The 118,027-nt window shown below is 35.9% G+C and overlaps 5 protein-coding genes and 1 pseudogene across 13 annotated transcripts; 3 read left to right on the top strand and 3 right to left on the bottom strand.

The window, feature by feature from the left end:
* Positions 1 to 1,615: 1,615 nt before the first annotated feature.
* On the bottom strand, positions 1,616 to 16,329 carry si:ch211-11n16.2 (zinc finger FYVE domain-containing protein 1). Its single transcript, XM_058744454.1, has 11 exons — positions 16,072 to 16,329; positions 13,946 to 14,450; positions 12,488 to 12,705; positions 11,162 to 11,268; positions 10,668 to 10,776; positions 9,878 to 9,975; positions 9,679 to 9,796; positions 9,427 to 9,597; positions 9,152 to 9,341; positions 4,879 to 4,977; positions 1,616 to 4,773 (listed from the first exon to the last, which is right to left on the bottom strand). The coding sequence occupies exons 1-11, from the start codon at positions 16,186 to 16,188 to the stop codon at positions 4,541 to 4,543; spliced, it is 1,965 nt and encodes a 654-aa protein (XP_058600437.1). The 5' UTR covers positions 16,189 to 16,329; the 3' UTR covers positions 1,616 to 4,540.
* dpf1 (double PHD fingers 1) lies at positions 14,992 to 79,846 on the top strand. Of its 8 annotated transcripts, XM_058744459.1 has the most exons (13): positions 17,597 to 17,686; positions 34,041 to 34,105; positions 35,491 to 35,520; positions 41,313 to 41,473; positions 41,578 to 41,685; positions 45,039 to 45,166; positions 49,393 to 49,482; positions 51,014 to 51,092; positions 52,564 to 52,695; positions 73,432 to 73,551; positions 73,637 to 73,749; positions 73,884 to 73,965; positions 75,018 to 79,846. In XM_058744459.1, exons 4-13 carry the CDS (start codon positions 41,389 to 41,391, stop codon positions 75,086 to 75,088), a joined length of 1,008 nt encoding a protein of 335 aa, XP_058600442.1. In that variant the 5' UTR covers positions 17,597 to 17,686; positions 34,041 to 34,105; positions 35,491 to 35,520; positions 41,313 to 41,388; the 3' UTR covers positions 75,089 to 79,846. The 8 variants fall into 8 exon arrangements, with proteins under 8 accessions (XP_058600440.1, XP_058600438.1, XP_058600445.1 ...); XM_058744457.1 differs by lacking the exons at positions 17,597 to 17,686; positions 34,041 to 34,105 and adding an exon at positions 14,992 to 15,478; XM_058744455.1 differs by lacking the exon at positions 34,041 to 34,105 and having other exon boundaries at positions 17,549 to 17,686.
* Positions 79,847 to 88,202: 8,356 nt separating this feature from the next.
* Positions 88,203 to 89,974, top strand: si:dkey-243k1.3 (endonuclease domain-containing 1 protein-like). Its single transcript, XM_058744920.1, has 3 exons — positions 88,203 to 88,551; positions 89,159 to 89,315; positions 89,574 to 89,974. Exons 1-3 carry the CDS (start codon positions 88,255 to 88,257, stop codon positions 89,963 to 89,965), a joined length of 846 nt encoding a protein of 281 aa, XP_058600903.1. The 5' UTR covers positions 88,203 to 88,254; the 3' UTR covers positions 89,966 to 89,974.
* A 94-nt stretch (positions 89,975 to 90,068) lies between these two features.
* On the bottom strand, positions 90,069 to 98,023 carry zgc:162193 (TRPM8 channel-associated factor homolog). 2 transcript variants are annotated; one of them, XM_058744918.1, is made up of 9 exons: positions 97,898 to 98,021; positions 96,802 to 97,009; positions 93,392 to 94,141; positions 92,316 to 93,307; positions 92,131 to 92,225; positions 91,779 to 91,992; positions 91,442 to 91,681; positions 90,966 to 91,303; positions 90,069 to 90,716 (listed from the first exon to the last, which is right to left on the bottom strand). In XM_058744918.1, the coding sequence occupies exons 3-9, from the start codon at positions 94,006 to 94,008 to the stop codon at positions 90,474 to 90,476; spliced, it is 2,739 nt and encodes a 912-aa protein (XP_058600901.1). In that variant the 5' UTR covers positions 94,009 to 94,141; positions 96,802 to 97,009; positions 97,898 to 98,021; the 3' UTR covers positions 90,069 to 90,473. The 2 variants fall into 2 exon arrangements, with proteins under 2 accessions (XP_058600901.1, XP_058600900.1); XM_058744917.1 differs by lacking the exon at positions 96,802 to 97,009 and having other exon boundaries at positions 90,070 to 90,716; positions 97,898 to 98,023.
* pnkp (polynucleotide kinase 3'-phosphatase) lies at positions 97,925 to 104,948 on the top strand. The gene is made up of 17 exons (XM_058744919.1): positions 97,925 to 98,065; positions 98,172 to 98,218; positions 98,369 to 98,632; positions 99,498 to 99,764; positions 99,865 to 99,944; positions 100,036 to 100,093; positions 100,196 to 100,303; positions 100,825 to 100,896; positions 101,055 to 101,103; positions 101,536 to 101,606; positions 101,875 to 101,967; positions 102,556 to 102,652; positions 102,739 to 102,800; positions 102,954 to 103,063; positions 103,140 to 103,212; positions 103,417 to 103,484; positions 103,611 to 104,948. Exons 1-17 carry the CDS (start codon positions 97,939 to 97,941, stop codon positions 103,729 to 103,731), a joined length of 1,767 nt encoding a protein of 588 aa, XP_058600902.1. The 5' UTR covers positions 97,925 to 97,938; the 3' UTR covers positions 103,732 to 104,948.
* Positions 104,949 to 106,258: 1,310 nt separating this feature from the next.
* LOC131520440 (calcium-activated chloride channel regulator 4A-like) lies at positions 106,259 to 111,388 on the bottom strand (annotated as a pseudogene).
* Positions 111,389 to 118,027: the final 6,639 nt, after the last annotated feature.

Below are 118,027 nucleotides of genomic sequence, written 5' to 3'. Positions count from 1 at the left end.
TGCAAATAATTTACAGTAGTGTGTGTATAGTATATCTATATAATATAGTAGTGTGACAGATGGGCCACATCTAGACGTTTTCTTTCTTTATCTATGAAACCAGTAAAGACCAAATCTATACTAACAATATGAATCTTGAATTTTGCTAAATTTGAAGTGTTTCCTGTCGTGATGAAGGTATGAGGTGTGAAATGTGTTAGCAGTGCATTACATCATTTCGTGTGCAACAATACGCAGCTTAAGATGAAAGACTTTCATAAAATAATGAAATGCTTAAGTATTTATGTCAGATCTTTGTCTGGCGCACTAATCTTTCTCTTCCTGTACAAGAACAATATAAATTATGAAAGACTCTTGGATTAAACAGTGGAGTCAGGTAACATAGGACTATTTTCATCCTTTTATCCTGAAATGAACCGGAGCTAGAGACTGCTGTTTTTTGGCAGTGTGTTGAGTGAGGGAGGTCTACTCTCATGTTCAGTCCTTTTTTATTTAGCAGATTTTTCGTACCTCTTCTTTAAGGATTTTTTGAAAGTACCACCTTCTTTTTTTTTTTTTTTTTGGATATAAACTATAGATCAATGATGCAAATATAATAAAAATGTCCACTATGTAAGGTTCTACAATGAGTGAAATCCTAAATGAATAGGTGACTCAGTGGGTCTTTTGCTGAGAGTGATGTTGCCTCCATCTGCTGGTTACAGTGTGGTAGTGCAATTAAATGCAAATGCATGAATGCATTTCAATCTTGACAATTTACTGTAGTATTTATTATTTTACATCTTCTTTATTTTAATTTGAGTTTTGCTCGTTTTGTTATCTGCTTTGGTATTATTATTAATTTCTCTTTAGCTTTATTTCCATTTTGTTTTAGCCGTTTTAGCACTTAAACTTATTTGAGTTAGTAGCCAAGGCAACATTTCTTACATTTTTAACATTTAAAATATTTTAAGTTTAATTTTTATTTGATTTATTTAAACTTTTTTCAGTTAATGAAAATTATTTGTAATATTTATTAGTTTTAGTTAACATTAACAACAGCAATTATAGGACAAAGCCTTGCATTGCCCTTTTTGTTTAAAGTTCTTGTGATGGCTCGTTTCTGGACATTTTACTGACAATAATGTGGAACAAATAACAATTTTTACTCATTGTAGGAACAAATAATTATATAAAATGAACTGAAGTGATAAACTTTCAAAATGTACCAAATGTACATTTAGTGTCATTTTTTTATTTTATTATTATTATCATATATTTCTTATTACTATCAATGTTGAAAACAGTTTGTGCTGCTTATTTTTTTTGGAGATGGTGATACAGTACCCTTCAAAGGTTTGGGACACACACACACACACACACACACACACATACAAAAACAGTTTATGCTGCTTATTGTTTTTGGAGATGGTGATACATTACCCTTCAAAAGTTTGGGACACACACACACACACACACACACACACACACACACACACAAAAACACACACACACACACATTACCCTTCAAAGGTTTGGGACACAGACACACAGACACATACATTTTTATTCAGTAAGGATTAATTAAATTGTATAAATTGTCATTAAATTCATTTAAAATATTTATAATGCACTATAATATTTCTATTTTAACTTTATTCATCAAAGAATCCTGAAAAAACAACAGTTTTCAAAATTGCTAAATATTTTAAATGTTTCTTGAGCAGCAAATCAGCATTTTAGAATGATTTCTGAAGGATCATGTGACTCTAAAAGACTGGAGTAATGAAGCAGAAAATTCAGCTTTGCATCACAGGAATAAAGACATTTTAAAATAAACTCAAATATTTCATTCAAGTATTTTTAATCAAATAAATGCAGCCTTGGTGTCCATAAGTGACTCAAAAACATGAAAAATCTTAATGATTCTAATTTTTTGACCAGTACTGTATGCTATACTGGCATTTTAGCAGCCCTGTTCTCTAGATATCAGTATCAGCAACTGAAAGACTTATGTTGTTGATCACTAAAAGGACTGACATAAGAGAATTGGCCAGTTATTGGGTAGTACCACAGTCCCAACAGTTACCTGACCCCATTAGCAGCCCTGTTTTACAGTGTGTGTGATTCTTAATGACACTCACACAAGAGCTGACATTACAATCAGTAAACCTCTCAAGACAGTTTCCTGTAGATGAGATGAGGCAGGCTGTTTGCCAGACAGTAATGTTATAAATGGAGGAAATGTGAGTACAACCTCCATGATTTAAATCAGATTTTGAGTCCCTTTCATCTATTTAAGGCCCTTGAGCAGGAAATCTAGACCTCTACCTCCAGATGACCTCGAGTTTGTTCACGTACAGAGCTAGAACCCATTATTTTCCATAGATGTCTGTTATCTTGTGAATCAAGAGGGCACGCTGTTTTGAAATAACTTTAATGTTCTGATTAGAAGTCTGAAAAACAGTACCGGCCAATCAAAACAAAGATTGCAGGATTGTCAAATGCAGGTTCAGTTATATGTAATTAAAACCATTGCTTTGGTTAAATCCCTTCATAGAAGACTACAATGTTCTATTCCAGATAAAAATACAAAGAGTAGAAGCAGAATTGTTAAAAAAAAAAAAAAACAAAAAGGATAGTTCACCCAAATATGAAAATTATGTCATTTGCTCACAGAAGATATTTTGAAGAATGTTGGTAACCAAACAGCTGACGGTAGCCATTGACTTCCATAATAGGGACAGAAAAAAAATAAAATAAAAAATACTATGGAAGTGTATCATGGATATAAAGGTGAGTAAATGATAGATTTGTCATTTTTGGGTGAAATATCCCTTTAAGAAATTCCACATGGAATCTCTCCGATCAAATATGAATAAAGTGCCTTATATAAGCCATTTTCGAAGCTGTACACATGTTAGGAAACTACAGAGTGATGCTGTTGTGATGGCTCAACATTCAGTCATCTGTGTTGAGTTTAGTGTGAGCCTATATTAAATGTCAGACACCCACACTGTGAAATCATCCTGTTATATGCAAGATAGTGGTTGAGATCCATTAGGCACTGTAAATGCTGTAGAATAATTCCATTTTCATTATATATGTACAGTTTGCATCTTATGTATTAGATTATATGGCTCTCAACTAAAGTTGACCACAATAGTAAATATTTGATAAAGTGCAGTCGCTATTTCAGAAAAAATACAATGAGATATGAACTGACAAGATAAACTGCATTGCCTGAACTGGAATGTGAATTCTAGGCTTAACTTGTCTACTTCTGTTGCTGTTCCTGGAATAAAATATAAAACTGTACCAATAAAAGTAAGGCTGCAAATGTTTCTTAATTAGATATCTGAGAACCTACATACCACCAAGTGATAATTTACTGTGTATTAGATATGTTAATATTTACTGCTCTTGCTCTCTGTTTTAGACTGTTATGGAGATTACATCTTATCTTTGGGATAAAAACATTAAGATGTTTAATCAACAAATTATTTACAGAAATGCACATTTAGAAGGCAATTCGTTTCAGTGCCAGCACTATAGTCAATAGCTAGAATCTATCAAAATCTCTTAAAATTAGTATTTTCTATTTTCCTCTTTTTAATTTCCGTAGCAAATCTCACAAATAATAGAAAATTTCTGGGTTGTTTATTCATCCCAAAGTCAAAAAAAAAAAAAAACACATATATATATATATATATATATATTAGTGCTGTCAAACGATTAATAGCGATTAATCGCATCCAAAATAAAGGTTTTTGTTTACATAATATATATGTGCGTACTGTGCATATTTATTATGTATATATAAATAAACACACATGCATGCATATATTTAAGAAAAATATGTTACGTTTATATATTAAATATATTTATATATGATATAAATTATATGAATTTAAATATATACATGTAAATATTTTCAAAATATATCCTGTATGTGTGTGTATTTATATATACATAATAAATATACACAACACACAAGTTTTTGTTTACATAGTATATGTGTGTGTACTGTGTATATTTATTATGTATATATAAATACACACCTATGCATATATATATTTAAGAAAAATGTTACATTTATATATTAAATATTTGTATACAATATCAATTATATGAATATAAATACATGCATGTAAATATTTTCAAAATCTATACTGTATGTGTGTGTATTTAAATATATATTATATACATAAGAAATATACACAGTACACACACATATAGTATGTAATTATTTTTTTATTTTGGATGTGATTAATTGTGATTAATCGTTTGACAGCACTAATGTATGTATATATATATCCACAAATTATTTTCATTATGCAACATATCATTTAGTATTTTTCTCTTTTGATTTTGAGATGAAATATAACCCAGATATCATCACTCTCTAATGCTTCGAAGGGCCTGAGTGTTTGTCTATGCAACTGCAGTGGGTTTCATCTTCCTCCCAGCCCCGATTGCACTGGCTATGGATGAAAACTGCCTACAACCTGCATCTGAGCACCAAGCTGTATTGGAGGGGCACTACAGAGTCAAAGCAAGGTCACAGGGAATCCCTGCTGTCAGCGCAGCCGTTACACACTCGCACAGGGTGGTCCCAGCCACGAGAGGGCACTGGCCTGGTCTTCATCGAGCAGTTCCCGCACACTCCCTCACCACATGCCCGGCAATGGTGCTTGGACATGCTGGGGGTGAAGGGTTTAGTACAGCTGTGGCACTGGGTGATCTCATGGTCTGGGATCCAATAATCTGGTCTCGCAACTCCCTTTACGAAACCTGAAGAGAGGACAAGATGTTTTAAAAATACCTGACTCGCTCTAAATAAACAATATAATTCTGTAGTGTAAGTTCAGACACTATGAGTGCATTGGTAACACTCACATAGGGGGTAGTCCACTGCGGTGGAGACCATATCCAGAGTGGACTGAGCTACTTCTGTCACTCTGCGGGCGACTAGTGTCCGGGGTTCTGTAACAGCCACTGCAGGGGAGAGAACGTAATGTCTCAGCTCAGCAAACCAGTCAATATCCCACACTGAGACCATTTAAAACTGTTTTGGAAAACACAACTCAACTCAACAACCCTGGAGAATACTGCTTATGTTTTTACAAGGTCAAATATTCTGCATGATGCATTTTTGGTTGTTAGTATTTTGCATCTAAATAACTAGACTCTTATTTAGATAACTAGACTCTTATTTAGATAACTGTTATTTAGGTCATTTCTAACTGAAAAGAAGTGTGAGAAACCCTTTTCACCCTTGCAAGGGTTTGAGAACCAGACATATAGTACAAAAAGTCAAAGCACATAAAAAGTAATAAATACTACTTTGTACAAATAATGCAAGAAACAATTTCTACTCGTATTTATTTGCACCTCAGAGTGCAAATAGTTTCAACTAGTAGTCATGACTATATACACTGAACAAAATTATAAACACAACACATTTGTTTTTGCCCCCATTTTTCATGAGCTGAAATCAAAGATCTAACATTTTTTCTATGTACACAAAAGGTCTATTTCTATTTGCAGTTTTATCACACAGCACAATGCCACAGATGTCGCAAGTTTTGAGGGAGCGTGCAGTTGGTATGCTGACTGCAGGAATGTCCACCAGAGCTGTTGCCCATGAATTGAATGTTCATTTCTCTACCATAAGCCGTCTCCAAAGGCGTTTCAGAGAATTTGGCAGTACATCCAACCGGCCTCACAACCGCAGACCACGTGTAACCACACCAGCCCAGGACCTCCACATCCAGCATCTACACCTCCAAGATCGTCTGAGACCAGCCACCCGGACAGCTGCTGCAACAATCGGTTTGCATAACCAAAGAATTTCTGCACAAACTGTCGAAAACCGTCTCAGGGAAGCTCATCTGCATGCTCGCCGTCCTCATCGGGGTCTCGACCTGACTGCAGTTCGTCGTCATAACCGACTTGAGTGGGCAAATGCTCACATTCGATGGCACTTTGGAGAGGTGTTCTCTTCACGGATGAATCCCGGTTTTCACTGTACAGGGCAGATGGAAGACAGCGTGTATGGCGTCGTGTGGGTGAGCGGTTTGCTGATGTCAACCGGACATGTCACCCACTGAGCATGTTTGTTCCATGCGTGTTCCAGTTCCTGCCAATATCCAGCAACTTCGCACAGCCATTGAAGAGGAGTAGACCAACATTCCACAGGCCACAATCAACAACCTGATCAACTCTATGCGAAGGAGATGTGTTGCAACCCCCTGACCCCTGGACCCCCTGGACCCCCGGACCCCCAATACAGTAAAACTGCACATTTTAGAGTGGCCTTTTATTGTGGCCAGCCTAAGGCACACCTGTGCAATAATCATGCTGTCTAATCAGCATCTTGATATGCCACACCTGTGAGGTGGATGGAGTATCTCGGCAAAGGAGAAGTGCTCACTAACACAGATTTAGACAGATTTGTGAACAATATTTGAGAGAAATAGGCCTTTTGCGTACATAGAAAAAGTCTTAGATCTTTGAGTTCAGCAAAAACAAAAGTGTTGTGTTTATAATTTTGTTCAGTGTATATAGTCATGACTACTAGTTGAAACTATTTGCACTCTGAGGTGCAAATAAATAAGAGTAGAAATAGTTTCTTGCATTATTTGTACAAAGCAGTATTTATTGCTTTTTATGTGCTTTGACTTTTTGTACTATATGTCTGGTTCTTAAACCCTTGCAAGGGTGAAAAGGGTTTCTCACACTTCTTTTTCAGTTAGAAGTGACCTAAATAACAGTTATCTAATATATAATATATATATATATATATATTATCTCACAAAAGTGAATACACCCCTCACATTTCAGCAACCATTTTAGTAGATCTTCTCAAGGGACAATACTATAGAAATTAAACTTGGGTATATTTTAGAGTAGTCAATGTGCAGCTTGTATATCAGTATAAATTTACTGTCCTCTAAAAATAACTCAACATACAGCCATTATTGTCTAAATAACTGGCAACAAAAATGAGTACACCCTAAGTGAACATGTCAAAACTGTGTGGGCACCATTGTTATCTAGCACTGCCTTAATCCTCCTGGGCATAAAATTCACCAGAGCTGCGCAGGTTGTTGCTGGGATCCTCTTCCACTCCTCCATAATGACATCATGGAGCTGCTGGATGTTAGACACATGGTGCGTCTCCACTTTCCAATTGAGGATGCCATGTGCTCAATAGGGTTCAGGTCTGGAGACATACTTGGCCACTCCATCACCTTCAGCTTCATCAGTAAGGCAGTTGTCATCTTGGCGGTGTGTTTGGAGTCGTTATTATGTTGGAAAACTGCCATTCGGGCCAGTTTCTGAAGGGAAGGTATCATGTTCTGCTTCAGAATGTCTCAGTACATGTTGGAATCCATGTTTCCCTCAATGAACCTCAGCTCCCCAGCAGCACTCATGCAGAACCAGACCATGATGCTACCACCACCATGCTTGACTGCAGGCAAGACACAATTTTCTTGGTACTCCTCACCAGAGCGTCACCACACATGCTGGACACCATCTGAGCCAAACAAGTTTATCTTAGCCTCATCAGACCACAGGACATGGCTCCAGTAATTCTTCCTCTTGAACAGGTTGTCTTCAGCAAACTGCTTGCGGGCTTTCTTGTGAGCCAGCTTCAAAAGAGGCTTCCTTCTGGGACGACGGCCATGCAAACCGACTTGTTGCAGTGTGTGGCGTATGGTCTGAGCACTGACAAGCTGACCTTCCGCTACAGCAACCTCTAAAGCAATGCTGGCAGCACTCATACGTCTGGTTTTTGAAGCCAGACGCATGAGGACCTAACTTCTTTGATCGACCCCTTTGAGGTCTGTTCCAAGTGGAAACTGTCTTAGAAAACCTCTGTATGACCCTGGCCACTATACTGTAACTCAGTTTCAGGGTGTTACTGAACTTCTTATAGCCTCGGCCATCTTTGTGGAGAGCAACAGTTATAATTCTCAAATCCTCAGAGAGTTCTTTGCCATGAGGTGCCATGTTGAACATCCAGTGGTCAGTATGAGAGAATTGTACTCAAAGCACCAAATTTTAACTGCTCTAAAACAAGATTTGTATGGTCCTGTCAAGCAGACAAAAACCATGAACATGATGAATAGGACATGTGGCTTTGCATGGTTAAATGACGTATAACGCTTATCACTTAGGGTGCACACACTTTTGTTGACAGCTATTTTGACAATAATGGCTGCATGTTGAGTTATTTTCAAAGGACAGTAAATGTCCTTGTACTGCTATACAAGCTGCACATCGACTACTCTAAAATATATCCAATTTTCATTTCTATAGTATTGTCCCTTGAGAAGATATACTAAAATGGTTGCTGAAATGTGAGGGGTGTACTCACTTTTGTGAGATACTGTATATATATATGAGTTTATTTGCAAAAACAGATAACTCTGTTTTTTTGTTTTGTTTTTTTTTAAATCATGTTTATTATTATATAATGTTATCATGTTTCTCTTGTGTTTTATTGGTGTTTGTTATCTGTATTTTTTAGTTATTTTTTTACCTAATCAAAATAACCCAACTGAAGTATGATTGAGATTAACTGGAATGCACAATGAAAAAACATGATTTTTGAAAATGGTTAAAAAAGGAGTTATCCGTCTTTGCAAATGAACTCTTCATATATATAGTGTTTGTATAGCTAATTTTGAACATAACAAATAACAATAAAATACTAGAGATAGAGGGGAACTCTAATTTCTTAAATATTCTATATTTAGTTTTTTTTTTTTTTTACACAAATTTCTAGTATTTTTTAAAAATGGGATTTTTGGCAAATTGCATGGATAATAATCAATGCACCAAATCAGCATATTAGAATAATTTCTGAAGGATTATGTGACAACTGAAGACTGGAACACTGATGCTGAAAATTCAGCTTTGTAAACTACATTTGAAAATATATTTAAATGGAAAAAAACTAAATTGTAATAGTATTCCACAATATTACTGTTTTACTGTATTTTGATCAAATAAATACAGCCTCGGTGAGCTAGGAGACTTTTTTTTATACATTTAGTAAATCTGACTGAACCCAAACTTTTGAATGGTAATGTAAACTTTGCAAGTGTAAGAATTACTTACACCATTACAGTGTATTTTTAAAATAGAACGATGTCCTCACCCTGTCTAGTGTGCTGGGGTCCTCCCTGCTGGTAACAGGCATCACACACTCGTACAGGGGTGCCGCCCCAGCCCCTTTCGGGCACTGGCATGCTGTGAGTGGAGCAGGCCTGACAGAAACCCTCCCCACATGCCCGACAGTGGTGTTTCCTCTCCGCCTCCTCAAACGCTCTCTTACAACCATGACATTCCTGAACAGACAAACATGATATTTTTATATAATAAAACAATAGATTTGTTCTCTTTCACCTATTCCTATATGGCATATCAACTCACAGTGATTTCAGAGTTGGGTTTCCAGTAGGGTGGAGCCACTTGGTCTGTGAGCCAGGCTGTGACGGCTTTAGTTGGGCCTGAGCTGTATTCTGTCACTGATTGAATTATGTAATTCATTCCATCCAAAACCCGCTGAGCTGCATTCTGATGGTCTGTCTGGAAGGCATCGGTCTACAAGCAGAAAAACAACATTAACCACTGTGAGCATCAATGGAGTCAGCAAATGGATGGGAACACAGAAAAACAACTCACCCCCTGCCAGACATGCTTGACCTCTGGCCGCACCACACCGCTCTCTGGATCCTGGTTGCCCATCCAGTACTGTCTACTGCGGTAGATGATGCCACAGCTGGCACATTCTAAAACATAGCTGTAGAACAAGACCAGGGTTCAGAGCATGGACGAGGACCAGCTTCAGAGGCTAATTTCAGTAAGAAACCATCTTACTCACCCTGACCACGCGTACTTGGCCAGACCAAGCCATTGGTTATCTGTGGAGGCAGATGTTTTCGGTATGACGATCACTTCTTTTCCACTCTCATAGCACCTCTGCATGGGTAGAAGAAATGATTTATCATCCTTTGCATCCATTTATTATCCTTTCATTTCTAATCGAGAAATCTAATCCATATAGGACAGTTTTAGCAAACTGATTAATCTAAAACCTCAATTAACAGAGAAAATATGTGGCAAATCTCATTAAATCTAAGCGCTAAGTCTTTATCAATTTTAATTCAATTTAGTGTGATTTTTTAAATGGAAACCTGCATATTGGCATTACAACAAAAAGTAAAACGAATAAAACAAACAAAAAAAAATGAAGTAAAACAAAAATATAAAAACACTAAATTAAACAAAAAACAAACAAACAAAAAAACCAAAACAAATAAAAACTAAAATTTTTTTTTAAAAACAGAATTAAAAATAAAAACATGAAACAAGAAAAAAACTAACTGAAAGAAATGAAAACAAAAAACAATTTAAAACACAAAATAGCAAATAATAAAAAAGTTAAAACAAAATAAAACAAAAGCAAAACCTAAAAAAACTTGCAAAATAAACAAAAATAAACAACAAAAACACAAAAATGCTAATTTAAACAAAACAAATAACTGATTTATATATATATATATATATATACACATACATACATACATATATATATATACATATACACACACATATATAAACATAAACATTAATCTTGACCTTGAGAACTAGCCGTGACAGTGAGTTCTTACCTTACAAATGAGAACTTTATTGTTGTATTGGTGGGCATACTGGCATAATCCATCAGCCATGTGTGAGACCCCGTCTTTCTGGTGGTTCATGCCGTTCTTACACCGAACACTAAAGCCGTGGAATTTTGGAGAGGTTAGTTATGATTCGCTAGTTCTTAAGTACTCTTGAAGAGTACTGCTCTATTAATTCACGCACAAGCAAAAACAATAACAAACAACTCAACAAACGATCTAATTACATTCATGTGCAACTCATTTCCATATATTAGTTTTGCATGCTGAATAGAGATCCTAGTTCTTTATAACTGCAAATCATCAAATTATGAAGTGGCTCAGTGTTGATGTGATGAAATTAGAGTTTGATGTGTGACAATGCAGGAATTTTCTTGATTTATTATGCGTCAAACACAATGCGTCAGTGCATTCAACACAACCTGTATGTAAAAAACAAAAAACAACATTCAATCTACAGCTCGAAGCATGTGTGGACTTACTTGCAGCTGAGACAGACTGATGGGCAAGTGAAATATTCATCAGGAAAGAAGGAGCATATGCTGATTTTGTCATCTGAGATCTCGCCACAGAACCTGTTGCTCAAGGCCTGAGAGAGAGCAGAGCAGTGAAGTCCAGTGAAGCGCATTTTCAGAAACATGCTCAGTGGGCAAAGGTGAACACAAACAAGCATACACTGACCCCGGAAAGTAGTTTAGGACACTTGAGTCGCTACCGTTCAAAAGATTGGCAAGATGTCTTTAAAAGGAGTCACCATGTTCATCAAGGCTGCATTTATTTGATTTAAAATATGGTAGAAACAGTAATATTGTGAAATATTATTACAATTTAATATATTTTAAAATATAATTTATTCCTGTGATGGAAAAGCTGAATTTTTAGCAACCGTTACACCAGGCTTTAGCGTCACATGATCCTTCAAAATTATTCAATTTTATGAATTTGTTTTTATTTTTATATTTTGTTTTCATTTTAAATTTAAAGTTGTACTTTTTTTTTTACCTTATAATTATTATAAGTATAATTATTGTAATCAAGATAAACTAAATGAAAATGAGAATTGTTTGGCTTGGCAAAATTATGAAATAAAAGAAGTTTAAGATTTTTATATTTTATTTTATTTTAGTTAAAATGTATTTTATTTCAACTAACAATAATTATTTTATGGTTTTACTTTTAATTAACTATAATAAACCTGGTGCTCAAGAAAAATTTTGTATTATTATCATCAATGTTGAAAACAATCATGCTGCTTAATATTATTGTGGAAACATTTTACATTTACATTTTTTTTATTCCAACAGAAAGTCTGAAAGAATAGCATTAATTTAAAATAGAAACATTAAAAGCCACTATTTTGTTACTATTTTAAAGTTAAACAATTTAATACAATCTTAGATGTGAATAAATGCCATGTAACACATTTAAACGTAAAAAATAATAATAACATTAACCCCAAACTTTTGAATGGTTGTGTATGTATGTAATGCATATTTAAAGGTACAGAGTCAAATTAAACATTTTAATGTTGCCTTTATATTAGTCATTTTTGGAACTTGAAATTCCTTGGTCACCCTTTACTTTCAATGTATGGAAAAGAACATTGTGAACATTCTGCTAAGCTTCCTCTTTTGTGATTATGACATTTTCATTTTTTGGTTGAACTACTCCTTTTAAATACATGAATTTACTGTAATTGCGTTAGATACAAAATATCAAACCAAATATGAAAGCTTTGAGTGTCTAAATTCTTTTTAGGGTCACTTTACACACACATACACAAATAAATGTTTGATGAGCTGCTGTACCTGCAATGCACTGAACACAATGGCAGGCTGGCGCGGGGCTCGCTGGGATGTGTTCTTCACCTGCTGATTGACTATCTGCAGTAACTGTGAGTAGTCTGTGGGGGGAGTGATGGTTTGGGTGCCCACGTATTGAACGGAGCTGAAGGCGTCTGTACTCTGGCCCAAGTCATGGAAGCGCTTTTGCAGCAGTGTGTCTGCTTGCCCCGGGACAGAGCCATCTGGATAAAGAAAACCAAACCCATATTTCTCTAGCCTGACACACTTCATTGGATGGCACTACTTTAATCGTTTCAAAATAAAAAAAAGATGACAGTTTTACAGGCATTTAAAGATTTTTATGCGTTTTATACAACACTTTTCGTGTACCATGATTTATAGCATGCTGAAAACCTGGAGTTTACCCAAGGGCATAATTATAACTGAGCAGTATTGTGATCTTTGTAACACTCCACACCTGAGTCACACTGTCTTGGGATTTTCCTGCAATCTGTGTTAGATAACTAGTTGCTTAACAATTAAGTTACCTTCAATGTTTTGATTTTTCTTTTGGCCAAATGATAAAAAAAAAAAGATTAAAAAAAAAAGTATTTATTTGAAAATGTGTCCTAATAAAACATTTTTTTTATTGCGTAGCAACCTTTTATAGAAGCAATATATCACCTGAAGATGCAATACAGTATTATATATTATGTAATATCTTTATCGTTTTGTATTCATCTTGGTTTCATAAGATAAAAAAAAAAATACCATACTCAAGAAAACTAATTACTAAAAACTAATTAATTATAAAACTTAAAAATGTCATGTGTTCTAACCAGTAAAACAGTAAACAGTAAAAACATTTTCCTCACACTTTGAATACATGCGAGTGTACAAACTATTTGTTAAAAGTTTTTAAATATTTAACAATATTTAACTTTTTTGTCAAGTTGAAAGCATCACATGGCTTATTAAAGCAGTAAATTCAAATTCAAAAATTAAAAAAACATGCTCATCATGCATTTAAGTCTTTGTATGCATTAAATTTATGTATTTTTGATTAAAATAATAAATAAAAATGAGCATTGTGGCCCATGTATTACTCTCTAAAGATTTGTCATTTGACTACAGAGAAACAATGAAACAAATTGAAATTCTCATCACTAAGCAGACAGAAATAAAAGCAGCAACGATGAAACCATTGAGTTTAAAATAGAACCTTTGGTTTGACTGACAGCTTGCGTTTTTCCTGTGGGATTCTCCACTAGTCTGAAATTCAGGACTTTTTCAAAGACCCCCCTGGCTATGTGTTTAGGCCCCATGAGGGTGTGCAGACCCAAGTTTAAACAGCAATCCCTTTGCCCCCAGGCTAGTCGTACAACAGCCTTTGGCAACAACATGTATCAGAAAAATGCTGTACTCATATTGATAAACACTGCAGGCCTTGTAAACAGTGAAAGTCTGCTTGCTCTGACTTACCCTGGCCTAGCAGCTGAGTACGAAAAGTCTCTTGGAAAACTATAACAGCAGGTCCCAGGCTGGAGAGAGGCACGTCAAGCCCGCAGCGGCTAGACAGAGCGCGGAGCTCAGGTGTGAAGTGCTTCAGGTAAGCGGCCGATGCGCTGCCGAGGAACTGGAACATGTCGTTGTGCAGCCTCTCGGCCCGTGTGCGGTAGATGACCACGTCCGATACGGCCAGAACCTTCAGCAGCAGACGCATCCGCCGGTTCTGCTGACTGGCGGCCCCGAGCAGGCCCTCCGTGTCCAGCACGATCAGGTTCAGGCGCGGCTCGTAAGAGGCCCATACGCCCACCGTGCATGAGGACGGAGAAGGAGACGTGGCGAACACCTCCTCACCATTGAAAAGCACGTGATTGAGAGTGTGGGACTTGCCGTCACCCGTGTTACCGAAGATAGAAAGCACTTTGACTCCTTGAGCAGCACTGCAGCCCAACTTCTGCAAAAACTCTGCTTCGTTCTTCACCTGGAAGAGAGAAAGAGTATCAGAGAGATCAAGTTTACAGCAATTGTCACACTATCTATCAGTGTGTATCTATCTACGTCCGTCCGTCCTGTCTATTTATCTTTTGGCCTATCTCCATCCATCCTGTCTGTCTGTCTATATATTTATCTTTTGGCCTATCATCTATCCATCCATCCATCTATCTATCTCCGTCCGTCCTGTCTGTCTATATATTTATCTTTTGTCCTATCATCTATCCATCCACCCACTATCTATCTATCTATCTATCTATCTTTTTGCCTACCATCCATCATCATCTATCTATCTATCTATCTATTTGCCTACCATCCATCCATCCATCTATCTATCTATCTATCTATCTTTTTGCCTATCATCCATCAATCAATCAATCCATCCATCCATCCATCTTTTTACCTATCTCCTCCATCCGTCTGTCTATTTATCTTTTGGCCTGTCATCCATCCATCCATCCATCCATCCTCTGTTTACCAATTCAGTTCATTTCAATTTTCAATTCCATATTGCCAAAGCAATATATGCAAATAGAACAATATAATATTACATGATTTAGACAAATGTAACCAATTACAACAAAACAACAAATTCAACATTTTGCGAATAGCTGGAGATCACAATGTTTAACAGAAGACCTCTAACATGTATAGGTCCTACATACCTACACATACAAATATAATAATGACTGTTCAGTTCTTAATGCTTTCAAACGTAGCAATTCAGTGAGATTCTGTTTTAGATGCATGCAGAATATTAATTCTAACTCAGCCTGTGTGCGTTATTGGATGTTTTCTGTTGTAATTTCACAATGAGTTTGCAGAATTCTGTGTTAATGGTTCCTCTTGGATGCCTGCCACACCTATCTCTGTGTCTGTCTATCACCATTTGCAAGAATCTTAAAGAGACAGTTCACCTAAAATGACAATTATGTCATCACGAATGATGAATGAGTCATCCTGCCTTTTGTGTTCCACTAAAGAAAGAAAGTCATATGGGTTTGAAACAACAAAAGAGTAAGTACATAATGAAGTTTCATTTTTGGGTCTCTATACAGTAACAATCTCTCAAAGTGACAGCAATTGATCACTTTAAGACTGGTTCCTGAAAACACTATAAACTAGCCTATGAAACGACACTGTCATTGTTGACTCTCATTGTTGGCTCGTAGATCACAGCGAATAGCTGCTACATTCGTATACCATGGTATTACCAAAGTACATCAGAATATCATGCCATAACATAACAGCACTGAGATCATTCAGCGTTTGTAAATCACACTGTGTTGACAGATGTATCATCTGCTGTAGCACATGGGCCAGCAGCACACAGACCTGAGATCATGAATGCACGTGACAAGAACTAAACAAACCCTTGATACAATCAATAATGATCAATGGTTAAAGATCCGTAAATGTTGTCAAAAGACAGCCATTCCTTTTGATGCAATCATACTGACGGTTAGTTAATCTGTTTATTATTTAAAGTACACATAGTTATTAGCGTGCTCGTGAATTGACCTATCAAAGTGTATAAAAACAACTAAGACCCTACATGTGCTGTTTACCTAATAGCTTGATGGCTAACACAGAAGCTAACAAAAACAAACCTGCAAGCTTTCGTTTTCGTCCACCAGCAGAAAGCTCCGTCCGTTTTCCTTCTGCTCTTCCATTTTAACAGGCCCGAGAGAAATCTCATCCATATCTTTCAGCAGCATTTCAGACATCGTGAAAGATTTAAAACCATCGCAACTCTCTGGAAAGCTAGTTGGACTACAACTGTCCCAGGACTACTAGCTGCTGCTGCTACTACTGTGCTGCTGCTGGCGCTAGTTGTTTTTCTGTCTGGACTCAAGAGGGCGCTGTTGCTACTCTATCAGCCGCCTTCATTGTGTATTATTGCGTATTTCGACGCCCTCTAGTGGCTGTTATGATCAACTGTCTCATAGCAGTTTTTGTGTGCAGAATACAGAAGTTTTTACTGAGGTATCCAGGTCAATAAAAACAAGTCTCCATGAAAAAGCTCTCACATGAGCTCATTATCGTATGATTAGGTTTTGTAAAATTAGTAAAAATTGTGTTGGTGCAAATAGAATAGAATTGATATTTCAATTTAGTTTTAGAATTTATTGTAGTGCAATATCTTAAATTGAAGATTAGCTCAACTCTAAAATCCCCCCAAAAATGCACCAATTCTGCAGTAATCCCTTATGAATCAACAGGACATTTTTGTTCAGTCATTCCATAGAGCTTGCTAAGGTTCATTAAATATTTGTTAGCAGGGATCTATAAATATCACATGTAACAGAATGCCTTCAAAGTGGCGCCATTGCAGTTAACTGGACTGAAGAGCCCTTTACAGTCATTCCATTTCTATTAGAGGTCAGTCTGGCTGATAATATTCACAATATTTAGATGCACATGTTTCTCATTGCATAAGCAGAATAAAAACACATAGCAGAATTATTTTACTGTTATTGTCCATTAATATTACTCGTGTTTAGCATGTTTTAAGGCCAGGCTGTAGATTATTTTTATTTTTATTTATAAGAAATTAATGAAAATGTAAAAATGCAGAAAAGTTTGTTTGAGGTTTAAGTTAGATTAAGAAGATGAAAACTATTGTTAGCTCACAACAGAAGGCAGTGGAATTGTGTTAGTGATATATAGCGCACATCTATAGGAGGATAAAGCTGTGTAATAATGATATTGATCAGTGCCTACCGAAATTTGCTCGAATTATCTCTAATAGATATAATATGCACACTGCGAAAAGAAATATACGTTAGACTTCATCGCTCTTCATAGCTGCCCATCGCTCTCTAAAATACTTCCAATTGTCTGCGAATTATAAGAAGCTACCAACATGAGAGCAAAAATACTGACAGACAGTCCAGCAATCCAACCTTGAATTTACAGTAGATGTTTTGGCTTGCCCATCCAAAATCAAGGCGGGACTAGTATACAGTTAACCGCAGTGCATTGTGCTATTTGTAGTACACGCACCGCTGTCTCCTGAAGCCATTAGGGAATAAAAACTACATTTCCCCGCAGTGACAGTCAGCCAGTCGTGCTCCTATTGGCTGGCCGATCCAGCCGCAGCCCCAGAGAATGAATGAAATTGAAATTGCTGCTATATTACATGTACAATACCGGGGATCTGCAGTCTTACATTGTATCATTCTATATCAAAATGGCCACAGTGGTCCAAAATCCTCTGAAATCGTAAGTAAAAATAATTCTGTTTTTATGCGTTATGGAATACATGTCATGCAACAAACAGCGTTCGTTCAAATTCACAAATATACAAACATCTTTAAAAGTATAAAATGCCGGCGAGGTTTAAACTACGAACGCATGTTGAAATGCAATAAATCATAATGCACGCGACGACATTTTGTCATCTGGGCAAATATGGCATGTTATAAAGTGCAGAGTCTCGGGTGTCATTTCTGCATATGCACAGTGATATGGAGGAATGTTGAGAATGTTGACCCGGCGTCTCTGGTCAGTATTGATCACTAGGAACTTACAGTTGTTGGTATTGGAATCGGAGAGTTCACTGGCCACCGAGTCTCAAGATAAACGAGTGATACTTGAACCTTGTTGCTTTTGCTTTTGTGTAATGTGATGACAAACAAAATGAACTGGTGTGCTGTCTGTCAGAGGATAACATTTAGGTGCAAACTGCCAGAACCGGAAAATGTTACAGTTTATCACACCGAGGGTTTTCAGTGGTTACGTTGCACGCGCTGAACGCACACATTAGATTGTACAAATTACGTGCATCGTGAATATGATTTCTAAGTGTTATTTCTGAAGCAAATGCATGCTTAAACATGACATTTTAGTGGCGTGCAACATCTGATATCTCTTATGCGCCGTTGCATCAGTGCACATTCTGTGAAGTTTCCATTAGATTCCTTTGTGCACACTGACACATTTTTTCGGCGTGCGGCACGCAGACGCCACACGGGCTCAGTGCCAAAAATTGCTTTACATTCGTCTGCTAGAGACGGGGACCTTTCGAATGGGGAGACGTGTTTGTGTTTGGCATGAATATGTGAATGTAGCTTTTATAGGTATCTGATAAAGAGGAAATTGCACTTGTGCCGGGTTTTAACCTGGGAGGTTGCATCTCTCTCTCCAGTAACTACCACGATTGCCTACCTGGACCCAGCAAGCTTAAAACGTCTCCACAACGTTGTATTTTGGTTGCAGTTTGATAACATCACAGTAGCCCACAGCGGGTTAAAACGTTACCCAAATCAAATCTATTATATATTTATATATATATATAGGATATTTAATTAGGCCTATATATAAAATTATACGTTTACAAAAACTAAACAAATCTAAAATGTGTATTACTTTTGAAAAACCCCCAAAAAACAAAAACAACAACAACCAAAACATAACCAGGCCAAATTTCAGAGCTTGTGGAATGTTATTTGTCTATTTCTTTAATCTAAAAATGATAATAAAAAAATAACAACTTGTCTACTCTGTGGTAACATTGAGCACTGCTGCCAAACATTTGACTACGTATATTATTAATGTTATTATTCATACTATTTCAGCTTTGTGAATGGAGACGACTTTATGCATGATCGCACGAGACTTAAATTCTCACTTGGCGCAAAAACCGTTAACTAGAGCGGCGCGCGCACAGAGTTCAGTAGACAGGATGCAAGGTTTTATGAGGTAAGAAAGTCTTAACTTATGACAAATTATAGCATTTTAATAACTTACAATAATACACGTGTAAGAGTAATACACGTGAAATGGCATTCGGGTGTTGGTTACCATTGTCCTACAATGCCTGCTACGCAAACTCAAACGAATAGCTTTGACATAATTTGAATTCAGACAAATATTTTGCAAAAAATATACATTCAGACTTGACAAATTAAGTGTGTCTGGACATATATGCTGCAAATATAGCTTATACCCTATCCTACCTACAGTTCGTGCCTCACGTGACTTTTCTGAATGGACGCCATTGGCATAACCAATACTAATGTTAGTTTCAACGTTTACTAATACATTAAACCAAAAGTTGTATCTGTTAGTATTATTAGCCTTTTTTAATGAACCTGGGATAACATGAGCTCATAATGAACAATGTATTTTTTTAACTACTGTAACAAATGTATTATTACTCATTAATGTTAGTCAATGCATTAACTGATGACACTTTTTTTGTAAAGTACTATTTTGCATGACTATTGTAGTATCAGTACCTTGATTAACTTCAGTAGCTCTATCTAATACTTTTCTGTAAAGGTATAAAACTGCTGTGGAATTTGTAAATCCGCAGTTTTGATTCAGTGACAGTAACTCATACATGACAAATCCTGCAGTATCTTACTGGGTTCTCCTCGGTTCGATCGGTTTCCCTGAGCGGTGAACTTTGCTGTTGACTGAGGACGGATGTTTTTAATCATGTACAAGGTCAGGTGTGAGTCTTGGTGCATTTGAGATATTTGCATGAGAAACATGAATGAACAGAAAGAGGGGCTGCAATCAGCGTCTGAATTACTGTGATGTTACGCTCTTCAGTAACCCTCTTCAAAGAACCCAGTTAAAGTGCAGTACTTCTGGAGCCATGAGGAGATATCAGTTGAGGAGCCAATCTAATTTACATTACTGGCTTTTATAAATCACTCATTTTTAAGAGATGGTGATTAAATTATGCCTGCCTTGATTGCTGATTATCTGCTAACTGGCATGCCTTCACCAAAATGATGGCATTTCATTGGGAATCTTTGGAATAGTTTCCCACTGTTCTCGTTGCGTATTTCTCTTTGTTCAGTCTCTCTTCCTCCACTGGTCCTCACATCTCTCTAGTAATTACTCAGGTTCACTTACTGTCTCTATTTTTCCTCTATCTTCCACTATCTCTCTCAGTCTCCTAAAGTGATGGTGTCCTGTCTCTTCCAGTCATCTCGTAGGATGCGGAATGCGGACTTCTTGGATAGTTATTCCGCTTTGCCTCACTGATCTGAGAAAAATGAGATCTATATAATTCTTCACACTGTCGCTCTTAAGCCGAAGACTGTCACCCGGTTCTAGATCCTTCCTCCCCATCTCTATGCTCAGACCCTTTTTAATGTTTGTTTGCATAAGCGAACCAATTCTATAAGGGCATTTTTCTTCTTCTGAGACTGGTGGGCTGTTCTCTTCATTTCACTCACTCACTCACTCACTCACTTTTTTTTTTTTTTCCAGAGAGACTCTCTTTGTCTTCAAGAGGAGAGAGAGAGACACAGATAGGTATTTTTAGCTCTATGACCTATTTCTCCAAAGCTACCTAACTCACTGTCAGTCATCACACTGTTGCTCAGGGATCTTATAGTGCACTGCTAGCATCTATAGTATATATGTAGTGTATTGTGGTGTTGCACTTGAACTGAGGAGATGTTTAGAAGGTTAGAGAAGCATGGTGTGCTCACTTTCACTCTTTTTTGGGAGGTGAGACACCTTGTGGGAAGATCATCAGATGTGGACTGAGGGAGACCGAGGGAGGGTGTCGCTTCCTGATGACTCAGTCTTGTCAGTGTGAACATCTGAGTAAAGTAGTTTGGAGAATAGAAGCTATTGCAAAAATGTCTTGACATTAGAATTCCTATCAAACTTACATGGGTAAGTCATGATCTTATTGATATACCATGAATCATCATTGTGTATTTCTATAATACATTTTTTTAAAGACCAGCATAAAGCTCGGTTTAGCATAAAGACCAGTTTAAAGCATAAACGTCTCGAAATTTCTCTCCTAAATTTGTAAATAGACAACCCTTTGGTTTGTAAGATCAAAAACTGAAATGATTGTTGGAGCCGATAGCATTGTGGGCTGTGCTCCAGCATGTTGTATATTGGGAGAGCTGAGTTTGAGTCCTGACTTGAGGACCTTTCCCAATCCCATCCCCTTTCTTCCTGTTTGTCTATATGGTCCTGTAGCAAAAGAAAAAAAAAAAAGGAAGCTTGCACACATGATCGTAGAACAATTTTGTTATAAAATCACTTTTTGAGGGGAAACATTAGATCAAATCTGTGAGTATACAAGAACTTTTGTTTTATTTATTGTTTTATTCATTTAGAATCCAAACTCAATATACAACAATTTTGGATAACCGTAAAAAACAAATTTAACAAATCATAATATTATTATTAGTGTGGCCCAGATAGTGAGATATACCATTGATTAATAGGCCAATGTTTGGCAATTTTGAGATTATTGCCGTTGATATTATCCATGCCACCAGTTAACAAGTGTTTATCTTATTTTTTGTGAGTTCCAAATTCAATCGACAGATTCATCAATGGATAGTAAACTATTTATGTTTTATAATTATGATGAATTCTGAGTAAATGCCAAAAAACTCTCATGGCATTTGTAACTCTTTATGTATGATCTCATTATGTTTCTGCACAATCTGATTATGTCAAACTGACGGTTAAATTTCATGGGTTAGTGTGGGACATTCACTTTATTTATTTCTTTTTTCTGAAAATCATATGTTTCCGTAGAAATATATATATTTTTTGTGAATTCTGAGTATATATTCAAAACACTATATTTAAATATTTACTTAGAATTAATATTTAAAACATGAAAATTCACAACTATTTTATGTTTTGGCTAATTGCCGACTAATTCAGATGAATTCATATGATCTTTTTGAAGAAAAGCTTATGCCCAACTGAAGATAAAATTTGAGGCATAGGTTGGGACTTTCATACATACTTTTTTTATGGCAAAAAATTATGCAAATGATTGCATTTATACGAACATTGATATGCATCTATATGAAATAAGAAAATAGTTACATTTTCTCATGAGATTGGGCTGGCGAATGCTGTGTACAGTAAAAATACGATTTCTTTTCATCATTCAAAAGTTTGATCCACTATATTAATATAGTATAACTTATTTCCACTCCTAGTTTCTGGAGTGTTTTTGTTGGTTTCTTTAGGTATTGTTTGTGTCCTTCTATCAGTGTAAGTCTATGGGTTTTTTCACCCAATTTATCATCTGCCAGGTGAAAATTGTAAGTCCTATGACTTCGAAAAGTAATATCACACCTCTCCTCAACAAAGCCACACTATTTGAGGTATCTACTTCTTACAAAAGCATTGTTTGATTGAGAATGACTTTGTTTTCGATCTCACTGATATGTTGAGCTGGTGGTCTGCAGTGGTTTTACTGCATAACGCAATCAGAGGCTGGCCTGAAGTGAGATCGCCTATAGGGCATCGCTTTAAACAAATAATGATTGTGCCTAGCACTGCCAAACAAAAAATATCCCTCATTCCCATGGCTTTCACAAAGGAAGGTGGACTTCTGCATCCATCAAGGTGTTAACATCAAATGTCCACTGCATTGTTCACTCTTATTATCTAGAACTTGCATGTTCATGAGCATCTTCGGCCTCGTGAGACTGTGTGTACTTTGTGCTGAGCGCTAGTGTGTGTGTCAGTATGAATCAGTACATGCATTTGGAGCAGAAGAGCAGTGCATGGCATAGTCCATTGCTAAATGTGGGTCCATCAGAGGAGATTTATAGCTGTTCTTGTTTCGCCGTTATTAGGTGGATAGATCCTCTCCCTAGATTTCAGATATTATTAAAGTGCAGAGGGTCGAAATATTCATCTCTCTACCAGACAAACTGTCCCACTAGCCATTTTCACTGGAGATCCATAGAAATACTCGGTTAAAAGAAACTATAGATGGTCCAAGAGGGAAACATAAAGGCTTAAATACGATCTGCGAAGAGCATCACGCAAGATGTGCAAGTTGGAGGGCAAGTTCCAGAGGGTACGGTGTGTGAATGCTCACAAATCAGTTGATAGGTCCCCAAATATGTATTTTGCACAGTGCGAATGTGATATATAATATAAAGAATAAAATATAAGCAATGGGATTTACCCTACTAAAATAACCGTACAAGTGCACCTGTAAGCATCCTTGTCAGTCCTGCAGTCTTTTCAAGCAGTGGAACATGCGGCAGGACATCAGGTCCATGTTACACCACAGGCAACGATTTATGTGAACACATAGCCTGTGCCAGCAAACACAGCAGGGCAATTCAATATAGCAGACAAATGCCTCTGAGGATATATGGTTCTCTAGTGCAACGAAGGATCCTGGATATTCCATTTGAGCGAGGGTGTTTGCGAGCATCGCGGTCCATGGCGAACGCAGGTGTCTTTAGCAGACAATCTCTGAAAATGCATTGAGCATCTTCAGCATTAACACTTTTGGCGAGTACATTTCAAATAGCTCATTTGGTTCTGCATACAAATGAGATGTTTTGACACTTTTTAAAACCGAAACTCCTCTCCAAGGTGATGCTGATGAATATGGAACTAATTTCATGCTGCTTTGTGCATCCTTTGGCTTTATGCTTGGTGAACTAGGATGAATTTTCCACTGATAATAGTTGAGGGTAAAACCATAGACTTACAATTCATATGAAAAAAATCATGTAAGCTGGTATCTTTAATGAAGTTACCTAAATACCAACATTTTGCAGCGTTTGGTGACATTTTAACACAAAGCAAACAACTAGTGCTTTATATGTCATGTGCAGCTTGTTGTCTAATAAATGTCAATTTGTCCTGCTAACTATTATTTCTCCATCTCTGGAGAAAAAATGAATTCGGAAACATTTTTAGTCAAGAAAAAGGGCTTTAATACAAATAAAAAGGCTCCCATGCATCTTTATTGTCCTTCTCCATCTCTGGAGAAATAATATACTTGCTCCATTTTAAAAGATTATCCTCTCTTTTCAGCTACTGTATATAATATGAACAGATTTAACGCATCCTTGAACATTACTGAAAAACAGCGCTTTAAAGTTGCATTGAAACAGAAATAGCGACAGATGTTTTTTCTTATTGTGACATACATCTGAGTATAACAGATTATCAGGAAAGCAAAACATGTAGGACAGGGACTATTCATCAGATGTTGACTGGATTTCGAGATGTGGGCATCTGAAAGATTTAAATGGTAAAACACTCTAATGGCAGTTTGTAACTAGGGGTGTGCGATATTGATATCTCGAAAATGATATCTCGATATTTTCTGGGAGTGTGTTATGGCGCTGGTATCCTAAGGACTACCATGGACAGCTGACTCCTGCATTTTTTGATATTCTTCATATTCTGTGTGGTGGTCAGTTCACTGATAGAAATTCATCTTTTTCAATAAGTTTACATTGATTTTTACCTTTTATGGGCATTTTAACCTTTAAAAAGCCATTTTTTTCTAAAAGTGTGCATTATCTTTTGAGTCAAATTGTTACACTGAATTAGAATAATAAGACATTTGGGCTGTTACCAAGCAAATTAAATCAGTATCAACAAAATTCATCTTTGCAATGCAGAGGAAACACAGAAGCACAGAAGCATTTCAGAATCTGAAATGGCATTTAGATGTATTTTCACACACTGTTAATACAGGTCATGAATGCATTTAACCTGCAGTTACAAATGCATAAATAATGTTTTGATGTATTAAACATAAAACATTGAATACTGATATTTGAAATTATTTAAATTAAATTAAATTAAAACCGCCAGTAGCTGGCAGCAAGTCACTGTTAAGTGAGTCATTGCGATTGAACCGAATCAATTAAACGGTTGATTCATTCAGGAACGAAACACTGTCATGTTGCTCAGAGACACAAAACAGTGCTGTGGCTGTGCTTGGAATGATTTTTGTTGCCGAAATAGAGCAAAAACAGGAAATATGCTGTCTAAAACGTAAATTAACTCGTAATTAACTTCTTATCTATTGAACTGTTGTAAAAAATAAATACCACATTTGTAATCGAGGTAAAAACCGCATTTTTTGTGTGAAATTGATTAACTATATGAAGTGGAATAAATCTATACATTTTCTGCCCCCATGTCTTGAATTTGTGATCATTTTAAATGTATTTTAATAGACTGAGTCATGCAGTGAAAGAATGCACTGTTAATGCATACGCTCACTAGTCTAGACTTCACGTAATGCGTGCACTTGCACTCTGTAGGTAGGTGTTTTGAATGGTTTTTGCAAAACACTCAATAATGTCAAATTACGATATTATCGCAGATGATATCACACACCCCTATTTACTATTTGGAACTATTATACATTTTGGCAAATTGGTGGTTAATTTGTATTTGTATGATCTCGTTTGTTCGTATGATCACAGCTTACACCCTGCTGACTTAGATTTAGTGGTTAGGGATGTTTGATTACTTTTTTTTTTTTTATATCATATGTTTCCCTACAAATCGCATCATTTGAAATCATCACTTCATAAAATAGTTACATTTTCTCATGAGATCTGGGCTGCGTTTCCCAACAGCATCGTAATCCTAAATAGATTTTAGATCTACGATCTACGATCAAATGCCAAGTTCTGTCATGAAACACTAGATGGCGCAGACTGATGGGTCGTTAACGCAAATTGATGATATTCACAGCGTTAAACTACTTGGCACAAACTGATTGGTTCATGTTGCATACACAGCCAATGAATGAACTTGCTTTACATTTAAATGACTGGTTAGCATTCACTAGAGCATTTTTAAATGTGCTTCAGGTTTCCTCTGAAGCCCTCCACCTTCCCCAGCTCCACCTGTATAGATCTGCAATGGGTCCTGCACTTGCTTTGTAGCGGCAGCAGCAGCAATAATCTACAACAACAGCAATAGCAGCAGCAGCAGCGAAGCAGATCTATTCTGCCAAAACCAAACACATTAACATTGTCATATCCATTTACATGCTAAAATCTTCCAAGAGTTGTCATGATAGAACTTATCTCACACTAATTTTGAGAAACGTAGACCTGGTTGGTAAATTCTGTGTAAAAAAATAATTTATTTTAATTAAAGCTTTACACTGCATTTGCTGTCCTTTAATAGTATGATGTATATTCAGCAACCATCACACCTCTATAAATGTGTTATGACATTTTCATTAAACATTATGTCAAAAAAAAAAAAATGCATAAATGGATGAATCATGTATTTACAAAATAAATAAGGTGTATTTTCATTTAATTCTGACTTGGAGTAGCATTCGAACGTGGAAGTATTGCTACAGAATTTATGCACTAAAGTTAAACGAAAAAAGATTGTGTCGGCACTAGGGCTGTCAAAAAAAAAAATTGTGCCTTATCTGGCGCACGAGATGCGATAAAGATGTAGGTAGGTTTCATTGCATTTTAATGCTTTTTTAGCCTATCCAGTTGAACCCACTGGATACGTTGTTCATTTAAAATACTGAGGAAAAAGAGAACATCAATGCGGAGATTATGTTGTTTATGTCAAAACTGGAACCAAGCCGTTCACACAGAACACATATTTATCGCATTTTCAAGAGGGACATCTATCACCGTTGCACTCGCGTCTCGCAAAAGAGAGTCGGATATTTAGAAAGCCATTTAAAATTATTGTAAGTTCAACTTTGAAAAAACATGTCTCAAAACTTTATGGCGGGACGGGTCTCTCCCCATTCCACTGCATCTCATGTTTTAAATGAAAAAAGTAACGTTACTCTTTGTGATTGGTTTTCCGTGCTTTGTATTAAACTTGTATACATGATGCTGTTTTGTTTCTAATTGTATATAAGGTTAAACATTATTTTAAACATTATGCAAATTTTTCAAAGATAGTCCTGTTATTTTATGCTTTGAAGAACCATGGATTAGTAATATTTTGCTCAATGCGCCCTCTTGTGGCCTCAGGAGAGAAGCCAAAAGCTTTTTTCCCCCTAACTGAAATGATGCCTTTTAAATTCAAATATAATTCGAATTTTGATAACATTTAAGTACAAAATTCGAATTTAGTTTTTCAGCCATTTTGACAGCCCTAGTCGGCACTTGCGATATTTTAATGATAATTAGCATGTACATCATGTACTTGGCTAATGACAGAACAGTTTGTACAACACAACATGACAAGTTAAATTTATTTTGATATTACTATTCATTTCTTGTTGTTCCGATACCTTTCTTTACTTGAATGTTAAGGGGATGTTTACACAACACAATTTTTAAGAAAAACATGAATTTTTTTTTTTTTCCAATGCATTTTGGCTGTTCATTTACACAAGAACGGCGTTTTGGGGTCCTGAAAACACAAACGTTTGAAATGAGTTTCAGTATGTACGTTTAGTAAACGTCTCCATGTAAACTTCAAAAATGCAAATCTGTGAAAACGGTGACGTCATCCGCATGCGTATTACGTGATCAGTCTATAGGAATGTGTATGTGCGCAGACATATAGTTTTTCTTTACAAAGTGACATCGCCAACTACTGGCCTGGCATGCACAATACAGTGTTTTAGTCGTTTTCAAGTACACATTACAATTCACTATACACAAAACTTTTCACAAGTACAATCATTGTTGTGTAAACCTACTCTTAGTCCTAGAATACTGGCTATCCACTGTCCAACATAATCAACATGCACTTTCTTTTAAGTCGATGAGATTTATAAATGTTTATGTAACATTTGGCCTCGGCTAATGCAAGGCTGAGTTTTGACTATGCATCTGTTAATGTGCTGCAGTTCTTCCAGTCCTCAGTAAGCTAGTCTTCAGCAGGCTGGAGGAAATGCACCAGCACATCTGTAGAGGCAGAGAGGCAGATGAAGAAAGAAATGAGATAAATCATTTGACTGGGTAGTCTAGTGAAAGAGAAGAAGGAGGGGTAGCGGGGCGGATGACGAAAAGGGAGAGGTGCTCGAGGAGGTTGCTATTGCGAAGTGTAATCTACAGTACTGGTGGGGGATGGGCGTGCCAATATCCTCTCTTAACAGTCCTAAGCTCATGGAAATACTGTGGGCCACATCAACATATTAGTCAACCTCCACCATCAGTGGCACCAGCCACAGTAATTCAACATGGCTACAAGTCCTTTACACCCACATGTGACGCTAAGATCCACTTATAAAGAAGTACCATAGTATTCTTTGAAGTACCCTGGACTGCTGGTTTGAATATGGAAATCATTCAGTCTATGGTACAACCATCTGGTACTGCTGCAGTGTTTTTTTTTTAGATCTTTTTTTAAGTAGAGTTTACGCTTATGTAAATATAGCAGATTTAAATTATTATCTGGCACATTCCATCAAGACAGTGCACTTTATGGCTTTTTAAACAAGCTTTAAAGGCCCAAATCCCATGTTTTTAAGAACTATTATACATGTTAGATAAACTATTATCTGACATAAAATTAACCTAATATGAAAGAACTAGCTTAACACATATCAAATGTCTTTAAAATAATTTTTTACGTTCCATGTCAGCTGTCTCGACCACGTTACCTATGTCCAACAATTAAAATCAAATAAAAATGTCATAGTTGTAGCATAATGTGCAGACTTAATATTCAGTTCTTTGTTTAATAATAAACTAATTTTATGACAAAAAAAATTAATATAATACAATAACCAAACTATTTTGCATGCTACTTTAAGTATAATCTATTCCTTCTTACAAGAAATGTTAAACTCTTTAATATTAATGTAAGATCTTTTTTTACAGTAAATAATCTCCTTTTTTTCAATATTTGCACAAATTATAATTGACTACATTCGACAAGCTCAACCCTGTTTTGCAAATGTTTTTAAGCAAAAATGATCAAACAAACATTGTTTCTTCAATTAATGGTAAGTTTGTTTATTTGGAACTACATTATTTAATGCTTATTGTTAGAAGATATGGTTAAACACCTGCCTTCACTGACCAATTGTTGAAAATGTAATAAAATACTTAAATACTTTGTAATAAACAAAATACAGGTGTTTTGAGCTATTTTGTATGATGGTGTTAAACTTTTTTCTGTGACTCCGGAGTATATACATCTTTTTTAATCCATATTTAATATTGCAAATGATAGTTTCACTATATATAATTGCTTGTTACTAAGTTGTGTTAAAATTAATATATTGTGGTTGATTTTTCAAGCATGTGTGTGTGTTTGCATTCAATAATTTGAGAGTTCTCTGGTCTCTTCAACAGGAGTTTGGTATTTTACTGACACAGTGCAGCCTCTAGAGGGAGCTCTCTGTTACTTTTCAAAAGGACAACTGCTAATTGAGACTAATTGGCACTGTAGGGAGTTTTCTGGTAGTGTAGTGAGCATAATGAGGTATACACCAATAAGTTTTAAGACAGATTTGGACAACATCTCCCTCTGCCTCCTCACTGGTTTCAATTAAATAGGCTACAGAAGAAGAGCTAATTTTGGAGGTTGTTCTATTTTTGAGGGTCATAGTTGAGCTTTGCACAGGAGTGACAGTGTGGATGCTGGAAGCTATGCGCTCCTCTCCAATCATCTTTTTTTTCTTTCTCTTTTGGTTTGGGGAAAAGGCACCCTGCTCTTGAGGTTCTTGTTTTCCTTTGTTTAGCTAGAGTGTGTGTGTGTCAGCCTGACTTTCTTTGTGTAAATTGTTAGTGGTTATTACGTGCATGCATTCATATCATATCAAGTATGCATTATCAATGCCGAACACATTTTATTACAAGATTTTACATGTTGACAGTTCTCTTTAAAGGCTTTAGATGCAAAAAAGGGCTCTTAAGTGGGCAGCATCTACTAAAAATAGCTCTAAGAAAGTAGATTATAATTTGGATGCTTTCTTTCATTAGCCTTTGCTTTGATATATGCTACCAATATAGCAACACTGTGCACCAAACTCAAATGTAATGAAAATACAAGAGTAATTGCCTCTGATGTATCTGATTAAATCTGTGCTCCATTTGTCACTGATGCTGACAAATTAAAGTCTGGCCTGAAAGGTTTTGTCCAGATTCTCCCTTACAATAAACATGGACCCTCGCTTCTATTAAAGAAATCCATAGGTGGCCATCCACAATCGAACATTGGTCACCTCTGATACGAGGAGCTGTGATTAAATTACAGAGAGAACTGCAGGGAACAGTGTTGATCGAGAAAATTGGAATGCACAGAGTTCGGCCTACTTTCAGACTGCATTCCATATGGCTGGCTTTCTCTCGTCTTCCAGCAAGACACGTTTCACAGCTTTCAAGGCCACCGCCACAGTATAATATAATGAGATTGTGTAAAAAAAAAAAAGCAAACAAACTGAGAGCGGCCATTTTCTACAGCTGTCAACTTATTACTGAAAGCCAGACTTGTTCCACTAGCAGCACACACAGGAGTGAGGTGATGGAATGGGGAAGGGGGCTTGACGGCTCTGTGCTCAGACTAGAAAGAGGCAGAGGGGGGAGGGGGCATCGGATTGAACCTCAGGGGTGAGTTGCTTTGCATTTGTGTCTTTTTCGCTACCCATTTCCTTCCAAAGCTTTCAAGTCTGGGCCCAAGTCTACATCGCAGACACTCACTTTTAATTTAAATTATTGGGAAAAATTGTTTGCATTCTGTCTGCGTGTGTCAAGTTTTGCTTTGACTGGCAGAAAAACAACAAAAATAAACAAGGAATCAATTACTTACTCACTAATTATATTGTATTATATTATATCATAAAGCTGATAATTGATTCCTTCTCTCTCTCTCTCTCTCTCTATATATATATATATATAGTTTAGAAAATATTGAATTAATGTAAATTAGTAATGCGAACATAATGAGAAGAAATCGATTATAAATTTATTAATTACAAATGTACATACAACTACAAATATATGATATTATATTATATATTTAGATTTCTATATTATGTTTTATAGTTTTATAATTAAAGTTTATAAAACTATTTAATTTATATAAAAATTACATTAGTAAATCACTTTTCAAATTAAATAAACATGTTTAACTGTTTATTTAAATGTCAAAAGCTCATTTGCTGCTCTCTTGTGTGAACTGTTTAATCACTTTTTCAACTTGACTAGCAATTAAAGAAAAACAAGTTGTTATACAGTGAGGAAAATAAGTATTTGAACACCCTGCTATTTTGCAAGTTCTCCCACTTAGAAATCATGGAGGGGTCTGAAATTGTCATCGTAGGTGCATGTCCACTGTGAGAGACATAATCTAAAAAAAAATATCCAGAAATCACAATGTATCACAATGAAATCACAATGTATGATTTTTTAACTATTTATTTGTATGATACAGCTGCAAATAAGTATTTGAACACCTGAGAAAATCAATGTTAATATTTGGTACAGTAGCCTTTGTTTGCAATTACAGAGGTCAAACGCTTTCCTGTAGTTTTCACCAGGTTTGCACACACTGCAGGAGGGATTTTGGCCCACCTCCACACAGATCTTCTCTAGATCAGTCAGGTTTCTGGCCTGTCGCTGAGAAACACGGAGTTTGAGCTCCTCCAAAGATTCTCTATTGGGTTTAGGTCTGAGACTGGCTAGGCCACGCCAGAACCTTGATATGCTTCTTACAGAGCCACTCCTTGGTTATCCTGGCTGTGTGCTTCGGTCATTGTCATGTTGGAAGACCCAGCCTCGACCCATCTTCAATGCTCTAACTGAGGGAAGGAGGTTGTTCCCCAAAATCTCGCAATACATGGCCCCGGTCATCCTCTCCTTAATACAGTGCAGTCGCCCTGTCCCATGTGCAGAAAAACACCCCCAAAGATGATGCTACCACCCCATGCTTCACAGTAGGGATGGTGTTCTTGGGATGGTACTCATCATTCTTCTTCCTCCAAACACGTTTAGTGGAATTATGACCAAAAGTTCTATTTTGGTCTCATCTGACCACATGACTTTCTCCCATGACTCCTCTGGATCATCCAAATGGTCATTGGCAAACTTAAGTCGGGCCTGGACATGTGCTGGTTTAAGCAGGGGAACCTTCCGTGCCATGCATGATTTCAAACCATGACGCCTTAGTGTATTACCAACAGTAACCTTGGAAACGGTGGTCCCAGCTCTTTTCAGGTCATTGACCAGCTCCTCCCGTGTAGTTCTGGGCTGATTTCTCACCTTTCTTAGGATCATTGAGACCCCACGAGGTGAGATCTTGCATGGAGCCCCAGTCCGAGGGAGATTGACAGTCATGTTTAGCTTCTTCCATTTTCTAATGATTGCTCCAACAGTGGACCTTTTTCACCAAGCTGCTTGGCAATTTCCCGTAGCCCTTTCCAGCCTTGTGGAGGTGTACAATTTTGTCTCTAGTGTCTTTGGACAGCTCTTTGGTCTTGGCCATGTTAGTAGTTGGATTCTTACTGATTGTATGGGGTGGACAGGTGTCTTTATGCAGCTAACGACCTCAAACAGGTGCATCTAATTTAGGATAATAAATGGAGTGGAGGTGGACATTTTAAAGGCAGACTAACAGGTCTTTGAGGGTCAGAATTCTAGCTGATAGACAGGTGTTCAAATACTTATTTGCAGCTGTATCATACAGATAAATAGTTAAAAATCATACATTGTGATTTCTGGATTTTTTTTTAGATTATGTCTCTCACAGTGGACATGCACCCACGATGACAATTTCAGACCCTCCATGATTTCTAAGTGGGAGAACTTGCAAAATAGCAGGGTGTTCAAATACTTATTTTCCTCACTGTATACACACACACACACACACACATATATATACAGTATATATATATATATATATATATATATATACATACACACACATATATAATATTTCATACATATTTCTACTAAGTTTACTTTTTTACTACTGAGTTTATTTTTTATTTTTTAAGTGGCATAGTCCTTCATTCCCACAAGGAAATTGGCTTAAGAAAGAAAATGTCCACAAAAAAAAAAAATGTACATATGAAATGTAGGCTATTAATGTAAAAATGAAGAATGCAGGGGTAATGTAAGGGGACTTTATACTTTATACTTCATATAAAGTATTATCTGTATACATAAAAAAAAAAAAAAAAATTGATGAAAAGTGCCCACTATAAAACTGCATGTGTGTATCATTTACTGGATTAACCAATAAATAAAGTATCTGCACATTCTGAACCGTAGAGAAAAAAAAAATCATGGTGCTACCATGGTACATATTCAAGCATCACTGTATTGCTGTACCATTATATCATGTACAAAATTTATTGTATGAATCAGAAATGGGCACCAAACTATGTGGATTTTTCCTCCTGCAATGCTGTCTCATTGGTCAGTTAGATCAAAGCGAGATCATAACACTCAGCATCAACTATCTGAAGGCTAAAATCGAATTCACACACACAACCGCATACATAAATACACATACACACACACACACACACACACACACACTGACCTTTCACTCCCTCTAAGCATAGTTTTACACACAAAGAAGTGAGAGCGCTTCCTCATGGCACACTGGCATACACACTTTTCCCCGTGGATGCCATTCCTGGCCGGCTCTGCCCGCACACAAGCCAAACTCTGGTTGGGTTGCTTCAGGCTTTTGCTTCCTCTTATTGATTTTTCTTATATTAGCTAACCTCACCCATTTCTCCATTCTGTCAGCCTTCCTCCAAGATACCTAATGTTTTTGGAGCTTTCGTATAGCGTGAATACAATGACTGCAAATAATGCATCTCTCGGTAATGTAGTTAAAGAGGCAATAAGACGTGTTTTCCGTTTGCTATTCTTGTAACTGCTTTTCCTTTCAGCTGTAAAACTGCAGCACGCTGCTGCCTCATGCTGTTCGTGTGGCAAATCAGAAAACACAGTCAAGGTATCCAGATCCTAGTTTCAGACCCAGATATCAGCCAGGCCAATTAATCAGCTGGTATTTGGTCTTTTTGAAATTATCACCATCGGCATGCTTGGTCAATTAACAGAAGTGTGTCTGTTCTAAAGTCTTCCGAAAGCCTTGTCAGTGGATAGTAAACATATTCTGTTTATTTAATTTTGTGTCTCCTTTGCTGTTATTAAAGGGTTACTCTAACCCAAAATGAAAATTTTGTCATTAATCACTTACCCCCATGTCGTTCCAAACCCTTAAAAGCTTCGTTCGTCTTCGGAACACAATTTAGGATATTTTAGATGAAAACAGGGAGGCTTGTGACTGTCCTATTGACTGCCAAGTAATTACCACTGTCAAGGCCCAGAAAAGTATTATTCTATGTGTATTTAGCGTATCCTTGTGTTGCGGCTGATACAGAAAAGCGTACACAGTTTGCGTTCAGTGGATAATATCCAAAATTGCGCTACGGTGACGCGGAGAGACAAAGAGGAGATGAATTGTTGAAAAAAAGTCGTTATTTTTATTTTCTTTCCGTAAAAAAAGTATTCTTGTCGCATCATAAAGTTCAGATTGAACCACTGATGGCAGATGGACTATCCTGACAATGCTTTTCATACTTTTCTGTCCCTTGACAGTGTAATTTACTTGGCAGTCAATGGGACAGTCACAAGCCTCCCGGTTTTCATCTTAAATATCTTAAATTGTGTTCCGAGGACGAACAAAGCTTTTACAGGTTTGGAACGACATGGGGGTAAGAGATTAATGACAAAATTTTCATTTTGGGGTGGAGTAACCCTTTAAAGGGGTAATTCATCCAAAATTGAAAATTCAGTAATTTACTCATGGTGTTCCAAACCTGTATTCATGACTTTCTTTTTTTCTTCATATGAAGATTTTATCATTATTATAATTATTATTATTATTGTTTTATTTTATTTTTTATTTTTTGTTCATATAATGAAAGTAAATAGTATCCAGTGTTGCTTTGGGGAAAAACAGCAGAAACATTCTTCAAAATATTTCTATTGTGTTCCACCAAAAGAAAAAAGTTAGATAAACAGGTTTTGAATGACATGAGAATTTAATTTTTTTTTGGTTGTACTATCCCTTTAAATTGTATTATGTATATATCAGCATTATATTGCTCTACTTTAGGTCATCTTGTTCTTAAATATTGGTATCGGAAAAACATGTATTGCTTGACCACAGTTAAGAGGCTTTGTCTGTTCTTCATAATTAATTTTCTGTTAATTTAGAAGGATTTGAATGGAAATCCATCTTATTAAATGACCCCCCAAAAAAAAATCTTCATAGGAATCAGATATTGTCTGCATCTGCTCATGTCTGTTTCTGTCTTTTTCTTCTCTTCTTAGGCAATCAAGTGGAACTGTCATAAAGAACAGGTATGCTTGTTAAATCCAATACACAGATCTTCCTACTCCTCACTGGTGCACATCACATACCCGAAGCACAGATGCAGTCACATTTAGCATTGACCAAAATCCAGTCATTTCAATAGGAATCCATGCAATCTGGAGTGAGGGCATTTCTCCATGTTGATTTTGCATTAATTTCAAGTTGCTCACACGAATTTGCAACATTGTCCAACATAACACTGCCTGGTTTAAAAGTGACCTTTGTGTGAGATTTCTACAATGCTACACTATTGACAATAGACCTTTTTTGCCTATGGAAGCTTTCTGAAATTTCGCTAATGTGGCCGCACATTTAAATCACCAGCAGGCTCAATGTATAGGGATATTGAGGCATCATGACTTGAGGAACCTATTGAGGAACACTTTGACAGTATAAGTAACTGTAACTTACTTACTCAACAAGATTCTCTTCAAACGGTTGCTCCACCATGGAAGTAGTTGATCTGAAGGAGAAAAAGATCGGATGAGACTGAGGTCCTGACTCTCTGTGGTCATTAAAAATTCCAGGATGTCCTTCGAAAAAGAGTAGGGGTGTAACCCCGGCGTCCTGGCCAAATTCGCCCATTGGCCTCTGTCCATAATTATGACCTCCTAATCATCCCCATATACTGATTGGCTGGTGTGTGCTGGGCGTTCTGGCACAATATGGCTGCCGTGGCATCATCCAGGTGGATGCTGCACATTGGTGGTGGTTGAGGAGATTGTAAAGTGCTTTGAGTACCCAAAAAAGTGCTATTTATATGTAACAAATTAATTAATAATTTTTGGTAATGCATAATGCTATAGTGCCCCTTGTGGCAGGGTTGACTATGCAGCATGCATTTGACATTCACATATTTGCTAATATATTTTCAAGATACAGATTTAAAGATATTGTGGCTGCAAATTTAGAATTCCTTGTTTTAGTTAAATCATGGACAAAATTATCACTAATTGTGGCCACTATTTAACTAAATTACAACTTGGCTACAAAACCACTTAGAGGAATAGTCCACCCCAAAATTAAATTTCTGTCATTATTTACTCACCCTCATGTAAATACATCCTTTATGACTTTGTGTCTTCTTCATAATAAAAAAGAAAAGTGTTAGTAACCAAACAGTTTTGGTTTCCATTGACTTACATTGTATGGTCAAAAAATTTTATGGAAATCAATGGGAACAAGAAGTATTTCCTGTAGCTCAAATAGTAGAGCATGGCGCTAGCAACCCCAAGATCATGGGTTCGATTCCCAGGGAAAGCAAGAGCTGATCAAATGTAAAAACTGTAACTTGAATGCAATGTAAGTCGCTTTGGATAAAAGCGTCTGCTAAATGCATAAATGTAATGTAAATGTATTTGTTTACCAACATTCTTCAAAATATCTTCTTTTGTGACAAAGAAAGTCGTATAGGTTTGAAATGACATAAGGGTGAATGATGACAGAATTTTCATTTTTGTGTGAACTGTTCATTTAAATAAACTGAACAAATTAAATACAAAGCAATAAGTCATGGGAACAAATTCTTAATTTGTGGCCACAATATCTTTTTTTCTTCTTCCAAATGTCATGTGCAAGGCTTCGTATTTTTTCCGATCTAATTGATCACTTTTTCATTGTGCTCGTGGGATATGAATACAAGCTTTACCATACAGAGAAGCCACCTTATCTCACCAATTCAGGAAGTCGGTGAGGGCACTGGTGTTTTGCCCCAACTCTTTTCGCCTGTTGGAGAGGCCCATTATGGAGTATTCTGTTTAAAACATTCAAACTCCAATCAAAAAGCCTTTCGGAAAATTGCTCGAAAACATTAGTCTTGAAAGCTCATTTGACAAGGACTTTCTCTGAAGAACAATTCCTGACATAATCACAGAGACGCCAAACTTTGTTTTTCACTCGCTCGCTGACCTTTAGATATCGCCTGGTCCATTGTGTGAGATTGAGCGCAGCTGAGTGTAGAGGTGTTTAAATGGAGCCCACAGCACTTCACCACAGGACTTAATATTTCCCCTCTGGTGGACCTGAGCACATGACATTCAATGCACTGTAATTTACTGCCCCTGCACACTTAGTGATTTTTCAACCCACATGTTGAGGATTGATTCCAGCCCGTGCCGAATGACCAGGATGTGCCCCCAAAATCAAACATGGACTAAATTAGGTAGAAAATGTGTTGTTTTGCTCTGACCGCCATTTTGTTTGGAGAAATGAGGGTTATTTATTTCAGCCTGACTGCGTTGTTATTCTTGAGCCAGAGGGCTCTTCATCATTCCCCCGCAAGGAGAAATGGATGAGTTCACCAATCACAATGGTTTTATACTTACATCATCAACATCACCTCAAGCCTCTGTCAATTTGTTATCAGGCTTGTTTCAGGGATGCGGTCATTGTTGCATGATGCAATTTTCCTTCATTTCTCACTCTGGTTTGCAGACCGGTGCTTTTGATTACAATGGAACAAATGATGATGCATCAGAAACCGGGGACTCTGTCCCAAAACTCACCAGTACTTCCATGGGGCTAATTTTTACAATAGCTGATAACAAAGCAGGGAGTTTATTCAGCTGGTTTGCACAAAACAGCACAGAAGAAAAGGCAACCGCGGGAGAGCAGGGTTAAAGAGAGTATTGTCAGGACTTTTTAAGCATCTCCCAATTATTTCTGCACTTTTGATCTTTCCTTGTGTTAACAACGGGAGAGAAAATACAGAAAAACTTCAATTCTGAATAAACTAGAGCAGAATCAAAATCATATCTGGACTAAATTCAATAACAGTTTGATTTATGACATTGCCAAACATTATTAAATGACTCACTCTGAAATACTTGCTTTTGATTGGTCAGTTGGCATTTTGCACTGTTAAATAATGATTGCTAAACTCTGTAACTCCTACATAACTGTGTTTGAAGTGAAGGAGACCTTGCGAAGAAGTATACATTTCGCATACTTTTAAAAAAAGAGTAATTATTATGGAAACGTGAGCTGAATATAATGTTTTCAGACACTTAATTGGATGTTAATTGCAATGAAATGAAATGTATTATAGTTTAAATTTATATTAAATGCAATTAGTTTAACCTTTTGATCCACTTACATCTTTATATATAATTTCATAATTGCTTTTATTGTCCTTGAATTCTGGTTAAAATGTACTGCCCGAATGTACTGACAACCATTTATGGTAAACTTAAATAAAATATTTAAACATAATGACTTAAAATGTACTTTAAAGCATTTGATATTATTAATGTACAAAACACTTTTTAGAAACCGTACTCTCTTTAAGTACAATTAAGTGGCCATTTGTTTCATTAATATTATACGCAATTACCATTTTCTTTTTAAATAACTTTTAAGATTTGAAATACACTAGTACTTTTAGTATATGATTGAATCAAGTGCACTTCTTTTTCACAAGGCAGCCTCCCATCCACCCCTGCAAAAGATGTTTTCATATATTCAAATTTGAATGTAAATTTACTAATCTGTAAAGCAATATATAAAAGTTGCTACTGACTTATTCATGAGTGTTTTCCTGATGTTAAAATTGTTTTACAAATACAGCAGTTTGCTGAGTGCAGCCTCAGCAATAAAATCACTGTTCGGTACTTTTGTCCTGACCAGTTTCGAGCATGCAAACATACTCTTGAGGACAGAACTGTTGAGTGCGCTCTTTTTTGCCACATGAACCATTAATGCACACCACTGTTCTCGTGCTGCAGTGTTTTTAAACAGCAGTTCCTAACACCTGAGCTCTTTACCTTTAAGTGAGATTCTGTACAGTATATTCCAATTCACATGCAGTATGTGACAGTCTTTAACAGAGCTGGAAATGAGATTTATATTTCCCAATTAGATGCTAGCCAAGAATTGTATTTACTTCCTGCATGACAGTACAAAGAGTTCTCTGCATAGATGGATGAAAATTTAAACACCCCTTGAAGTTACTTGGAAAGAAATTTGTTTAGCGCAACATGACTCATCAATATTTTTTGCTCTAATTTCCCAGAAGAGGTAAAAATGGTAAATTTTGAATGTATATGTGCTAAAATATGAATTTTGTCAATGTTTGAGTGTTCACTAGCATATACAGTGTTGTGTATGAAAAAAAAAAAGTTTTTGCCCCTTCCTGTTTTTTTATTTTTTTTATTTTATTCTTTGCATATTTGTCACACGTGAATGATTCAGATCATCAAACAAATTTTAATGTTACACAAATATAACCCAAGTAAATACAAAATGCAGTTTTGAAATAATGATTTCATTTATTAAGGGAAAAAAGCTGTCCAAACTCACCTGGCCCTACGTGAAAAAGTAATTGCCCCCTAAATCTAATTACCTGGTTGTGCCACACTTTGCAGCAATAACTGCAATCAAGCGTGTGCGATGACTGGCAATGAGTCTTTCACATGGCTGTGGAGGCATTTTGGCCCACTCTTCTTTGCAGTATTGTTTTAATTCAGCCACATTGGAGGGTTTTCAAGCATGAAAGGACTGTTTAAGGTCATGCCACAGCATCTCAATCGGATTTCAGTCTTGACATTGATTTGGCCACTCCAAAACCTTAATTTTGTTTTTCTTGAGCCATTCAGAGGTGGACTTCCTGGTGTGTTTGGGATCATTGTCCTGCTGCATAACCCAAGTGCGCTTGAGCTTGAGATCACAAACTGATGGTCGGACATTCTCCTTCAGGATTTTCTGATAGAGTGCAGAATTCATGGTTCCATCAATTATGGCAAGTCTTCCAAGTCCTGAAGCTGCAAAGCAGCCCCAGACCATCACACTACCACCACCATGTTTGACTGTTGGTATGATGTTCTTTTTATGAAATGCTGTGTTGGTTTTGTGCCAGATGTAACGGGACACACACCTTCCAAAAAGTTCAACTTTTGTCTCATCAGTCCACAGAATATTTGCCCAAAAGTCTTGGGGATAATCAAGATATTGTTTTGGCAAATGTGAGACGAGCCTTTGTGTTCTTTTTGGTCAGCAGTGGCTTTTGCCTTGGAACGCTCCCATGGATGCCGTTTTTGCCCAGTCTCTTTCTTATTGTTGAATCATGAACACTGACCTTAATTGAGGCCTGCAGTTCTTTAGATGTTGTTCTGGGCTGGATGAGTCATCGGTTCACCACTGTTACAAGTTTTCTCCATTTGTGGATAATGGCTCTGACAGTGGTTCGCTGGAGTCCCAAAGCCTTAGAAATGGCTTTAAAACCCTTTCCAGACTGATACATGTCAACTATTTTGTTTCTCATCTGTTCTTGAATTTCTTTAGATCACGGCATGATGTGTTGCTCTTTAAGCATGCTTCACTTTGTCAGACAGGTTCTATTTAAGTGATTTCTTGATTCAACAGGTCTGGCAGTAATCAGGCTTGGGTTTGGATAGTGAAATTTAACTCGGCTTTCTAAAATAATGTGGTTAATCACAATTTTTTCATGATTTAACAGGAGGGGGCAATTAATTTTTACTTTACCAGGTAGGTTTGGACAGCTTTTTAATTTTAACATTTAAAAACTGCATTTTGTATTTACTTGCATTATCTTTGTGTAATATTCAAATTAGTTTGATGATCTGAATCTTTTAAGTGTGACAAATATGCAAAAATTAAAAAAAAAAAATTAAAAAATACAGGAAGGGGCACTGTAGATGGCTTCAAACACATGGATTAAACACAAATTTCGATTTCATGGGGCCTTTAAATAATACATATTGTTTTGTTGAGCACTGAAATCAAACATACTTGTAAGACATTCCCCCTTTTTAATTGTTTCCAGCCTTGGTGAGGAGTTTTACCGCGAGGCCATCGAGCACTGCCGCAGTTATAATGCTCGACTTTGTGCTGAACGCTCCATGCGCCTGCCCTTTCTTGACTCCCAAACAGGTGTAGCACAGAGTAACTGCTACATATGGATGGAGAAGACCCATCGTGGGCCAGGTATGTGTTTATGTGTACAGTGTATCACACTTCATTGGTGATTTTGTTGTAAGGTCAAGGTTTTGGATGTTTAAACCATGTCTCTGGTTCTTTTTTTAACCCAGGTGTGGCTCCAGGTCAGCTCTATACTTACCCTGCACGCTGCTGGAGAAAGAAGAGACGGTTAAACATCTTAGAAGATCCACGTCTTGGACCCATCGAGTTTAAAATCGGTGAGAGAGAGCTGGTATTGAGAAAGACAAACATAAATCTTTGTTCCATTTTTGTTGTTTTTTGGGGGGATACTAATAAAATAAATGTTATTATTAAAAATAAATTGTAGTACCAGAAACTTTTGGTATTTATATGATCTGTATTTTTAAACAGACCAAAAAAAAAAAAAAAAAATCCACAAATGAACCAAAAAATAAGTTTTTTTAAAACATTTTTGAAATAAGTCTCTTATTGCTCACCAAGCCTTTTTTTTGTATTTAATTTTTAATTTTTATATTAAAAATACAGTAAAAGAGTAATTTTGTGAAATATTATCACAATTTAAAATATCTGTTTTCTATTTTAATATATTTTAAAATGTAATATATTAATGTGATGTCAAAGCTAAATTTACAGAGGCCAATACTCCAGTCTTAAGTGTCACATGATCCTTCAGAAATTATTCTAATATGCTGACTTGCTGCTCAGCTGTGCACAATGTTCCCTCTAAGTTTTTTCTTGCTGAGCAAAACTTTTCTCTATTGGGCGAACATTTTGGCCACCTGAGCAAAAACATTCTTTACCAGACCTGTACAGTGCACACACAAAAAAGTGCGTAATTTGAATTGACCCGTACTGATGCTCATTTTAGGTTACCTGAGAAAACATTTTTACAGTGCTCCGTTACTAAGAAATTCTATTAAAATAATAATAATAAAAAAATCTTATGCGGAGCAGTTCAATTCTTTATTATAATATAATATAATATACAAAAATAAGCAGATACTTCTCATGAATTCCCTTTTTGAGATTATTAGGTTTATAATATAATTTAAAAATAATCTGAAGCATTTAAACTGATAGAATAGAATAGAATAGAAAACAAACTTAAAGGGATAGTTCACCCAAAAATGAAAATTTGATGTTTATCTGCTTACCCTCTGGGCATCCAAGATGTAGGTGACTTTGTTTCTTCAGTAGAACACAAACGAATATTTTTAACTCAAACCGTTGCAGTCTGTCAGTCATATAATGTCAGTCAATGGCAGTGATGGGAATAACGGCGTTATAAATAAACGGCGTTATTTTTTTCAGTAAAGAGTAATCAAACTAATTACTGTTTCCCCCGTTACAACACCGTTACCGTTTACTGACAATAAAATGTGGCGTTACTATATTATATTATTAGAATTTAATTTTTCAGTTCATCTGAATGGATGCGCAGTGTAGCTGTATTTGACGTACCATAAGCTCTAGTGTGAAGGCGCACGACTCGCCTTCACTTTCTCTCACATACACGCACGCAAAGAAAGATACAGAGCAAGAGAGTCTTTCATAACATGCAGAATTGACGCGCTACATGTAAACGATATTCTTTGTTGTATTTTCCTGTCAAAATAACGGAGTTCCTGTGGAATTCTTCAGCTTTTAAGAACTGCCGGGTTCTCTGGTAGTAGGCGGGGCTAATGCGCTAACCACAATATCATTGGCTGGCGCTCACCTATTGTCGTCCCTGTTTTGATTTCAGCAAATCAATTAGAGCGAACGCAGACAACGTGATTAATATTCATGAACCCAGCAGCTCATTAATCCTTAGTGCGTTTTATATTGATGACAAATATGCATTCATACTTGGTTATCGAATTACTAAATTTCTATCATCATATAATATTAAATTATCATAATATTATATTATAATGCTTGACTGACTGATACTAAGTGTCAGTAGATACATAGTGTAGATTAATGTACAATGTTTTATAATAATAATGTATTCTCTTTAGTGTCCATTTCATTAATTTAACATATTTAATACTGGGGGCATCAAAAGTTATTTGACATTTGAATTTTTTTTTTTTAAATAACGCAATAGTTACTTTCCCTGGTAATTAGTTACTTTTATAATGATGTAACTCAGGTACTATTTGTGAGAAGTAACTAGTAACTATAACTAATTACTTTTTTAAAGTAACGTGCCCAACACTGGTCAATGGTACTCACGGCTTTGAGAGAAAAAAAAACATACACAGACAAAATCAAATTAAACCCTGCGGCTCGTGATGATACATTGAGGTCTAAAAACATGAAATGATCAGTCTGTGCAAGAAACTGAACAGTATTTATATAATTTTTTACCTCTGATCCGCCGCCCGGTCCAACTGTCCTGAGCTCGTTCATGCAACAGCCGGTGCGTGACGTGTCTTCTTCTTCTAGCTTTACGGCGGATCACAGACTTATAAGTGCATTACCACCATCTATCTCTCAAATGGACCATTGACACTCCTAATTGAGATTATAGATAGAGTGTCCATTTGAGAGATAGGTGTCGGTAATGCACTTATAAGTCTGTGATCCGTGAACGTGAATTATTATATAGTTATTTAAACATCCCTATGTAGTTGAGTTTGCACACATACTACACCTGCGTGTAACTGTAAATGTCTCGGGAGTTTTGTTACCGTTTTGTGCCCATCATCTGCTATTTCCACCACTTAATCAAGCCATTGTTCTTTAATACACGATGACGTTTTATTTCACATGTCATTGCGTATGCGTTGGCTTTCGTGTTGAGCTATTTTGCCCGGAACCATTAAAGTATTCAATTTCTACAGTGCATAATTTCGTGGACATCTTTCTCTTTCTATGATGAAACCTGTAAACCGCATTTACCGATTCTAACTCTATAGCGACACAGATTCTATAGCGTTTTGGCCGAGAATTGTAATTATTTTGCATTTATTAGAATTCAGTCAAATGGCTTTTTGGTTGTGCTGTGTAGTAGTTTTATGGAAACCGTTTTTGTAACATTATAAATGTATTTACAGCCACTTTTGATTAATTTAATACACCCTTTTTTGGGACACATGGTTTTGTATACCCTGTTGAAAAAAAAACAGTATGGTTATGTTTTGAAGCATGGCAGCTGGTTTGAGCTGGTTTAAGCTGGTCCATAGTTGGTCATGAGCTGGTTTAAGCTGGTCCTGATCTGATTATAAGCTGGTCCTGAGCAGCAGCTTGTTGCTTATGACCAGCTTATGACCAGTTTAGGATCAGCTCATAACCAGCTGCCATGCTTTAAAACATACCTAACCAGCATATGCTGTTTTTTTTTGTTTGTTTTTTTCCAACAGGGTAATCTTGTAAATATATAGTGGTTTTTATTGGATTCATTGCTTTGCTATATGGCTTCTACAAGTGTGTAATTTCTCATCAAATTACAGGTTTTGTGTGAGACTGTTTATGGTTTTACATGCAATCTCTGTACGTTTTCTTTACTTTAAGACTTCAAACAAATGACAGAAACACTGTCTGGCCTAGTCTTTTATGGGTTGCCTAGAAATTCCTTGGTGTGACAATTGCGGTGTGTTTCCAGACTATGAAGCAGCACTAAAGAAGGAAGGGGGTGTTCCTGAGGGTCCTGTTCTGGAGTCACTCCTCAGTGGAGAACTGCTGGATAAGAAGGTTGAAACAAAGGAGGAGGAACCCATGAGTGAATGCCAGGTAAGAAAGGTTCCTCAGCTGTGGTTTGCTCCCCCTAGAATGGTTTTGTAGACACAACACACTCAGTAGTTAACTAAATAAAGAGTGGTTTTTACACACTCTGCCCTGAAGTACACACTAAGACACTGTCGCCATGTGTTGTCTTTGGTACCCAAAACGCTCTTCCCACCACTCCATTCAACATTTCTTTCTGCTTTCTATTGCCGTTTTCCTCTCCCTTCCTCTCTCTACCCTTCTGATTTCTCTGTAGTACTTGTGTCTGTTTTTGGCAGTAACACAAATCCCTGCAGGGCTGACACACCCCCACTGGCAGACTTCCTTGTTAACCACAAAGTGTGTATGTTTGTAAGTGTATTTTTGTTATTGTGTGTGTGTCTATGTCAGTACGTTTGACAAAGTTGTTGTATTGATTTTGCAGAGTGCGGTTGCACATTTTCAACGTCTCAGGGTTTACGGGTACTTACATTTGACCGTGTTGACGTGTGAATGCTTATAGATCCTAATGAACTCACTTGTCAGTCGATGGAGCTGTCACTAGTGTCACCACCCTCACTGTTCTGCACACAACATGACATCTATCCCAGGGGTGGACAGTTAACCAATTAGCACTTCAATTAAGAGTCACTCTTTAGAGTGCTTCGTCCCCTGGGAGCAGACCTGTGATCCTGCTGCTTGCTTCGCCTCAGGCCCCAGCAGGAGTTAAAAAGCTGTGCGCCTCTCTGCTACCGCTGTTCACTTCCCACAGCCACATATTATGAGTGCGCTTACAGTTGTGCACTTGCTAGGTAATCATCACAGTTAAGACCCCGATAAACTTCAGGTGAAGTCAAAGAACAAACTGATGTGACGTCATTTTGAACAAAAACAGTTAACGTCCCGATACACTTCAAGCAAAAAAAGAACAAACTGGTATGACGTCATTTCAACAAAACAGCTTAGGCCTCAATAAACTTCAAGTAAGAAGAATGAGCTGGTGTAATGACCAAGCAGAAGAACGAGCTGGTGTAATGTCATTTGTAGAAAAAAAAAAAAAAACCTGGCAAGGCCACAATATTCTTCCAGCGAAACTGAAGAACTAGCTGGTGTCACACCATTTCGAACAAAAACAGCCAACAGCTAAAGCCCTGATGTACATTAAGCGAAATCGAAGAACGAACTGGTGTGATATTATTTTGGACAAAAACAGCTAATGCCCTGATACACTTCAATTGAAATTAAAGGGTTAGTAGACGGTAGCTCGGGGAGAAGAATTGCTGAATAAGTTATGTTATTATTGTTTTCTTAGTGCACAAAAAGTATTCTTGTACCTTTGTAAAATTACGGTTGAACCCCTGATGTCACATGGACTATTTTACCGATGTCCTTACTATGTTTCTGTGCCTTGATCGTGGTAATATCCTTGCTGTCTATGGAGGATCAGAGAGCTCTCAGATTTCATCCAAAATATCTTAATTTGTGTTCCGAAGATGAATGAAGGTCTTACAGGTTTGGAACGACATGAGGGTGAGCAATTAATGACAGAATTTTCATTTTTGGGGGAACTATCCCTATAAAGAAAGAAACAGAATGACATCATTTCGAACAAAAATAGCTAAGGCTCCGATATACAACCCGAATTCCGGAAATGTTGGGACGTTTTTTTGAAAAATTTGAATAAAATGAAAACTAAAAGAATTTCAAACCACATGAGCCGATATTTTATTCACAATAGAACATAGATAACATAAATGTTTAAACTGAGAAATCAGCTCATTTCAAATTTGATGCCTGCTACAGGTCTCAAAATAGTTGGGACGGGGGCAAGTTTACCATGGTGTAGCATCTCCTCTTCTTTTCAAAATGGTCTGAAGACGTCTGGGCATCGAGGCTATGAGTTTCTGGAGTTTTGGTGTTGGAATTTGGTCCCATTCTTGCCTGATATAGGTGTCCAGCTGCTGAAGAGTTCGTGGTCGTCTTTGACGTATTTTTCGTTTAATGATGCGCTAAATGTTCTCTATAGGTGAAAGGTCTGGGCTGCAGGCAAGCCAATTCAGCACCCGGACTCTTCTACTATGAAGCCATGCTGTTGTAATAGCTGCAGTATGTGGTTTTGCATTGTCCTGCTGAAATACACGTCGTCTGGAGGGGACCATAGGACCACCTCATCCGACCATAGAACACTTTTCCACTTTGAAACAGTCCATTTTAAATGAGCCTTGGCCCACAGGACACGACGGCGCTTCTGGACCATGTTCACATACGGCTTCCTTTTTGCATGATAGAGCTTTAGTTGGCATCTGCAGATGGCACGGCGGATTGTGTTTACTGACAGTCGTTTCTGGAAGTATTCCTGAGCCCATTTAGTAACGTCAATGACAGAATCATGCCGATGAGTGATGCAATGTCGTATGAGGGCCCGAAGACCACGGGCTTCCAACAAAGGTCTTCGGCCTTGTCCCTTACGCATTTCTCCAGTTTCTCTGAATCTTTTGATGATGTTATGCAGAGTAGATGATGAGATTTGTAAAGCCTTTGCAATTTGATGTTGAGGAACGTTGTTTTTAAAGTATTCCACAATCTTTTTACGCACTCTTTCACAGATTGGAGAGCCTCTGCCCATCTTTACTTCTGAGAGACTCTGCCTCTCTAAGACATCCCTTTTATAGCTAATCATGTTACAGACCTGATGTCAATGAACTTAATTAGTTTGTAGATGTTCTCCCAGCTGAATATTTTCAACATTTATTGCTTTTTCAGCCCTTTGTTGCCCTCGTGCCAACATTTTTGAGACCTGTAGCATCAAATTTGAAATTAGCTCATTTAGTGGATAAAAGTGTACAATTTCTCAGTTTAACCATTTGTTATGTTCTCTATGTTCTATTGTGAATAAAATATTGGCTCATGTGATTTGAAAGTCTTTTAGTTTTCATTTTATTCAAATTTAAAAAACGTCTCAACATTTCCGGAATTCGGGTTGTATTTCAAACAAAAATAAAAACAGGCCAAAATGATGTTTGTTTTCAGGATTTTGAAACAGCTTGCCAGGAAAGTTTGCTCTGGCTAGTAAACACTTTCAAACCACCGTTGGTCAGTGCAAATAAAGCGAAGCCACAAACCATACCCACTTGTTATGTTATCGCTTGCATAAAAGGTTGGTGTGGTTTGTGGCTTCTCTTTATTTGTTATGGAAATCTTCTTCGGTGCAGACACAAGTACAAACATGAACACACTGGAGAACAAAAACGGCTAACACTCCGATATAAGTGAAATCGAAGAATTAACTTGTGTGACATAATTTCGAACAAAAACAGCCAAGGCCCCAATATACTTCAATTGAAATCCAATAACGAAGTTCATACATCACAAATACTGTTGCAATGCAAGAAGCACAACTCACACTGAAGTCACAAACTAAGCAGATTTCTGATGGTCAATGCAGCGAATTTGCGTGACTAACTTAATCTTTCTGAAATCTTTTTGAAATGGCTGGATTTCACCTACGAAAATTCACCAAACATTGGTAAATGTGACAGCACCTATAGTATTTCTCATACTTAGGGTTATACCCTGACAACATCGGACATGACAGTAGTCGCGTCATGTCGAGACACAACAGCTTGAGACTGTCTACACAAGATGCACCAAAGTGAATGTTCCAAATACATTTGTCCCATTTTTGGAAATACAGCAAGTGGGTGCAATACATCTGAAAAAGGGTTTACTTTTGGCTGCTTATCATCTCGTCATTGACACTGCACTGCATTACTAATTTTAATGGGCTCTATTTGCTTTTGGCATGTTGTGTCACACTGTTCGTATCCAGTGTAGACACAGTGTTAATAATCTGATCAAACTCATAACCCTAGGTATTTATTTACCCTAAAACTTTTGCCATCCAACTCACTCCATGATGCACATTAATGATACCTGAAATTTATCTTTATTCACCGTTATATAACAACTAATCTAAATGTTCAAAAGACTGTTGCAACTAGACCCTTAAGTTTTTTTGTGTTTATTCAAGCAACTCTAACCCTTTGTCTGCATTGTAAACCTGCATGAATTACTTAATACCATTACAAGCTAATGTTTACAGTGAACTAATATAAAGAATATTTTTCCATATGGTTTTTCTTATGGTCTGCTATTCTCTCACTCATCTTTCCTGCACCAGCTTGTTTGACATTCTAGTATTGTTCATACAGTACAGCTGACTCATATGTGCTGGTCTTTCCTTGTGGTCACAGAAGCTGCTGGTGGGAGATTTTCCTCACGAGTTGGACATGGATGAGATGGAGGAGGATGTTCCCAAACGCAAGAATCGCACCAAAGGACGGGTAAAACACATGCAGCAATAACATGTTCTGCAGTCACTAATTAATTAGTATGAATCATACTGATACTAGAGTGAATCATACAGTTTTGTAGGCTGATTACTCACAAGACTCAACTGGTTTTGCTTCAAAATACATCTCAACATTGGCAATCAAGTGCTGAGCCAAAAGTATATGGGCCTGGGTCATAATTTTGTGTACCTTTAATGTTTTTGATGTGAATAGATGGATTTTCTAGAGTTTGACTAGATGTATTTCTGCTAATCTTTTAGAAGGTGATAAGTGATTTTGCTCTTGTAACTATGCAGTATTATATGGTCAGAAGCATTTTATTATTTACATTCAGTATTGTTTTGTTTCCTGCTGTCAGAACAAACCTGATATCGTTTTTTGGGTTGCAACTGACCAGTTGAGAACCTCTGCTCTTGGTAGCAATTAGACCCGCAACCCAAGGTTTTGTATTAATATCTCACAGGTTTGCAGTGAGCCCTGCAGGTTCTTTTGTTTAATCTAAGATTCCTGTTTCTTCAAGGCTGCTGTCTGAACAAAGCAGGCCATTGTAGCTCATCAGCCATTGATCCATTATGGCTGTTTAGCACATCTCCAGGTTTGATCCCTGCGTAGCTTTCATCATTGCGTTCCACTGGCTTTGTGTTGATTCAAAGCAGCTCCTTCCGAACAGCCGTGAAAAACCTCCTTTAATACCACTTTAAAGACAACACCTGATGTGTGATAGCACACTGAAAACAGGGCTAAGTTCATTGGTAATTATAACCACACATACATGAAAGGCTGGAATCGTAAGTGGTTCTGTACAGAAATGCATTCAAGGCATGAAATAACCACAGCCTGAAGAAAGAAGACTTTACAAAATTGCTGTTTTTGTTGAGATACAAGGTTCACAAGTGAAATAAGATGAGGCATGTGGATTTAAATATTGTATATGATGAATTTGACACAAATTTACATGATAATACATATCTATGCAGAAACTGGAGGCAAAATTCTTAAATTTCGTTAAAACAGAAATGTATACTTGTTGATGGTAAAATATTAAATTAACCAAATTAAATTATTTTTTTATTTTTTTTATTTTTTTATTCTACCTACATGTGAAATCAAATGTAATTTACAGGACAATGTATGGTGCACAACCCTGACAGAAATGCATGCAAGTTTTAGTAGTCAAGTCGAGCAGAATTACAAACAAGGATAACAAACAGAATGTCTTCGATTCAGTCCCTAGAATCTCTCACCTTCTGTGCTGTTAATTGGGGCACACTACTTCCTCTAAGATCTCTCACACCCCACATAGTTATCCGGCAGTGTGTGGAAGAGATGCTGTGATAATTGTGTGCTAGGTGTAATTAATGCTGTGTAAGAGGATTTGCTTGAAGCTTGAAGGAGGAAGTGGGACGGGGGCTCCGCCAGGCCAAAATAACAATGCTTCTCTAGCTGCACCTGTGTAAAATAGACTGGTTGCCAACTGTAAATTAATCTGTGTGTGTTTACATGCGATTTTTGATGTGTCCAGGCATGTGGTGTTGGGGGGATGAGAAAGAGACAGGAACCAGCATCCTTAGAGGATCGAGACAAGCCATATGTGTGTGACAGTGAGTATCATGCGCAAATAAACAAAAGAACGCAGAATAGATTTCTACATTCATTATTAAACACAGCATGGGGAAAGGAATAGTAGAACTAGTAACAGAGAACCATATAGCCATATAAACATGCAGTTCTCCTGATAATGGGACATTTAATGTCAAGTTTCATTGTGTCGAGTTATCTTGCATAGTGTGACAACATTCCCTGCTGTTCTCATGGGCAACAATGGTGGAAATGTTTATATACATGAATGCGAATAGATAAAATATTTATTTACTAAATATTATTATACAGATATAATACTTTTAATTATAAATTAATTTGATTTAATTAAATTAAAATGTAATAAATTTTAATTGTTAAATTGTTAAAATTAATTTAATTAAAATAATGATTGAGAGTAAATATTAACAATAACAGTATAATTAAAAATACTACTACTAATAATATGTATATATTAACTAGTATTTTACAAATACAATACTATATATATATATATATATATATATATATATATATATATATATATATATATATATATATATATATATATATATATATATATATATATATATATATATATATATATTAAATTTAAATTAGTGCTGTCAAGCGATTAAGCGCGATTAATCTCATCCAAAATTAAAGGTTTTGTTTACATAATATACGTGTGTGTACTCTGTATATTTATTATGTATAAATACACACACATGCATGTATATATTTAAGAAAAATATGTTATGTAAATGTATTTATATATAATCTAAATTATATGAATATAAACTTATACATGTAAATATTTTCCAAATATATACTGTATGTGTGTGTGTGTTTATATATATATATATATATATATAATAAATATACACAGTACACTATTACACACACATACAGTATTATGTAAACAAAACCTTTATTTTGATGCGATTAATCACGATTAATTGTTTGACAGCACTAATTAAATTCAAATGAATTTGAATTCTTAAATTATATACAATAAATTAATCAAAATTACTTAATATTATTAATAATATTATTAATACTTATTATTATAATACTTATTATTAATAATAATAATTACTACTATACAATATAATACTTATTAAAATGAGGTATTATTAATAATTAATTAAAATATAATTGTAATTATTACATTTTAAAATTAAATTGATTAAAATAGTGATTGATAGTAAATATTAACAATAACAGTGTTATTATTATTATGAATATTAATATTAATATTAATATTATTAATAATAATAACAACAGCAACACTCATGTAATAGCTATTAGCTATTTGCTAATAGCTATACAATATAATATTTACAAATAATTTTAATTCTTGAATTAAAATAAAATTAACTGTATTTATTCTATTGTAAAATTATTTATTTATTTATTTATGACAAGATTAACCAAACTACAAATGAAACAATTCAACTCTTTTTATTTCCTTGTGTGTTTCTTTGTGTATAGTTTGTGGGAAGCGCTACAAGAACCGTCCAGGTTTGAGTTACCATTACACTCACACACACCTGGCAGACGAGGAGGGTGAGGAAGACTCCGAACGGCACACACTGCCCTTCCAGCGCAAGAACAACCACAAACGTGAGCCCAGCATCAGCCTCAGCCATGGATTACACACTCATACCACAACCCACAGAGTACCACTATTCTAACACAACTCACCCACTCTCATACCCCTTTTCCACTGACCCCGGTGCTGGTGCTGGAGCCGCTGTCCAATCTAGCCCTGTTCCACGCATTTCCAATGAATTAAAGGTGCTTCTGGCCTGGACCAAATTGACTCGGCCTCATAATCCTGCTGGTCTTAAACCAGGCACCATTATCGCCAGGAACCAGGGGCGGCATTCACTTAAAGTTTACAAAACTACTCATGACCGAACTAGATCGTTCATTCTAATCAACAGAGCTGACTGGAAGTGCGCAATGCAGCAGTTGACTCCCTGTTCTGCCCTCTTGTTCCTACTTTTGTTGTGCTGCACAGCTACTCCAGCCACTTTATTTTCCCCATCTGTCTGAAATAAAAAGATTTTATTTACAAATATGTGTGAATTGATTACTATGAATTTTATTCTTTTTATACTGAACTCCTATAATATTAACAGTTTTCTTCTTTCTTTGTTCTTGTGGTGAATTAACATCGTTATTAAGTATTTTGTCATCAACAACAACGCCTGGATCCATTTGGCGTTATATTCTGTGGGTTTCCATAGACACATAGAAACGAATATCTGGTTCTGAAGACGTTAACACAGTAGAATCTGCGACTTGTCATCTTGTAATTATGGTAATTACCACAAACAAAAGACTTCTAAACAAAGCTTGTGTTCACACTGCACACAAATCCGATTTGGATTCGGTGATCGTACTGTCATTTCGCAAGTGATGAATTTGAATCCGTTTGTGGAGACACTGTTGTCAATATCCATATCCACATCAGCTGCTATAGTTATGATATAATGAGTCAGCGTGATGCCAAGAAACTTTCTTATAGAACAGCGAAGAATAGCTGGCAATGTGGAAAAACACGATGGAAAATTGAACTTTTTACTTCTGTTCATGTCTTCACTTCTTACCACGGTGCTAAAGTCACAAGGCATGTTTTACACATTCATGCATATACTGTGTCCAAAACTGCTGACTTGTATGTAAAAATGTTACATGCACAGAACGGCCAATGACAAAAATAACAATGATTTGAAATCCAATGGACTGAGATGCATTTTAAAAACGCTGGATTTAATGTGTGTGTTTTTTGCCTCTGTAAAATGGATTTGAATGCGATATGCCAAAAATCTGTCTGAAAAAAGACTTGGGTATGTAGTAACAGTTATTTCATCATTTGGCTCTGAAGTAAAAATGTGGTACAGTTCTGAGCGACGTCCCTGAGCACCAGCACCATTTTGGTGGAAAAGGGTATTAATCATCTCACACATGCATTACTATAAGGAGCCACACTGCAGTTTTTGTAATCAGTATTTTGTCATTTTCCAGTACAAATGTCCTGACAACAAGATACATTTACCTGATGTGTCATATACAGCATTTCTTAAATTAAATGTTTTTTTGTTTTTTTTTTACCTTATTGGCAATTTTAAGAATAAATCTAACAGAATTCAGTGAGATTTACACTGCTGTTCAAAGTTTGGGGTCAGTAAGATTTTAATTTCTTTATTTTATTTTATTTTATTTTTTGTCTCGTTTGCTCACCAAAGTGAAATCAAGAATACAGTAAAACAACATATTTTACTATAATTAAAAACAACTTTTCTAATTGAATTGATCAAATAGTCATTATTTCACAGTGTTATGGTAAAAACATTTTAGACCAATCATATTGAAATATATGAAAAGTATTATATTGAAATGTTATATTATAATATAAAAATAATAATCATCACAATATGTTCAACTACTGTTCAAAAGTTGGGGGTAGGTAAAATTTTCTTTTTCAGTGTTTCTGAAATATGTTCCCAATACTGCATTTATTTGATAAAAAAAAAAAAACGTAAAAACTGTAATATTGTGGAGTATTATTTCAATTTAAAATAATTGTTTTGAATATATATTAAAATAATATATATATATATTTAATTTATTCCTGAATTTTCAGCATCATTACTCCAGTCTTCAGTGTCACGTGATCATTCAGAAATCATTCTAATATGCTGATTTGCTGCTGAAGAAACATTTATTATTATCAATCTTGAAAACAGTTGTGCTTCTTAATATCGTTGTGGAAATGGTAATACTTTTTTTTTTTAAGATTCTTTGATGAATAGAAAGATTATTTGAAATAGAATTTTACTATCATTTTTGATCAGTTTAATGTGTCCTTGCCGAATAAAAGTATTTATTTCCTTTAAAAAAATTTGTATTGACCCCAAACTTCTGAATGGCAGTTTATGCTTAATACATTATACAGGTGCATCTCAAAAAATTAGAATATCGTGAAAAAGTTCATTTTTTATTGTAACTTATTTCAAAAAGTGAAACTTTCATATATTCTAGATTCATTACATGTAAAGTAAAACATTTGAAAAGTTTTTTTGTTTTAATTTTTATGATTAGAGCTTACAGCTCATGAAAGTCAAAAATCCAGTATCTCAAAATATTCCCTACAGTATAAATTTGGGGTATCTCTTGTTCTTTGAAACCACAATAATGGGGAAGACTACTGACTTGGCAATGGTCCAGAAGACACCCTCCACAAAGAGGGTAAGTGACAGAAGGTCATTACTGAAAGGGCTGGCTGTTCACAGAGTGATGTATCAAAGTATATTAAATACAAAGTTGACCGGAATGAAGAAACTGGGTAGGAAAAGGTGCGCAAGCAAAGCTGATTCATACACTTGGGAGAGCTTCACAAGGAGTGAACTGAGTGAACTGAAGCTGGAGTCAGTGCATCTAGAGTCACTACGCTCAGACGTCTTCAGGAAAAGGGCTACCAAGCCACTTCTGAAACAGAGACAACGTCAGAAGCATCTTACCTGGGCTACGGAGAAAAAGAACTGGACTGTTGCTCAGTGGTCCAAAGTCCTCTTTTCAGATGAAAGTAAATTTTTCATTTTGTTTGGAAATCAAGGTCTGGAGTCTGGAGGAAGACTGGAGAGGCACAGAAATCCAAGCTGCTTGAAGTCCAGTGTGAAGTTTCCGAAGTCAGTGATGATTTGGGTGCCGTGACATCTGCTGGTGTTGTTCCATTGTGTCTTATCAAGTCCAAAGTCAGTGCAGCCTTCTACCAGGAGATTTTGGAGCACTTTATGCTTCCATCTGCTGACAAGCTTTATGGAGATGCTGATTTCCTTTTCCAGCAGGACTTTAGCACCTGCCCACACTGCCAAAACCACTTCCAAGTGGTTTGCTGACCATGATATTACAGTGCTTGATTGGCCAGCCAACATGCCTGACCTGAACCCCATTTGGAATTCAAGAGAAAGTTGAGAAACAGTCGATCCAACAATACAGACGAGCTGAAGTCTCAATAATGCCTCAGCAGTGCCACATGCTGATTTCTTCCATGCCACACCTCACTGATGCGGGAGTTTGTGCTAAAGGAGCCCCGACCAAGTATTGAGTGCATAAATGAACATACTTTAAAGAACTTGAACTTTTCTGTTTGGCAAATCCTTTTTTTTTATTGATCTTAGGAAATATTCTAATATTTTGAGATACTGGATGTTTGACTTTCATGAACTGTAAGCTCTAATCATCAAAATTAAAAAAAAAACAAAAAAAAACTTTTGAAATGTTTTACTTTAATTGTAATGAATCTAGAATATATGAAAGTTTCACTTTTTGAAATGTTACAATAAAAAATGAACTTTTTCACGATATTCTAATTCTTTGAGATGCACCTGAAAATAAGTCTTACACAGTTTTGCCGCTTTAAGTAAAACTGATCTTCTTTCATGAATTTTTAGTTTTGATATTTTTACTGGTACAAAAAGACAAAAATACTGATTAGGAAAATGCTTTTCTTTTGCATTGCAGTGCACACTGTATCATGCTGAAGTCATGTATCAGTATCGAGATCTTCCACTTCTTGTTTATGGCTTTGTTGTGTTTAGTCTATATCCTTTTTTCCTGTCAAAGACGAGGTAACAGTGACCTCGTTGCAGTGTCCTTGTGAAATCATGGCCATTTGCCTCCCAGAGTTATCTGGCTGAGTGCTTGGCTGAAATGGCCTGCCCATCGCTCTGTTTACCTCTTACCGCCACTGGCTTTTTGATTCCAAAGCTGGTTAGCGCTGAATATTATTGGTTAAATTTTGCAGGATTTTGCAGGATGGTACGTTTTCTCATTACACACACACACACACACACACACACATCCTGTATGCCTCTACTCCACCACAAGCAATATTATTAATAAGAGAGGTTTTAATGAAACCTAGGCCCATGCATTATTCATGCAATATTTAGACCAAAAGAGAAAGATGTAGATGTAGGCATGATAGCTAGAGCCATCCAACTCAAGATGGAGAATTGGAGCCAGACCAAATCCGAAATTCCCATCTTCTGCCTTTATTTGGTTTTACGGCTGTTCTACCTCTCTGTTCTATCGGTTTGATGAATGACAGATTATTCAGCCAAGAGATGAGATTTCACCTCTCATTCTCGCTCTCCGTCTTTCTCCTTTCTACTCCTTTGCCATCCCTTTCTCGCTTTCTCTCTTTTTCCCCATCACCCTTGTCTTTCTGCCTATGCTTTTCACTCTATCTCCTTTTGATTTAAGATTCATCTATCAGTTCTCTGTATTTTTCCCCCTCTTTATTTATTTCCACTGCAGAAGTGAGGCTGCTTGGCTGAGATGAGCGACTGCATTAAAATTCATGCCTGCTCATATTCTTTTTCATATAGTGTTGTGGTGCTGCTGGTGTGACGGAGGGGGTTTTGGGGGCTGTCCAGCAGGGTTTGGGGGGAGGGGTGCTGTCTGGTGTCAATGTGAAGGGAAAAGGGTAGAGGGCTAGATGGCGGGGGGATTGCTGTTTGCATTTGAGGTCGACCCTCTAGATGTGCACCTGAAAATTGGATTTGGGAGTTCTAGTTAAAATCCTCCCCCACATGTTCGCACACACACACACATACACACTCTCTGCACCCACTCTCTTAAAAAACATCAGGATTTTACAAAGATTGAACCATAATTTTCTGAATTTTAAAGTAAAATCAGTGCCATTTTCTATCCTAACATGACAAAATGCTGTGGAAAAAAGATAACTACGGTGCATTGTGAGATAATAGTATAAATAGTTGTGTTATTTTTCATTATGATAATTAACATTCCCTTTAGCCGAGAAGTTCTTAACTTTTAATTAATTTTCTCCCATCCAGTATAATTGTTTTACATAGAGACAAGAAGCCAGACATTATTATTAGCTCTTAACTCTCGCAGTTTATATTATATTTGACAATATGGAATGTTAAAGTACAGAAATAACATAATCTTGTATGAACAGAAAGGGAAATAATGAGTTTTGAGAAATACTGTTGCACATGGTGACAATCAAAATAAACCCTGAACATTACAAAACAAGTAAGCTAATGTGAATACAATGACAGCAACAGCCGAATTGCCCAACAAATAGTTAAAAATTCAACAACATCATTTATTTATGCCCTAGTGCATGCTGGGAAGCTAAAGCCAGCACAGTACTGTGGACATCTCAGCATAACAGTTGTTCTGTAGATTTAGAAGATGATCAGTGTAATTTTACAGCACCTCTGTATACAACTCCACAGTATACAACTGTCATTTAATTTGAATAAATTATACAAGTAATACTGTGTAAAATTAAAATGAAAGTACAGCAAATATTATCCAAGATTATACTGTTAATTGACACAACACAGAAATGCTTAGTGTGTGTTTCATCAACTACAGGTACAGATTTTTACATTTATTTTACATCAGTGTTATATATGTAATAATATTGCTTTTATTAAAATTTTAAAATAGTCTTTTCATTTTTAGTCATTTTATTTTCATTACTTTTTTCTTTTCTTTTTTCTTATTATTCTAATTATTTTTTATTTCCATTTTAGTCCAGTTTTAGTTTTTACTTATTTCCTTTTTAGTGCTTCTACTTAAACTTATATTTTAACACATTTTATCTAATGTTAAAGTTTTATGTAATATTGATTTTATTTTATTTATTTAACAAACATTTTTTAGTAGTTTCAGATTTATTTTTAGCTACTTTTGTGAGACAAAAAGATTGGTACATTTAATTCAAGAAATGTTTAAAATGATATTTCCATCACCATTATTAAACAAAATACATCATTTGAGATGTGGTGAAAATGTTTATGAATAAATTAGACAAACTAGTTAGAGTGTACATTGAGATTCAGAGATTTATGAAGACACGCGATCAGCAGGAGGACAGTTGAAAGGGTAGCAGGGTTTTTTTTTTTTTGTATGGTGGTGGGGGGATTGATGTTTTTCATTGCGTTGAAGGTCAGATTTGATCTGTCTTTCTTTCTGACTGTCTGTTTGTTTACTTTCTGCATTCATTCCTAAATTTTTATTTTTTTCCCCCTCTTCCCCACTCCCTGCTTTTATTTTTCTCCTCTACATGTAACACATACACAAGCATCTGAGTAATCACATACTCTTTTTTTATGAACAATTGCGGTGATTATGGCTGGTAAGCAAACTGCTCTGAAAGCTCAGAATGACTCCCTGCTTCAGATGAATTCCCTCATGCTGTTTGTACGAGAGGAATCGTGATTGTGAGGCTGAATCACGGCACAAATAATAATGGCATATCAGCACACCTGGGAATGAGAGGAGGCTGAACTTATCAGCAGCAGCACAACAGTCAGTTGCAATAAACGGATGGCAAAAATCATGCTATCCTGGTTAAAACAAAGCAATAATTAATAGCATTATGCCTCAAAGAGCCTTTAAACAATACTAGATAATTAAACACATTTTAAAATCAAGTCTATGCATATGTTTGTATATAAATCTGTTTATATATGTTTATATAAATCTTTTTACATATGTTTATATACTATATAAATGTTTTATATCAAGTCTGTATACATAGGTCGAGATTGTAAAGAGTGAGTGGGAATATTTTTCCTATATTGGTTATACTATTATATATAAACATTATTATTACTTTCATTTATATTGTATTTTCATTATTAAATTTTTATTTTTAGTAATTTTGTCATTTTTATTGTTATTGTTTCATTTGTAATATTACCATTTGTTTCATTTCTTTTTCAGTTTTTGTTTTAAATAATTTTCTTTTGTTTCAACTTAAATTTATATATACAGTATATATATATATATATATATATATATATATATAAATAGAGAGAGAGAGAGAGAGATAGGTAAGATAGATAGATAGATAGATAGATAGATAGATAGATAGATAGATAGATAGATAGATAGATAGATAGATAGATAGATAGATATGTTAATGCATAATAAAACATGCATTAGAAAACATAATTATATATATATATATATATATATATATATATATATATATATATATATATATATATATATTGTATAATACCCTCAGTTATAATACATTATAATTTCATGTATTTATTTGGCCTTTGGTTAACATTAATAATCCACAGATAAAGTAACATTAGCAGAAAGGAAAGAAGAACATTACTCCATTTTGAATAAAGACAAAAATAAATAAAATATTTAACAATAAAACAAAGAGCATGCATTCAGAAAACAGCAATTTTGTACATTCAAGAGCATTATAAATTAAAAACATAATTAGTTTTATGCATTATAATCTTTAAATTGGAAGAGGCAACTATTTTAATGTATTAAAACAGCCTTTACAGTTGCTTGTGAAAACCTGTAATGCTGTATTATGTGCATTATGATGCATTATGAAGACTTTGGTAATGCATTACATAAAAATGACTCAAGAAAAGTATAATTATACACTAGACTCAAAAGTATACTTGTCTGTGTGAGTTTACCTGTCTGCACTCCACGCTCTGCTAGGCCTCGGCCGTACCTGCCACAGCTGCACTTCTGTCTGCTCCGCAACAAAGCAGGAAGAGCAGTGGCCGTTGCCTAGCGATGGTGTTGCCATGGAGACTGGCCAGCCAGACTCCCGCTTTAAAGAATAGGTTGTTATATGTACATCGAGAGCAGGGAGGGAGAGAGAGAGGCAGTGGAGTTTGGAGTTTCTCTAGGTTTGAGGATGGAGGGGAGGGAGGTTCATTAAATCAGAGAGTGAGAGAGAGATGGAAAGAAAGAGAAAGAGAGAGACTTGCTGAATTCTCTTTATGATTTGGCATGTATATGAGGGCAGACAGTAGTGTTGAGTTATACTGCGTTCTGCCTCATTTGCTATTCTGTATTAAGAAGAGGGCCGAGGGCTGTTTGGCTAGACTGCCTCCTTAGGATAATTTAGACTCTCACCACGCCATCCTTTCTCTCATTTTCTTTGCTCTTTCTTTTCTTCACTTTCTTTCTCACATGTACATGTAAAATGCTCAGATAAAAAGTTTAGTACCAGAAACTAAAAAAAAATTACATCTTCTATTGAGTTAATCACTTCACTTTTAATGAATGAATGATTTAAACATTTTTTTTTTTAGCAATTTAACAGTTTATATATATATGTATATAAACTATATAAAGTATTTTATAAGGGTATCTCACTTGCACACACTATGTATACAGTATACAAGGTGTACACCTAAATACATATATTATTATTCATAGTATTAAAAAAATTATTATTACCACATACATTATTATCTTCATTTTATATATATTTTTTTCATTTCATTTTATTATTTTTAAAATATAATAAAAAACATGATATTTTCTATTGTGCACTGGGAAATATTTTATGCATGCTTTTACTTCTAGTAATTGACCTAACCTTGCAAATGACATGCGCATATACATAGCATTTGTTATTATAGCACTGCAATATCCTCAGTTTAACCAGATGGGAGGCACAGAATCAAATTCTGCATATGCTCCCTAAAAACAACTTATTGCACCCCTGACCTCTCATTCGCATTCTTTATAAACATACATTTATCTAAGGACATGTATAATATATACAGTATCTCACAGAAGTGAGTACACCCCTCACATTTTTGTAAATATTTTATTATAACTTTTCATGTGACAACACTGAAAAAATTACACTTTGCTACAATGTAAAGTAGTGAGTGTGCAGCTTGTATAACAGTGTAAATTTGCTGTCCCCTCAAAATAACTCAACACACAGTCATTAATGTCTAAACCGCTGGCCACAAAAGTGAGTACACCCCTAAGTGAAAATGTCCAAATTGGGCCCAGTTAGCCATTTTCTCTCCCTGGTGTCATGTGACTCGTTAGTGTTACAAGGTCTCATGTGTGAATGGTGAGCAGGTGTGTTAAATTTGGTGTTATCACTCTCACTCTCTCATACTGGTCACTGGAAGTTCAACATGGCACCTCATGGCAAAGAACTCTCTGAGGATCTGAAAAAAAGAATTGTTGCTCTACATAAAGATGGCGTAGGCTATAAGAAGATTGCCAAAATTCTGAAACTGAGCTGCAAGACCATACAGCGGTTTAACAGGACAGGTTCCACTCAGAACAGGCCTCGCCATGGTCGACCAAAGAAGTTGAGTGCACGTGCTCAGCGTCATATTCAGATGTTGTGTTTGGGAAATAGACGTATGAGTGCTGCCAGCATTGCTGCAGAGGTTGAAGGGGTGGGGGGTCAGCCTGTCAGTGCTCAGACCATACGCCGCACACTGCATCAAATTGGTCTGCATGGCTGTTGTCCCAGAAGGAAGCCTCTTCTAAAGATGATGCACAAGAAAGCCCGCAAACAGTTTGCTGAAGACTGAACTATGTCCTGTGGTCAGATAAGACCAAGATAAACTTGGTTCAGATGGTGTCAAGCATGTGTGGTGGAAACCAGGTGAGGAGTACAAAGACAAGTGTGTCTTGCCTACAGTCAAACATGGTGGTGGGAGTGTCATGGTCTGGGGCTGCATGAGTGCTGCCGGCACTGGGGAGCTACAGTTCATTGAGGGAACCATGAATGCCAACATGAACTGTGACATACTGAAGCAGAGCATGATCCCCTCCCTTTGGAGCCTGGGCCGCAGGGCAGTATTCCAACATGATAACGATCCCAAACACACCTCCAAGACAACCACTGCCTTGCTAAATAAGCTGAGGGTAAAGGTGATGGACTGGCCAAGCATGTCTCCAGACCTAAACCCTATTGAGCATCTGTGGAACATCCTCAAACGGAAGGTGGAGGAGTGCAAGGTCTCTAACATCCACCAGCTCCGTGATGTCGTCATGAAGGAGTGGAAGAGGACTCCAGTGGCAACCTGTAAAGCTCTGGTGAACTCCATGCCCAAGAGGGTTAAGGCAGTGCTGGAAAATAATGGTGGCCACACAAAATATTGACAAAATATTGGGCCCAATTTGGACATTTTCACTTAGGGGTGTACTCACTTTTGTGGCCAGCGGTTTAGACATTAATGGCTGTGTTGAGTTATTTTGAGGGGACAGCAAATTTACACTGTTATACAAGCTGTACACTCACTACTTTACATTGTAGCAAAGTGTCATTTCTTCAGTGTTGTCACATGAAAAGATATAATAAAATATTTACAAAAATGTGAGGGGTATACTCACTTCTATGAGATACTGTATATAGGGACAGAGAGTACAAAAATCATTCAGCATCAGGGGTATCATGGACTATCATAAGTATAATATATATTGCATGAGGTTGTACTGGATTCACAATCCCTGAGTTGTGCAGTGGAAATATTGATTTTCAAATGTTTATAGTTTTCATCTGTTCTCTGAAAGTTGGAGAGTGGAAAAGTCTCACTGGAGTGTGTTTTTCCCGCTTGCATACACAGTAAATTTCTGAGAATGTTGTCTTGTGTGAAGGATTACGGTGTGAAGGTTCATTATGCTGGTGCTGGTGTGTGTTGTTTGTGTTATTCTATTCCTTTTTGTGCTGGAAAGTAGTTTTGCTTTTGTGAACACATTCAAAGAATGGTGTGATCGTGGCATTAATTCAGTGTTTTGGGCTGCAGGATACTCTGTGTGTATCTGCTGCTCCATACTCCATACTAGAGCTCTGTGTCACCATGGTTCTCACAGCATTGGATTGTGTGTGTGTGTGCACGTCAGACTGACTGCACCGCAACCATAGATCAGGTTTTATTATGCACCAAAAGCTGATCCTCCTCTCCTTTCACAATGTCATTCTGTTTAAGGTCTGTTATGCAACTCAGCCACTGACTGGACAAACAATTGAGGCCTATACAACACTAAAATGCCTTCTATTTATGCATTTTGTGCTGAAATACAGATAGAAAACAGTTACTTTAAATTGTGATAATATTTCACAATATTTTGATCAAACCAATATTATATTATATATTATATTATATTATATTATATTATATTATATTATATTATATTATATTATATTATATTATATTATATTATATTATATTATATTAATAATTATTTCAATTCCTAAAATATTGTACACATTGGTTACAGAAAAACATAGTAAACTAACAGTGGTAACATCTAAATTAAATGATTTTATTGAAGTCAAAAATATTATTTAACATCAGCTGAATACATTCATTTATACCAACAAAACTCATTTTATGTCATTTGATGGTAATAATCTCAAAATGGCCAAATATCAACAAATGAATTGTTCTGGCCAATATATTGAGTTTATGATTGATACTTGTCTGGTTGTATTCCTAACCAAATTATACAAATGCTGTTTGTTTATGTGTATGCATACATGGACATGTGTATGTGTGTGTCTGTGTCTGTGGTAGTGTGATGAAGGGGGTTATTAAAAGCAGAAGTCCGCCCCATTTGTCATGGTCAAGAAGTGGGGTGCAGCATGCGGGCAACCTCAAAAACTGATTAGGCAAAGATGCAGCAGTAATAAAGCTGAGCTCGGGAGGGGGTTTGTATGTGGAATGTGTCATTTGTTTGTGTAAAATCCATCCACACTGCAGCAAAACTTAATGAGGTGCCTCTTATGTCCTATTTTAAAGCTAGTTTGGTTCAGGATACGCTATTGTGTAAGGTTTTCCGCAGTATAAGGCACATGATAAAGGAGTATTTTGGGTAAATATGACTGTCGTTACAACAGAAAATAATTTAGCATATGATATATGAGCAGTATCACACGAGTAGCAGTGTGATATGGCTGTATATCAGCATGGCTGTGATTTGGCTGTAGGTAATCACAGTGTGCTGATATACAGCCATCTTGCATGGCTATGAGTGTGATATTGCATTTATACAACAGTTTGACGGCACAAGTGTGTACATAAAAATAAGAGACAACAACGGAATGTATTTAAAAACCCTCTTTTTATTCAGAACTACTTCCTTCCGCCATGGATTCAGATCCCAGTTTGACAGTTTAACAGCTGAGCCCAAGCCATTGCTAATAAATAGAAAACGTCACGTCAAAACTAGTAACGAAGGAACGTTGAGTTACTTCATTAAAAGCTTATTGTATTGACTGAGCAAGTGTGATTACCTGCATCTGATACAGCATTCATTCTTCAGATCAATCTCATATTCACAATAAAACATTAATTTGTATGTCCGCTGAGAAAAGCAATATCTTTGTCAAACTATCTTTCAAGGGTGATTTCAGATGACAGCACTGCTCAGTGCATTTGTTGGCTGCATCTTATAAGCTGCTGTTTAGTAAAAATAACTTCCTTGTTTATAAAAGTAAAAATAACTTCCTTGTTTATAACCTCTCTTCTCTTTCAATAAAAAATTCTCACTCATAATAAAAGTCTCTTGTCACCATCTAATGGCGGAACAATGTAACTAAAATCACCATCACGAACCTCACACAGTTTCTCAATACTAAATACTATTATTAAAGGTGCTGTATGTAGGATTGACACCCAGTGGTTGAAATAGGTATTGCAGTCCAAATTCGAAATATTGGAGACGTTTTTTTTCACCCGGCCCCTCCTCCTCAGACTTGACGCACAAGCAGGTTGCCAGATTAACGACACCAACAGGAACGAGAGCACATGCCGATGAATGAAATTAAATACGTTGTGTTTTACGCCAACTGGCAACCCGGGATGCCAAAATACAATTGGGTAAACTGGCAGTGGGCGGGTTTCACAAACCATAACAAACACAGACATTCCGGGCCGGAATGCACATTTTCAAAGGAGAATAACTGACTGTAGCATTGTTTTTCAGATAAACAAGTACGTTAACTTAGCATGTTTCTTAAATATCTGCAAACATATTATGGTATTTTTATGCTTTAGTAGAGTCAAAATCCTACATACAGCACCTTTAAATACTACTATTATTTATATAAAATATTATTTATTGAAAAATAATATTTAATAAACAACAGTCATCATAAAAATTGCTAGACAATTCAGTCAAAAGTACAAAGGCAGCGCTCTGATATACAGCATTAAAGTGATATAAAATATAATGTGACGAAATTTTGCCCTCAGCCAAAACGATTTGCTCTGGAACAAATTATAGATTAATGAGACCAAAGACTACCCATTAGATTTACCCAAAACAAATTATATCTCATGTTTAAGCACTATAGAGACATCAGAGCCAGCGGCCAATTCCAGAAGATCTGGCCAAGGTGATGCGCTCTTGGTGTATTTATGAGTGCTGAACGGCCGGTGATGCTCTGGAGCTCACATCTTCAAAAACATTGAAGCAAATGTTCAAATAGATGTTAATTAACAAACCGCATATTTGAAGTCTAAAAAAATTACATTCTCGCCAATAAAACTCTTAAAAATACATTCCATGACACAAAAACAGTATTATTTATAAAATTATATTGGATTTTTGACGACCGTCATGACACTCACTGTGAGAAATACTGCAAGTGGAGCGATACAAACAGTTAAACAGTTGGAGTTCTGTTATCACTAGAATATCGCATGCTCTCAGGCTCTCAGCCAATCAGATTTGAGAACCAGAAAGAACTATTGTACTATTTTAAAATATTACAATTTAAAATAACTTCTATTTTAATATATTTTAGAATGTAATTTATTCTCATGCAAGCTGAATCACTGCAAGAAGCAAGAAATCACTGCAAGATGTTTTTTTCCTCAATAAACATTTATTATAATTATCAATATTAAAATCAGTTTATACTGCTTAATATTTTTATGTGAACACTACCATGCAGAAGTTGCAAAGATTCATTCAACTGATCAAAAGTGACAGTAAACACATTTCTAATGTGACAAAAGATGTGAAATTCAAAATAAATGCTTTTCTTTTGACATGTTTATGTTTTTATGTACATATATTTTGTTAGAAACTGAAGGACAAATCAAAAATGGTGCAGAATGATATTGCGCTCCATCAGTGACTCATGCACTGCTTGACTTCCTAAAATTGCATCTGTCTTTCTCCTTAAGCTTTAATCTAACCCTTATTTCACAGTAACAGCGAAGTACACGTCAGATCAGGCATGTGGAATCATCTTTATTAGTGTGAGAGATGCTGCTAAAATGCTTTTGCGTGATTCTAGTTTGATTGCCTCAAGTGTTTTGGGATGTGTGACCAACAGGTGCTTGTGAGAACTTTCTGTGGAGCTGTTGCTTTGAGCTGCTTTCTCTCCCAGCCAATTGTGTCCTAATTAGAGATGTGTGATCTTGCTAAAATAGAATGGTGTCACTATAGGATCATTTGGAGAAGTGAGGGGTGCGGAGAGAGCGAGAAATGATAAGGGAGGGAGGTATTTGAGGATTCCTCTTCCTATCTCTGTCTTTGTATTCCCATGGGGCTGCAGACACACTTGAAAGCTGTGAAGTGTGCTGTTCTGCCTGCATTCTCCTCGTAATTGGCCAAATGCTGCATTGGGAAAGATTTAGGGAGGTAGGAAGGCATGGCAAAGAAACTCCTGCGTCTGTCTCCAAAACTATCTATCGATGTTTTTCTTTTGGCTTGACTCATCTCTCTGTTCTTCACATCTTCTTTTTTGTGTTAATATAGGGCTTTGTTCCAATACCTAGTGTGCTGCCTCGCTGTCTGCTGTGTGCATAGACAGATGTCTTCTAGAAAAGCAGCTTCCTAACTGTCATGGAAACTCAAAAGTGACTGATTTGGAAAACTCTTCATAGGCAGCAGCTCTGCATGGGAGACTTGACACAACTTCAATAGAGTTTGGCGTTAGCATGATACTAAGCTAATGAAACAAGACTTCATATAGGCATCTTATAATGCCTTAATTAAAAGTTATTTAACAGACTATTAATAAAAATAGTCTATTATTATTATTATTATTATTATTATTATAAAGTATATGTAAATAATGTGTTATTGTTTCTGAATGAATGAATTATAATTATTATTTTATTTTATTATAATTTTTAATTCCTATAAATACAATGTAAAATTAAAAATTTAAAAAGGTAATAATAATATAATAATAATAATAGCAAAAATAGTAATAAAAGAATATTTACAAGCACAAAGTATTATTATTGTTATTATTATTATTATTGAATTAAAAATATAAGTTTCATATAGAATTTATCATCTTAATTTTTATCACCTAAATAAATGAATGAATGAATGAATAAACAAACAAGCACACATATAAATTCACTGTTTAATAATTATCATATATATATATATATATATATATATATATATATATATATATATATATATGTTAATTATATATTATATTAACAATAAATAACATGTATTGCATTATTATTATTATAAAGCATATTATAAAGTATATGTAAATAATAAGGTGTTATTGAAATATAACTTTCATATTGAACCAAATTTAAATTCCTATATATAAATACAATGTATAATTATTATATTAATAACAACAATGATAATTCTAAGTATATTTAAATATAAAATAATTATTATTGAATTAAATATTTGTACATAAAAAGTTTTATATGGAATTAAATTTATTTTAGATCAATCATCTCTTGAGATCTATTTTTTTTATTGTAGATATCACAATAGACATCAGTAACTTTAGTGGTCGTACGTATGGTAAATTATTTTGATTAAATGTAGTTAATTGTATATTGATCTATCTATCTATCTATCTATCTATCTATCTATCTATCTATCTATCTATCTATCTATCTATCTATCTATCTATCTATCTATCTATCTATCTATCTATATTATACTGCATAATAACTAATCTATCTATATATATATATATATATATATATATATGTATATATATATTATACTGCATAATAATTACACAAGGTTTTTTTGACGTTCTAAATGAGTGAATTTTGTCTAAGTAATTTTGTCTTCCTTTTCCACAAAGGAAACATGTGGCTGAAATGAGGTATGAGGTATCTTAGAGGGCATCATTAAGCTTCCTACCTTTTGGAACAGGCTTTGTGTGGGGATCACGCCTTATGATGCCTTAACATGCCGCCTATGGAGGCAGCTCACTAGATTTTGGAACAGAGCATCTGTCTGCTTCTCTCTCTCCTCCCATCTCTTTTTTGTGTGAATGTGTGTGTGTGTGTGTGTGTGTGTGTGTATGTGTGCGCACATGTTCGAGAAAGCAGGATTGATTGCCTGTGGCTGACATCCGAACACTACACCTTAAACACAACTGCAGGCTTTTAATCATTGATAGGCTTTTGCTAGAGTCAGGCAGGCTACGGGGCAGCCCTGCGCTCATGCCAGAAACTGCTGATTCACTCTCTGCTCTTTCAGATCTTTTATTCAAGCCTTTATTTTATACATACATGTTGTTTGTGTTTAGTACATGTGAGAGAGCAGGAGAGTGTGTTCAGATGGAGATGTGTGTTTGTGTATGCGTGCGCTCCTCAGGGACTTGTGAGCACAGCCGTCTTTGAGACGGGCAAAAAAGACAAAATAATAGATTTCTTCTCATAACTTTTTAATTCTCCTTTTAAAAACAATAAGAAATCAAAATGCACATACAAATTGTAATGTCTAAAATAAGGGGTTTTATTCAAGCCACAAATATTATTTAACATCACTGAAGAAAATAAAACCTAGCTGAAAACTAATTTTAATGGGTTAAATCAGGTTTTTGTTTAAAAAAAAAAGGAATATTCACAGGTTACCACTTTTTACATTCTATATTAGTCGATACTTGCATGTTTTTCATAACTTTTCATAGAATAATCTTTGCCACAGTATTGTCAATCAGGGTTAGAAATACAATTTAACATGAACTGGAATAATAGTTATTATTATTATTATATCAGTATTAAATGAAATATAAGTTTGGATGAAAATGAAAACTAATTCAAAATATTAGTAAAAACTATAATAGCATCTTAGCAATATTAAACAATGCTGTCAGATTCCTCCTTTTGTAATTTTCTTTACAAAAAGGAATAGTTTACCCCAAAATGAAAATTCAGTCATTATTTATTCACCCTCATGTCATATTCTGCAGCCAATATTTGTGTAGAACAGATTGTAGCGCTGCTTTCTGGAGTGCAGTTCACTCCTTCACCAGTTTTTATGCTCTAATTATGCAGTGTGAATGTGAAGCTAACCTTTGAGTCTTTGGTTCCTTATTTTCGGTGAACTGCCCAGCTTTCAGTAATTATCCTTATAATTTGCATCCCAACCTCTTGTTCTCTATTTAAACTAGCTTTTACTATTTTTACCCACTGATTATTAAAGTGAGTGGCATGGCAAGTGTGAACTGGTTGCTCGCTGTATGCTAGTCTCAGCTTCAGGCCAATGAACCATCGACTGACCATCTGGATACACACAAAAACAGCAAGCTCCAGTCTGATTGGCTGTCTTGATTTCAGATCAGCTCTCAGGGAAATAGCAACTGTAGAAAGAGATTTTCTTTAAAGGCTCTTGAAGCACTGTGCTCAAGTGTCGTAGATGTGCTAGATTTACACTAGATTTGAACACATGCATATTAGCAGTACCTCTCAGTATTATTCATGAGACGGGTGCTTTTTCAGCCATTTTAAAGAACTGGCTGCAAATACAAATTTGCATGATCCAAAAGTCTAAGGGATTTTAATGTGTTCCTAAGATGCAGACAGACTGACAGTCCTTCTTTAAAGACCAACAACTCTGATTTGTTTTCAATGAAGAAATTAGTTTGTGACACTGTTTATTTGAGGAGGTTAAGACTAAGAGGAGGAGGATGATGATAACTATTATTGTTGCTGTTTACTTTTTATTACTATAATAATAATAATAATTATTATTATTATTATTATTATTATTAATGTTATTATTAGTAGTAGTAGTATATGTTTTAAAACAACAAACCAACAACAACAACAACAATAATAATAATAATAATAATAAGAAGAAGAATAGCTATTATTATATAAACAATTTAAAAATGTGCCACAAAAAACTCTTTTTACCTTGTCCATATGTTTTAACAACAACAAAACCGATATTTAATAATAATAATAATAATAATAATAATAATAAGTATTATCATCATCATCATAAAACATAGAGTCAAGCAACCAGGGCTTGTTTGTGACACAGTTTATTTGAATTGTTTATATATGAGTTTAATAATAATAATATCATTATTATTATACAGGCCATATATTAACATATTATTATCTTCATAAAACATAAAGACAAGTGACCAGGGCTTGTTTGTGACACAGTTCATTAGAATTGTTATAATAATAATAATAATAATAGTTGAATTTATGAATTTATAAATGCTTCCAAAAGTAAATCTGAAACAAGATTTTGCCAGTTTTGTAGGTGTTTATTTGATTCGCCCTACAAATGCATTTACATGTATTTTGCAAAGCTGATTGCAAATACAAAGATTTATTTGTAAAATTAGAAACAACAGATAAAATGAATGTATTTTGGATTGTATATGTTTTTTTGCACTATTTTGAATTCCCCCATGCATTAGTGAGAATTTCTGATACGGTAATAACTGCATAACAGTGAAACAGTGGACTGCAGACAGTCAAAGCTTTCTTTCGCCCACTATTCAAACTGCGCAGAGACCTGACCTGAGCTGAAACGTGGAGCGTTTGGCTTTAAGCACCCTGGACAGCTCCCGAGCACACAGTGTACTCATCTCTAATGCTGCTGCTGATATCCACACAACACAATGCAGCCTCTCACACACGTCCTAATGCCATCTTGATTTAGAAACCGCTTCGGTCCAGTTCTTGCCCCGCTCAACTTTGCATGCGAAATCTGTGGAGTTATTTGCGTATGATTTCACACAGAGGTTTAGACAGCGAACACTTTTTCATCTGCACTGGGTTTTTTAATACTTCTACTGTCTCTTATCTTATCCTGGTCCTTTCTCTCTCTTCTCTCTAGAGATTAGGGAAGAAAACAGCCCAGATTCCCCCGTTCTCTCTCTCTCTCACACACACATATGCTCCCTCCCCCACTGATAGGATCTCTAGAGGATGGAGTGGATTAATGACCTCGCTGGAGAGGGCCAGAGCTCTTCAAATCACCCGCTCATGATCACTGTGTGTGTGTGTTGTGTTTTTCACTGCCATATATGCTTATTTCTACTATATATACGCAACTAAAACCAGTCGCACTAAATTCAACCGGCTGAAAGCCAGACCCGTTCAGCCATGAATTCAATGTGATCTGAGCGCCGCACAGAGCTGTCCTTGTCTTTCTTGTTAATTATATACACCAGTCTCCTGCTGTGTATTTGTTTGTCTCCACAGCAGTTTCCTCTCTTCCTGTGACAATATTTAACAGACCTCCAGTTCTCCCAGTGGAGAGCCTGTCCCCCTCCCTTCGCTCTGACTGCAGGCTTCAGCAGGCCCATATACCACTGTGATAGGAAACATATGGACAGAAACACACTACACAATCCAGCTCTAGTTAGTGCAGCTCGCAGTATTGCTGATATTTAGGGGTGGGATTTGAAGAAAGCTCTCAGTGTTACAATGTTGCATTGTACATTAAGGTCAATGCTACTTGAATGATATTTATTTGTTGAGTTATCAGACGTGATTTTCTTCTGGCGAATAATAAAATGGGCAAAAAGTATATACTAAATTACACAGAAAACCTTGCAACTGCATAGCAACTATTCTCAGCATCTTAACTTCTAACATCTAACATCATTTTCTTCTTCTTCTTAAAAATAATCATTATATTCATTATGTCTTTCTTTTTTTTTTCTTGTAACACTTGACAATAAGGTTCAAATGATTAACATTAGCTAATGAATTAACTAACAATGTAAAATATTTTAATTATTCTACACTTCTGTTTAAAAGTTTGCAGTCAGTATTAAAAAAAAAACTCTTAGGCTTACAAAGACTGCATTTATTTGATCAAAACTACAATAAAACAGTAATATTGTGAAATATTATTATATATAAATATTATTTACTTTTACAATTACAATTTTTCTGCATTTTTTGATAAATAGAAATTTCAAAAGAACAGCATTTATTTGACATAACATTTTGCAACATAATTAATGTCTTTACTATGACTTTTGATCAGTTGAATGCATTCTTGCTGAATAAAAGTATTAATTTCTTCAAATTAAATTAAATTCAATTCAATTCAATTAAAAATCTTACAGACCCCAAACTTTTGAATGGTACAGTAAGCTAATGCTTCAACAATCGTTAATTACAGATGAACAGTATTATATTTGTCAATTACCATACACCTAGAATAATAATGCTGTAAAACATGTTCATTGTAAGTCTGTGATAACTAATGTCATTTAATAATAACATATTTTTAACTTATCATTTAAATTTGTGCGCTTTTCTCTTCTCTTTGCAGCCAAAAAAGCAGCCGATGGTTCTGTCATCCCGAACGGCTACTGTGACTTCTGTCTAGGAGGCTCGAAGAAAACAGGCTGTCCTGAAGATCTAATTTCCTGTGCGGACTGCGGCCGATCAGGTGCGACCAAATCCATGTAAGCTCCGCTAGGAAATGGGATTTATTAATTTTCTCAACATATTACCTTCTTCTCGGGCTCTTGCAGGTCATCCGTCGTGCCTGCAGTTCACGGTCAACATGACGGCGGCGGTGAGGACCTACCGCTGGCAGTGCATCGAGTGCAAATCCTGCAGCCTGTGCGGAACATCAGAGAACGATGTAAGTCAACTGAACCAAGCAACTTACTTTTCCAGTGCACTCTTTGTTGTGCTTCTGAACTGTTTAATCCAGGGCCCCAGCGCTGGTGTTTGGGGACATGTGCATACAAGGATCAACTTGCATTATTTTTACAGGATCAGCTTTTATTCTGTGATGATTGTGACAGAGGGTATCACATGTATTGTCTAAGCCCCCCTATGTCGGAGCCTCCAGAGGGTATGTGCTATGTTTTAAAATTGATGTGTTTAAAAATGAAATAAAATAAAAAGAATCATATTCTTAATCACTATTTTTGTATTTGTAAAAGTGCATAAAATAATATAGAGTCCTAGGAGTTATTTTCATATATGTTCATATACAGTAAATATCATACAAATATTTAAGTATATAATTATTTTCATCTAAATTTTTATAAATATACAAATACGTATATATATATATATATATATATATATATATATATATATATATATATGCACACCCACATACATAAGTATACATATATAATATTAAGAAATTAGCTAGATAGATAGATAGATAGATAGATAGATAGATAGATAGATAGATAGATAGATAGATAGATTAGTTCATGATAATTTCAACATTTACCAATACATTATTCTCGGAGTAGAATATATAATTGTTTTATACAATATTTATATAATATAAATTAACATCAATGAATAAATACTTCATTAACAAATAAAGTTATATAATATTTTGTGTGTTTTTGGTTTGTTTTAAGCATAAATCTAGCTAATCTAGTGTTTCAATTAATGAATACAATTTTTAAATACTGTAACAAATGTATTGTTCATTGATACTTAATGTTAGTCAGTGCATTAACTAATGTCACCTAATGGGACCTTATCATAAATTGTTACCAAAAATACTAATAAACAATAATTAAAAAATAATCTAACTTTTGCCTAAATATAATATAATATAATATACACAGGAAAAAAATTATAATAATTAATATTTTGAATATATATATATATATAATTTTTCTGATAATTTTTTATTTTTTGTGTGTTGCATAAATCTAGCCCATTTAGAGGTTTGTGCTTAAAACAACAAAACAGCATTTGATAATGTGATAAGAAAAACAACCTAAATTCAAGATAAATTCTCTTAGAACAAAAAGAAAAAAGACCAAAATACTTATAAATAATACATTTTGCAGTGTACGAGAACTGCTATTTCTAACTTTGGCCAAATATTACACGCCTCAATATTATACAACATTTGTGGCTCTTCCTTTGCAGGGAGCTGGAGTTGCCATCTGTGTCTGCGCCAGCTAAAGGAAAAAGCGTCCGCCTACATCACACTAACCTAATCTCCGTGCCCTACTTCACCCTAGCAGTCTCATCCTACTCTATCCCATCATCACAGATCCAAAGAGACTCCCCCAGCATCCACCAGAAGAGAACATGTTTCATCTGCCCATTGCCTGTATGGTGACTGCAAGGAAAACGTAGGGTGCGACTAACATTTTTGTATGTCAGTTGGGACTCGAGCAGACCTTTCCTCAACAGTCCCTCCAAAGAGTTCTTTCCTTCATGGATCAGAGAGGTCTTCTTCTTGTTTGACTCCAGCTTATGGTGGTTAGACAAGTAGTGCCAAACGGTTTATCGCTGAGGAGACATTTTGCACGAGTCTGAGGGGGGCGTGTCAGTGGGAGGAGTCTCTGTGACATCATTACATGACGCACCAACTGCAAAAGAGACGAGTGCCACATGATCTCACCGCAGCTTTCGGTTGGTTTAGCTCTGGTGAGAGATGGTATCAGCGTGCCATTGATTCTTAGCGGTATATTCTTCAGGAGCAGACACCAGCACGTAATGAGATCATGTTTAGTCATTCAATTTGGCCTTATTCTAGCTGTAATTAGACTTCTGTTGTAGAGATGAATGAATTCTTCAATAATTAATATCCCTTGAAGGTACAACTTTTGGTTCTTGCAACACATCACAGTAAATTTTTAAAAAAGGTGATATATCACTAACATAGTTTGCGTTAAAAGGAATATTCCTGGTTTGATACAAGTTAATCGACAGCCTTTTGTGGAATAATGTTGATTACCGCAATACCGGTCCCTTATTTTCTTAAAAAAATTGGAAAACCGTAGTAAGAGTGAGGTAGAGGTTGGGATCTGCAGGACCCAATGCAATCTTATTAAAGAAAAAAATATAATTATGACTTTTTATCTCACAACCCAGTCTTTATTTTCTCAGAATTTCGAATTTATATCTCACGATTCGGAGTTCATGTCTTACAGTTCTGACTCACATCTGTCCCGCAATTCTTAACTCAAAAAAGTCTGAATTGTGAGTTATAAAGTCGCAATTACTGTTTTCATTTTTTTATTCCGTGGTGGAAATAAGATTCCATAAATATAAGCATCGTCCCACCCACACCTGCTCATAGCAATCAAAACTCTAAATAAAATCGCATTTATTTTTTATTTTGAGGCAAAAATAAGCTTTTATAGATGTGCGTGAAAAGTGGGAGAAAGAAATGTATAGTTTATCAATTTGTTTTGTTTTTATGGAATACGAACAACAAAAAATTAACGATTTACAGGTGCAGGGTTGGATATTTTCAATGTTTTTCTTTTTTATGACAGTATACAGTAAATTCCATTGCCTGCTGCGACAATTGCAACAAGTTGTTAACATACAACACACACAAGTCTGGCACTTAAGATCTGAGAGCGCTGTGTGTGTGGGAATTGAAAAAAACAATAGGCTATGACACTGGAACGAGACTAAAAAATCTGCGTAGACCTCTTACTGCGGGCTTTTGCGGACATGAGTGGGACAAAACGTTAAGTTGTAGGTGTTAACAGGACAAAATATAACATATTTCTGTGGGAGCAGGATTGAACAATCCATCCCACCCAGACCTCTACAGTTCACAAGCACTAAATTTCGTCATGAATCTACTTGATTTCAGATTATGGAAGATCTGTTTATATGAACCATAAATGCTTCAATCCGATTCACATCATTTGTTTACATGTGTATTGTATACGTATATTCCAAACAAAAATTCAGCACATATGTGAGGCCCAGTTGCTGCGTATGAGAAAGCCACTGTGTTAATGTCGTTTCAATACGATTGAAATTTCATTCAGATTGATGGAGTTGTTTACATGAAGGCTTTTCAGTATGATTGAGCCATCAATCTGTTTTTAAACGGATTACTTGACTACTTTTAAACGTAGTGAGGCACTTACAATGGCCAAACTGTATTAAAATATACTTTTTATGAAGTATAGCCAGAAGACACAAACAGTACGTGTTAACATGATTTCAGTGTGAAAAACACTTACTGACCTTTTCTGTGAAGTTATGTCCAATTTTGTATCTTTGTTGCCATGACAACATCATCCTAAAACAACCATAAAAGGTTTTAACACACATTTTAAAAAATTGATGTACGTGTTTTTATAATATTGTAAGTTTTACATTTGTGCTTTTAAATTCTCCAAAAATTGTTCCCATTATATGCCTCTTGGTTCTTGCATTTTTTTTTTTTTAAAGAAACAGGGACCAGTAGAAATGATTTTTTTTTTTTGTGGTAATCAACGTAACTTGTATTGATTCTGGAAAATTCTAGAATATCAGTCACTTCTAGGAAAGTCTTAATGCTGCAAACTGTTTTCATAAATATAGATCCCTTTATTAGGAAGGTCTGAGGTGCATGTCTATCAACCAGAGTCAAATTTGCTCTGTGTGAAAAAAAGAAAAGAAAAGAAAAAAGTAGATTTCAAAAATCTGCTGATTTATTCTGTACTTCCAACATGATCCCCACCTTCTCTTCCTATTCTGAACAAGCCAACGTAAAATTCCCTCTCAGCCAGGGTGTGTTTCTAAGAGTGTATATTTATCGGGCAACGTCTGTCCTTGTTTTAAAAACAGGGCGTTAAATGTTCGATTGTTCTCTTTTTTTAATGATGACTTGCTTGCATGTTGTAAAAGTATCGTTTTTAAATCATTTAAGGACAAAAAATCGAAGAAAGCACACTTAATCTGCAATAATGTTTTTGTGTTTGTGACCCTCTCTGGGGAAGTTGCGTCTGTATGTATGTGCGCTTTAAAACTCTCGTGGAACTTTGAACCTGTAAACGGCAGAATGCTAGTGGGCGGGGTGTTTTGAAAAAGGGGGAGGAGTTTGTGACATTCTGACGTTTTCAGATGCCATCGATTTTGATTTCCTGGACAAACTGTAGACCAGCTTTGGAGACTCTGTTTTTTCCCGGTCTCTTTGGAGGGGCATTTTTCCTTTTTTGGTGACAAGAAAATTGTGCGCCTCTTTTGTAGAATGAGCTCTTTACTATCTGTAAGTCTGCTTTGTGTTCTGAGACTTGCTACTGCAGCCTGCTTAAAAGAAGAAAAAATGTCAAGCTAAATCCAGAGGAGCGTTACGGGGACGGCAGCATGTGTGTGCGTGTGTGCGATTGTGCTGAGGTGACTGTTTTGAACCCAAAGTCCCCTCTTATCCGTGGCCTAACTGAAAAGACTGCCTGCCATTTTCTCTACACCGAGTCCTTGAGCTTTAAGTTGCGAGACGTTTGCTGTAAATAGATAAGTGCTCTGTCTTTCCAGAATCAGTCCATGTTATAGACTCAAGTGAAATGTTCCATGTGCTGTAATGCATCAAAATGTGAAAACAGCCTTTTCTACGCTGTCAGTGGAATATTAATCCATGTTACTGGGTTATTTCTATTTTTGTATCATTTTCCAGTTTATGGTTTTAATGAGCACTACGCCATTGGTAACTCTGATGCCATATATGTAAATCTTTTCGATTCTTTTTAAAAGAGTTGTAGAAATGTTTCGTCTTCAGTAGTCTTGATTTCACATTTTGATATATCAACTTCTCTGTTCAGCCAACCCCTTGTTGTTCTTTTTTGTACTTATGACTATTTTGCACAGTCTGTGTGATTTTATTGGATGAGGGCACTATTAGAGAGTTTTGATAATAAAATCAAAGCAATTAAACCCGAGATGAAATGACAGACACATTTAGCATGTGCCGATATCGACTACACACAATAATTACACATGGAATGTGTTGATTCTTTCCCTCTCAGTTCCTGAAGCCAAAACACTGTGGCTCTGTGGTGTTTTCAAAACATTGCTATGTTTGTTTGAGTGGCCCAGCATAGCAACACTGGCTCAACCAATAGCAAGAGTTTGGAGGCGGAGCTGTATGTATGTGTGACCAATGGCAGATGGAAGGGCTGGTAAAAGTGTTTTGAAAACCTTTTTGTAATTTTTGCAGTTCTATTCATTCCATTCAGTGGCGCAGAAATTACACATTTCACTTTTAACAGTATTAAGGGGGGAAAATGTTTGATTTGTCTGCCTTGGTGAGATTTTTGGTTAGAAACTAACCTTCATGTTCTGTAGTATTTTCAAACGATTGTCAAGCTAAAAGAGGGGCTGTGATTGGTTTGTATGAAAATACGTTTTCGTCCGCAGGCCTTTATTGATGAGGGGCGGAGTCATAATGATGTGATTGTATTCTTAGTAATGTGAGAGTATGAGTGGCATTATGTGGGATGAGGGATTATGGGTAGACAACGCTTAACCAGATTGTTAAAATGGTGGGCAACTACATTTCCGTTTCAACATGGACAAATGTGTCCTCTCTCTGTCCAGCTTCGGTTGAGATCTGTGCTCTTTTTGTCTTTATTCTGTCTCGCTGATTTTGCAGGGTCTTCTCTACCTGTGTATTGTTGTGCTGTGATTTTCGCTTGCAGTTCCCCCCCCCCCCACACAAACACACACACACACACAAAAGATACTCTTGTGTGAGAGGACGCGTGAGTGTTTTCCTTTCTTGTAACTGTCCATAGAAAAATAAAACAGACGTATGGAGAAAAGAAGCGTGTTCTGACTCAGGACTGAGTTGTACATTTGTTTTCATTGAACTTGAAATGGGTGCTCCTCGTGGAACTGAGCGGCTCTGATGACTGCTGCTCAGTGATCCATTTTAAAGAATGTCCTTTCTTTTATTTCTGTCCATTTTGACAAGCAGGAAATAAAAAAAATGTACCATTATCCGATTTTGTCTCCTGTGATGTTTCCAGTGAGGCAGCGCTGAAATTGAGAATTTAACTTTGTTCAGCAACAGAGGATCTATGTGGTCGTTTTAAATGAAAAATGTTATTTTATTTGAATCTTTTGGATAAATTACAAAAGTAATTCAGTTAATAATGAAAACACTCATTTTGACGAATGCACTGGTTGCTATTTTTCATCCATTTACAATGAATAGGAACTGGAGCTTTCAAGCTTCAAAAGGGACAAATGTACCACAAAAGTATCCTAAAAGTATGATTAGATCATATGAGTAGTGCATTATAGTCTCCTGCACAGAAAAGGGTATTGGCAATCGGGTGCTAAAAGCTAAAAGTTACATCTTTGTACCTTATTTACTCCTAAATGTTGAGCCTATATTTTAGCCAACATGTACATACTAATACTTTAAAAGTACATATAAAAGTACTGTTATCCTCTGTTCACAAAACTTGTAGGCACGTTGCGTAGATTATTTCATTACAATTAATTTATAATGAAAATAATTGACAACGAATGTGATTATCGATTAATCGAGTCTGTACCTTACAGTGCCTATAGGGTAGTCATGGCCTAATGGTTAGGGAGTCGGGCTTGTAACCTGAAGGTTGCTGGTTTGATTCTTGCGCCGGCAGGAATTGAAGGTGGAGATTGTGAATGAACAGCACTCTCTCCACCTTCGATACTATGACTAAGGTGCCCTTGAGCAAGACACTGAACCTGCTGTTCACTACTCACTGCTGTGTGTGTGCACTTGGATGGGTTAAATGCAGAGCACCAATTTCGAGTATGGGTCACCATTCTTGACAATACGTCACGACTTAACTTAAATAATGCTTCTATATGGAAAAAAAAAAGTATCTGTAAAATGAGTAAAGAGAACTTCTCAAGGAAAAGTACACTGTAAAAAAAAAAGAAAAGTTGAGCGAACTCCAGCTTCAGCAGATTTTTGAGTTTGCTCAACTTATTTTTGTGGGAGATTCTAAAATTTTTGTTGTATAAACTTAAAATGACAAGTTGAGAAAACTTAAAATTTTAAGTTGGCTCAACTTTTTTTTTTTTACAGTGTACATTAAACTAAACACGAGGATACTTTATTCTTGATACATGCTTTTGAAGAAAAATATTGCTGTTTACTACGTTTTTCTCAGCACGTAACTTACACTTTACTGTTGTATCCTTATCTGTACGTTAGAAAATCACATAGTTATTTCCATTTTGTATAAAGGGGGTCGCCAGCAAGGAATCACTGTTAAACTTCACACATCAAACACAAGGTGCGCAAATATTCTGACTAAAATATAAATTTGCTCAAATATTTCTTGTTAGATATTAATGATGTGTAATTGTACATGTAACATAAGTAACTGTATTTTATGAGAGCAGTAACAGTAAAGGGGTTATATAATATAAGTATTTATAATATAATAATATACTTAATATAATAATATACTTATAATATAAGCATAAATGTATTACAATTACTATTTTCAGATGTGTTCCTCCTGCCAGCAGGGGCGCCGCTATGGTTTCCGGGCCCCCTGAACATTGACTCGGTCCCCCAATGCCTTGGTGAAAAAAAAACCCTCTCCCTCGCCGGGCCGTTGGAATCATCCTAACTACCCCAACCCCCACCCCCCGTTACGGTGCCCCTGTCTGCCAATCTGTGCTTTTGTTTTCGTTTATCATTCATAGTTTAGTGGTTTTAACATCTGCTTTAAATGGTAAGCAATCAATCAATTTTTTTTTTTTTTTTTTTGCACGCATGGATACATTGACTATTTCTTTTCATAACCATCAAATTGCAATGATTATTGCTTTAAATAATATTTGGCATTAGATTTCTTTTATCAGATTAATTGAATAAATATTTGACAGATTAATCGATTATAAAAATACTTGTTGGTTGCAGCTCCAATTTTATGGATATTTCACAAAGCAATAGACAGAGATTTTTCAACGATACTATTGCTGCAAGCTTGTCTCAGGCCTAACAGAAACCCCACAGCCCTTGAAAAAGTGCAGAAAAGAGCTGTTACTCATTTCACATGTGAAGAGAATGTGCAACTAGATCTCTTAAAGGCACAGTAGCAAAAAACGGCCCTGTTAAATTCTAAGAGGGACATAAAAGCGGTGAAAATGAAACATATGTCTTGGTGCAAAATAGCCTTGACTAAATTTCAGACCTTAGGTTGAAAAAGTGTAGCACTTTTAATACTTACAAACAAACTGGTCAACATATGCTTCCTCCGCTGGTGCAAGAAAACTGACTGGCTACAACCATTTTAAAACTGTTTGTGGGATAAAATAAGGCTCTTTTTCTCTCTCTCTCTCCTACAGCTAGAACATTACATCTGTAAAGCTGTGCTTTTAATTGGAAGAGTGAATTGTAAAACAGATATTTGCACCTTCTGCCTGCCTGTTGTGGAGAAACACAATTAACTAACCAGTAATCGGTCTATTTGTGCCACACTATTTTAATTTTGTTTTAATTATTTAGTCTCGATCCACAATTAAAAAAGGAAAAAAAAAATAAAAATAAGCAAAGCACAAATGAATGCTCACTTTCCTTTTCCCAAACACAGTTGGAATTCCAATATGCCTGTCCTTTCCATGCTAGCTTGACTTTTACCAAACCACAAAATTTAAACCCGTTTGCACTAAAATCAGAATTCTGTCCATAACATTCAGTTCTAAATAAAAAATGTGTGTGTGTTCTGCTGCATTATTTGTGCATATGTGTTTGAGTTTGTGTGTGTATGTGCATGTGTGTGCGTGCATGTTTTGGAAGGGGGGGGGGGGGGGTGATTGGAGACTCAAGCCAATTACCACATCCACCAGACAGCCTCAGACTGCCTGAGCTTTCCTTCCAATAAGAGCACGGCTGCAAAAAGCTGGGGCCTGAGGTGGTTGCCATGGCAACTCAGGGGCTGCTTGCATGGCGGATGATGCTGGGGTGATGGATTACAGTAATGGGATGGGGTGTGCAGGCAGGGAGGGGTGAGTGGAGAGAACTCATGCATAAATATATTGGAAATGTATGAATAAATCTGAAATGCATAGACTTAAAGGACACAGAGGAGGAGAGTGGATGGAGGATGTTTGAATTTGGCCCGTTCCACACCTTTGCACTGCCGTGGGTCTGAAAATCACAGATATGTAGCCTTTTAAAGGTGCATTGTCTCAAAGAGTTTCTTTTGAAACCATTTCATAAAGGTATCTGTGATACTGGACATAAACCAACTTGTGTGATGGTAATATGTAAGATTCAACTGTTTAAAACATCTATTTAAATAATATGTAATAATATACTTTATATGTAAGTCACACATTTCTTCAGATGGCTTTCCTGAATGTTGAACTGTTAATGTTTCAGCATGACTGTCAGATGTATGATAATTTTTTTTTTTATGTCAGCCTAATTATTTTTAGATTTACTTAAGTAGCGTTATATCACAAAATCAGTAGGTTAAGAAAATGTAGGTACAAATATATATAGGATGAGGAAAATATAAATAAAAATCTTAATAAAAATATACAATTCTTCAGCTGTTCTTATTTTTCAAGCTTGTTATATATTCTGTAGGAATCTGAGGACCAGAGACCTGCTGAGTTCTAATGGCACATGAATTCTGTCACTATTCTGCCATCTAGTGTTAGTTAACTCTGGAAAGATGACTCAGACACAACTAGAATTTGCAAATATGTTTTGGACAATAGTATGCCAGTATGGCAGCTGATCTTAACAGACTTCTTAATAAACCAACAATAACCTGCTGCTTTATTGAACAAAAAGCCAAAGAAAATCACCATTTTGACAAGCACTAAATTGCATTAACCAAAAATGAATGCTGGATTTAGCTTATAGGTTTATATATTTATTTATTTGTTTGTTGTCACATAACTGCAGTGTGCAGTATATTCAGGTCGTGTCTTTATACTAGCATACAGTATGTGTATATATATATATATATATATATATATATATATATATACAGTGGGTACGGAAAGTATTCAGACCCCCTTAAATTTTTCACTCTTTGTTATATTGCAGCCATTTGCTAAAATCATTTAAGTTCATTGTTTTTTCCTCATTAATGTACACACAGCACCCCATATTGACAGAAAAACACAGAATTGTTTACATTTTTGCAGATTTATTAAAAAAGAAAAACTGAAATATCACATGGTCCTAAGTATTCAGACCCTTTTCTGTGACACTCATATATTTAACTCAGGTGCTGTCCATTTCTTCTGATCATCCTTGAGATGGTTCTACACCTTCATTTGAGTCCAGCTGTGTTTGATTATACTGATTGGACTTGATTAGGAAAGCCACACACCTGTCTATATAAGACCTTACAGCTCACAGTGCATGTCAGAGCAAATGAGAATCATGAGGTCAAAGGAACGGCCTGAAGAGCTCAGAGACAGAATTGTGGCAAGGCACAGATCTGGCCAAGGTTACAAAAATTTCTGCTGCACTTAAGGTTCCTAAGAGCACAGTGGCCTCCATAATCCTTAAATGGAAGACGCTTTGGGACGACCAGAACCCTTCCTAGAGCTGGCTGTCCGCCAAACTGAGCTATTGGGGAGAAGAGCCTTGGTGAGAGAGGTAAAGAAGAACCCAAAGATCACTGTGGCTGAGCTCCAGAGATGCAGTCGGGAGATGGGAGAAAGTTGTAGAAAGTCAACCATCACTGCAGCCCTCCACCAGTCGGGGCTTTATGGCAGAGTGGCCCGACGGAAGCCTCTCCTCAGTGCAAGACACATGAAAGCCCGCATGGAGTTTGCTAAAAACACCTGAATAAGATTCTCTGGTCTGATGAGACCAAGATAGAACTTTTGGCCTTAATTCTAAGCGGCACGTGTGGAGAAAACCAGGCACTGCTCATCACCTGTCCAATACAGTCCCAACAGTGAAGCATGGTGGTGGCAGCATCATGCTGTGGGGTGTTTTTCAGCTGCAGGGACAGGACGACTGGTTGCAATCGAGGGAAAGATGAATGTGGCCAAGTACAGGGATATCCTGGACGAAAACCTTCTCCAGAGTGCTCAGGACCTCAGACTGGGCCAAGGTTTACCTTCCAACAAGACAATGACCCTAAGCACACAGTTAAAATAACGAAGGAGTGGCTTCACAACAACTCCGTGACTGTTCTTGAATGGCCCAGCCAGAGCCCTGACTTAAACCCAATTGAGCATCTCTGGAGAGACCTAAAAATGGCTGTCCACCAACGTTTACCATCCAACCTGACAGAACTGGAGAGGATCTGCAAGGAGGAATGGCAGAGGATCCCCAAATCCAGGTGTGAAAAACTTGTTGCATCTTTCCCAAAAAGACTCATGGCTGTATTAGATCAAAAGGGTGCTTCTACTAAATACTGAGCAAAGGAAAAACAATTCTGTGTTTTTCTGTCAATATGGGGTGCTGTGTGTACATTAATGAGGAAAACAAATGAACTTAAATGATTTTAGCAAATGGCTGCAATATAACAAAGAGTGAAAAATTTAAGGGGGTCTGAATACTTTCCGTACCCACTGTATATATATATATATACACACACACACACACACACACATATATATATATACAGTGCCTACAAAAAGTCTTCATACCCCTTCATTTTTTTTAATGTTTTGTTATGTTGCAGCCTTATGTTAAACTGCTTTGAATTACTTTTTTCCACATTAATCTACACTCCATACACCATAATGAAAAAGTAAAAACAGAATTGTCACAACTTCGTAAATTAATTAAAAAAACAAACAAACAAAAACAAAAAAAAAACAGAAATAAGTACATTGCATAAGTCTTCATACCCTTAACTCAGTACTTACCTGAAGCACCTTTACAGCCTCAAGTCTTTTTGGATATGATACGACAAGCTTTGCACATCAGAATTTGGCAATTATCTGCCATTCTTCTCCTCATCTCTTCACGTCTCAAGCTCTGTCAGGTTGGATGGGGGCAGATGCACATTTTCAGGTTTCTCCAGAAATATTTGATTGCATTCAAGCCCAGGCTGTGGCTGGGCCACTCAAGGACATTCACAGGGTTGTCCATAAGCCACTCTTGCTGTGTGCTTAGGGTCATTGTCCTGTTGGAAGGTGAAACTTCTGCCCTGTCTGAGGTTCTGAATACACTGGACTGGGTTTTTATTAAGGCTATCTCTATATTTTGGTGAGCCCGGTCTCATGAAAATGCGTATAAATAGTACGCCAAATAAAAACAAAAACTCATGGTATTGATACGCAAAAATGGACTTTGGCGTATATATGATACGAACGTGTGTGGCGTGCATACAATACGCAGTTTTCGCGTGCATGTGATACAAAATTTGTTGGGGTGCTTATGATACGCAGTTTTAGCGTACATATGCATATACCCCACAACCCTAATCCTACCCATCACGTAGCATATACACGCCAAAGTCCAGTTTTGTGTATCAATACCACGAGTTTTCATTTTTATTTGGCATACTATTTATATGCACGTTCATGGGATCGGATTGATTTTGGTGCATTGAGCTTTTCTTCTACTCTGATGAGTCCCTCAGTCCCTGCCTCTGAAATACAGCCCCACAGCATGAGGCTGCTACCAGCACACTTTACTTTTGGGATGGTACTCTGTGGTGAGCAGAGCTGGTTTCCTTCAAACATGATGTTTGGGACTGAGGTTCATCAAACCAGTCTGAGGGTCCTTTAGGTGCATTTTTTTTTTTTGCAAATTTCAAGTGTGTTTTCATGTGTCTTCACTGATGACAGGATTGAGTTTGGCCACATAAAGCACAGATTAGTGGAGGGTTGCAGTGATGTTTGTCCTTCTGTATGTTTCTCCTAACTCCACATATGATCATGGAGCTCAACTAGAGGTTGTTCCACACTTCTTCCATTAAGGGTAACGGAGACTACATGCTTCTGTGACTTCAATGCAGTATAATGTTTTTTCTGAACTCTTCCCCAGATGTGTGGTTTGATGCAATCCCGTCTCTGAGCTAAACAGGCAGTTTGACCTTGGGGCTTGGTTTTTGCTCTGATATGCATTTTCAGCTGTTAGACCTTTTATTAAGACGTGTGTGCCTTTCCAAATCATACCCATTCAATTGAATTTGCCACAGGTTAACTTCACTTGAAGTGCAGTAACATGTACAAGCAATATGAATGCTCCAGAGCTAAATTTCAACTGTCCCAGATAAGGGTATGATTACTTATGCAATGGAATCACTTAAGTTTTTTTATTTTTAATACACTTGCAATTGTTAAAAAACATTTTTTTGCTTTGCCATTATGGTGTATAGAGTGTAGATTGATGTGGGAAAAAAGTAATTTAAAGCAGTTTAACATAAGGCAGCAACATTACAAAATGTGAAAAAAATTAAGGGGTATGAAGACTTTTTATAGGCACTGTATATACAGTGTATATATATATATATATAATAAACTGAAATCAATATAAATTAAGGTAAATAGAGATAAAAACAACAAAAAGCTAACAAAATTTGAACTTAAATGAAAACATTAAATAAAAGCTAACTCAGAATATTAATGCATGCTATAATAGTATATAAATAATACAAAAATCACACTGTTGTAATACAATGAATCATTAATACTTCACTAGGTTGACAAATCATCTGGCGTCCCTCCACCTTTATTTCCTAACAGTTACATCATAGATTATTACTAAATTATTACTTATTCTATTTAAACATTTTTCTTTATGTTTTAAATTCTTTTCAAATCAATTTTTAAATCACTTTGTTTTTATTGTTTATTGATTATTATTTTTAATTTCTTATTATTTTTAATGACTATTTCACTTCCTTTTATGTAAAGCACTTTGAATTACCATTGTGTATGAAATGTGCTATATAAATAAACTTGCCTTGCCTTGCCTTTAGTCCAGGGGGATATTAGTGTATAGCAGGGTCCTGTGTTCAATAATGGACAATGTGCCAAATTTTTTTACCTTATCTATTCTGATATATTTAGCTAGAACATGTTCACTATTAAAAATAAAACAGCTGTCCTTGATTTACCTTTGATGTGTGATCAGCAATGCAAACAGTAAACACAAATTGGAGGGCAACAGTTTTTTTCTGTTAATCTGAACCTTTCTCGGGTTACGTGAAGGTCAGACACCAGTGCTGTTCCCATGGGGTCACTTTTGAGTCATGGGAAACAAACACCCTGACACACACAACCTTTGCTGGAAAAATGAAACATTACTTAATTCAATTAAGTTGTACATTAACTTACATGTAATGTTATCAACTACTCCAAATGTTGCTAAATTTGGATATAGCATGTGATCTCTAATGCTCTCAGTCATGGGAAAACAGAGAGGAGTGATAAAGGAGAGCTGTGTTATAAGACATCAGTTATAAGACTGTATTTAGTCTGTTGCGTTATGGAGGTTTCTTTCATTGTGTGTGTCCTCATTGGCGTGTTCCTGGGCCCTGCAGATGGACATGTGGTAGCTAATTTCTGGGATTCACCTGATTGCATCAAGTACTTCTACAAGGAGAAAGTTCCAGATTTGGGAGCTTCCCTGCCTGATGTGGTCCGTTTATGTCAGCGCTTCCTAAACACGTATCACTTCGCCACACTGTACAACACATACTACCGCACAGCTGTCTATTCTGCTTACATATTTCAACCAAGCAACGGTGGAGGCAGAGAGTCACGCTGGTTTGTAGAGCCACAGGTGAGTTATATCTATTATGTATAGTGCCTTCAAAATGTGTTGATTGTTGCTTTTGGTTCCTGTTGAATATCCAGTTGGATTCTCAATTTAATAAAACAATAACTAAAAAAAACTTCACTATTTGTGAAGTATATATATATATATTGAAAAATATTGCTTTTATATTTGAACTTGAGTACTTCATGTTTTACTTTTTTTTTTATAAAATACTTTATTTTTTATTTAGAAAGCTATATATTTTATATTGTCTTTTTAGTGATTTAGTTTTAGTTCTGTTTTACTCTTTAAATCAGGCTGAAAACTGATAAAAGGGTGTTTAATGGCAGATTTCACTGTGACAGCTTGTCACAAAAGTTGTTCAGTGAACTATGTTTTGCAATAACTGTGAAAATTTGCATTTTGTAGCCAAAACGATATACAGAAACTGATTATAAAATATAATAAAATATTAGAATAAAATACAGTAAAATAAAATTATAATAATATAATGAAATATTACCCAGAGAGATATTCACTGGAGTTTTAAAAAAGCAACAACAAAATTCTAGTTCCAATATTGTAGAAATGAAGGGTTAACTTTTAGATTTGTATGTTGTTGTTTTGCTAGTTGGTGAATCCCTCATGGTCCAGTGAAATGGAAGATGGGTATAAGCTGTCACAGCAGAACCCAAACATCTATTTGGGAGAAAAACAGGCTCTGAATGAAGATTACAAAAACTCAGGTTTTGACCGTGGACACTTGAACCCCAATGGACATCATGCAGGTAAACAGCTAATGAAGTATTTCACTATGACTTCACTCCTGCTGACATTTTTAGGAACTGAGGTCATATTTCAGCTACATCAGATAACATTCAGCATTATTACATTTATCACCAAAGTTAGAAGTTAGTACTGTGGACACTTAGAGATAATATAGATCTAAAATGAGTTTTCCTGAAGAAAAATATCCTTAAATCACATCAGAAGTGAATGATTTTTTTCTAATGCCCCCCTCCCCCCCTTTTTTTTCACTCTTTTAGTTCCAAGTCGTAATGCCACCTTTACCCTGACCAATGTGGTGCCTCAAAACCCAACGCTGAATCAGAACGCTTGGAACAAACATGAGTCTAAACTGACCAGCTTGTTCAATGCCAACTGTCATCAGGCTTATGTGCTGGTTGGTGCCATTCCTTCCTCTAACAACTGGATCATCAAGAACAATGTCAAAAGGGTCAACATCCCAGAGTACGTCTGGAACGCTTACTGCTGCGTCAATCAAAATGGTCGCCCCATCCTAAGCGGTGCTGCAACTGCCCTAAACACAGAGCTGAATGTTGTTGTAGAACACACCTTAGATGAGATGGTCAACTTCCTTCAGCAGTTCTCTGATGCACCGGTGAATGAGCTGTTCAGCGGCCAGTGCAAATCTTAGGCTAACATTCACATGAATTTATTAAATCTCTTGAGCATTAGCAACAAGGCTTAATTCTGTATTTTCAAATCACATCAACATTATGCACCATTCAGAGTCTTTTAAAATAATATATATGATTTATTCTCTTGGATAAGAAAGGGAGATACACCAATACAAAATACCACGCCATACTGTTAATTGCAGTACATAATTTATGCAGTTTTTAGTATTTATGAAAAGTATATTTCTTGCACGTAAAATGCGTGCTTTTTACATGCACATTCTTATTTTATTTAACCTTAGCCCACTAGCCTATAGCCACTTTAAGTTAACAGCAAGTGCTCTGAATATTTAAAATGAAAGCCACTTTCTATGCTTCACACTGACGTGAATCAATTGCCCATCTATGTACTTGTTAAATAAAATGAGGAACGTTAATTTCCATGATATTTCAGGTAAGCATATATAATTTTTATACTTAATCTTACCCATTAGCTGTATATTTGAAAAGCAATCTGAGATGTTCTTATGCATACTGGACCATAGGATGGTCACTCCATTCAGGTAGATGAGAGATTTTATCTTGTGTGCTGGGCTGGATAGGCCAACCCCACTCTTTGAAGAAAGGGCAAAGATTCAGGTTGACCACCTTGGAGAAGGTCTCAGCATATAGATTCATCTTCCCTGCATTGTCTTTTGGCACTCCATTCATATCATGGTAGGCAGTAAAAACTTTCTTGAAAGCGTCCCAGCCAAATTTTTCCTGAAGCTGGAAAAAAAAAATTAAAATTGATGATGGAAGATGAGAGAAAAAAATAGGTGTAATAGATATATACTTTTATATTTATGTAATTATATTTATTATACTAATTATATAAACAAGTATAATGTTTTTATTTGTTCATACCACATAAGCTTTTTTTATTACAAATTTATATTTTTTATTTACTTTGGGAAAAAAAGTAAATTATAATAATTGATTAAATAATCTATTAAATTATATGCAGTCTGTTCGCACCTGCATGTATGTCTCGAGTGCTGTCCACATACTCCAGCTTTTTAAATCCTTCCCGCCACTGCAATACATCTTGGTACGAGCCTGACGGTTTTCTAGAGTCATGGCTGGATGAGCATTTGACCTATTCAAACCCAGCACTTCCTCATGTACGTACACTGACCAGAGGTTGCAAGTACACTCAGTGGTGTGTGGAGGAAACTCCCAAACTCCACGCTGCTGGTTATGACCCAGCTCATGAATGGATCCCCAAATCCCACTTTTAAAGGCTTCCTGTACATTTACTAGAGCTGGGGCAGAGGTGGAGTGCATCATGATGGGATATCCAGCATGCATGAAACCTGCAAGGTTAAAAGGGGGAACAGTGTTATCACCAGGACAGTGTGAGTGTAGTTAACATTAATAGCATGATTCTGTTGTAATAGTGATGTTTCTTTATTCTAAGAAAGATACTGAGAATATTTAATAGTACCACCAACCGTGAGAGATCTGAACATCTGCAACAAACCGCTCCTTGCGGGGGAACTTGGCAGGCTTTGCTGCCAGGTCAGCTATGCTTCTCATTATGGTGTCCCAAAGTTTAGCCACCTCGTCAGGGCGGTCCAGATTCCTTATATATTCTGATTCTAGTGTTATGATGATGTTCTCAAACTCAAGCTCTGCCCAGGGGGCGGGTGCCTGACGGATCCTGTTTACCCAGTCATCTACACTGGTCTCTCCTAAGGGACGAAACAAGTTGGTGTTGAAAAGTTTTACCATAAAATTTTAAATGTTCTGAATAGAACCCTCACTGTGATGCTCATTCAGAATTCTTACCAGACTTGAAGTATGGAGCCTGTACTGAGACCTGCACGACAAATTCCACCCCATCCACTTTGCTTTGAGGAGGTGCTATTAAGTAGATGAGCCCTCCCCATAGATTGCAGACTTGGACCATCTCTGTGTCCAAAGGGAATCGCTCATGGACCACAGGAGCCCGTTTCAGAACGTTTGCTCCACCAATATTATCTGTTTGGCAACCAAGCTGCACCTGCATAAAGTGTAATTCCCTCATGTTAATAACATGCTCTCGAAGCCTATGATAAATAAAGTTGTATCTATCATGACAAGTATACTATATGCAGCAACTATTCCTTGATTGGATGCATGTATAGACTTGATTCATCACCTGCCAATTTTTCCCAACGATCTCTGGAGGTACTGCTATGTAAGTCTTCATACCAGGAGAAAGATATAACCCTGTGCTTATCCATTCTTCACAAGCTGAAACAAATAATTGCATTCTTATTTTATAGTGTTCAAGTATTTTGAAACTTAAACAAGAAATAATATTTGGTGGTAAAACTTTCGTACCTCCAGTGTTGGCACTGATCCGAACTCTTGCATTAGACAGAGTTGGCAAGTTAGGTCTGTCCTTAATGATGTATGGAAGAAGGGTGTCAGGATCAGGTGACACCTTGTATACCTCAGACCCAACGTGGAGCATCAGGTGGTCTTTGGCACTTTGAACAGGGCAATTACTACACACTTGTGGAACACCCACTTTCTTCACTAAGTCACTAAGAAGTGCTACCATTGAGGTATAGGCGGCGCTGTCATGGGATTGCATGCGAAGGTAACTGGCACAGTCGGTGCCCAGCTGTTTCAAACAGCTCTGTTCTTGATTATTCAATTCTTGCCCCAGGCTTACATGTTCAGCAAACCGATGCAGCATACTACGAAAGTGGTACCCCTCTTTACAACAATGCTCAACTTCTGGGGCTTTGTATAACCCTCCACCCAAGGTGCTGCCCAAGAGACACAATCCCATCTTATTAAGAATGCGATTTCCTGGATAATCAGTCATCACATTGCAGCCACAGTGGGTCTGGGCCCAATACCAGGCATGACCCCCAATCATAAGACCTCCGCCTTCAGCAACAAATTCTTGGATCTCTGCACACTGAGCATCACTGTATGAAGTGCAAACGTAGACGCTTAGATCTTCTCTGAAACCAGTCAACTGGCAATCTAAACCAGATTTGCTCAGTACTGTGTGGGCTGCCTTTAGGCTGGGTAGGATCCCAATAACACCCTTGCGGCCCTCGTCAAGCCACTTGATAGCGTTGATCAGGAAAGTGGACAGAGAGTCCCGGCCCATGTAGCCTTCATGTGATACCACGATTACTCGACCTTGCCCATAATAGGCACCAGCAATGAATGCTTTTTCAGCTGGAGTGACTGCAATGGGAAATGCTAATGGTCCGTGCACCATCACCTCAGATGCTATTGCTCCACCTTGGACATCAAACTCAGACACACCTTCTAGCAGGAAATGTAGATCATCTTTAAAGTCCTTGCCTATACTGAAAATTAACAATTGAAAACAATTGGTGAAATGTATGTTTCTGAAAGAATGGGTAAAAAGTAAGAATGTCTGCTGAACTTACGATACAGCAAGCCAACTAGAAGGGATGTTTCTTGGAACAGGAACAATGCCAACTTCTCCTTGGTGTTCCGAGAAGTAAATTCCTGCAACACTGCACACCTTGTTTCCTGGGAAGTTCCTTATAGTGTTTTCTTGCGGGTGGGCTGCAGCCCAACTCCAGGCCTGGCCAGCAATGATTAAGCCACCCCCAGCTTTGATGAAAGCGATCAGATCCTTTGCATAGTTCTCAACACTGTAAGCATCTGTGATATATATAGCTAATCCATTCCGAAAGTCTCCTAGCTCTGTCTTGATAGGGCAGTAGTTCAAGTTTTCAGCTACTGAACGTAAACTCTTCTGAATCCCTATAATGCCAGCATCACCGGTACATGGCATGAGCCACATAAGAGCATTCTCTATAAGGTCAGGGAAGCATGTTAGGTATTGCTCATGTCCCAACACCACCACACGTCCCTGACCGTAATGAGATGCAGCCATCAGCACCTGGCCTCTTGGATTCATGGCAAGTGGAAAGGCATGTTCACCTATTAGTACAAGATCACTGGGCACTGCTTTCCTTTCAAAATCAAGCTCCTGCAGCCCATACATGATAGTGGAGTAGTCCTGTTCACGTGCCATGGTGGATTAGCTCTGTTTAGCAAGTTGATTCAAAACAATCACTCTCAATGTACAGTCAGTTTTACAGGGCAAAAGCACTGGGTTTGTTCAACCAGAGCTTGTGAAGTAAATTGATACCGACTGGTTTTCAGTCCTACACAAAGACAGAAAAAGAGAGAAAAAAATCAAGTTGCATAAATTTATAAACATGTAATTTTGCAACTGTAAAGAGTTTAAAATTACATGTTTATAAATTAACATTCAGTAGCTGAATGTGAATTACATTTCATGAATTACATTTCTTAACATATTATACAAAAATCTGAAATGATTCAAATCACAATTTCAACCTTATTCTTTCCCATTTATGACTACATATGTAAAAATTGCAAATTCATATCTCACAATTGAAACTTGGTGTCTCATAATTTCTACTTTATTCTAAATACAACAATCATTACATACTCACTTTCATCTTGAGATACAAAACCGTTCAGATGACTTTCTCACGTAGGTATGTGTAACTACTGTGCGAATGTGTTTGTGGCTATGTCTATAGCTTCCCTATTAGGAGCACACCCAACGAGCACGCCTATAAATACACCTTTTTCATTTTGTTTGTTCATCCAGAAACCACCATCAACCACTCCCTCTACAGTATCTGACATTTTTAAAGCTGTTTAGATCTCTTTTTAGTACAGACTTTTTGAGGTAAACATGCTCGACTATGTGTGAATATCCAGTGATTGTTATCCATAAACAAAAGCAATTTGTGAGATGTAGCTTGGTACGAAGCCTTGCACACACAATGTGTGGGGAAGAAAAATACTTTGGCTGCAAATTAAGAATTTGTTGCCATGACTAATTGTGTTCTCACTTTATTTAAAGCCTGGAATACAGTGCATAACTTTTGCCCTGATTTAAAGTCTAGAGGAGTCAATGCCAGCTCTCAATAGTGGGAACCAGTCAGCAGTAATCATTGTTTGTGTAATTGTAGTTTTATTTCACACAAAACTGCATATTGTGTGATAGACAAAGACTCTTTTAGCTTTAAACTATGAATCTGTCCAGTCAGAGGAATGAATTAGTGCAAAATGGCCATGGTTAACTAAAACAATGGGAATGAAGTTCCATGAACTTGTGGGAATGTAATCTTGATTCATGGCCAACATATGAAAAACTATAAAATACATTTTATTACTAAGCAAAGTGTCCTGCACATTATGCTAACTGCAAATTTAAAATAAATTATTTAAAAAGTATTAAAAACTACCTAAAACACTGAAAATATAGCATTTGTACATGTCCCCATTGTCTAAAGCTACATTTTAACATGAAATATAATATTTAAAATCCTTCAGAAATCATTTTTATTTTGCAATTTTGTGGACCTCCATATCCCAACTGTGCTTTAAATACATTTATTTCAAAATATATTTATAATATTTTGGATAAAATGCACATTTTAGTTGTGTCCCCAGGTTTTCACTCAGTCCTGTTACCCTAACACATTCCCCCCTCTAAAAAACACATTTTCAACATAATATTGCAACATCTGGATCTTCTGAAGGCAATGAAATGATCGAAAGCATGTGGTCTTATTTTCTTTTCTGTATATTTGATGATATTGTAACGGTGGCTGGTAGCGTCATTATAAATATACTGTCCTGTTACCTAAATTATTTCTTAGATGTTACTTGTTTATTTTAAAAATACAAATCTTTGGTGAATCACTATATTTGCAGAGTATTCTCATAATATTAGCATGCACTCCATGTGGCTAGATTATATGTATTTGCTAATTTTATCCTAAAATCTCAATCCTGTTACTTTCAGTCCTGTTACTCATATATCCTATACTTATATATAGTAACTGAGTAAAAGTAACAGGAATGAGTAGTGTCATCAGATTTATTCATGTAAATATTAGGCTACATCCATATTAATCTAGATAAATTTGAATATGTATCTTTTTCTCAACGTTTTGGCCTTCTATCCACACTGAGACAATGCTTTTGCCCAGAGAAAACCTATGGTTATTCCTGCGTTTTATATTACATTTAGTATGACAGAAAATGTACTTGGAAATTTCTGTCCTGTGGCAATTATGTATTAGACTCATATATGGAATGGCGTTTGAGTGTGAGCTGCGCTATAAGAAAACAAAATGTACAGAAAAACTGAAAATATATTATTTGTTAAGTTTATTATTTTTATTATACATTTTAATGTAATATTTTTTATTTTTATCTTATTTTATAACCCATCCTCTACCCCTAAAGAGAGACATGATTTGGCCTTTTTTTCTTTTTTTTTTAGCATTGAGGTCAGCTCACTAGTCAATAATACCTCACATGTGTAGTCATATAATGGATACTCATTCCTGTTACCCATTTAATTCCTGTTACTAAATAGTTTTTTCTTTTAAAAAATAGTTAAACCACTTTTTTTTTAAATTAAGTTTGGTCCATAATTTATCCCATTGTTTAATAAATTGCATCATAGAAAATTGACAAGCTTGAGGTTTGAGTTGCCTTTAAAATGAAAAAAATGGGTTTGTGTACTTAAGAAAAATACACCTTGTGTAGATAAATAGTGATTTTTTTTAATGATAAAAATTATCTTTTTTTTTTTTTTTTTTACCATGAAACCAACAATTTCTTTAAAATAAACACCGGCCTGAGGGGGAAATGAAGGAATTTGTTGACATTTTTAAACATGCTTTTTAAAAGACATTTGTGTTTTGGTAACAGGACTGAGAAAAATGCATCCATCTTCCACTTAAAAATTGTGTAAAAAATTAAATAAAGTTACCTGAGATGTACCAATGCAGATTTTGAATAGTTAAATATGTGTAGCCTATTACTAGATTCAGTCTTTAAAAACAATAGAAATTATTATTTTTTGTTGTTGTTGTTGTTGTTGTTGTTTTTTGAAGAGGTTTGGAAGCAAATGGCACCCATTCGGTGGAATGGCCCATATCTATTTTTTTCTTCTGGATGTCATGTGCAGGGCTCCGTAGCTTTAAGACAAAAACATATGCCAATTTTAACTAAACTGTTGGAACTGCATTATGCAGAGTAAATAAACTATGTTTACCAAGACATAATTATTAGCAGGATATCCTATCGCATGATAATACTTATGTAAACTGAAGATGTGTCATCTAACAGACATAAACAAAAACTGAATAGACACACAATTCTTTTGTCTGAACACTTTATACTGATTTTCAGGGACTAGGCCTACACAAAGTTTTGAAAGCCTTTTTTTCAAAGGCAAAGCTTAAAGTTTCTATCTGTCTGTATGTATTTATGCATGTAGTTTTCCGCTGGTTGTGACTTATTAAGATGACAGTTTAACGGTAGTAAATTAATAAGTGCAGTAACTGTGGCATGGCAGAAACTACAGTAACCTAGTAACAAATGACGACGAGGGTGACTTCCAATGTGGGAACCAAACAATGGATGTCGCTGTCCCACATCGGAGATATTTACGTGTCGGACCAGAAAAGCGTGTACAAAAATTGAACCTCAAGACGTTAATGTAAAGTTTTAGACAAGTGGTAAGCGCTGTTTGAATTGTGTATTGCGTTTTTATTAAAATCATTGTAGTTTGACGGAAATATAATTTCGATGGAGTCTGCAGATATACGCAGACTGCGAAGGTTGTAGAGATAGTTTGAGTCTATATTATGAGCCCTCCGGTTTCAAAGTCCGACTGAGTTCATTGTCTTTATAAAAGAAACAATAAAGAACGTGTTGAAACTAAGCTAACGCACAGAGCTAATGAGTTACAGGTCAGTTATTTGCTCATAATTAGCTCATTAGATATATAGCAAATGTACGGAAGCATGGTAACTTAGCATTTAGTCAGGCTGTTTGAATCTGAATTGTACTATATTTCTTACTGTAAGTTCTCCTCCTGCAGTCCAGCTGTTGTCGTCTGTGAATGGAGATGCAGTGCACACTAGTAAGTGTGAATGGAGCTCGGGTGGAGCTGGCAGATGGTCGAGCTTTAATGTTAGGTCGAGGACCTGAAACCAGAATTACAGACAAGAAGTGCTCAAGGCATCAGGGTTGGTTTTTAGATCACATCACACCCATCCTAGTAATGCAAAAGTTGTACGTGTCGCGTTTGTTTCTGTTCATAAAGAATAACGGAAGTGCGTATTTTCTTGACAGTCAAACTCGTGGCCAATTATGCCAAACAGGAAGTTCTGGTTACACAGGTAAAACAAAACAACAACAACAACAACAACTATGTATGTTACAGTTTACAGAGAGAGTCAATTTTATTAACACCAATGTTTTGAAAGCATTTTCTAATACTTAAATATACAAAAGCATAAGTGAGTACAAACCATCCAATGTTTCCACAGCTTGGGCCCAACCCTTCTTCCCTGGACAGTCAGTGTTTGGGACGTGGCGAGGCTGGATGTTTGACAACTGGTTGCACACTGTACCTGGTCAATCAGTCCCACCCATTTACTGTGGAATTTGTTGGAAATTCAAATGAAAAGTCTTCCTCTCCTCAGAAGAAAGGAAAAGCTGCAAATGAAAGCAGAGACAGACAGAAAAGCTCAAATGATGAGCCAGGCCCCAAAAGGAGCATCCAGGATTATTTTTCTAAATCCCCTAAAAAGGTATCAAGATCTAGACAAGTGGAACTGTTTGGGAAAATATTTAAAACAATTTTACACTAGTGTTCAGAAGTTTGGGGCTAATAATACATTTATTCGGCAAGAACACATTCAGTTTATTAAAAGCAACAGTAAAGAGATTTCCAAAAATTACAAAAGATTTCTATTTTAAGTTAATGCTGTTCTTCTGAGCATTCTGTTAATCGGAACCAATCAATAATTTGCTGTTTAAGCCACATGATTTACATTTGTTTTTTTTTTGTTAGGTCACCCTTCCAAATTGAACTTGTAAACACATTTCTTTGACATCAACATTTTTGGCTCCGTTTTTTTATAAGTTAAGCAGAGTTTGATGATAATAGATCAAATTTATATAACAAAGTTTTACAAAAGAAAATATAAATGTTGCCACATGGCATTTCTGTTCCACAAAGGAATGACAGTAATGCGTTTTCTCATTCTGAGTCTTTGTAGGTGTTGTTTTATGGGTGTATTGCTGCAGTTATTTATTTTTTGTGGAAGTGCTTAACAATATAATTGCATTTGTGCTTTAGGAACACAACAGTTTTTATATGTGTTTTGAAGAAATGAACACTGTTTATGTAAAAGGCAAGAAACATTGGATAAAACAGTACAAAACAGAGTATATATATGACCATTGTGTAATTATTATTTTTTAATTGAAAGAAAATCAAATCTGAATATTTGGTGAAAAACTTAAACTTTTACATTAGAAATATTGCCTTGGCAACAAACTGAAATAATCTACATGTAGGTTGAAATATAAAAATTACTGAAATATAAATTAAAGCTAAATAAAAATGTGTATTAAAAAACTAATACTAAAATAACAGTGCTTGACTCTTAGGCGACAAAACGACCTCACAGCCCAGAGGATGACGTTCCTCCCATGAAGCGAGGGCGTGATGGTGATTGTGATGAAGAAGATGAGGACATTGCAGCTGAGGAAAAGCTTAAGCAGTTACAAGCACTTGCACAGAAAGAGAGTGATAACAAGCTAGACTCCCCATCAGTCAAAGCCACTGCTCCATCTTCCACTTGCTCTCAAAGTCACTGGCAGCAAATCGGCAGCCTTCTGCTGTTCACTGCGGCAGGGGTTCCAGATTGCTCCAAAGTAAGACATGAACTTTCTTACATGAACTGCATATTTTTTGTGTTTAATCAGTACAGCCTTTACACGTCTATGATGTTTTATCATTTAATGTCTGATTCAGATTGCAGGGTTTGACATTGATGGCTGCATTATCACTACAAAGTCTGGGAAAGTATTTCCAACAAGTCCAGATGACTGGAGGTGAGTCTTGTTGAAGAACTTGCTATACGCTGCAGCTGTTTGTTGTGTCTCATGTGAATTTTTTTTATTTATTTTTTTTACTTTTGTTTAGGATTCTCTTCCCAGAGATTCAGCCAAGACTGGCCAGTCTTTTGAAGAAAGGATACAAGGTGCTTCTTTATCCACTGTTACTTAAGTTGCAGCATTAATAAATGTTTAGTTGTTTTTGCTATTGTTGCACAAGCATCTTCATCATATTTGTTTCTTTTTAGGTGGTGTTTTTCACCAACCAGATGGGTATTTCTAGAGGTAAACTCAGACCGGAGGTGTTCAAGTCAAAAGTTGAGGATATTCTACAGACACTGCAGTTGCCCATCCAGGTGAATGACACGTTGACTATTTTACATACAGAACCGTTTATAAATCTGGGGTCTGTAAGATTTTTTAAAATGTTTTTGAAGGAAGTCTTTTATGCTTACCAAGGTTGTGTTTATTATAATGTAAAATAACTTTTCTATTTGAATATATTTTAAAATGTAACTTGTTTCTGTGATGTAAAGCTGAATTTTGAGCATCATTACTCCAGTTTTCAGTGTCACATGATCCTTCAGAAATCATTCTAATATTCTGCTAAAAAAAAAAACGGTATAATTTTTGGTGGAAACCATTTTTTTGTTAATAGAAAATTAAAAGGAACAGCATTTATTTGAAATAGATTTTTTTGTAACAATAAAAATGTCTTTACTGTGTCTTTTGATTAATTTAATGCATTCTTGCTGAACAAAAGTATTATTTCTTTCCAAAAATACATTTTACTGACCCCAACGGCTGTGTAATTTTGTGTAGATAAAATTCCTCAAACTTAAATATTTACGAATGTGAATATATTGTCTTTTTTCAGGTATTTGCTTCCACAGCCCCTGGTATATACAGGAAGCCTGTTATGGGGATGTGGGAACATCTGTGTGAGAAGGTGAATCACTCTTGTGGTCATGGGTAGGATTTATTTATTAAAGGAGTTAAGCAGAATTGCATAATTGAGTTGTATGATTTGTTTTACATTATGTACAGCAAGCAGCAGGTTTGGTTAGAGTATCCTGTGTATATAAAGGCATTGTCGTGTTTTTGCAGGCGAATGGAGGAGTGGCTGTAGATGTGTCACAGAGCTTCTATGTAGGAGGTGAGCTCAGTCAAATTCTTTCAAGTGGTTGTGATTAGCATTCTTGAGACATTTGAGATTTGATGTAAAATTATTGATACTAAAAAGTATTATTTTGGCAGCTTTTTATTGTTATTTTTATTTATTTATTTTTTTCCCCCAAAGATTCATAATCTATTGACTAGCACTGAATCTTCAAACAAAATATAAAGGAATTTGATGATTATATATGAATTATATTAATATAACAGTACATTTAATGTTCTGTTGACAATAAAAGTTTAACTATATATATATATATATATATATATATATATGCATATTAAAATAATATGTAGTCAAAAACCTTGTTTTAAAATAATTTTATTATTTGTCATTTACAGCATATGGTGCAAAATGACCCCATAACATGCCAGATTTCTATGCTCAGTCAGGGTTTTCTCTTGTGTGCAGATGCAGCAGGACGTCCTGCTAACTGGGCACCAGGAAAAAAGAAGAAAGACTTCTCCTGTAGTGACAGACTGGTAAAGAAATTATCTGCAGTCTTCATTACACATTATACAGAATGATTTACTGTCAGTAAGAGTTAGTGATTTTATATTCATTTGTATTTATGTGAATCACGTGCAATATCTTTACTCTGTTTTGACCACAAGGGGGCAAAACAGCTCCATTTCTTGCTTTCTTGCTCTGTTTTAGTATAACAAAAATGGGATGTTTTCCAGGCTTTTGACAAAATACATATATATTTTTCATCTGCTGTTTTTCTCTATATGTTTCTTCTCTCTCCAGTTTGCCCTCAACATTGGTCTTCAGTTTCACACACCAGAGGAATATTTCTTGGGCTGGAAACCCGCTCAGTTCAGCTTGCCAGAATTTGATCCTGTAAACATTTTTTTTTTTTTTTTTTCTTTACATGTTTACATGTTTTATACCTTTACATTTCCTTTTACAGTTTGAGGTCAAAGTTTGGGCTCTTTTGTTTAAGAAATTGATACTTTTATTCAACAAAGATGCATTAAAATAAAATAGCAGTAAAGACATACAGTATAATGTTGCAAAAAATGTATATTGATGTATACTTTTGAACTTTCTATTCAACAAGAAATCCTAAAAACATCATGGTCTGCACAAAAATATGAAGCAACACAGCAGTTTTCGGTATTGATTTATTTATAAAAAATGTTTCTTGTGCAATAAATCAGCATATTAGAATTTGTGACACTGATGACTGGAGTAATGATGCTGAAAATTCAGTTTTGCATCACAGGAGTAAATTACTTTTAAAATATAAATTAGAAAACGGTTATTACTAACCGTATTACTGTTTTTATTGTATTTTTGATTGAATAAATGCAGACTTGGTGAGACTTCTTTTAAAAAAAAAAAAAAACTCTTAGAAACCTCAGACTTTTGAACAATATTGCACCAAGCATCTGTAATAATTTGTTGTGTTTTTATCTCCTTGTCCAGAGGAAATTAGATTCTAAAAGACATCTTTACGATCCTCCAGATGCCTCCCTCACATCCACCAAGCAGGAAGTCATTGTAGCAGTGGGATTTCCGGGATGTAAGCATTTTTTCAGTGTTTGTTTTTTTCCTTCCGGGTGACAATTTTTTTTTTTTTATGACATAATCCTCTTTTTAATTTTGCAGCGGGCAAATCAACGTTCTTCCAGACACACATCATTCCAAAGGGCTACACGTATGTGAACAGGGTGAGTTGAGTTAACTACCACAACCAAGAACCCAGACACGAGAAGTAGATCTCCAAGATCAGATATTAAGTGTATCTGGTTTAGAAGATTTGAAGGAAAACATCTAAATGTGTATAATGATTTGTTTTAACTGTCCGTGCACATGAAATCCAGGACATACTTGGCTCCTGGCAGCAGTGTGTTACAGCCTGTGAACGCGCTCTAAAGGAAGGGCGAAGCGTTGCAGTGGACAACACTAACCCTGACCCCGAGTCTAGAAAAAGGTGCCTACCTCTGTTTCCAAAAAAAGTATCTTTGTCTTTTCGACTAAAACAGCACCGTCAATGATTTTCTCCACAGATATATAGATGTCAGTCAAAGTGCTGGAGTTCCCTTCACAGCGAGTCTGGAACAAGCAAAGCATAACAACAGGGTATTTGGGTCTTCACTGCAGTTATTTTTCAGTATGCAATATGTACATTAAATATGAAATTCTATATAATGTTACCATGAAAAAAAAGTGTAAGGCATCAAACACTTTTTCCTATGGAAAATCTGTATTCTGGACTAAATTTAACACCAAAATACACAGTTAATGATTGATCTGATCTGATCTGTTTTTTTTTGCTGGTTTTAGTTTCGTGAGATGGTTCCTTCTGCCATCAAGCATGTTCATGTCAATGACATGGTGATTCACAGCTACAAGTGAGTCAACAGTGGCAAGCCAGTTTTTTTCTATTGAACCAGATAATTTTGCAGGGAAATCACCATCTTTTTTGGCTAACTCACACAAGCTCATTGGTTTCTGACTGTCTTTCTTGTTCTCTATAGGAAAAAGTTTGTGGCACCCGGTTTGTCTGAGGGCTTCTCTGAAATCCTGCAGATTCATTTTGTGCCGAATTTCAGTGAAAAAAGATCAGAGTTCCTCTTCAGGCAGTTCTCTGAGGGCTAAGCATGAAGTTGAGTGAAAAATGAAGAAAGAAAAAAGGCCTACCGACTTAAGTCGGCAATTCATTTAGTCGTTTTGCCTTGCAATAAGTGCAAGTCAGAAGAATTCTAGAACTTTGACAATAGAACACTAATTTATATAATATTGTGTTATACTGTCTCTTCCACTTAATTTTACACCTGTCTTTAATTGGTTACTTTTTAAATGTGTTGTTGGGGAAATTTATTCATAAATTCATAAAATTGACCTGATGTTAATGAAGATTGTCTCGTTAAACAGGTTTTATAAATTGAGTGAACAATTGCTTGTTTCAGTTTGTGTCATACTGATTAAATACAATTAACAATGTGCTGCATTATCTTCCAGCATTCTTTGGTTTTCTTGTCTGTAAAATAAGACTTTATCCCCCGGTTTCACAGACAAGGCTTGAGACTAGTCCCAGACTAAAATGTAATTCTGAGCTGTTTCAACTGAAATAAACTTGCACTGACTGATCTTAAAATATAACAGTGCCTTTGTTTTGTCTCAAGATGCACACCAGTAATCTTTTTTCTAAGGCATGTTAATAAAAATTACTTAAATGTCCTAATTGAACTATGGCTTAATCCTGGCTTAGTCTAAGCCCTGTCTGTGAAACCAGGCCTAAATGTTAAATTCATAAGCTCATAGATTTATAGGATCATATTCTGAATGTTGTGCTTGTTTGCTTTATTTCTGGCATCCCAGTTTAATGCATACTTTCTTTCTTTCTTTCTTTGGTGATTAGCACACAAAAAAGTGTACTTGAAAAAGTTATGAAATGTGGCAATTGATAGGTCCTTATCAGTTTTTCACCGTTGCAAAGTTTCTTAAACATTGAGTAATTATGACTCAACATGATCAGGCATGAGTTCACATTAAGTAGAATGTGGTGTAATATTGCAGTTTATAAACCAACACAAACGTCTCCTGCATTGTAATATTCAAAAGCTTAAAAAAAACAAATCTTTCAATAAATTGCAAAGTACATACAAACCCAGCAGGTGCAGCCAATGTTTGACAAAGTTCTGTCATGAAACTCCAGATGGGGCAGGCTGATGAGATTTTTTCATGTTTATTGTTATTGAATAAGGCTGTATCTTGGCAATACGTTTGCAAATTACAGTACAACTTGTATTTGAGCTTTGAACAATGCCCTAAAAGCCACTGTTACATTTTAAAATAATACATGATAAAAATAAGATTAATGTATTCATAACATTTGAAGCTTATAGCATAAAAGCCTAGTTGTTTATGCTGTCCTTTTTCAGTATTATGCATATGGTGCACATTGTCCTCATCATGTTTTCATTGCACAACTTGTTTTATACTCCTAACTGTGGGGTTTATTGTGTCTAATAGCTTTATGGCTGAAAATCTAGTCATAAAGTCATTTCACACTAGTTTCATTCTCTCATTTAGACCATGATTTTCCTTGTACAAGATTATTGCCCCATCATCTAACTAAACATGATAGAATAGTTGTCATATAATGTAATTATAATCTCAGGCAGAAAGTGAATGATCATAATGAGTTCTAATGATGCCATAAAGGCCTCATATAGAATGCCATGACTGAACCCAAATGAGCCATATGATTTCACAAAATGCCAGAGTCAGCCCATCCATAAAGACATGCAGGGAATTTCCTACAAACCCATATCCTTAAACATATGTACAGTATATGTTTATATCTGCATCACATTATACGTGGTTTTACTAGTGTAACTCACAGGATCTTACGAAATTTATTGAGCAACTCTCAACGACATCAGACATGGCTAGTCAAGGGGAAGATGGTGAAACTCTTCTTTGTGGTTGAAAAAAAAAAGAGTTCAAAAACAGATGAGAATGGGTAAATGTCTTAAAACTAATATGTTATAATAATATGGCAAAAGTATGCTTTCATGACAGGGCAGAATCATCCCATTCTAGTTTAAAGAATAAATAAAATATAAATTTGATTTTATATATATATATATATATATATATATATATTTTATTATAACAAAATATTAATATGTATAGACTGTATAAAATGTAAAACAATTTTCACTCAGAAATTGCTAGGAAATTTTACAAACAGTTATAAACATCAAATAACACTGAATTAAATGTGAAATTGCATTTTCTTGTAAAATGTATTCCAATAATCTTGGTTTTATTTACATCTTCAAAGAAATCTTTTTTTTTTTTTGCAGTGTACAACTATGCTAATGATGTCTTGTCTCTTTTATATATCTATTTCTCATGCAAGTTATCTACTGAGTAATAGGATAAAACTATTTGTTTATTTATTCATATTATTCATTCATACATTCACCCATTCAGTTATTTCATCATGGGAGACTGCACAGATTTGAGTAAATATGGTTGTAATTTGTACTTTATAATGTTTTAATCAGGTTATACAAGCTTTTATTTATTTATTTATTAATTACCAGTGCACATAACAACAGCTAAGGCAAAAACAGACACATGCACACACACAAATAATTCCAATATAAACAAATGTTTTTACCAAACTGTATTTTGCATTTTATATTTTTGCAAAGCATAATGTGTACAAATAAAGACAACTCAGTAAAGTAAATTTGTAATGTAAAGATTTCCTTTGTATCAGATGTTAATGTTGGTTGTGGTCTAAGAAGGTTTACTTCGTTTCAACACCCATGTTGTTATCGCAATAATGCCCATAATCACCACAGTGGCCAAACAAACAGAAATTGCAATAAACATCAAATTCAGGTCTATGTCTAACACTTCTCTGGGTTTTGGAAGAGGGATGATCTTTGAAGCTTGAGCAATGTTGGAGATTTCAGATTTTACATGTTCTTTGTCCTCAGACTGAACTGCAAAGAAGAGTGTGGTGCCATTTTGAATTGTGATATTGAGATTGAATGAATGTTGTTCAACTGATCCAGACTCCTGAGGTGAAATGCCAGATATGTTGACTTCATGAGCATTGGTGAAGTTGAATCGAAGCATTTTAAGGTCAAAGCTCCACACGATCTTGTAGGATTTAGCTTAAACAAAAGGAATACCTTGTAAGACCTATGACATTATTTTGTGATCTAGTTTTGAAATAACTTCTATTTTGTATTAATTGTATGCGTTACCTGTCCCTTGGTCGAGGTCCTCACCAGGAGCTGTCCAGTTGAGAAGCACAGTGTCCTCCTGGATCTCAGCAATCAGATCTGTGATTCTGTTAGGAGGGAAATTTGGTGGAGTTGTGCTTTTAAGAACAACCTCAAAACTCTCTCCGGTGGCTATTCTGGTGAAGCTTCCGATTACAAGTGATTCTGCTGGAACTGGAGGTTTTGAAGGGTTCGGCTCGACCACACCTGAAATTAGAGGAACCACCTGAATACATATGCAGAAACTGGTTAAGAAAATGTTTGAGTTGTTTGCTTTCAGAGTCTTATAGTTACCGTTTACCACATATCCAGATACGTATGGAGCACCGCCCCTTTTTTGGAGAGTAAATCTGGCTTGTCCATTTTGATTCTTTGCTCTTACTTTCAAGCTGCTTCTCCCATTTTCATCTTTGTGAAATATCTGGAATAGACGCCATCATCTTTGAAAGCATCAGCTCCTGTAAAATAATACTGGATTTATTTGAGCACTTCTAACTATGTAGTGTAAATCTGAGGTGGCGTGCATATTATAAACAAGAATTATGGGTCATTTACCTGCTCCATTGTCCAGGAGTTGTAATATTTGTGGAGGCCCAGACTCTGGCTCCAGTGTAGCCCACACTTCAGCATTTATGACAGGCTTGTAATTCTGAGTAACCACGGCAAACACTATCATGGGTTTAGTGCCGTCACTGAACTTCTGGTTCATGTGGGCTTTGACAATGATAGGAGGAACATCAGCTCGTGCCGCTTGACTCGTTGCTGTTACGGTCACAGACTGAAGTGTTGGACTTTGGATATTGTACTTCCAGTCCCCATGCTATCAAACACATAATAGTATTATTAAATGAATAATTCATGAAAAGTAATTTAAAATAAGTAAAATAATTTAGGAAAGTCAATGAAGTCTTGTACAAGTTGTCATACCTGTGCAGTTCCTGGAACTTTTAAAGACACTGTTTTTGTTGATTCATCATGACGCATCTGCATTTGATTGTAGACTGAGCCACTCGGTGACTGTATGTAAATTTTAGGTACAGTTGTTTCATAGGTTATTGTAAAGCTGGTTTTAGTACCAATAGTCTGATCTACTGATACTGTCCCATTGAACCAATCAGATGTTTTTGCTCCCACACTGTCTATCTAAAGGGGTGATAAAAATAAATATTAGAATATACATAATAGCCAAGTCTTGAGGTAATTTATCTTGGGCAGTGAGCGATTACTTGTCAGACCTGAACTGGGTCTTTTGTTTGATCTCCTGTCGGTACAGTTAGTGTGGAAAATCCATTCAGTAGCTGATTAGAGAGAATGTCATCACTGGCTGTGATAAATTTCCCCTATTTTCAACACAGAACATATGAGAAATTTGCATTGGATAATAAACAGGCTCTGAATATAATGATTTACTCAGATACATTTGCTGCAAAAGTAGGATTTGGACACCGAAGCCTTATGAAATGGATGAATTTGATGAATGTATGAATTTTGTATGATTTTACCAAAATATCAGTGCTATTTATAAAAATAATACGAAAAAAAGGCATCAGTTATTTAAAATGTACACTGTAAAAAGTGATAAGTTGACTTAACTTAAAAAAACTGAGGAAAGTTAAGTGAACTTGACAATTCACAACTTATTTTTTAAAATGATTATTTACTTGGGTTTCCTCAATTTTTTTTTTTAAAGTTAAGTCAACTTATCACTTTTTACAGTGTATTAATAGGCCTACAAATAGTTCTGAGATAATTTGTTCTTGCATAATTTGTTTGCAACTTTGCCACTTGCTTTGATGTTTATTAGTTCCAAACTTTTTCATGCTAAGATCGATCTAGAAGTCAGAGACCAACCAAAATGGACTTGCAGTTCAGTCTGTTTGATTTTGATTCATCACACTGATTCAAACCGGGGGTTCAGAGTCGTTTATTGGTGAATCAAACTATGTGGGTCACACTGTAGGCTATATTTATTTTTGCGTGCCGTGTAGCTCATGAGGATTTGCGAAACGCTTGTGCGTCATGTCAGAAATATGCAAGTACGTAATGTCCACCATCGGACGTGTTAACTGAATTTCATAACTTAAATTTTCATATTTCTTATGCCATGAACACACCACCATTCTTACACTTTGCGCATCCCACAGTTTGAAAACCACCAGTCTAAAGTAATGAAATTCAATGAATGAAATTTAAATTGCAACATAAATTTACAGTACTTTTTTGGGACACTGTTAATCTGTTTGTGACTGTTTGGCTACTTACCAGTTTTGTCCGCCATTTCCCTCAGTGCTTTATCTGCTTTATTACCCAAAGCAATTGTGTGTATAATAGCGCCACTATTAATTGCATTCAGAACACAACTATTAAGGTTATCTGTGGCTTCACCATCTGTCAGAAAAATGATTTCATCTCCTAACACATCCCCGTTGTCCTTTTTAAGTACCTTTAAGTTTTTAAGACATAGAGAACATTGACATAACAAACAGCATATATTTCACACATCATTATATTGTAAACATAAAAAAAAAAAAAGTATACTTGTACAAATAATACAGCACCTCTAAGCCTTGATTGAGGCCTTTACACATGTTTGTTGATCCACTTGCTGTTTTTGGCAACAAAGCGACGAGACGTTCTCTTGTGGTGTCACTGTCAATACGAGTCAAGGAACTCAGAGTAGAAGCATCAGTGCTAAAGGTTACCATTCCAACACTGGATTGATCCTCAATGATATTCTGCAGGAAATGTGTGGCAGCCTGTTGCAGTCGAAGAATTCTAGAGCCCTAGAAAATGGGTGCAATAATAATAAAATAGTAAACATGCATGTGATATCAATTTTATGTTTCCTTGGGTTTCAAAATGATTAATCTCATATCAGAGCACTGAAAGTTATTAAGCATTTTTATTTTAAAGTTTAGTTAATGTTTTTACATACTTGCATACTTCCTGAGACATCGAGTACAAGACAAACGACCCGATGCATTCGCTGCACAACTTTGAAAGTTGGTGCTGGTGGAGAAGACTTCAGCGGTTTTAAAGAACGAAGTGCGTCTTTATCCACAGAATCCTCAAATATTACAGTCCATGTTGCTTTGCCACATTTTTTATTCTGCAGGTTTGGGGCTTCATAATTGTGCTCATTTTCACGACAAAATGTTCTTACCTGAAGCCAAATATTTTGAATGATTAGAACAATTTTTGAATGATTCTTATATGTTCTATATATTGTATATAACAGACTGTGAATTATCAAAATTTAATTTTGCATTTGTGGAACATGTAAAATCTATACTTACAGAATCCAGGCTAGGTAGGAACATTATGGAACTGTGTGTGTTTTGATATCTGTTAGGAAAAAACTTGCAACCCTTAGTCGGTAGTGAGGTTCGTGGATCATTGCGGCATGGAGATCCAGTAGTAACATCAGAAAGCTGACCTTTAATATCTTTGCTACACCTAAAGATAAGCAGGAAATCAGTGGTTGAGATCATTTCCAATGAGATTTTAATCAAATGCTTTCTTTTTGTTGAAGGTTTATAACCTTGTAGCTTCAATGTTTCCATTAGAGTAGTAGAATGGCTTTTCTTCACTGTATTCATCATAAACGCCCCATCTCAGATGAGCCCATTCATGCACCAAAACCCTTCCTGCAAACAAACAAACATTCTTGCTAAGAAAACAAACAAAGTACTGAATTACCTGAATAAATGTTGAAGGACAACAAAAGATGTTCACCTTTTGCCCCGTATAGATTAATGAGTGTGTTGTCTCGGAGGTAGTCTGGGGTTAAATGAATGTACTGACCCTCGACTCCACATTCTTCATACTGATTAGTGTAGGGTTCATCGCCGTATGCTGGATTAGGATTATCAATTATTATTTTGGCCTGTGTTTGACATAGAAATTGTGTCAGCAATACCAAATATGATTGAAATGATCAAACAATATTTGACAAATAATATAAAATGGCATAATTATCTGTATACCTTTTCAAAAAACTCTGTTCTTGCTTTGGTATAATGCTTACTATTCCATTGAGGTGGGACTAGTATTGTAGCTTCTTTAAAATAGACTTTTTATCCAATGCTTCATAAAGATAAAGCGACCCTTCAGTGACCATGTCCTGTCAGAATGAAGTTGAAAAGATGAAATGAACTCAAAATGTGTATGTATTTTTAAAAATGTAATTATACTTTAATTTGCTCATTCACAAATACTGTTAATGAAATTTGAAATATATTTTTCTATTTTTTTTTTTTAACTGGGAAAAAAATATACAATTTCACAAAAGCCATTAATGCACACACAATTCATTAAACATAGTTATATATATATATTCACCTTGATTTTATCAACAAGCGTGTCATCCTGTGGTACTTTTGAACTGATTGCAATGACAACATCAACATAACCATTTCATCTAGTTTGATTCCAGTGGAGGTGGACGACAGCAACATCCATAATAAGACAAACATTGTTCTTGAGTCCATAGCTGCAGAGTTTAGATGAACAGTAACTCCTGAACCCTGTTTTGAACAGTGTCACAAGTGATCTTGAATGGTCTGATCAGAGATAAGTGGGTGGGTGCTTTAATGTCAGCTTCTGCCAACATTAGGGACATTAGTCAATGGTCCATTTGAAACATAAGGTGTACTGTTATGACCTCTAGGGGTCAGCGGCAACAGAAAGAAAGAACAGAGTCTCAACACCAGAGAGATTCCAAATGAAAAAAACAAAACAAAACAAAACTTTATTTTCCTTGATCGGGATTATCTTCATTGGCAGACAAGTCCAAAACAATTAACAAAACAAACTTCTTTTAGAAACTAACTTACTTCAAACAAAAAGAAAGAAAAGAAAATACAGCATAACTTCCTTAACTCCCTTAACCGTAAAGAAAGTGAAAATAAATCTGATAAAAACGATGAAATATGATGTTGATAAATTCTGTAAATCTTATCATGCGTGTCAATTATCTTGCACGGTCCAGGCACAGAAACGTTGTAAGGACATCGATAAAAAAAGGGTATGTGACAAAAGTGGTTTAACTGTAATTTTATGAAGCTACAAGAATACTTTTTGTGCGCAAGGAAAACAAAAATAATGACTTTATTCTGAGAGTTCTCGTATTTCATCAAAAATATCTTGTGTTCCGAAACTGAATGAAAGTCTTATGGGTTTGGAACGACATGAGGGTGAGTAATAATGACAGAATTTTCATTTTTCTGTGAACTAACCCTTTACTAACTAACGTTGATGCATGTTGTCGTCCAGGAATCCTGAAGCGATACCACTGCGTTCACTTAAAGCTCATACGATTGTTAAAGTGATCATCAAATTCTGCACCACTTTTGGAGTGCCGAAATATATTCAGTCTGATCAAGGAACTAATTTCATGTCTAAAGTGCTTGCCAAAGTAATAAAAAAAATAAACATCAAGTATCTAGTGCATATCACACTCAGTTGCAAGATGCCAATGAACAATTTCATCAAATGCTTCAAACTTGCTTCAAATGTTTCAGTCCATGCTTCAAACTTTTTGTGTTTAAGATTTATACAAATAAATTGGCATCAAACCCCATCCATCCCTTCATTTGGTCAAGTTCATTTACAAGAATATTTACAAAGGTGTTTACAAAGTCTTGTGGCGAACACAAATCAGAATCAGAATCCAAGTTATAGTCAAACGGCAATGATTAGATAAACTGGAGAGTTAGGTTTACAATAACAACCACACAGTTTCTCTATGCTCAAAATATCTCTCTGGCATGACTCTTTAACAATAAAAAGAGAGCCTCTTTCTCTATAATACTGTAATTCAGTTGAAGTTTGAGGAACTTTTTCAAAAAGATGTGATTGAATGATTCAAACCATCTTCGCCAGTCTACAGTAAAACAGCACCGACACCAGTACCACTGGCATCAAATTCTAACAGGAACAGTTTTCCTAAATGTTTTCCAAAGAGTACAGGGGCACTACAGAGCAGAGTTTTCAGAGCTTCAAAAGTGGATTGACACTCAGAAATCTCCTTGAAAGAAACTTTATGAAGTAATCCCGTGAGAGGGCTAGCAACATCAGAAAAATTGTTACAAAAAAATCAATAAGTCGTCATTCTGAGAAACTGATGGAGCTCTCTTCTAGTCTTAGGGTCTGGAAAATCAAGGATAGCCTGAATCTTTGAGTTTAGAGGGCTTTGTGTATGTATGTGACTAGCACAACCGAATTTGCTAAATTCAAGGTAATCTCTAAGACAATTGAACACTTCATCTAATGTTTTAAGATGGTCTTCCCAAGTGTTAGCATAATCATCTAAATAAACTTCACTATTAGACATGTTAGATAACACAATAGACATTAATCACTGAAAGGTAGCTTTAGCATTTCGAAACCCAAAAGGCAAAGGCAAAGATTTCGAATGCTCACTCTGTGAGCGGCACCTGCCAATAACCTTTTAGCAGATCAAGTTTTGTCACAAATTTGGCATTACCCACACAATCTTCCATGGGCAACATTGGAAAGGAATCAGCCTTAGTTAATACATTAACATTTCTGTAATTTGTAAAGAACCTTGAAGTACTGTCCAGCTTGGAGACAAGAATACATGGTGAACGTGGACATGGAATGGAACTAGGAACTGCTAAGTTATGTTGAGTTTCTCGCCTCATCAATTCTCTCTTAAAGTCCGCAAGAACCAGAAGTTGCTGCCGACTTTATTTCAGTGTAGTGACGTATTTCTAACTGAAATGGAATATTGAATAGAGGGTGGGGTTTTATTTTAGTGCTCCTCCTCTCTGTCTCTCACTCATAGCAACCTAATGGTTGGAGGGGCATGGTTAAGGATGTTCTGTTAAGTTGTCAAACTAACGTAATCGGAGAAGGAATGCCATTCTGGAATGGAAGCAAATGTTCAGATTTTGATTAAAAATTTTTTTCAGTGGTCAACTTACATGGATTAATTGTTCACCTCAAGACTTGCAATATGCACTAAATAAATAAAGTAGGTTTTGATTTCATAAGGACTTTAAGTGAATTTACTTAAAAGCACTTTGTTTAATGGGTGAACCAACATCAATATCATGTGTTAGCACGTGTAGTGGTAGGGAAGTCACATCTTGAACAGGTGAGACAATTTTGTTGAAAAGTTTGACAGAGTTTCTGAATTGGGCAACCGAGCAGAAGTGAATGTGGCACTATTAATATTCAAACCATCAATTTCTGCTGAATATTCTGAGAGTGATACAATTACGGGGGCAGTAGTAACAACAGGAGTCTTAGTCTCAATGTTAAAACGTGTCATATATACACTTCAGGATACCTGGTCAATGCACAGATCAACGTTAACAAGCAGGAATTTCCAGATTTAGTTTTGGGTAATAGCACAACACAATCAATCAAAATATGCTCAGATCACTAGTATCGGCTTAAATGGGGCCAACTTGATTGGGCTTGCCAGATAATTGGCACGCATGACAAGATTTACAGAATATAGCAACGTCAGATTACATCAAAGGCCAAAATAAATGTTTCAACAGATAATTGGTTAAGGTCGGCGTGACGATGGAGTAAGGGATCTGAATGCAAGCTTTATTGAAGAGTGTAGTCAAAACAGGCAGGGTCAAAAACCAGCAAACGATAATATTTAAAACATGACAAAAGGGTAATCCAATTAGTAGGTGAAGATCAGGGCAGGCAGCAAACGATCACAACACAAGGAAACAGTCCAAAGTCATAAAACACAGGTAAGGCAATGAAACAAGGAAAAACAATTAGAAATGTCTGTTAGCAGCTAAACAAGACTCAACAGTGTGTGTGGGAGTGTCCAACTTAAATAGTCCTGCTAAAAGGAAGCAGGTGTGTTGCTAATCAGTTCCTAGGCAGGGGGTTAGTTCATGGTTATGTGCCATACTCAAAACTTGTTCTCGGAAGGGTTTTGGAACAACAACTTAAAAAACGGTGCCCCGGTCATCCGTGACATCACCTGGAGACCACTTATACATAAGAATGCCATCTTCAAAAAAGTAGGCTTTCAGCAGCTGCAACACAGTGACAGAGTTTGATCGGCACATTGTGCCTCAATTAACATGTTTTTTTCCAAATGGCAAATCAACATTAGGAAGTGCACATTAACACTCTGGGGTCGACAAACGCATCTACGCGTTTTGTGGCAGTTTTTCCTGATAACGCCAAAAAGAACTTAAATTACTCTGTCATTTTTGATCATACAGATAAGAGCAATTCATCATTCAAATCTGTAAAGGGTCTACTTTTATTCGTGTACTGTCACAATATCAACAAAACTGGGTGCTTTTCTAAAATAAAGAAAATAAACAGGGTGCACTTTCAGCCTCTTGGTCTCCATGAATATCTGTTTGATACACGTCACAAAAACTCAGTGAATACTTGACACACAGACATGAGAAATATATCTATAGAAAACTTGAAGCATCTACTTTTAAATGCAATGTAAGTTTTATCGAAAACAAATATTCTCTGATAAAGTAATCAGTATGAAACCAATGCGATGTCCAGTCTTTCCCATAACTAGTGTTATCTCTGATCGCGCCCACAAGCTAAGCTCTTTATATGATAGTTATAACTAATAATTAATAACTAATAACAATAATAATAACTGGTTTCTATTTGAACATAATTGAAATTGTAATTCATTCCTGTGACTCAAAGCAAAATTTTGCATAGTTTGGTTCTGAAGTAAGACTTCTTATTATATATTTATATATACTGTATATGTCATCACTCCTATTGTGTCTACTAAGAAACAAAGCAAAATTTCACTCAAGATTTTGCCTTAACTCAACTGAATCAACTTTCCCCTCTGTCTCAGCAGAATTGTTTTTGGCAGATCTACAGTGGTTATGAGCTTGAGCTTGTGGCATTAAACATGTGCCAAATGCATTAGGAAACTCTTCCTGTAACACATCTTCATAGTGGGCATCAGGAACATCTATCACTTCAGGTAAACAGAAAACTTTGTCACCTGCCAGATCATTTCCTAGAATGAGCGCTACACCTTCAAAAAGGTAATTGAGCCGGAACTGCCAGTTTAACATTTCCTGAAACAATTCCAGAACGCAAATGGACATTGTGCAAAGGAACTTCAACTACAGTGAGGTCACTAGCACACTGGAACCGCAGCTTGACTGTTCCGAAAATGGCAACACCCTATAAAATATAGGATTGAGCGGCGCCCATATCATGGAGGATATGAACACATTTTGTTTCCAAGTCTGCCTCGCTAAATGACATGACACCGTCAGAAATTAATGGCTCAAAAGCACATTCAGCGGCTGTGTCCAGAGATACCGGCTCGGGAGAGAAAATATCATTAAAGAAATCATTCAAGTAGATTTTCTCGGATAAACAATTCTTAAATTCTTCCAACAATATTAACTCTCTCAACCTCACTCTCACAATACAGCGGAATTGTGTACTGATATCAAATTCAGGGTCACTTACTTGTAAAGCACATTGTGGTGCAGGAGTACGGCTCAGAGTGGAAGCATTTATGGTTGATGATACAGGCACACTCATGCTGGGTGCATAAGCAGCTGAGGAGTAAACAGGTTGTTAAGCTTTTAGCTCCAGCTCCAGCTCCAGCTCCTTGAGTCTGACCACTTGCTGGGTTTCAAGCTCAACTGTGCGCACATGCAACAGTTGACTCTGATATTGCTGCCTGCTTAACTCCAATTCTGTCTCTTTCTGATCACCAGCAAAGGATTACTGGGACAAGGAATGTTGGTGTGATCTATGCTTGTTGACTCCAAGTTTTTGAGTTCCTCTGCCCCCTCCCCTATGGAAGCTGACACCTGAACTGCAACACCAGACAAAACTCCACATTCAACCAAATGCTTGTAAATCACTTCCTTAATGTCCTGTTTTCTAGCACCACGAGTAACCTAGATTTGCAACAGATTTTATATAAATCTGCTATTGCTAACAAATCCATTATTGGCAAATATCCAATTAAAATGTCCAATTCATTAATAACCATTGCTAATATATAGATGATAGATGATGGATGCAGTGTTTCCAGATATAGCTATGACAAACAAACAAACAAAAAAACAAAAAATAAATACAAATAAATCGTTATTAGTTCAAATCTTTTGTAAATAAGATAAGGTAAATACATTGCTAACCCTAAACTGCGACTTCCCACTTTATTAACTTTCTAAAGAGTCAAATTAAGCAGAAAAAACAAGTCCAAAGACACTTATAATAGCTGGATCTGGCGGAGGCTGTTCCCGCACCCACTCACAAATCTCTCAAGTCTCATTCACTCCCCAGCGTCTTGCAGCTATCATTTTCATACCATGGATGCTAAACATTATTGCAAACTGTCTAAACCAGGGGTGGGCAAACTTTTTGACTCGAGGGCCACATCAAGTATTTCACATTAAGTGAGGGGCCGCATAATAAGTTTATGACAAATGAAGCTTTGATTTTTTTTTTTTGTAAACTGACTCTCACTTACTACTGTACTGTATGTATACTTGTACATAGGCCTACATGGCAGTTCTATTCTTGTACCATTTTAATTTTTTAATTAATTAATTTTTTTTCTGAGCACTTTATGACACTCATTAATGATGTTTTTTTTTTATGGCACATGAGAGTTGCATTGGTGTACAAGTTGATTGATGTATAAGACACATTTGTTCATTTTATTCAGAAATAATGTACAATAAACAAAAAGTTTACAAACATTAGAAACATGTATATTCCTCACACTCCAAAAAAAAAAAAAAAAAAAGAGTAAATATAGCAGAGTTCAGAATAGAAAAAAGAACCAAAATATAAGTTAAAAAACAAACACAAATGATAGTGGCATTCACTCTAAACATATATTATAAACGCCCAGCCTAAATATTTAAAGGGAAACTGAAACTAGCGGCGTGGTTGCAAGATAATGTACAATACAAACTCAAAATAAACTCACTTGCTTTTTCTCATTCGTCACCAATCCTAATGTGCGCGCTTTGCGCTTGACCTTGATTGCTTTATATAAGTCACCTTGGAAATCGCAGCATGTTTCAGATGAAAAAAACAAAACAACGCAATTTATAATCCAGAAAAAAAAAACAGTACTATATCCATTTTCATACAAATGTGTGTGAAAAACAGAA

The sequence above is a fragment of the Onychostoma macrolepis genome, chromosome 15 (genome assembly GCF_012432095.1).
Source record: "Onychostoma macrolepis isolate SWU-2019 chromosome 15, ASM1243209v1, whole genome shotgun sequence".
NCBI classification, from domain to species: domain Eukaryota; kingdom Metazoa; phylum Chordata; class Actinopteri; order Cypriniformes; family Cyprinidae; genus Onychostoma; species Onychostoma macrolepis.
Note: the sequence above shows the minus strand (reverse complement) of the source record. Positions and strands in the feature narration are given on the sequence as shown.

Excerpts from the sequence above, each read along its gene's own strand:
- si:ch211-11n16.2 (XM_058744454.1), bottom strand. The coding sequence starts at position 16,188 with ATGTCTGAAATGCTGCTGAAAGATATGGATGAGATTTCTCTCGGGCCT. Across the intron at positions 9,797-9,877 it reads GCCAAGTACGCGTGGTCAGG|CTATGTTTTAGAATGTGCCA; the intron begins GTGAGTAAGATG and ends CTTGTTCTACAG. Across the intron at positions 4,978-9,151 it reads ACCCCAGCACACTAGACAGG|TGGCTGTTACAGAACCCCGG; the intron begins GTGAGGACATCG and ends TCTCCCCTGCAG.
- dpf1 (XM_058744455.1), top strand. The coding sequence starts at position 17,577 with ATGAAATTGAAATTGCTGCTATATTACATGTACAATACCGGGGATCTG. Across the intron at positions 35,521-41,312 it reads GGAACTGTCATAAAGAACAG|CCTTGGTGAGGAGTTTTACC; the intron begins GTATGCTTGTTA and ends AATTGTTTCCAG. Across the intron at positions 49,483-51,013 it reads AGAATCGCACCAAAGGACGG|GCATGTGGTGTTGGGGGGAT; the intron begins GTAAAACACATG and ends TGATGTGTCCAG.
- si:dkey-243k1.3 (XM_058744920.1), top strand. The coding sequence starts at position 88,255 with ATGGAGGTTTCTTTCATTGTGTGTGTCCTCATTGGCGTGTTCCTGGGC. Across the intron at positions 88,552-89,158 it reads GCTGGTTTGTAGAGCCACAG|TTGGTGAATCCCTCATGGTC; the intron begins GTGAGTTATATC and ends TTGTTTTGCTAG. Across the intron at positions 89,316-89,573 it reads CCCCAATGGACATCATGCAG|TTCCAAGTCGTAATGCCACC; the intron begins GTAAACAGCTAA and ends TCACTCTTTTAG.
- zgc:162193 (XM_058744917.1), bottom strand. The coding sequence starts at position 94,008 with ATGGCACGTGAACAGGACTACTCCACTATCATGTATGGGCTGCAGGAG. Across the intron at positions 92,226-92,315 it reads GATCAGTGCCAACACTGGAG|CTTGTGAAGAATGGATAAGC; the intron begins GTACGAAAGTTT and ends TATTTGTTTCAG. Across the intron at positions 91,304-91,441 it reads AGATGTTCAGATCTCTCACG|GTTTCATGCATGCTGGATAT; the intron begins GTTGGTGGTACT and ends TTAACCTTGCAG.
- pnkp (XM_058744919.1), top strand. The coding sequence starts at position 97,939 with ATGGAGATGCAGTGCACACTAGTAAGTGTGAATGGAGCTCGGGTGGAG. Across the intron at positions 99,765-99,864 it reads GGGTTCCAGATTGCTCCAAA|ATTGCAGGGTTTGACATTGA; the intron begins GTAAGACATGAA and ends TGTCTGATTCAG. Across the intron at positions 100,897-101,054 it reads GGGAACATCTGTGTGAGAAG|GCGAATGGAGGAGTGGCTGT; the intron begins GTGAATCACTCT and ends GTGTTTTTGCAG.